This window comes from Miscanthus floridulus, chromosome 3, assembly GCF_019320115.1.
Source record: "Miscanthus floridulus cultivar M001 chromosome 3, ASM1932011v1, whole genome shotgun sequence".
Lineage (NCBI taxonomy): Eukaryota > Viridiplantae > Streptophyta > Magnoliopsida > Poales > Poaceae > Miscanthus > Miscanthus floridulus.
The window spans coordinates 142779787-142923965 of record NC_089582.1 but is presented as its reverse complement, the minus strand read 5'-3'; the positions used below and the strand labels follow the sequence as shown (position 1 = coordinate 142923965).

Here is a 144179-nt window from a genome sequence, read left to right as displayed (position 1 = left end):
CGTGCGCACTCAAGGTCGTGGCCATGCTCTCGTTGCGGCCTCGTCCACTTAGAGTACATGGTCCTTGCCATGATTTATGGCCAGCGAGAGTTCTTCGGACATTTCTTTCCTTCGGTTGGGTTGTTGAACATGTTCTGTTGAAAAAAGCAAACATTAATTGCCGGCACCATGTTCTAGCTGTAGGAATAAAATACAAACTAATTCATCTATTAGTAGCTACTGCAAGTATCCATAGCATCAACAAAGTACACGTGCCTTAACTAAAATGAATGTGATTGTGATAAAAAAAAGTTACCAGCAAGATTTTGTATAAAGTCGAAATCAACTGCACCGAACTCATCGAGTGGTAAGTTCAAATCAAGTACTGTAAAAAAAAGAAACAATGATGAGAACAAAAAAAAAATTAAACAACCAACGAAAGGATAGATCGAAGTGATGTATTACCGCCGTGGTGATCTTCCGGCTCGTTGAGATTGAACACGTCTTGTTGCTCGTCGTTGGCGTCGTCGTCTTGTTGCTCGTCGTTGGCGTCGTCATCGGCGTCGTTGTTGGCGTTGTCGTATTCTAGCTCATCGAACTCAAACATTAATTGCGTCGTTGGCTTCTGATGCCGGAACGTTTGCAGTAACATGAAGACGGTGTGAATATAAAAACATGAAAGAAAAAAATGAGTAAGAATCAGCACGTTACCATTGTTGTTGTGTTCCTCCAGTATAGGCTCGTTGAGATTGAAGGAAAGATTGCTGTCGTCATCTTCCTCCATACGAACGTTCAGATCGAAGCCATGGAGGACATCAGCCATTGCGCCGTACGATTTGCTATGGAAGGACAAGATAGAAAGAGAAGAGGCTAAGCCATGCCTAGATGAACAAATGAAGAATAAGCAAGGCAAGGCAGTATGGACCAGTGTACGGAGTACAAGAGCTACGAGACGATTTAATACTGCAGCCTGGTAATCGAACCATCGGACCTGCTGAGTGCACGATGAGCGCCAAACGAAGGAAAATAACCCGCCAACAAACGAACAAGCGCCAATGGAAAAAAAAGCGCGGCAGAGAGTGCATCCGCCAACAAACGAACGAGCGCCAATGGAAAAAATGCGGTAGAGGGTGCATACACACGCCTAAACGCGACCGTGCACAGCGCCATGCGAGCGCATGCAGCAAAGCAACGAGCGAGCCGCATGCAGCGCCATGCAAATCCCACGTACTGATAAAAAAAAGAGCTTCCCAGGATTCGAACACTGGACCACAGAATGCTTACCAATTGGACTACGATGAGTTATTGTATTGGAGACACCCGCAGCCCTATTTAATAAGGGTAAAGAAGGAAAACTTCCCTTAATTAATCACTCCTTGGTAAGCGTAATCATATCCTAAACGACTTCTAATACCAGTATGGAGGGAGTATATAAGTTATAGTACTCCCTCCATACTGGTAAAGGAAGACGTTCTGTAGTTTGAAAGGAATCGACAAAAAGAAGTCGTTCTGCTGCAGGAACGTTGCTTTGGACGCAGCTGCCCCTCGCGCTTGGGCTCCTGCGCCGCTAGAGTTATTAGCGCTGTGCTCGACGCACGCGCGATTGGGCTCCCAGTGCACGCGCGTTTGACCTTCCATCCGCACGTCGCTGCATGCTGCAAAACCAATGTTGCATGCTGCTGCAGAACCAACGTTGCATGCCGCGTGCCCTTGCTGGCCTCCCATCCGCACGCCGCCGCCGTACGCCTCTCGCCGCTCGCACTTGCTGCCCTCTCATCCGCACGCCGCCGCACGCCTCTAGCCGCTCGCCCTTGCTGCAGTAGAAGATGAAGGCCACGCCAGGCTCCATGGATGCATCCTCGGCGGACTCGACGTCGGCGTCGGCGTCGGCGCCGGACTCCATGAAGATGACGACGGAAGACGGCGTTGAGCAGGAGATGGAGCTCGCGCCGGACTCCATGGAGATGATGACGGAAGACAGCGTCGAGCAGGACATGGAGATGGTGCCGGACATCAGCACGTCGGAATCGCTGGAGCCGGACTCGGTGGAGGTCGCCGTGGACGTAGTCGCGCCGTACTCGGTGGAGGTCGCCGTGGACGTCGTCGAGGCGCCGGACTCCATCAATCCGCTGCTGTCCGTCGATGGACTGGACTCCGTGATCGCGCAGGACTCCGTGGAGATGGTGCCGGATTCCTTGCCGCCAGGAGCTTTTGTTTGCGGTCGCTGCGGTCTCGTCCATGAGGACCGCCAAGCGTGGGATCGTGCGCACTCAAGGTCGTGGCCATGCTCTCGTTGCGGCCTCGTCCACTTAGAGTACATGGTCCTTGCCATGATTTATGGCCAGCGAGAGTTCTTCGGACATTTCTTTCCTTCGGTTGGGTTGTTGAACATGTTCTGTTGAAAAAAGCAAACATTAATTGCCGGCACCATGTTCTAGCTGTAGGAATAAAATACAAACTAATTCATCTATTAGTAGCTACTGCAAGTATCCATAGCATCAACAAAGTACACGTGCCTTAACTAAAATGAATGTGATTGTGATAAAAAAAAGTTACCAGCAAGATTTTGTATAAAGTCAAAATCAACTGCACCGAACTCATCGAGTGGTAAGTTCAAATCAAGTACTGTAAAAAAAAGAAACAATGATGAGAACAAAAAAAAAATTAAACAACCAACGAAAGGATAGATCGAAGTGATGTATTACCGCCATGGTGATCTTCCGGCTCGTTGAGATTGAACACGTCTTGTTGCTCGTCGTTGGCGTCGTCGTCTTGTTGCTCGTCGTTGGCGTCGTCGTCGGCATCGTTGTTGGCGTTGTCGTATTCTAGCTCATCGAACTCAAACATTAATTGCGTCGTTGGCTTCTGATGCCGGAACGTTTGCAGTAACATGAAGACGGTGTGAATATAAAAACATGAAAGAAAAAAATGAGTAAGAATCAGCACGTTACCATTGTTGTTGTGTTCCTCCAGTATAGGCTCGTTGAGATTGAAGGAAAGATTGATGTCGTCATCTTCCTCCATACGAACGTTCAGATCGAAGCCATGGAGGACATCAGCCATTGCGCCGTACGATTTGCTATGGAAGGACAAGATAGAAAGAGAAGAGGCTAAGCCATGCCTAGATGAACAAATGAAGAATAAGCAAGGCAAGGCAGTATGGACCAGTGTACGGAGTACAAGAGCTACGAGACGATTTAATACTGCAGCCTGGTAATCGAACCATCGGACCTGCTGAGTGCACGATGAGCGCCAAACGAAGGAAAATAACCCGCCAACAAACGAACAAGCGCCAATGGAAAAAAAAGCGCGGCAGAGAGTGCATCCGCCAACAAACGAACGAGCGCCAATGGAAAAAAATGCGGTAGAGGGTGCATACACACGCCTAAACGCGACCGTGCACAGCGCCATGCGAGCGCATGCAGCAAAGCAACGAGCGAGCCGCATGCAGCGCCATGCAAATCCCACGTACTGATAAAAAAAAGAGCTTCCCAGGATTCGAACACTGGACCACAGAATGCTTACCAATTGGACTACGATGAGTTATTGTATTGGAGACACCCGCAGCCCTATTTAATAAGGGTAAAGAAGGAAAACTTTCCTTAATTAATCACTCCTTGGTAAGCGTAATCATATCCTAAACGACTTCTAATACCAGTATGGAGGGAGTATATAAGTTATAGTACTCCCTCCATACTGGTAAAGGAAGACGTTCTGTAGTTTGAAAGGAATTGACAAAAAGAAGTCGTTCTGCTGCAGGAACGTTGCTTTGGACGCAGCTGCCCCTCGCGCTTGGGCTCCTGCGCCGCTAGAGTTATTAGCGCTGTGCTCGACGCACGCGCGATTGGGCTCCCAGTGCACGCGCGTTTGACCTTCCATCCGCACGTCGCTGCATGCTGCAAAACCAATGTTGCATGCTGCTGCAGAACCAACGTTGCATGCCGCGCGCCCTTGCTGGCCTCCCATCCGCACGCCGCCGCCGTACGCCTCTCGCCGCTCGCACTTGCTGCCCTCTCATCCGCACGCCGCCGCACGCCTCTAGCCGCTCGCCCTTGCTGCAGTAGAAGATGAAGGCCACGCCAGGCTCCATGGATGCATCCTCGGCGGACTCGACGTCGGCGTCGGCGTCGGCGCCGGACTCCATGAAGATGACGACGGAAGACGGCGTTGAGCAGGAGATGGAGCTCGCGCCGGACTCCATGGAGATGATGACGGAAGACAGCGTCGAGCAGGACATGGAGATGGTGCCGGACATCAGCACGTCGGAATCGCTGGAGCCGGACTCGGTGGAGGTCGCCGTGGACGTAGTCGCGCCGTACTCGGTGGAGGTCGCCGTGGACGTCGTCGAGGCGCCGGACTCCATCAATCCGCTGCTGTCCGTCGATGGACTGGACTCCGTGATCGCGCAGGACTCCGTGGAGATGGTGCCGGATTCCTTGCCGCCAGGAGCTTTTGTTTGCGGTCGCTGCGGTCTCGTCCATGAGGACCGCCAAGCGTGGGATCGTGCGCACTCAAGGTCGTGGCCATGCTCTCGTTGCGGCCTCGTCCACTTAGAGTACATGGTCCTTGCCATGATTTATGGCCAGCGAGAGTTCTTCAGACATTTCTTTCCTTCGGTTGGGTTGTTGAACATGTTCTGTTGAAAAAAGCAAACATTAATTGCCGGCACCATGTTCTAGCTGTAGGAATAAAATACAAACTAATTCATCTATTAGTAGCTACTGCAAGTATCCATAGCATCAACAAAGTACACGTGCCTTAACTAAAATGAATGTGATTGTGATAAAAAAAAGTTACCAGCAAGATTTTGTATAAAGTCGAAATCAACTGCACCGAACTCATCGAGTGGTAAGTTCAAATCAAGTACTGTAAAAAAAAGAAACAATGATGAGAACAAAAAAAAAATTAAACAACCAACGAAAGGATAGATCGAAGTGATGTATTACCGCCGTGGTGATCTTCCGGCTCGTTGAGATTGAACACGTCTTGTTGCTCGTCGTTGGCGTCGTCGTCTTGTTGCTCGTCGTTGGCGTCGTCGTCGGCGTCGTTGTTGGCGTTGTCGTATTCTAGCTCATCGAACTCAAACATTAATTGCGTCGTTGGCTTCTGATGCCGGAACGTTTGCAGTAACATGAAGACGGTGTGAATATAAAAACATGAAAGAAAAAAATGAGTAAGAATCAGCACGTTACCATTGTTGTTGTGTTCCTCCAGTATAGGCTCGTTGAGATTGAAGGAAAGATTGCTGTCGTCATCTTCCTCCATACGAACGTTCAGATCGAAGCCATGGAGGACATCAGCCATTGCGCCGTACGATTTGCTATGGAAGGACAAGATAGAAAGAGAAGAGGCTAAGCCATGCCTAGATGAACAAATGAAGAATAAGCAAGGCAAGGCAGTATGGACCAGTGTACGGAGTACAAGAGCTACGAGACGATTTAATACTGCAGCCTGGTAATCGAACCATCGGACCTGCTGAGTGCACGGTGAGCACCAAACGAAGGAAAATAACCCGCCAACAAACGAACAAGCGCCAATGGAAAAAAAAGCGCGGCAGAGAGTGCATCCGCCAACAAACGAACGAGCGCCAATGGAAAAAAATGCGGTAGAGGGTGCATACACACGCCTAAACGCGACCGTGCACAGCGCCATGCGAGCGCATGCAGCAAAGCAACGAGCGAGCCGCATGCAGCGCCATGCAAATCCCACGTACTGATAAAAAAAAGAGCTTCCCAGGATTCGAACACTGGACCACAGAATGCTTACCAATTGGACTACGATGAGTTATTGTATTGGAGACACCCGCAGCCCTATTTAATAAGGGTAAAGAAGGAAAACTTCCCTTAATTAATCACTCCTTGGTAAGCGTAATCATATCCTAAACGACTTCTAATACCAGTATGGTGGGAGTACTTACGCATGTAAACCATACCCCTATAAACACTCCTAAATGATGAAGACAACTACCATGGACAAAGTCACATAGGTAGCTTGTTGTCATCTAGCACCGAAATAATAATTAGTCGTGTTTTGAGTATCCCATGTCAAGTTGGAGGTTTGAACTTAGATGGTAGGCTCTATGACAAGAGTCATAACCAACTAACCTATCACAAAAATTATATATTTTTTTCAAACTTTGGATGGTTTAACTTAAACCCGGCTAGAAAAATCTTATATTTAGGACATGTAGTAATAATTGCTCGTCTATTTTGTACTATCTTCATTCTTCAATACTTGTCCATAATAGCCCATGAGGACAGACCGACAAGAAAACACTAGTTTTAAAACAAAATCAATGTGAAATGGCCATTCTACCTCTAATAAATGTAATGATACAACTTCTCTTCTATTGAAACATTTAATCAGGGATGAGAGTGAAATATTGCATCAACTATACGCCGCTTAATATTCTTAATGGACAAGTATTGTGAAAAGTTTTTTCCTAGAACCATGTACAGGTGTAAAAGAACGGAGGGAGGAGGTGAGTGGCCGGCTGGTAGTTGAGAATATTTGTCCGGCGCCTCGACGACGTCCACGGCGACCTCCACCGAGTACGGCGCGACTACGTCCACGGCGACCTCCACCGAGTCCGGCTCCAGCGATTCCGACGTGCTGATGTCCGGCACCATCTCCATGTCCTGCTCGACGCTGTCTTCCGTCATCATCTCCATGGAGTCCGGCGCGAGCTCCATCTCCTGCTCGACGCCGTCTTCCGTCGTCATCTTCATGGAGTCCGGCGCCGACGCCGACGCCGACGTCGAGTCCGCCGAGGATGCATCCATGGAGCCTGGCGTGGCCTTCATCTTCTACTGCAGCAAGGGCGAGCGGCTAGAGGCGTGCGGATGAGAGGCCAGCAAGTGCGAGCGGCGAGAGGCGTACGGCGGCGGCGTGCGGATGGGAGGCCAGCAAGGGCGCGCGGCATGCAACGTTGGTTCTGCAGCAGCATGCAACGTTGGTTTTGCAGCATGCAGCGACGTGCGGATGGAAGGTCAAACGCGCGTGCACTGGGAGCCCAATCGCGCGTGCGTCGAGCACAGCGCTAATAACTCTAGCGGCGCAGGAGCCCAAGCGCGAGGGGCAGCTGCGTCCAAAGCAACGTTCCTGCAGCAGAACGACTTCTTTTTGTCAATTCCTTTCAAACTACAGAACGTCTTCCTTTACCAGTATGGAGGGAGTATGTATATAGGAGTACACGTATACATGCAATGCAGGGTAGTAAATGATGTGTAACATCTATCAAACACACCTACTCCTAGAACCATGTACAGGTGTACAAGACACTTATGTCTTCAATTTGAACTGTGAGTGCTCTTGTGCAACTTCCACCTTCATACTCATCTTTTTTCGAACCACGGACCTCTTTGACATAGCTTTTTGTGGCTTAGACTTCTCTATCTTTTTGGCACTATTGCAATGACTTCCAAGGGACGGTGAAGTCAGAAGTGGGCTTCACCAGCTTCAGGTGTTCTAAGCTGTTGGCATCAGCTCTGTGCTACCTAGATGTACAATAAAGCTAAATAGGATGGCAGGTGAATCTGAGGGCATCTCCAACAATGTTAAAAGAGCTATCTCATAGATTGTTTTATTGAGTATGGAGTGAGAATGGTAAGCTAGCTCTTCATGAAGAGCTAAGCTCACACATTTTTTATGATTAATGTGTCTATGCTTACATATTTTTCTATACTAACATGTTAGGCCAGTTTGGCAGAGGCACAAAGCTCTCCTAGTTTCTTCTACATATCCCTACCAAATGCTTAAAATGCAACTGGATTCTGGTGTGGAGTTGACGAGAATCACTTCTTCATTTACACTACGAGCTGAGAGCTAAAAAAAAACCCACTGCCCACCACTTGCCATTGCTACCCATTCAATCACCACTAGAATATATCACTTGAGAATTGATTCTCACCTGCTCACCACCCTGCTTACCACCAGAATCAATCGAAGAATCAAGAAGTGAAACTCGAAAATCAGGAAGGCAAGTTTTTTTGAAAGAACAGGAAGACAAGTTTTACCAAACTGGTCTTTTGGTTACTCTATTTTTATTTTATTTTTAAGATAATATGAGTTAGCAAGTTGACTCTACTATTTTTTTAATAAAAGTTGACTCTACTGTTAATGGTGCGTTGAGAAGCCAAAGCCCTCAAAAAAGACCCGTCATCATATATACTCGTGAAACACGCACGCAATGCTCAAACTAATGTGCATTGTGTGAGCACGTAGACATATATACGCATGCATCAACTGCTATTTGTACGTAAGATTAAATATTTGATACGATGTGGCAGTGCACTAAATAAAGGTCATAAAGCTATAACAGGATAGGTCATGTGGTTTCATACTTATAACTCATTATTCGCACTCTGCTGTGCATGCATTATTAACCTTACCGTTTAACAGTCCACAATATTCTGACACACGGCATGACTACGACTTTCAGTACTTGTTGTTTGAATGGTCTGTTTGGATTCTCAGGTTTAAAATTTAGTTGATTATAAAGTTAAGGGATAAAACTTTAGATCCGTTTAGCTCATTTGTGTGGTATAAAGTTTTGTGAAATTGTCAAAATTTTAGACAACACTTTAAACCCTCTTGTTTTGAGCCTTAAGAGTTAAAGTGGTCTAAAGTATAGTGGCTAAACTGATCTAAAGTTTGGTGTATAGGTCTTGTTTGGTCCCATGGTCTAAAATTTAGTGGCTTAAGTTTAGACTATTTTAGCTCTAGGGGCTCCGAACAGTAGGTCTAAAGTGTTCTCTAAAGGTTTATCTGATCTCATAAAAATTTTAGACCACAAAAGTGAGCTAAAGTGGTTTAAAGTTTTACTCCTCAACTTTAGACAAAGAATCCAAATAGACCCTAAGTCACACACACGCGTAAGTATTCAATTATTTGTGTCCCAAAATGAGTGTACATGGCATTTTTCCATCCACAATTGTTGATAATTTATTTACTTTACAAGCAATTATCACGTATAAATATATGCCTCTTATATGATAATCAATTTTGTTAATTTACATGGACCATACGGATACGGGTAAAAATAACTTAATAGTACGGGCACAACATATTTGTGCATTGGAAAATATTATTTAGAAAATTCGTACTGATAGAACCTAAAGGTTCACCAGTGAAATAAAATTGTGCAAAAAGTATGATTATAAACTTTTGCAGGTGATGACTGCTCGCATAGGACCATATTTTTTTTGGATTTGTGGAGGAGTTCATAAAATGCACCTCTAATAATCTAACAGGTAGTACAGTACAATATGCAAACCCAACTTGCTAGAAATAAGCGGTTATTAGACCAGACGCACCAGGGTCTAGTATTTTCACACCCAAATCACAACCACCCCCGGAGTCAAAATCAGACGGTCAAAATAGATCAGGTGGTCAGCTGCGGTCCCTGCTGCATCCGCGCGCCGCCTTCGGTGAAATTCGCATCCATCGTCGTCGTCGCCAACGTACGACGTGCACCGCCGCGAACCGTGTGGACAGTGGACAGTGCCACGCTCTCCTCGCCCAGCAGGAGCTAGCTATAAATTACACGCATTGCCCATGGAGAAAAGCACACACAATCTGGTGCAAGACAAGAAACCAACGCAACAGCTATCTAGCCGATCGATCGAGAGCTTGCAAAGAAGATGGATGCCAAGCTTGCCGCCCTCGTCGCCTTGCTTGCGTTGCTCGGGCCAGTGGCTTGCCATGGCGCCAGCATCATTTGCCTGGGCGGGTGGGTTCGCCCAGTCCCATCGCTCCTGGGCGGCGGGCTGGTCTGCCCCGGAAACCTGACCTCTTACCCCCTGAAGAAGGGCCCTGCCCCCTCAGCGTCAGTGCTCAAGGTCGGCTACTACAACAGCAGCAGCAGCAACGCGTGCCCCAACGCGGAAGACATCGTGAGGAAGGTCGTGGAGGACGCCGTGAGCAAAGACCCCGGCACGGGCGCGGGCCTCATCCGCCTCTTCTTCCACGACTGCTTCGTCCGGGGGTGCGACGCCTCCGTCCTCCTCAGGAACACGAGCGGCTCCAGCGAGCAGACGGAGATGTTCGGCCTGCCCAACATAAACAGCCTCCGCGGGTTCGAGGTGATCGACGCGGCCAAGGCGGCGCTGGAGGCGGCCTGCCCCGGCGTCGTCTCGTGCGCCGACACCCTCGCGTTCGCCGCCCGCGACGCGTCCAGCGTGCTCAGCGGCGGCAGGATCAGCTCCTTCGCGATGCCCGCCGGCCGCCACGACGGGCGCGTTTCGCTCGCCAACGAGACCACGGACAACCTGCCCGGCCCGTTCTGCGACCTCAACGCGCTCAACAACTTCTTCGCAGCCAAGGGCCTCGACACCGACGACATGGTCACCCTCTCCGGGGCGCACACCATCGGCCAGGCCCGCTGCGCGTTCGTCTCCAACCGCACGGACATGAACGCCACCCTCGCCAAGGATCTCAGGGACAAGTGCATGAGCGGCGGCAACACGAAGGTGGCGCTGGACTACAAGACCCCTGACACCATGGACGTGCAGTACTACCAGAACGTGAACGACGATGACGTGGTGTTGGACTCGGACGCTGCGCTGAGCTCGCCGGCAACGAAGCCGCTGGTGGATACCTACGTGGCCGGTTCTTCGGGGAACCTGTGGGAGACCAAGTTCGCGGCAGCGATGGTGAAGATGGGCAGCATCGAGGTCAAGACCAGCCCCGGTGCGGACGCCGAGATCAGGAAGAAGTGCTCCATTTACAACTAGCTAGCTATATATAGCTAGCAATGGAGTGCGGATGAGGGTGATTGGCTGCATGAACTGTGTACTCTGTGTGTGTTCGTTATCATGTATTCCTGTTGTTGCGTTCGTTAGGTTGGTTTCTCGGCTAAGTTTATTTTAGTGTGAGGTAGTAGTATATATGTAATAAGCGCCGGATTCACCCCTGCTTCTCCTCTTAAAATATGACATCTTTGATCTTCTTTACAATATTATTAAAGTACGGTATTTTTTTTTTCATGCATCCATATATTTTCCTCCATCTGACTATCTGAGTGCACTTCTCTGTCACTCCTCACCGTCCTTGCTTTTATGAACTCCTTCCTTCAGGCACGACGTGATTAGGTAACCGTGTCGTGCCATGCTGCCCGTCAACTCGTCAAGACCTAGGTACTGCACGTGGCAACCTTAACCATCACTACCGGAGATCGGCTCTTTGCCGAGTGCCAGGTGGTTTGCTGAGTGTTCTTTTTCAGGCACTCGGCAAAGCCGCCTTTGTCGAGTGTTTTTTTGACATTCGGCAAAGAGGCTCTTTGCCGAGTGTTTTTTTAACACTCGGCAAAGAGCTTCTTTGCCGAGTGTTATTTTTTGACACTCGGCAAAGAAAATTTCAAAGCATATTTTGAAGCAGTAATTAATTCAAATGAAAAAGTTTTCAACTACAAAGTTGTATAACTCATCAAGATGTACAATGTTTGTTTTGGTCTTTTCTTCATATGACAAAGTGAAAGTAAATTTGTTCACAAATCTAACATATCTCTCTTGTAGTTTATGAAACTACAAGAGAGATATATAAGATTTGTGAACAATGTTAGAACGGCCATGTCGGATGAACAGATGATCAAACAACCAAAATAAACTTTGTAGATCTCGAAAAGTTATGAAACTTTGTAATTGACAACTTTTTGATTTGAAATCATCTTGTCATGCAAAACTATGTTTGAATTTCAAAATTTTAAAATTTAAATTTTGTAAACGACCTCGGATGGAAAAACTTCCTAAACTAAAAGTGTAGATCTCGAAAAGTTATGAAACTTTGTAGTTTACAACTTTTTTATTTGAATTTGTTTAGGGCCTCAAACATGCAATTTACACTTGACAAAAAAAACTTCTTTGCCGAGTGTTTTTTTTAACACTCGGCAAAGAGGCTCTTTGCCGAGTGTTTTTTTTTGACACTCGGCAAAGAGCTTCTTTGCCGAGTGTTTTTTTTACACTCGGCAAAAAAAATTTCAAAGCATATTTTAAAGCAGTAAATTAATTCAAATGAAAAAGTTTTCAACTACAAAGTTGTATAACTCATCAAGATGTACAATGTTTGTTTTGGTCTTTTCTTCATATAACAAAGTGAAAGTAAATGTGTTCACAAATCTAACATCTCTCTTGTAGTTTACGAAACGACAAGAGAGATATATAAGATTTGTGAACAATGTTAGAACGACCATGTCGGATGAACAGATGACCAAACAACCAAAATAAACTCTGTAGATATTGAAAAGTTATGAAACATTGTAGTTGGAAACTTTTGGATTTGAAAACATCTTGTCATGCAAAACTGCATTTGAATTTCAAAATTTTAAAATTCGAACTTTTCAAACGACCTCGGATGAAAAAACAACCAAAATAAACTTTGTAGATCTCGAAAAGTTATGAAACATTGTAGTTGACAACTTTTTGATTTGAAAACATCTTGTCATGCAAAACTGCGTTTGAATTTCAAAATTTTAAAATTCAAATTTTGTAAACGACTTCGGATGGAAAAACTTCCTAAACTAAAAGTGTAGATCTCGAAAAGTTATGAAACTTTGTAGTTTACAACTTTTTTATTTGAATTCGTTTAGGCCTCAAACATGCAATTTACACTCGGTTTAGTATAATATATTAGGAACTAAAACGGAATCCAGACACAAGTGAGAGTGTGGTGTAGTGGTAGAGGAGGTCCGTGGTCTCGGGTTCGAATCGCGTCGGCCGCGTAGCCATGAAATTCACGCGAAAAATGTCGGAGATGGGTGGGCGTTGGCCGGTGGGGGCCTCCATCGATAAAAAAAATTTCCATTTTTTTTGGGTAAAAATTCCCATTTTTTCGGGTTTTTTCGGTTTCAACTTTGCCGAGTGTCGGCACTCGGCAAAGACGCCTTTACCGACGGGTTATTTGCCGAGTGTTCTTTGCCGAGTGTAGCACTCGGCAAAGCCTTTGTAGAGTACAAGGCACTCGGCAAAGCCACTGATTCCCGTAGTGCATGGTCATGCGAGCACAATTGTCCGACACGCCTATAGCAAGCCTAATCAGCCACATAAATCATTGATAAAATCACAAGTGCGTCCATAGGTCGATAGATCTTAAAAGTTCACAATTCCCAAATCACACTTACAACGTACTAAACATTCATAGCCACAAATCATTCACAATCATCCTCCATGTTTCATGAATTTTGTTGTAGTGGGGCGGGGGACCAGAGACCTCGGTCCTGTTTGGCTGGTTACCTCAGCTTGCCACATCACAGTTATGGCCGCGTTGGAGGTTCGGCGACAAAATAGTTCGCAAGACTTTTGGTGTGAAAATCTGATGCAAGAGACTACAACAAGCTTGAGAAATTTGTGGCATGCCAAAGCTATGGTTATGAACCAAACGCCAGCCCAATCGAGTCAACGCACCAGACTTTAGGTGTGGTAAGTTCTGACTACGTACCAAACGGACCCTTCATCTCGCCAAACACTAGATCTTGGTCCGTAGAGGACAAATTCGTTGTTGGCACATATAGCACATCGAGCATGAGAAGTCGTTGCATGTCCATCATGGGATCGATTAGGGTGAGCACGAGGAGGTTCGGAGGAGTCACGTGGAGAGAAATTAGAGAGCGAGCGGTGGTACGTTGTGCAACTTTCCAGCGATATAGAACTGTAGAGAGGAGTGGCTTCGATGGAGACAGAGGGATAAGGGAGGTTAGGAGGACGGAAACAACAACGTACCAACGTGCGGGTATGGCCGCACAAGGGATGTAGATGAGAGGTTGGGCCCCTATTAACAAGATGATATGTTATAATGTTGTGCTCGTCCTTGCACTACGATCTAGGGGAGTGTCCTAGACATGGCTATCGTGTCATGTCGAAGTTGTCACCCCTCATATCAGCCCATTAGGTAAGGCTTATTTGGCCATCAATACCATTGTCTACTCTTGACATATTGCACTAATTTCCTATAGAATGCGTTGTTAGCATGCCATTGCCTAAGAATGTTCTTGACGCAACTAAGAGGTTCAACCCATAAATAATGTGATGGACAAGAAAAAATGGCCACATTCTTACTAGGAGACGTGCTCACTCTACTAGTCATTTTCCACCCTAGAACCTAGAAACATGTGAACTTTTTTGTAAGGGTGTGACCCGCACTACTACACAAAGTTTATCACCGTTGGGTCTAAAACCATTTTCACCCGATTCTCATTAGGCATCATCTGCTCTCTACTAGATTGCTAGGGCTTAGCTCTCCCTTTTCATCCATCATATCAAATAAAATCAAATCCAGGTAGGGGAAGACAAACCCCTAACCCCTCTCACTCCGCTGCTATGAGTCCTCCTCCACCGCCTGTTTAAGTTTAGGAGGGCGATGATCTAAGGAAGGGTCCCCCTTGCGTATTTGGGCTGAATAAAAAATAGTATTAAAAACACATAAAAAACATCTTGTTTTCTAGAATTGGGTTGAATCAAAACCATACTATCTGGGTTGCTTGTTTAAGTCTATTGTATTTTGAACTACAATTGACAATTCCAATCATTTCTAATGAAAAAAATCAAGAATCCCGAAAAATGGAATGGTCGCGCATGTTGTCATAAGGCGGTTTGTGCACATTCACACATCTGTCAGCATAACCATGGATAATGGTTGCGCCTACTGCAATAAGGCCCTGATGCTCGCAAAGATCAAGGAGGAAGCGTATCTATGAGTACAAGAGTTGGCCTTTGTAATCCTGGTTACACAGATTTTAAATCTCTCTTCTCTACGATTTTTTTGAGGAAAAATCTACGAAATTAATGAAATTGGCAGCATTTCTAAGATTCGGGTAAGTCCAGACCTGGATCTCCCATCATCATTGTTAGAGCAACACTTAATGGGCCAACTTGTATTGGGCCAGCCGAATAACCAAAAGTCGGTTGAGCCTGTCGGTCTCCAACCTATCTCGGCAGCTCAAAAAAAAAAAAAAAAAAAACCACCCCTATCTCGTCAGCTCTCTGCCGCGAAGCTCCCGCGCTTTCGTTTACCATCCATCAGATCGAATCAAATCAGATTCAGGCCGGAAGGCAAACCCTGACCATCTAATCTGGAGAGCCAGGCCCCCCCACTCACTCCACCGCGACAGTCCTCCGCCGCCGCCGGGAGAGCGCGAGGAGGACCCTTCCGCCGCACGACCAAAGGTATACCTGTCTGAGTCTCTGCTCTCTCCCCACACTGCCGCTCCTCTTCTGCTTCGATTTCCACCCCTATTGCGCTGCGTTGCCTTGGCTCTCCAGATTAGATGGTCAGGGTTTTCAGATTCGATAATTTGTCCTGCTGATTCCGACCCACCTTCCTCCGCCGCAGCTGCCATGGCCAACCTCGGCGGCGGCGCCGAGGCGCACGCGCGCTCTAAGCAGTACGAGTACGGCGCCAACTCCAGCCTCGTCCTCACCACCGACTCCCGCCCGCGGGACACCCACGAGCCCACCGGCGAGCCCGAGACGCTCTCGGGCAGGATCGACCCCAGGTCCTTCGGCGACCGCGCCGTCCAGAACAAGCCGCCCGAGCTCGAGGAGAAGCTCTCCAAGTCGCGCACCAAGAAGTCTAAGCGCGACGCTGCCGCCGCGGTCGACCCCGACCTCCCCCGTCGCGACGCCAAGCGCAGGCGCCGCGCCGCTTCCGCCCAGGAGGTCTCCGTCCTCTCCCTCACCGACGACGCCGTCTACAAGCCCCAGACCAAGGAGACGCGCGCCGCCTACGAGGCCTTGCTGAGTCTCATCCAGCAGCAGCTCGGCGGCCAGCCCCTTGACGTCCTCGCCGGGGCTGCTGACGAGGTGCTCGCCACGCTCAAGAACGACAAGGTCAAGAACCCTGATAAGAAGAAGGACATTGAGCAGCTGCTCAACCCTATCTCCAGCCAGCTCTTTGACCAGCTTGTCTCCATCGGCAAGCTCATCACCGACTTTCATGATGCGGTGGCCGGTGATGCTGCCGGTGCGCCTTCTGCCGACGGCATGGACACCACCCTGGATGATGATGTTGGTGTTGCTGTCGAGTTTGAAGAAGATGAAGACGAGGAGAGTGATTTTGATCAGGTACACCTTTATGCATATGTTTAACTGACTACCTGGCTTTGACCCCGACATTACTTGCTTACCACCGTATGTTTGTGTTTGTGCCTACCAGGTGCAAGATGAGCTGGATGAGGATGACGAAGATGACATGGCTGAGTTGAATGGTCCTGGAGGTATGCAAATGGGCGGTGAGTTAGACGATGATGACATGCAGAACGCCAACCAGGGGCTGGCTGTCAATGTTCAGGACATCGATGCTTACTGGCTCCAGAGGAAGATATCCCAGGCATATGGGGATGGGGACATTGATGCCCAGCAGAGCCAGAAGCTTGCCGAGGATATCTTGAAGATCATTGCTGACGACAGAGACGTCGAGAATCGCCTTGTCATGCTCTTGGACTATGAGAAGTTTGATCTCATTAAGTTGCTGCTGCACAACCGTCTCAAGATTGTTTGGTGCACCCGCTTAGCCAGGGCCGAAGATCAGGAACAGAGGAAGAAGATAGAGGAAGAGATGGCAAGTGACCCAAGCTTGGCTCCAATATTGGAGCAGCTACATGCAACCAGAGCATCTGCAAAGGAGAGGCAGAAGAACCTGGAGAAAAGCATCAGGGATGAGGCGAAGAGGCTCCTCAACAATGCTGCTGCTGCTGGCGCTGATGGTGCCTGGGACCGCAGGGCAGCCGAGCGGGACATGGAGAGTGGATGGCTGAAAGGACAGAGACAGCTGCTTGATCTCGAAAGCCTCCCGTTCCATCAGGGTGGTCTCTTTATGGCTAACAAGAAATGTGAACTGCCGACTGGATCGTTTAGAACCCCTCATAAGGGATATGAGGACGTTCATGTGCCAGCACTGAAGGCTAAGCCCTATGAAACAGGGGAGAAGATTGTCAAGATATCTGATATGCCAGAGTTTGCACGGTCAGCTTTCGATGGGATGACCCAGCTGAACAGAGTTCAGAGCAGGGTCTATGATACTGCTCTTTTCAAACCAGACAATATCCTTCTCTGTGCTCCGACTGGTGCTGGCAAAACAAACGTGGCTGTGCTTACCATCCTTCAGCAGATCGGTCTGCATATGCAGGATGATGGACAGTTTGATAATACCAAGTACAAAATTGTCTATGTGGCCCCGATGAAAGCGTTGGTTGCTGAAGTCGTTGGAAACTTGTCGAAGCGTTTGGCAGGTTACAATGTTACTGTTAGGGAGCTCAGTGGAGACCAGAACTTGACCAAGCAACAGATTGATGAAACACAGATTATCGTCACGACACCTGAGAAATGGGATATTGTGACCAGGAAATCAGGGGACAGAACCTATACTCAAATGGTGAAGCTGTTAATCATTGATGAGATCCATCTGCTACATGATAACAGAGGGCCTGTTCTGGAGAGCATTGTTGCTAGGACAGTCAGGCAGATTGAGACGACCAAGGAGCATATCCGTCTGGTTGGGCTCTCTGCGACTCTACCAAACTATGAAGATGTTGCATTATTCTTGCGCGTTCGCAAAGAAAGCCTCTTCTATTTTGACAACAGTTACCGACCTTGCCCTCTTGCTCAGCAATACATTGGGATCACTGTGAGGAAGCCACTACAGAGGATGCAGTTGATGAATGAGATTTGTTATGAGAAGGTTATGGCTGCCGCTGGTAAGCATCAAGTGCTTATATTTGTACACTCAAGGAAGGAGACGGCAAAGACTGCCAAAGCCATCAGAGATACGTCGTTGGCAAATGACACAGTCAGCCGCTTTCTGAAGAACGAGAGTGCAAGCCAAGAGATCCTTGGCACTCATGCTGAACTTGTCAAAAACAATGATCTTAAAGACCTTTTGCCTTATGGGTTTGCTATTCATCATGCTGGGATGGCAAGGGTTGATCGTGAGCTTGTTGAGGTACTTTTTGCTGACAAGCACATTCAAGTACTTGTATCCACTGCTACCCTTGCATGGGGTGTCAATTTGCCTGCACATACTGTTATCATAAAGGGTACGCAGATTTACAACCCAGAAAAAGGTGCTTGGACAGAACTAAGCCCTCTGGATGTTATGCAGATGCTTGGTCGTGCAGGAAGGCCTCAGTATGATACACATGGAGAGGGAATAATCTTGACTGGCCACAGTGAATTGCAGTTCTACCTGTCTCTTATGAACCAGCAGCTGCCTATTGAGAGTCAGTTCATATCCAAATTGGCTGATCAATTGAATGCAGAGATTGTTCTGGGGACTATTCAGAATGCTCGTGAAGCATGCTCGTGGCTTGGCTATACTTACCTCTATATTCGGATGCTCCGCAATCCAACATTGTATGGTTTGCCAGCAGATATCTTGGAGAGTGATAAAACGCTTGATGAAAGGAGAGCTGATTTGGTAAGTGAATTGCAGTTTTTGAAGTTCTGTGGTAGTTTGCATGTCCTTATACTGTTTTATTTCTCAATATTGTTTTGGCCCTTGCCTGTGTTAATGTGATCTAATTGCTGAAGTATCATCATATTTCGCTAATCTATTTGAAGAGGTCACCTGCTCCATAGGTTCTCACAACTGCACATGCAAAATATTTCTTAACTGCTTTGTAAAGTCTTGTAGTTAATAACCATATTAACCTGCATCATTTATCAATAGCTCTCTGCAGTAGGGCGTACTTAGCACTAAGAGATGGGTTCACTGTGTGGGGGCACAGTTTTAAATGCTATTAAAAAAAACATTTACTTTCAGTGCCTACTGCTGCTCTAAAAAAAAGGGCAGACCCAGTGCCGGAGGCTCCCACATGAGTGGGGTCTGGGGAAGGGAAAAACTGAGGCAAGCCTCCCCCCCGCAAATCTGCCGAGAGGCTGCTTCGAACCCGCTACTAGGGCAATTGTATCCTTAGCTAATTACTAGAGGTACATTAAGCACTTGCAGTGTAGGATGGCGTCGTCTTATTGTTCCTTTTCCTTTGTTGCTGCATGTGTAGTGGTTGCACTCATCTTATTACTATCGCATACTTGTATTTAGCACCCTTTCACATGCATTTGTAATGGTAATGTCATCTGGGTTATGCAAGGCATATAATGAATTGCTACAGCCCCCCCCCCCCCCCCCCCCCCCCCACACACACACACACACACACGCACGCACACGCACACACACGCACCCCACCCTAGGGTCGTAGGTATCCCTTGCTTGTATGTACCACCTGCACATTATGTGCGGTACTACCTCCGTCCCAAAAAAGAATGTCATTCTAGGTTTCCATTAAATCAAACATTCTTAAGTTTGACTAGGTTCGTAGAAATTATTATCAGCATTTGTATCTCCAAATAGGTGTATTATGAAAATATATTCCATGCTTCATCTAATGGTACCTATTACACATCATAAATATTAGTAATTGACATGTGCATATAATAATAATGTAGCATGGGTAATGATAGACATATATTGAAATGACAATTTTCTTCTCATAGGTACACATATTGAATGCATGTAATTTTGTTTTGATAGAGACGTGTTACAACTTGTTGTACAAGAATTTTGTTTCAGAAAGTATAATATCTATATCTGTATTTATGCAAATATGACTTGAAGGAAATGATACTGTGGTCCTCAAACCTTTTTTTTTGTTAGAAGAGAAGATGTAGGTTGCTGATATAAATCCTGTTTTGCTGAATAGAAGAAGTTTTGGGTTTGCAATTATTCCATACCAGTCGTTGATTTTACTGCTCCATGATATTGCATAGATATTGTTGATGTTACAGCATACTAGCCTGTTCTGTTCTTGATCTTTTGTATTTTTGTTCTGCTGCAGATACATTCCGCTGCAAATCTACTGGATAGGAACAATCTGATAAAGTATGACAGGAAAACAGGATACTTTCAAGTTACTGACCTGGGAAGGATTGCCAGTTATTACTATATCAGTCATGGAACTATTTCAACATACAATGAGTACCTAAAACCTACAATGGGTGATATGGAACTGTGCCGACTGTTTTCTCTTAGTGAAGAATTTAAGTATGTAGGTGTCAGGCTTGATGAGAAAATGGAACTGGCAAAGCTTTTGGATTGTGTGCCAATACCTGTGAAAGAGAGCTTGGAGGAACCCAGTGCAAAGATCAATGTTCTGCTGCAAGCATATATTTCTAGGTTGAAACTGGAAGGCCTTTCTCTTAGTTCTGATATGGTCTACATCAGACAGGTAGCGCCATCTTTTCTGTGTCAACTATAATTTATAATTCGTTTGCATGGTTTCACCTACTTACTGCTCTTTCTGAACCTGAGTTTCTTGCTTATATTGTATTGTATAGTTAATGTTTCCCCCCTTCTGTAATGCAGAGTGCTGGCCGTCTCTTACGAGCACTATTTGAGATTGTTTTGAAGAGGGGATGGACTCAACTAGCGGAGAAAGCGCTGAATCTTTGCAAGATGGTTGATAAACAAATGTGGAGTGTCCAAACTCCCTTGCGGCAGTTTACTGGAATTCCAAAGGAGATCTTGATGAAACTCGAGAAGAAGGAGTTGGCTTGGGAGAGGTACTACGATCTGTCCTCACAAGAAATTGGTGAACTGATCCGCTATCCCAAGATGGGGAGGCAGCTGCACAAGTGCATCCACCAGTTACCAAAGCTGAATCTTTCAGCCCATGTCCAGCCCATTACTCGTACAGTTTTGGGTTTTGAGCTGACAATTACACCTGATTTCCAGTGGGATGATAAGGTACATGGATATGTGGAGCCCTTTTGGGTTATTGTTGAGGATAATGATGGCGAGTACATCCTTCACCATGAATATTTCATGCTTAAGAAACAGTATGTTGATGAAGATCATACATTGAACTTCACAGTGCCGATATATGAGCCACTGCCTCCTCAGTATTTCATTCGTGTTGTGTCTGACAAGTGGCTTGGTTCTCAGACAATTCTCCCTGTGTGCTTTAGGCACTTAATTCTACCAGAAAAATATGCTCCACCAACTGAATTGCTTGATCTGCAGCCTCTACCTGTTAGTGCATTGAGAAATGCAAGATACGAGGGCCTTTATAGTGCTTTTAAGCATTTCAATCCCATCCAAACTCAAGTATTCACTGTCTTGTATAACAGCGATGACAGTGTGTTGGTCGCTGCGCCAACTGGCAGTGGGAAGACGATATGTGCGGAGTTTGCTATACTAAGGAACCACCAGAGGGCAGTGTCTGGTGAGAGCAACATGCGGGTTGTTTATATAGCTCCCATTGAAGCTCTTGCAAAAGAAAGATACAGGGACTGGGAGCGGAAATTTGGAGAGTTTGCCAAGGTAGTTCAGCTCACTGGTGAAACAGCAGCTGATTTGAAGCTTCTGGATAAAGGTGAGATCATAATCAGTACTCCTGAAAAGTGGGATGCACTGTCTCGCCGGTGGAAACAGCGAAAGCACATCCAACTGGTCAGCTTATTCATAGTTGATGAACTTCATCTACTTGGATCTGATAAGGGACATGTTTTGGAAGTCATTGTATCTAGGATGAGGCGTATTTCCAGTCATATAGGCAGTAACATACGGATCGTAGCACTTTCAGCATCACTTGCTAATGCTAAAGATCTCGGTGAATGGATTGGTGCCACCTCTCATGGCCTTTTCAACTTCCCTCCAGCAGTGAGACCTGTGCCATTGGAAATTCATATCCAGGGTGTGGATATAGCAAACTTTGAGGCAAGGATGCAAGCATTGACAAAGCCTACCTACACTGCCATCACACAGCATGCAAAGAACAGTAAACCTGCCCTGGTGTATGTACCGACAAGGAAGCATGCAAGGTTAACTGCATTGGACTTGTGTGCGTACTCTAGTGTTGAGGGTGCTGGAACACCATTTCTTCTTGGGTCAGAAGATGAGATGGATACTTTCACCAGAGGTGTTGAAGAAGAGACGCTTAAGAATACACTTAAATGTGGTGTAGGCTATTTGCATGAGGGTCTAAGTGAGCTTGATCAGGAACTTGTAACCCAGCTGTTCCTTGGTGGGAGGATCCAAGTGTGTGTTGCAAGCAGCACAATGTGTTGGGGAAGACCATTGCCTGCTCATTTGGTTGTTGTCATGGGGACTCAGTATTATGATGGCCGGGAGAATGCTCACACCGATTATCCAATTACAGATCTGCTTCAAATGATGGGTCATGCCAGCAGACCACTTCAAGATAACTCAGGGAAATGTGTTATATTGTGTCATGCACCTCGCAAAGAGTACTACAAGAAGTTCCTTTTTGAGGCCTTCCCTGTCGAGAGCAATCTTCACCATTTCTTGCATGATCACATGAATGCTGAGGTGGTGGTTGGTGTTGTAGAGAATAAGCAAGATGCTGTGGATTATCTTACTTGGACTTTCATGTATCGGCGGTTGACAAAGAATCCTAACTTCTACAATCTTCAGGGTGTAAGTCACAGGCATCTTTCAGATCATCTTTCTGAGCTAGTCGAGACTGTCCTGAATGATCTTGAATCAAGCAAGTGTGTGGCTATAGAGGAGGACATGTACCTGAAGCCCCTCAACCTTGGCCTTATTGCTTCATACTACTATATTAGCTACACAACTATTGAGCGTTTTAGTTCTATGCTGACCCAGAAGACTAAGGTGAAAGGACTCCTAGAGATTCTAGCATCTGCTTCAGAATATGCAGAGCTTCCGGGTCGTCCTGGTGAGGAAGAATTCATTGAGAGGCTTGTTTGCCACCAGAGGTTCTCTATCGAGAAACCCAAGTATGGCGATCCACATGTGAAAGCCAATGCTCTGCTGCAAGCCCATTTTTCAAGGCACACAGTGGTCGGGAACCTGGCAGCTGATCAGCGCGAGATTCTCCTTTCTGCTCATAGGTTGCTCCAGGCAATGGTTGATGTTATATCCAGCAATGGTTGGCTTAGTCTTGCTCTTAGTGCAATGGAGCTGAGTCAAATGGTGACACAAGGCATGTGGGATCGGGATTCTGTGCTGCTTCAAGTTCCACACTTTACAAAGGACTTGGCTCGGAGGTGCCAGGAAAATGAAGGGAAGCCCATCGAGAGTATCTTTGATCTTGCTGAGATGGGTGTCGATGAGATGCGGGATCTCTTACAGCTGTCAAACTCTCAGCTGCAAGACATCATTGAATTCTTCAAGCGGTTCCCCAATGTTGATATGACCTATGAGGTCCGTGAGGGTGATGATATAACCGCTGGTGACAATGTAACCGTGCAGGTAACTCTGGAGCGTGACATGACTAACGTGTCATCTGAGGTTGGTCCAGTTCATGCGCCAAGGTTTCCCAAGCCTAAGGAAGAAGGCTGGTGGCTGGTGATTGGCGACAGCTCCACAAACCAGTTACTGGCAATCAAAAGAGTGGCACTCCAGAAGAGGGCGAGAGTGAAACTTGAGTTCTCCGCTCCTGCAGAGGCTGGGAGAAAGGATTACATGATTTACTTGATGTCAGACTCTTACTTGGGCTGCGATCAGGAGTATGAGTTCCCCGTTGATGTCAAGGATGCTGGAGGGGATTGATGATGAAGACTGTGACACCAGGTCGCATAGAAGCAGTAGAACTTCCAGTGTGTATTGTTACACGATATTAGTGTTTTGGAACATTCTGTGTTGTAACCTCTGAACTTGTGGAAGCTGTAGCTTATTTTGGATGTTAACTGGTACACTTTGGGAGTTGCTGTCTTATCCTATTCTGGTATTATTGTAAGGATTACGCTCAGGTTATACTTGAGCCACACAGTATTTTGGATCAACTTGTTGCTTCCATAAGCTTGCTGCTGCTGTAATGTTTGATTTTAGTAACATGCAGTAAAATGTTTTAACCTGTTGTTGCACTAATTGTGTTGATGTTTTAACCTGTTCTATTGGCAGGATAGGACTGCCTATATGTTTCTGTTGTTTCCATGTATCCTCCTACTAAGATGGTGGATATGGGATGGATGCCTTCCAGCATTGGCTGTTCAAATTTACCAGGTGTTTTGTCGATACTGTGATACTCTTTGAATATTTTTGCAGTGCTGATCACCTGAATTGTCCAACAAGAACTATATAAACAATGTATTGCTGCTTCCCAGGCTTGGTTACAATACCTGTACACAAGCTTTGCTTTGCGTGAGATATATCACCCTATCTAGAAATGCTGATGGCTCTTATTAGCCTTACATGGGAGATGAAGGGACATCCTGATTGTTCTAGCAAGCAGGTATATGCTCTTTTTTTTCTGGGAAGAAGCACTGATGCCTCATCGCTTGGGTAAATCCCGTAATATTGTACTCAAACAATAATATTTTGCCGTTTGTACTCGAAAAGCTCTATGAGGTCTGTTGCTTGAATTTTAGAAACTAGCTAACCTATGTGGCATTGGAAACTTTTAATTTGAACCCAATAGAATAAGTGTGTCTGACATAAGTATTCCAAATATGATCCTAACTAGAATTGCAAAAGGCCCTTGTATATGATTAGACATTTTTTTCAAACCAAGGAACATTCTCCATTTCCATTTGTTGTAGTGGAAATTTGTATATGATGAAACTAGATGCATGGAGATATTCACTAGGTGCTTGCAAAGAACAATAAATAATGTTTCTCTGATTTAGTACTCTAAAAAAGAAACAGGCAGTGAATTATCTTTAAAGAAATTTTGTGGGCAGAGCTTATTGGTGGAATGTGAACCTGTGAATTAGTGTTGTGTCGCACCATTATCTAATACTCTCTTCATTCTAAATTATAAGACGTTTTGACTTTTTTAGATCGATTTGCAAACATGGGATTTGAAACATCGGTCGTTTGCAGATTTGACACTGTACCTATGTTCATAGACACAGATGGACCCACTTGTCATCCACCCGATTGTCATCATAATCAAAGAGTCAATCTTTCGAGTGTCATTTTTGCAATTTTTTCTTTAGATACATAACTTTTGCTATGTATTTAGATATACACACCATGTCTAGACATATAGTAAAATGTATCTAAAAAATTCAAAACGTTATGTCGTCACTGGAGAGACAGCTGGTGTGAGGGGCAGCTCTTGCTTCTATAACCTGTCCTTTACATATTACAGGTATGTAGTGTGTGCAATACTGCAATTCGAAGCATGGCGCAGATCCTGGTTTTTTCTCGAATTGAGTTGCCACTCATCTTGAACCCTCCAGAATAAGCTGTTGGTCCATGCATAAATCATGTCTAATTGGACAAATATCATTTGTTTGTTGCACTGATGCACCTTGTCTCGGATGCTCCATGTTTTCAGGGTTTCGAAGCATATGTTGGAGATTTGGTTCTTCAGGCAGCTTTGCATGGGCTTGCCTCCGAATGGCAGGCAAGAATGATACAACAGTTTCACTACTGACAGTTCAATGTCAGATAGGATTAGATTGTCTAGCTGCCCTGGATTGAATTTATTGCTGTCCGGAATTTACAAGAAGGCGCTGCGGCGGTGGAGCCAGCGTCTGCTGCGGTAGACTCGACGCCGGCGGCGGTGGTTCCGATGTCGATGCGCGCATGGCGGGCAGATCCGTCGTCGCCGCCTGAGCACGCAGGAGGGATGCTCTTCTAACGATGGGCCGCGTGGGATGAGATCGGGGGAGGCGAGGGAGAGGGCGACGACAGAGAGGGCAAAGTGCCGAGGATGGAGAGGAGGGGGCGACATCGGAGAGCACGAGGCGAGGACGGAGAGAACGAAATCGAGGAGGAAGAGGTGGGGAATAGAGAGCGAGCGGGTGATTTCTTTACCGGAGACTGGAGTCCACCAAACAGTAACTGCGACACGTGGTCAGGCCTGGTTGAACAACAGTCGCAGATGCCTCCGTTGGCCTCCAATTTACTTGTGGACGAGGGTTATCTTATTGCCTTTCCCAATATTTGAAAATCTGGGTGGTGGTGGAGGGATATGTCAACTGTCTTGATCTTGACATGGCACTTGGCACTTGTTCAGATCTGAAATTTACACCTCATTTTAATTTTTTTACCACGTTGTAGTTTGCGGGATCTTGCTGGTGGTTATGGCAGTCGGCAACTTTGTCGGCACTGTGGAGACACTGGTATTAAAACTGAGGTTCAAAGCAAAGATGAAGAGAGCAAAGAACCGGCATCATCAAAATTAACAAAGGCGTCATCGTGTTCCTTGAAACAAGGATGCTGACACCATCTCTTTTGTGGATCCTTTAACATTTTTGTTTGCTTGTAATTCTCTGTTTTGGTGATTGGTCCTACATAACACGTTGAACACACATTGAAGTTGATATTGACCAACATAACACGACGGATGAAACAAAATTTGCTCTTTCTCAGATGAAAATTGTGAGTTTGCGATGTATCCTTCTGTCTATCTAAAATCTTTGGGTTCTGAAATAGACAGTTGTAGTGGTGAAAAAAGGGGGAAAAAAGACAATTGTAGCTAAAGTTGTGAATATACAGGGGGGTGCTCCATACAAGCTAAGTGGACAAGAGGCTTGTAAGGTTTGATGTTGTCATGTACGTACTTGTTATTATACAGAGATTGGTGTGAATGATTATTATCATTTCAGTCTTCTGCTGCAACTACACTGGTGCAGACTGCAGAGTACTGGCGTACTGCCCAAACATGTGCTTAATGCCTTAATCACGACTGGTCTCAAGATATTAACCCTCGCCATCTCAATGTATTCTCTCACTGTAGCCCTAAGCTCAACGAGTCGCTCTCTCTATACAGGGGCGGATCCAGGGCCCGGGCTGCAGCCCGGGACGAGTCCACGTAGCCCCTGTAACATATGTGGTGTTTAGCCTAAAAAACTATAATCTTAATTAGATAAAATGAGGCCTAGGAAGCAAGATCAGACTGTTTTGAATGTGAATCAGTAGCTCAGCCCGGGGCGCAGCCCGTTCTGGATCCGCCCCTGTCTCTATACCTATATGTTCATGGCCGAAAATTCTTGGCATCACTGTTGATGTCATCAAATGAAAACAACCAAATAGAAGAAGTGTTTTACAGTGGCCTGAGGTGTAAGCCTAAGATCATGAACAGATCACCGGATAGTTTTTTTTTGAGGGGTGGGGTGGGGGGAGGCTTGACACACTATGGTGCAATATTCCAACAGACATGCACAACATTATAATGAATTCAGTTGAGATTAAAAAAATGCAACTATGAATCTAGACTCCAGCAGACGTGAATAACACTAATGAATTCGGTGATGATTTAAGAAAAAAAGGCAACATTGAATCTAAAATAGGATGTGCAAGGTAATAAAATTTAAATTAGAGGAAAGCCAAGGAACTACCCATGCAATTTGGAGAAGACTTGGGCAGTGGTGTTATTAAGCGTTGGAGTTCACAAAAGGAACCCGAATGCTACCTTGATTTTGCATCTGCTCAATGCTCATATTCCACATCCATGGGAATAGTTACGTCATTATGTGAGGAAGAGATCGAGGAGAAACACGACTGTTACTTTAACGATATTGATTGGGTGAGGACGTCCGGCCGATCCGCGCGTGTCCGGACGCATCCTCGCTGGGCCTGCGGCCTCCTTGCTGGGCCTGCGGACGGGCGGCCTTCGCACTCAGGGAACAATTTTCCCCACTCCTCACTCACTCTGAATCGGCACCTCACCAGACCGCGGTCGCGGCCGCATCCACCTCGTCGTCCGCGGACTCCACCGCGCGGCGCGGCGCCTCCACTGCGCCATCCACTCACCGCGGCGGCCTTCACCGCGCCGCCCGCCTGGTCCACACCGCACACCTGGCCCGCTCGCCGTACGTCCCCCACCGTGGCGTCTACTTGCAGTGGCTGGTCCACCGTGCCGCTCCACTCCGCCCCGACCGTCGCTGACCATCTCCACGGTGCCATCCTACCGTCGTGACGACCATCGCGCGGCCCGCCTTCACAGGGATTGCGACGGTTGCCTGTCACCCCAACCCTAGCGGTGCAGGTACCACGCCGGTTTCCTGCCTCCCACCCGCTCCTCCTCCACTGCGACCAAACGCCATTTCCGAGTGATGCATACGAGATCAGGCAGGGATGTGTCGCCCGTCAGGGGCAACTCGCCCAGCAGCAGCGACGAGGAGGCAGATGCTGGGCGGGGACATGGTCGCGGGCGTCTGGCAGCGAGGAAGGTCCCCAACAGTAGGGCACGAAGGGGTCTGGCAGCGAGCAAGGTCCCCAACAGCAAGGCAGGCCAAGCATCTTCGAGCAAAGGACGAACCAACGTCCCTATGAAGAAATCTCCAATGAAGAAGGTCCCGGACCAGCAAGGTATGGCGTCGAACATGTAGCTCCTGGGTACCTGAAGCATCTCATATGCATATTTTCAGAATTTATAAATGCAACACACAGGATGATAGTGTGTTCAATGTATGTTGGTGGTGCTTGCTAGGCAGTAGATGCATATGTCCAGTGACTGCAGATATTGAGGGAATATAATTGAAATCTTGAGATCAGACATGCCATTACTCTTTATTGAATCTCCAATGGATTTTCTATTTTTCATATATGGTCAAATGTATGTTGATTCCTGCTGGGGCTAGTGTTGGATAGCAACTTTGAACATGTATGCTGATTCCTGCTGGGTTAGTGTTGGATAAAAACTTTGAATATGTTTCATTATGCTGTCTTGCGTTGTTTCACCATGATATGTCCAGTGTTTTATGCCTTCTTCATATATATATTTTTTTACAACAATTAGCTATAGGGTGTCTATATATTGGCATGTTTCATTTTTTAAATGTGATGTGTTATCGGCGCATCTATGCTGTCCACCTGCGTGTTGGAACATGTAGCAACTTGTGTCTACTTTTTTATGCGTTATTATGAACCGTGTACCCCAATTTTCGGATTTGATGTCAGACTTGGGCTTGCTAGTGACAGATTCAATCCGTTTGGACATATGAGCACATCTAGCCCGTTGTTATTGTGATGTATAACCTACCTCCTTGGATGTGCATGAAAGATCCTTATATGATAACTTCAATGCTCATTCCTGGCCCTAAAGCACCTGGCAACGACATTGATGTATATTTACAGCCATTAATTGATGAGCTGATTTAGTTGTGGGGTGGGGTGGAGGCCTATGATGCTTCGATGAAGCATAAATTCACACTAAAAGTTGCATTGCTCTGGACAATTAATGATTTTCCTGCTTTAGGGAATTTATCAGGAATATCCACAAAGGGAAAATATGCATGTCCATACTGTCATACTGACACTTGCTACCAATGGCTAACTAATGGAAGAAAAGGTTGCTACATGGGACACAGGAGATTCCTACCAGCAAGACATAGTTGGAGGAACATTCCGTTAATGGCCAAAGGGAAAGGAGATGTGCTCCAAAACCATTATTAGGCGCTGAAGTTCTTTCACAATATGGAAAGTTTACTCAGGTACACATACAAAAAAAGATTTAAGTCTATGCAGCTTTCCTTTTCTAAATAAATATGATACAAGTTATGATATTTTGATGTAATTTCAAAGGTGTAACATTGCTATCATTATGCTGCCATTCAGGTTATATTTGGGAAATCTGACAAGAAAAGGAAACGCTCCAGCACAGTGTATGGTGTTTGGAAGAAAAAGAGTATATTTTTTTCGACTCCCTTATTGGAGTAAATTGACACTAAGACATAACCTAGATGTCATGCACATTGAAAAAAATGTTGGTGAAAGTTTGGCGGGTACCTTGCTTGGACAGGAGGGGAAGACAAAGGATAACATTAATTCTCGATTCGAGATGGAAATCAAGGGAATACAACCAAAACTTCATGCGACTCCCACAGATGATGTAAAATATTTATTTCACAATGCACCTTATACACTTTTTGGACCTAAAAGGAAGGCATTTTGTGAGTTCTTGACAAAAATCAAAGTCCCAGATGGTTATTCTGCAAAGGTATCTAATCATGTAGATGCAATAAATGTTAAAATATCAGGGATGAAGTGCCATGATTACCATGTGTTTCTGCATAGATACCTTCCACTATCTATTCGCGGCATGCTTCCAGCTGATATTTGTCTTCCAATAATTGAGCTATGCAACTTTTTTCGAGAAATTTGCTCAAAAGTGTTAGATGTGGAGATCCTTAAAAGGCCTGATTCTTCAATTGCTATTACTATTTGCAAATTAGAAAAGATATTTCCTCCATCCATGTTTGATGTAATGATGCATCTACCAATCCATTTAGCTCAACAAGCAATGGTAGGTGGTCCTGTGCAATATCGATGGATGTATCCCATCGAGAGATTCTTGTGCAGACTAAAGTCATTTGTAAAAAAACAAAGCTCGTCCAAAGGGAGCAATTGTTGAGGCTGTAGTGTTACAGGAATGTGTGACTCTTTGTTCTATGTACTTGCATGTAATTGAGACAAGAATCAACAGGGCAAGCCGTAATGATGACAATGATGATAACAATAGCAACACACAGCTCCAGATTTTTGCTAAAATTGGAAGACGACTTATTGGGAATAGATATTGTGAGATGGAGATGAATGAATTGAATAAAGCACAAGCGTACGTTCTAAAGAAGGGAGAATTATGTATTTGGCACTGAAACAAATCAGTTTTCCACATTTGGCATTAAAAAATTTGAACTTTCTTATTTGGCACCAAATTGAAATTTCCTTCCCTAGATAGCACTGCCGTCCATTTGGGCTAGTAACGGCGTCAAGTGGTTGGTAAAATGACATGAATGCCCTTCTTTGTAGCAGAAATACATGATGCCAAATAGGGAAATAATAGATGGACAGGTTGTCAAATAAGAAAATTATAAATATCACAAATATAATGTGAACTAAAACATGGGATTTTGATAATCGAAGTATGCAAATAAATAAATAATAAATTTCAAATTCTAAGGCAAGAGCAGGTCCCGCTGGGGTAGGCTTAGCACGGGAGGGATTTGCCCTGTCTAGTTAGCTTGGTTACAAATTGTTTGATGCAGTTTAGTGGCGTGGCGCACTACCATTGGTTGCTGTGACATGGATGGCCAGGTGCCTTTGGCCGTTCGTGACTGAGCCATAGAGACTGGGTTCAGAGAAACGGAAGCCGTGGGCGGCAGCAGCGTGGCGTCCATCTCGGTGCCACGACGGCTTCCAGTCGCGGCGCGAGGGCGGCTTCGGCGGCATTGGGTCAGCGGCCGAGGCGTTGTGCTTCGCTCTGGTGGCACTAACTGAGGTGCTCGTGCTCCACGCCGCAGCGGCCTCGATGGCAATCCGGTGGGTGGCGGCGGTGGCTTCGAGGACACCAGGTAGAGAGGCAGAGGGGCGGCGGCAGACGGCCTCAGTAGCCTGGTGCGGCGCTCCAGGCAAGCACGGCGTCCCTGGTGGTGCTCGGCTTCGGCACAGAGCGGCGTTCGGCTTCGGATGGTGTCCGTGACTTCCTGTGTCTATAGTCTAGAGAGCAGAGGAGGGGAAGGAGCAGAGCGGCAGCATCGCGGTGTAGGGCGGCGATGGTGCTCCTAGGCTTCGGGTCGAGTTGAGCAGGGAATCGGGCCGAGCACAGCATTCGACGACGACGTCGTCATCTTCGGTCTTCTCATCCATGCGCGGAATAGAGGGGAAAAGAGGAGCGGAGCAGAGAGCGCTGAACACACAGAGAGAGAGAGAGCGGAGCAAAGTGACGGCGGGGGCTTCGTCTCGGTGGCGATTGGCGCTGGCGGCGTGGCACCGGTGCGAGCCGGTGAGATGCTCGTCCATGCGGCCGTTGCGGCAAGTCAAGGAGCGGGCGGCTCTGGCAATGCTTAGCTCCAGCGCGGTGGCCGGCGGCAAGGTTAGGAAGCAGCTCCGACGGCATGGCTTCGGCGAGCGTGGCGTGGAGTGCTCAGCGGTTTCGAGCTTCGAGCTCCGGCATGGAGATGGCTGAGGTAGCAGTGCGAGGAGGCTCAGCGCTCCTGCGAGCCGTGGTAGCGGCGGTGCTCCAGCGCCCGAGCAGTAATGCTGCGACGGTGGTGTCATCCTGCGTGCACACGAGCTCCGTGCTAGCTTGGCTCCGCGGCAGCCATGGCGGGTTGCCCTGTGGCCTGTGCGCTAGGAGCCATCGCCGCTCCGCCTCTGCCACGCTGCGGGCTGGCTGGAGCGTCGGCCCTGCCGTCGCGACCGCGCCACAGCCTGGCTCTACCGGGTGAGGTCACCCCGCCAGAGGGCACACATAGCTGGTGCTGGGCACCGCCGACCGCAACATCCTCTGTTCCATCATCCTTTCCTCCTCCTTCCATCAATCTAGGGTTTGGTGTTTTTTTGGGGAAGAAGGTCACGGATTCACGGGAGACAGGAGCGCTTGGCCGCTCGGGAAGTCTAGGGAGAAATTGTATGTGTGAGTAACAGAGGGTACGTTGGTCACGCTAAGAAAAAACTGACATAGTCAAAATAGTCAACTATCAGATGAATGGATGAAATGGACGGTAGTGCCATATAGGGAAGGAAATTTTAACTTAGTGCCAGATAAGAAAGTTCAAATTTTGAAGTGTCAAATACGAAAGACTGATTTGTTTCAGTGCCAAATATATAATTCTCTCTCTAAAGAACTATGAAGAGGCTGCTCCATATACAGGGTAAGCCACTCCTAAGATGTTCATTGAACTGTGGACTCCAATTTTGTAACATCTATTCTCCTATGTCACAGCATTCACAAGGAATATTTAAGGACATAGAGCACCAGAAATATAGATAAGCGGCATGAGAAAGAGTTCTTTCAGTGGTTCAAGAACCATGTAAGTATAAGGATGTATTTATTACATTATTTCTTTAGGGTAGCTTAATTAACTACTATGTTTCATGTAGATATCAGCTATGTATTCCAAAGGAGATCCTTCTGTTTCCGATGAATTATTTGATCTAGCAAGAGGACCCGATACTAGACTAGAGTGACACATTTCTCAAGTTATATGGTCAATGGATGGAGATTTAACACAAGGGACAGAGACGCCCTATTTCAAGCACAAAACAGTGGAGTATATGTCAAGGGCGATGAAGGAACTGGAAACAAAGATTACTTTGGTGTCTTGACAGATATTGTGGAGCTTTTATATGGGACTCATAAAGTTGTTCTTTTTAAATGTGAATGGTGGGATGCACATACAACAAGGGGAGTTAAAGAAGATCAGTATGGGTTCATAATGATAAATACTACTCACAGGCTGTCAACAGATGAGCCATATGTTTTGGCTTTGGAAGCAGAGCAAGTATATTATGTGAATGATACTCAAGATCTAAAATGGTATGTCGTGGTAAAGACTAAACCTCGTAATTATTTTTACACTCCTCCCACTGATGAAGAAGATACTAGTACTAAATCAAGTAAATCCAGTCCTAAAGCTTGACAAGAAAATGAAGTAATAACTGTGCCGAATCCAAATACAATAGAAGATGATGACACAAGTATATTGGACACACCTCAAGTTGAAGCAGAAGCTGAAGGTAGGGCAGTGGCTGTAGAAGGTAATCCGATACTCCATTACGAGGGTGACGTTGAAGATGAAGATGAGCAACAAGAATCTAAAAGTGATGACAGCCAAGGTGGTGAGTACATGGATTCATCGGAAGAAGAAATAGATGATGACTAGTTATTAATTTGTAATCGAGCTCAGAGTTCCATATGTCCTGATTCTTGGTCTATTTTCAGTACACATAATAATGCCAGCAATCTCATATTTGCATAGTAACAGACCAAAGCATGCATGTAACTCTATATGAATAATTAGCCTGACATGATTCAAGGCATCTATAGATTCATTCATCAATCTCAAAAAACTAGAAATTGATAGGCACACATGACAACTTCTTTTCATATAGAATCCCTAATCCAACTGAGCTAACAAAAGTTCAAAAAATACAAGTATAATTAGAAATAATTGAAGGACCAGCCTCTGTTCATCCTACTACCTAGAAGTCACCTGCAGCTCCCTTCAGGCTTGCTCTTGTTCTGCACGCCTGCACTGCTGAAGCTGCAGGCTCCTCGTCTGCTCCAGAGAGGGGCTGAGTCTAAAGATGGCAATGGGGACCCGCGACCCGATACCCGACGGGTATTTACTCCATTAGGGTCTAAATATGGACTAAACACACTACCCACGGGTACGTAAATGGACCAAACCCTTCACCCATCGGGTATGCGGGTATGGGTATGTTCCAGCAGTCCCCATAGCCGTTTACTCATGGGTGAAAAATAACCGGCCATCTGAAAGATATCAATGCTCCATGGTTAGACTACAGATTCTAAAAAGTAATACAGGTAGAGAGAAATAAATATGCTTAACCTTGGTCATATTTGGTGCAAAAACCATAGCAATGTTGCGAGCATTCATCTTGTTGTAGCTTTCATTTTCCACCACATCTGCCATGAGATTGATGGCCCATTCAAGCAATGCTGCTTCAACAGGAAGTAGGGTACTTGCAAGATGGCTACACTCTTCTTCAGTGTTGTAGTGCATCACTTGTTCTAGAGTCAACGAGTCCAATACTCCACTTGGAAGTTCCCGAAACCATGTCTATAATCAGTAATTTCTACATTGAAACTAAATGGAAAGGAATCTTAATTTGCAGAAGATATTATTATATGCTATTATTTGTCTAATTTTATGTGCTCTGGTTAGTGGTGGTTGCTGTTGAATTGTTGATTTTCATGTGCGTGAATAAATTATTGGTGGGTACGGGTGACCCGACGGGTATGATTTACCCGGCCGGGTATGGGTCTGGGGAAAATTCCCCACCCATAACGGGTATGGGTATTCTTATGACGGGGATGGGTCTGGGGTGGCCATACCCGATGGGGATTTACCCATTGCCACCCTTAGCTGAGTCAGGCTCCGGGCGCAACACAGCAGCAGAGCCGGCCGCAACAGCCAGCAGAGCAGGGCTGGGGTGGCTGGTGACGGCGTGGTGCAGGCCACAGCAGAGCCGGGGAGCGCTGGGGCGGGGACGAGTAGTCGCCGGGGCACGGGCTCACCGGTGAGCGGCCGCGCGAGGAGGGCAGGGCTCCTAGAGCTGGCTGCCGCGACCAGTCCACTCATGCGCCTCTCCGCCTGGACATGCTCCGCCTTCGCCGAGACATCGAATCGCCGGTCAACCACTCATCGCTGGGCACAAGGGAAGGAAGGGCCGAAGGGGATGGATAATACTCTCATACAAACGGATAAGAGGCAGCAAATCGTACTACGATTAAACTAAGAGTCTTCTTTAGTCGTAACTATGATTTGCCATAATATTTTCTCACTAATCGTGTGTCCTATGGTGATAATTTTTTACTAATAAATGGCATATTAGTGAGGTAAATATTTTATTTGCCACAGATATCTTGTTAAATAGTGGCAAAACAATGTCCGCCACTAAAGATGTTTTATGTGGCGAATTAATATTTTGTCACTGATAACCTACACAAGAGTGGCGAAAACTAGTTTTTTCACGGATAGTATGATAAGTAGTGGCAAATTTAAATTTCACCACAATATTTTCTCACTAATTGTGTCCTGTGACGATAATTTATTTTGCCACTAATAAATGTCATATCAGTGAGGTAATTTTTTAGCCACAAATATCTTGTTAAATAGTGGCAAAACAACGTTTCGCCACCCCATTTGCCACTAAAGATGTTTTCTGTGGCGAATTAGTATTTTGTCACTAATAACCAACATAATAGTGATGAAAACTAGTTTTGTCACAAATAGTATGGACATTAGTGGCAAAGATAAATTTCGCCACACCATTTTATCACTAATGCTCCGTCTTCCTGTAGTGATGCAGTAGCTATCCATATATGTTTCAGTACATATGTTTCCATATACTTCAGCCCTGATTTTCTACTGTTTCATTGGTACTACCTCATGTGTTGCAGTAACTATCTATATATGTTTCAGTACATATGTTTCTATATACTTCAGCCTTGATTTTTTGTCCAGGGGATAGCACCATTGAGACTTCCCAAGGATAGACAAACAGGCTCAAGCACAATAAAAAAAGGAATAGAAAGAAGAGGAAAAGAATTTATGTTGGCTTTGGGCTGAAGCAAAAAAGACCCAAGGGTGATGATGATGATACCAAAGAAATTTAGAACAAGTTTTTGGCTAAAAAAGCTTTTGATCAGGGATTCAAGATAGAGGGAGAAAGCCAACTGTGAGTTTACCCACTCCCAACTCCCCCAACCTTTTTTCACTTTGACTTGTCCTACACTTATGCCCTGTTTAATGTGCTGTCAGTATCTGTTGCATTAGGCTTGCTTTAGTTGTTGTGAATGCATTATTCATGTGTTGAAACTAGCTCTTTTTTTTGTTTCCATACTTCATTCATACCTGTTGCATTAAGTGATAAGTTAGCTTTTGCTTTGTTTGCCATCTCTGTAATCTTCATTTTTTAAACAAAAAACAAAAACTAGCTCTACTTCATTCATGTGTTCGAGTAGTTGTAGCCATAGCTTTATTTAATTGTTGCAAGTGTATTTTTCAACTGTTGAAACAAGCTTCTATTGGTTTCGCACTTCGCTCATCTTTCTTCTAGTAGGTTTTGATTATGTATTCGTTGTTTATTTTACATCGGTTGTGGTAATTATATCGCCTTTTCTTTTCTACAAGGCCACCTTTCATTGAGATCGATGGCTTCCACGTTACGTACGATAAGTTCTATGACTCCTTCAAGCCAAGGGGATTGGTTGGTAACAATGTAATGGTCTTGTAGAGTTACCAATTCAATCTTGACCACCTTCAATTGTATGAAGAGAAAAAACAAGAGATATAAAATTTGTTTTCCCCTAGTTGGCCACGGTAATGATACAATACCTATGACTTTCTATTTCAAACTGAATTCCTGGAACTCATCTTTTATTTAGCTTTTTTTCTTTTTATGTGTGCTGGACAGGACTTCATGAGTGTGGATCTAGCTTCTTTCAGACATGATAGGACTTGCAAGAACATTTACACCAAGATAAATGAAAAATGGACTATCGTCAAGATGGATCTAGTATGTGAGCTATATATATACATTGTTTGGTTTCAATGAAATACGATTAACGATGTTGTCAAAGGTGCCACATTAATTTATTTAATTTTACATAACCATATTATGCAGATGTTCTTTTTGATAGTATTTGAGAACCACTAGGTGCTTCTTTGTGTTAGTATGTTCATGAAGCAAATTGCTTTCTTCGACTCTTTGAGTGCCTTCAAGGAGAGCACATGTTTGAAGCGTGCCTAGAACTTGGTAAGTGGCTTCCTTGTTGTATCCTATGTTTCTTGGGTGTTTCAAGTAGCTTTTACTTTTAGTTGTTGCACATTCATTCCACCTTTGTTGAAATAGCTCTCGATTACCTGTTGCAACATATTTGTGGTTCTTAGTGTAAATTTTAACACATGTGATGACATATGATGTGCATATAATTTAGCTAGCAAGCTGAAAAATACCAAATAAGAGGATTCTAAAAATCTAGTGTCACTTGGTGTTTCTAAATTGTCACTATCTCTTGTACATGTTGCACATTAGTACTTCAGTTGTTGAAGCAGCTCATGATTATCTGTTGCAATGTGTATTCCTTATTTGTTTCATTGTTTTTAGATTCAGAATTTTGCAGCCACAACAATGAAATATGGGGGTCCTCAGGCTCCTTGTCATTTTAGGCTAATGATTGTATGCTCATATTTTTTATTGTTCCTTTTGCTTAAAAGGTTTGACTGTGGGCTATATACAATGGATTATATGGACACATGGAATGGCAAGGAGATGGTGGGTTCATCAGTCAAGCGAGTATGTGTTGCCATTCAAAAAATTTCTTTATTGCAACTCCTATTTTGTCTCTAAATATGCTTGCTCAGTTTTGCTCTCCTTTCTTTTTTTCATTATGTCTCTGCCCAGTGGTCGGTGCTAGAGTACAGGAAGCATGCTGCTGCGCTACTCCTTCTATCAGCACGCAATATGGTTAAGCTAGATGACTTTATGAACAAGTATGATGCCAAGGAGACCTGATCAAGTTGATGCTATGTACCTTAGGAGGTGTCAGGAGAACGATGTGCATTGAAACACCAGAATTCTTGTAAATATGGAGTGGAGTCCTGTTATACTATGTGGCAATATGTGAATGCTTATGATCTTAGGTCATCATACCCTAGAAACATCCTGGCATGATGTTGATCTACTTTTGGTAGCAACTAAAGTCTACTAGTCTTGCAATGTTATGTACTGTGACATCTTTCTAAAAATGTTGGTTAGTTCTTTAGTTTGTGTTGTAGCATTCTTTTCTATTGGTCCATGCTTGTCAATGTTTGTCCACTTTTGCAATAATGTTGACCATATGCACAATCTAGTAGTCAACCTTCGCTTTTGCATAGCCACAATTTTAGATGTAATAGTACTAAAAATCTGCTGTTTCATTAGAGCATTTAAGATGTAACAGTAGTCAACCTTTGCTGTTGCATGACCACATTTTTAAGATGTAACAGTAGTGAGACTCGGTTGTTTTATTAGAGCATTTCAGATGTAACAGTACTGAAATCATGCTGTTTCATTAGAGGATTTCAGATGTAATAGTAGTGAGAATGCTGTTTCATTATAGCATTTTAGATGTAACAATAGTAAAATTATGTTGTTTCATTAAAGAATTTCAGATGTAACAGTAGTTCTGCCCATTACAAAGTAAATACAACTTTGTCTTTATCTTATAACTTAATGTGGCTCATATATACATTTATTTTTGCTAAAGCAAGATAAATCTATAGCTTTAACTCGGTGTCCCTTATATGCTTTGCTGCTGCCATGTATTTGCATGTCTCTACACCATGGTGAAAGTGCAATCAAGCCCTAATTGTGGATTTTGGTGATAATGACCATGCAATTAGAGAACTAATGAGATTTATCAAGATGACAAGAAGGAAATTTATATTTGAGGATGCTACACCAAACGGAGGAGCCCCCAATTACAAATGTAGATGGCTTCAAATTCAAAGGAGGTTTAAATTCTTTTATATTTTGAATTTGAGTATAGGAAAGGCCGTACTATAAAGGGGGACACAATGCTTAAGCTAATATATGCTACCAAGTGCTCAAACAACCACATGCATCCTTAGATTCATAGCTAAGGCAGTCTCACTTCACTATTACCCTTGTTGTCTTGCGTGGTGCGGCACTACCGCACTTGAAGAGAGGCACTGCCGCACTTGAATTGTGGCACAAGGAAGTTAGCGCTCATGCTGACTTCCCCGGATGGCTCGAGATGTATTAAAAGGTCTCGCCCGACCCTAAGGCCGCGGGCTCCGTCTCGCCTGACCTCGAGGCCACGGGCTTCGTCTCACCTGACCCCTTGGGTGCAGTGACCGTTGGGGGCTGGGGGTATATATACCTTTCCCCTTTCTCATCAATGGCTCTCTGCCTCTTCTTCCTCACTTCAGCACACCCAAAACAGAGCAAGAGCTCTCTCTCTCTCCCTCTATTGTTGACCTCAAGCCCCCAAGCAAATCCATTGATTTCCCCATCAATCCTTGAGGGAAAAGGGTCTAAAACTCGATGAGAGAGCAGCTCCATTGATTCCCCAACTCTAAAGAGCACTTGGTTCATGTTTTGGCCGGTGGTTGTGTTTATTACTCTTGGAGCTCGGCTCCTAGCCGACTAGAGCATCGCCCGTGGAGCTTGCCAACTTATGTGGCAGCCTCGAGAGGTTTGTAACCATATCTTGAAGCTAGTAAACTCACCCTCATCTCAAGAGTTAAGTCTCTTGACTTGAGAATAAGGAAGGTGTGACAGAACCGCCCAATTTATACAAGATCAAGTACGGCTGTCCCCGCTAACACGTTGACACACCCATACTTTCACTCATATAAACCCGGTAGTCCGCCGAGTGTCCTGAAAGACCTCGGTAAATCAACATCACAACCAAGATCGCGTGATTAAGCAAATACACATCACATACACAGGGTTGCAGCGGAAATGATATTACAAATGGGTTCACAAATAATAGTATAAGTTCGGGTTTCAAAACCGCTTACTGAAAACAACATAGCTTTCAAATGATTACATTAATATAAGTTCCAAATATATGGCTAGCATAAGTGACATCATCCGACAAAAGCATATAGATGAGAAGTAAGTATAGAATCACCGAGCCACCGGTGGTTAGCCACCATCTTCACAGGTCGAGAACTCCACCTGCAACATGGTGGGATAAACCCTGAGTACGAGAAGGTACTCAGCTAGACTTACCCGACATAACCGAAAATAAAGTGACACCAAGGATTATGAAGGGCTTTATGGTAGGGTAGCTGACTCATTTGCAAAAAGAGGCATTTTTAGTATTTCAAGAACCTTTCCAAAAGTATTATTGTCAAGTTAATTATTATTAACCTATCGACTACATTTGCACCTATACTAGAGCAAGCATGTGATTAAGCAAATAATGATAACCAATGATCATTAACAACTTCCATAATGTCATATTCATTATAACTGTCCAAGTGTTCCATCAACATTACTACGATGAAGTCACTCAAGTCAAGTGCTCACTATCCAGGAGCGATGGTGATTCGAATCGATTCCTAACCAGCTGGTGATTTATTCCTTACACAAACCTCACTCACCCGCTAAAGTGAGGTATTGGTCACCGAGTCAACTATCCAGGAAAAATCTCAAGTTTGCCAGGAACCACATGTACCTAGGGGCCGACCGACTGCCTTTTGGTCTTATCATCGCGCCCCCGTGTCCTACCACACCTGCTCCGGTACAGTGCGCTGTGGGCAATCTACTTGGCCCGAATAATCTCCCAGCTTCGCGGCCGAAAGATACTTTATTTGGCCAGCTAAATGTAAGGCATGCGTTCAACATGACTCGAGGCCCAACAACGGTTGGTCCTTAATCGACACAGATGGAAAGCACTACAGTCTAAAACCTTGTAAGTCTTCATTCGGTCTCAACTTCAAATTAACACTTAGTTATACCATGACTACATAGTTATCCAAGCAGATCCAGGTAACCACCTATAGCTCGCAGGTGACAGGAAATCACCCGACTTCTACCGGTCTAAGCCAGCTAAGCATTGACTCGACTACGGATACCAGGGTAACAAGGATATAGTATAACAAAGGTAAACAAGGTATAATGCAGCAACGGTTGCAAACAACTCCTGAACGTAATGCATCAATTAAAGTAAAGCATTAATTAGTAATCACAAACTGGGGAGAAAAATGCTCTGGGGCTTGCCTCGGATCCGACACAAGTTAGTTCAGTTAGCTTGCACCGTCTTGGTGACATCTCCGGTCTTAGCACTTGCTTAGTCCTTCCATCTTCGGGATATATCCACCAAACACTGTCCTCGGGTTAGGCTCCAACATCTCATCCTTCACGTGGTGCATCTAGCGTACCTAGATGAGATGCAATATGCAAGTGCATAAATATGAAGAATAGTACCATGAGACGCATCACAAAATAGCAAGCAAGACAAGCATAGTTTACACTAACACACTTAAGTACTTTGCGATGCTTAACTTAAACATCACACAATCTATCATGCTAAGATGGCAAAGAAGACGACAACACCAAGCATGACACAAGTTTCCCAAGATCTTAGGTGCTCTCACTCAGTCATCATTCAAGGCATAAGTCACACTTAACAATATACAAGCAAACACTATAATTGGAATCTGCTAATTTCTGGACATGCAAACAGCAGCTACAAGATTTAGCTATAACTGGAGTTACACAAATCAAAATGACTTGCAAGAAGACATTTTGGAAAGCTTATGAAATTATCTACATTTCATCTATAACCATCACAGCATGATTCCCAAGTTAAGTAGGTCGAAATTATACCTTTACAGAAACTGGTTCATACAAAACAGAGAGCAACATATCCTGTATTCTAACTTTAAATAGTTGTAACTCAAACACTACTCAGCCAAATGATACCAAATTTTAACAGCAGCTAGATACATAAATTATCTACAACTTTTGTATAAACAAGTTTCACAACAAAGCACATTATCATGAAGAACTTTGCTAAGTTCCTAAATCTGTCCATAAACCACATTTGCAAGAAAATAAATATTAACTTATGTTGCAAACACATAATTGGGCAAAACCAACTTTACCAAAATGTCACACATGACTAAAGAACACCAGAAAACCTAGTGTCCATGACCAAATAAATTCTTTTAATGCATTTCTTAATGTATTTTAGATAACAAGGTGACTTAATGAACATATACCAAAAGTGCACAATAACTTCTACAAAAATTACCATGGCTCACATATACTCTCAATAGTCTAATGTACAAATTTTACTCTATTTGAATATGTATAGCAACCTCTATGAAAAGGACAAGTTGCTAAAGCAAGAAATCATGTGAGAGCAAGATAAACCAATAACTCACTCATGCAGCAACCAATGACCATGAAATTTTTACCACACATCAAACATCACATGAGTAGCATGCCACAAAAATTTCACTTCATTTGGAGCCCTACAATTGTAGTTATGAAAAAGACAAATACAACTAGAATTGAAAACCTAGATGCATAAATCCATTTTCACAGCTAAAACTTTAAACTAAAACCTGAAATATTATAGATATACTGCATAGAAAATTTCACAAGAATTCCAAAAAGTCCTCATTTGCTATTTTACGAATTTCCTATGATTTATTATGATTTTCCAAACTTTCAGCCGATTTAAAACAAATAGGTCCCTAGGAGCACTATTCATATGAGTCAATAACATTGCAGATAGGACCCTCCCTTTCTCCTAATTGTTGCGCGAAGCCCTCCACGTGAATCAAAGCAGAGGAGGCCATCGGAGGCTCGCGGTGCCGACCAGAGGAGGCTTCTCGGCGGTGGTGGAGTGGCACGGCGACAGGTCGTCCCAGCGGTGAAGCAAGGCCGGAGTGGGGTCGCTCCGCGTGCAGCACGGCGCGGCGAAGGTGGTGGTGGCTGCCATGCGGCCCAAGGAGGCGTGGAGGCACAAAAGCTAGCGGCGGCCGCAGAAGCTGGCATGGGCTGCAGGGCAGCATGCGTAGCAGCGGCACGGCGAGGGCAGCGGCGTGGTCGGCAAAGTGGCGTGGGATGAGGGAGGAGGCGACGGCGGAGCTTGGCTTGGGGCGAGCAGTGGCGCAGCAGGGGGCTCTGCTCTATCCCGGCCATGGCGAGCGAGAGCATGAGAGACAGAGCGAGAGAAAGAATGAGAGAGCACTGGCTCGATCTTCCCTTCTAAACGTGGCGCTCGGCTTAGGCGAGGTGGCGCACAGGTGAGGCGCGAGGAGGCCACGCGGCGTTGCGCGCCGGTGCATGGTCGGCCATGACGCGGCCTTGCTGAAGGCGTTCAAAAACTGAAGAAACAAATACTACCGCAAACGTACAAGCTGAAACCCATATTTCGTACCTCTTTAACTCCTAAACCACGACGAGTTGGCAAAAACTCTACTAATAAAAGTTGTAGATCTACATACCAGCTCCAACTTTTATTAAAGATTCAAAGTCTAATTAGGCCTAGTTAGAGAGATAGAAGGACCTAAAGTGGGGTACACGAAACTGAAAATTCAGGTTTCAGTTAACTCAGACTTAGAATATTTTTGTACTCTGAAAACAGCAGTAGATTCCAAGTTTGAGCCTCGGTTTGACTTAGTTCCAAGTTGATCTGGCTCTTGGTCCAAAAACAACATTTGTTCTACTCCACTCAAACTTCAACTTTTGTTTAGGTTCCACTGCCATGCAAACCCTTTAAGCCATAGTTCAAACCAAGTCAAAGTAGCATCGCGGTAAAGCTTAAATCTGAGTTTTAGACCGATTGATGCATTTTCTTGACATTTGCCCAACATGAACCTTTCATGACTTTTGTTGTAGAGTTCATCTAGAGTCATTTGGGCAAGGTTGCAAGGTTTGGTTGATGACCTACATTTCCATCCACTTGATAAAGCAATTCATGCAAAGATATGACTTATCATTTCATGTGACTTTTTGACTCCAAACTTCATAAAACTTTTCCAGTGATCAATATAGATGGGTATTGATGTGAGACACATGAAGATATTCCAATAACACCAGCCAAGCATATATCTTGAAAAGGGCATATATGTAAAGCAAAGGTGCAATATCCGAGTTTAGGTTGGGGCTCATTTCCATAGGTTTGACCTTGACATCTTCATCATCACTTAATCTGTCATGTTTGAGCTCAAACCCACAGCTTAACTAGTGACAAACACCTGGGGTGTTACAGAAGGGTTGGAAAGCCCTAAGCCTTAGTGGCTAACCTCAACAACATGTAGGTAGGCAAGCCTTGGTGGCGAGCCGAACCATGGGATAAATCATTGTGTCACTTGTGCTTGATTTACATTATTTGCATTTCATATTGTTGGTTGAGGTGATTTCTAGGGTTTCTAGTCGATCTACTTGTGTGTGGTGTTCCTACAACTTCTAGCTCTTGATCTATGACTATCATACCTGCAGTAGGCTGAGAAAATTCTTCGATCTAAGTTTTCGTTCACTGAAATTGAACTGTGACTCGAAGTTGTCTGCAGATGCGGTAGTGCCGCTGTTCTAGTTCGGCAGTGCCGCAGGGTGAATTTGATAAAAGTTTGAGTGTTTGTTTTGATAGGCCTATTCACCCCCTCTAGGCCAACCAGAGATCCTACACATGGCCTTCTTCGTGGCATACCAAGCACGCCGAGTCTTTAGCTTTGGTCTTACTAGCCTTGGACTTGTTCTTCTTGATTGCTTTGTCTTTCGCTTGTCGAACAATGGTCTTCAAACGGTCGACCTTGTCCTTGGGCCTTCCCTTTGGATCTTTTGTCGGGGGGTTTTTAAACTTTGTTTGTTTCACCCCTCCCTGCACCTACTTTTCACTCCCAACTGCATTTTTTGGATCATTTTGCCGCAAAATCAATGCTCGGGTGGTTGCCTTCACCTTTTCCCTCAGCTAGTCGATCCCTTCTAAACCCACCATGTACTCTTCTAGCCTGACACAAGCATCAGCTAAAAGCTGAGTCATTTTCCTACACACATCACTTTGTATCTCAGCTTGTTTGTCACTAGAACACCAAACACTGGTTCAGGGCCTGACAAATGTTGAGGCACTTTCAGCATTGCTTCTTCTGACCACATGTGCAACAGGTACTTCTGTGGTATGTGCTGCACATCAAGTGTGGTAAAGACTTTCAGGATGTGGGGACATAGGAGACCATCTTATCAAACATGTTGCAAGAGCATGTGTATGTTTCAGACCCCTGATTCGCATCAACATTGTATGTTTTCAATGTCGCCTGACCTTCCTTGTATACTCGTTTCACCACCTAGAACACAAAGGAAATATTGTATGTTTTTAGAATCAGAAACTATAAAACAGGGGTATCATGGAACATAAAGGCACCCAGAATTCTTTTTTGCAGTGGACTTTGGATAGTGTTTCAGTAGTAATGTAACACATGTTTTAGTATTGGTAAAACAGAGCATCTAGTCATGGTATACATAGGCACCTAGAATTCTTGTTGCAGGAGACTATGGTTAGTGTTTTAGTACTAATGTAATGCTTGTTTCAGTAGTAAAATAGAGCATCCACTGAAAAAAGTATGCTACAATAGAGATGTGAAGTCTGAAACAAGACAATTCAAGGAAATTGAGGCATGAATGTACACCTTACCTGCACTGTCATTTGGCCACCCTCTTTAGCAATCAAACCTATAGTTAATGCTGTTGAATCACGCAGGAGCTCTTGGAACTTGAAGAAAACACTTCTGGTGTAGAACTTAGATGCTTGCCTCTCAATTTCAGACCTCCCCCATAGCGGTGGATTTATCATTTCACCTTTGGCTGCTTCTCTATACTCCTTCTCAATCATTGTTTCCATTATGTACTCATACTAGGTAAGGAACTGCAACACCAAGTCCTATGGGTGCACTATTTTCTTGAATAATGCATTCATACTCTCAGACCTCCCTGTTGTGCTTGTGAAGGGAAAGAAGCATTTCTTGAAATATGCAGGTGCCCACATAGACTTGGTCGAAGACATGTTCTGGAAGTGTTCGTTGCCATGCATATCATACTTCACCTCTATGTTATGCCACAACATTTCAAACTCTTCAGGTGACTCGGTGAAGTTGATGCAATAGTCAAACTCGTCTGCAAAATCTAGGTTGTTCCTGATTAACCAACCAAACTTCTCACAAGCTTTGCTCACCACATGAAACTTGCAGCACCTGTGTGTTGCACAAGGGAATACATGTGCTATTGCAGCTTTCATGGCCCTATCCTGGTCAGTCATGATGTTGGTTGGTGCCATCCCTCCCATTGTAGCCTTGAGTGTTTGCAGCACCCACACAAAGGTTTTAGTAGTCTCATCCGGAAGCAAAGCACAACCCAGTAGGATGCTTTGGGTGTGATTGTTGATCCCAACAATTAGCACAAAGGGCATGTTGTACCGGTTAGTGCAGAACGTCGTGTCAAAGAATATGCAATCCCTGAAGCACTTGTACAACTCCCTTGATCTGCCATCAACCCAAAACAACCCACTCACTGCATTCTCAGCATCTAGCTTGACAACATAGAAGAAGCTAGCGCTCTCGGCTTGCAACTTCTGGAAGTACTCTAGGACAACATCCATGTCTTTGTACCTTACTCCTGCCCTTAGTGTGTCCTCATGTTGGAGACATCCTTACTGTTGAATGTTAGGTTTCCCATGCCTCCATGAAAGTCTCCTAGCACAGACATGATCTACATGGTGGATATGTTCCGATGGTGCAGCGTCTTCAACAGCTCATAATCTGCCCATGATATCTGTCTGTGGGACCACAGCTGCTTTACCCTGCCCTTTATCTTCACCATAGGGTGTGTGTGCTCTGCTTGAAACACCACGACCCTCCACCTTCCCTCACGCAGACCCACAGCCATGTGTGCCTTACAATCTGCCTTCTTCAACGTGCTCTGCTTCCTTGTTGCAGTAGTCATTACGGCTGTTGCGCTTTTCTTCTTGGATGCGGCCGTTGATGATGATGATGCATTACTTGATGCACTGTCTTCCTTTTCACGAGGTGTAATCCTTGCATGCGAACACTCAAACTCCTTCCTTATCAACTGCTTATTCACACGACTGTTTCTCGATGAGCCTACCCTGATACTGAATCCCATCTTGAATGCATAAGCATTGTACATCCTCCTTGCTTCCTCTAGTGTATCAAACCCCGTTCCTTCAAATGAAACCACCGGCTGGGAGCTTACAACGTCCTCTTCTTCTTCATACACCATCTCGTCATCAGTTATATCCACCTCAACAACCTCACATGGCTGACCTTCTGCCCCATGATAAAGACTTGGATCAAGATTAGGGCCAACGGAACCCAGCGTTGCAAATGTGTTGTCAGATTACACATGCAGTCAACAACAAATAATGATTTTGATGTAAACAAACAAATTTAGTTAGAGTGTGCCCAGAAACATACTTTTGAAACATAGGCAACCATGTTAGCGCTTGAAGTTGTAGCAATAGGCATGTTAGCGCTTGAAGTTCCAGCAATCTGATGATGTCCAGTCACGGTATTTCTCCCATCAATCATGCCCTCCTGCACGTTATAGATGTGAGGAAACTACAAAATAGGGGTATCATAGAACACACAGGCACCCAGAATTCTTGTTGCAGTTCAATCTGGTTTAGTGTTTCAGGAGCAATGTTTTCCTAAACGGTAAACGGTCTTTACACGGTCGCCCTTCGTTTAGCGTTTAGGCTGTTTACATGGTGTTTAAACGAAGTTAAATGGTCTAAACGGTTTTATACTTTAAAAAAATACATATAATTATATACGTGCATGTAAAAAATCAAGTATTCTAGCATTTATACATATTTATCCGAGTAAAAATCAATTATTTTGGTATGTATATATATTTATGCATGTGAAAAGAACCAAATATAGATATTTATGCATGTAACATATCAAGTGTACATATTTATAAATATAATAAACTTAAGTATACAAATTTATCCATACAAAACTGAACTAGATTTACCTCGTGTTCGCCTAAACAGCCGTTTAAACAACTGTTTAGCCCATTTAATACAGTTTATCTCCGTTCCGTTTAGGCCGTTTATACCATTTTTTTTGTTTTTTGACCGTTTAAACGGTCAACCGTTTAATTACCGTTTATCCCCTAAACAAAACAGTTTACCACAGTTTACTGTTTAGTGGCTGTTTAATCGGCCGTTTAGGCCATTTAGGCGAACACTGTTCAGGAGTAATGTAACACATGTTTCAGTAGTGATAAAACAGAGCATCTAGTCATGGTGTACACAGGGACCTAGAATTCTTGTTGCAGTGGACTCTGGTAAGTGTTTCAGTAGTATTGCAACACACGTTTCAGTAGTAAAACAGAGCAGCTAGTCATGGTATACACAGGCACCTAGAATTCTTGTCGCAGTGGAATCTGGTAAGTGTTTCAGTAGTATTGTAACACATGTTTCAATAGTAAAACAGGGCATCTACTGCAAAAGTATGGTTCCAAATCGCCAATGATCAGAAATTTGTAGTCTGAAATAGCACAACTCAAGCAAATTGCGACATGAGGTCATAGATGTACATCTTACATGTTGTTTTGAAGAAGGGTTCGTCTCCACCACCTCTTTGTCCCTGGCAATTGCAACACGAGACTCCAATCCGCCGTAGACGAAGCTTCAACCCTCCTTGCGTCCCTCTAACCATAGATCTGCCTCATGGCCCTCAACAATCGGCGGGGGACGACGCCCCACGGGGAACTCCACGTTGGAGAGGAGATGAGACATCTGGGTGCGGTGACTGCTGTGGAGGGGCGCGGTGAGGGGATGGGCTGCATGAGGCGGGATGGCTGGGGGACGGGCGGCACGGCGGGATGGCTGGGGGACGAGCGGCGTGGCGGGATGCTGCGTGGCGGAGGGACCGGCCGCCCGCGAGCGTGGGATGCCGCGACTGGCGAGTGAAGCTCTGGTCGGATTGGTGGGATCGACTCGAAACGTTATTTGGAGCGCTGAAGTCGGTCAGGCGCTAGGTGCGTCCGGACGCGCGCTGAAGCCGGGCGTCCGAGCGCTAGGTGGATCGTTACTTTAAGCCAAGGAAGTGATGGCTATATGGAGTTTTCAGGTCATGGACGATGCAAGGAGGGCAAATGAAAATCGGACCGACATATATAATCAAATTAAGAAACAAAACTGTTTGAAAAAATATTTCAAGTAAAAAAATGAAAATGTATAATGAGAAAAGACTACCTTTCCGCACTATTTGCATGGGCGACCTACATTTTGATGACAACTTGGCACACCGCACTACCGGAAACCGGCGATTTGCCGAGTGCCGAGGCTTTGCCGAGTGTATTTTATCGGGCACTCGGCAAAGACCGTGTTTGCCGAGTGCCAAATAAAATACACTCGGCAAACAAAAACACACGGCAAAATACGTCTTTGCCGAGTGTTTTTTTCTGGCACTCGGCAAAGATGTATTTTGCCGAGTGCCTTTGTTTTGGCACTCGGCAAAGAAGCTTTTTGCCGTGTGCATTTTTTTTTGCCCTCGGCAAATCATTTTTTCGAAGCAATTTTTGAGGCCCTAAATGAATTCAAATGAAAAACTTTTCAACTACAAAGTTGTATAACTTCTCAAGATCTACAAAGTTTATTTTGGTCATTTCTTCATTTGACAAAGCGACAATAACGTTGTTCATAAAATCTACATCTCTCATATCTCTCGTATTAGTTTCATGAAAGTAGAAGATACATATATAAGATTTGTGAACAATGTTACTACCACTATGTCGGATGAACAAATGACCAAAATAAACTTTGTAGATCTTGATAAGTTATGAAATTTTGTAGTTGGCAACATTTTGATTTGAAATCATCTTGTCATGCAAAAACGACGTTTGAATTTCAAAATTTTAAAATTTGAATTTTTCAAACGACCTCGGATGAAAAAACTTCCTAAATGAAAATTGTAGATCTCCAAAAGTTATGAAACTATGTAGTTGACAACTTTTTGATTTGAAATCATCTTATCATGCAAAACTATGTTTGAATCTCTCAAATTTAAAATTCAAATTTTTCAAACGACCTCGGATGGAAAAACTTACTAAATGAAAATTGTAGATCTCAAAAAGTTATGAAACTTTGTAGTTGACCACTTTTTGATTTGAATTCATTTAGGGCCTCAAACAAGCAATTTACTCTCAGTTTGCCGAGTGCTTTTTTTATAGCACTCGGCAAAGCCGTATTTTGCCGAGTGCCTATGTTTTAGCACTCGGCAAAGAGGTATTTTGCCGTGTGTATTTTTTTGGCCCTCGGCAAATCAGTTTTTCGAATCAATTTTTGAGGCCCTAAATGAATTCAAATGAAAAACTTTTCAACTACAAAGTTGTATAACTTCTCAAGATCTACAAAGTTTATTTTGGTCATTTCTTTATTTGACAAAGCGACAATAACGTTGTTCATAAAATATACATCTCTCATATTAATTTCATGAAAATAGAAGAGAGATATATATGATTTGTGAACAATGTTACTACCACTATGTCGGATGAACAAATGACCAAAATAAACTTTGTAGATCTTGAGAAGTTATGAAATTTTGTAGTTGGCAACATTTTGATTTGAAATCATTTTTCATGCAAAAATGACGTTTGAATTTGAAAATTTGAAAATTTGAATTTTTCAAACGACCTCGGATGAAAAAACTTCCTAAATGAAAATTGTAGATCTCCAAAAGTTATGAAACTATGTAGTTGACAACTTTTTGATTTGAAATCATCTTATCATGCAAAACTACGTTTGAATCTCTCAAATTTAAAATTCAAATTTTTCAAACGACCTCGGATGGAAAAACTTACTAAATGAAAATTGTAGATCTCAAAAATTTATAAAACTTTGTAGTTGACCACTTTTTGATTTGAATTCATTTATGGCATCAAATAAGCAATTTACACTCGGTTTAGTATAATATATTGGGAACTAAAACGGATTCTAGACACAAGTGACAGTGTGGTGTAGTGGTAGAGGAGGTTTGTGCGCAGCGAGAGGTCTTGGGTTCGAATCCCGTCGGCCGCGTAGCCGTGAAATTTACGCGAAAAAAGCCGGAGATGGATGGGCGCTGACCGGTGGGGGCCTCCACCAATTAAAAAAAAATTTCCATTTTTTTTGGGTAAAAATTCCCATTTTTTTCGGGTTTTTTTTCGGTTCCAACTTTACCGAGTGTCGGCACTCGGCAAAGGCTTTGCCGAGTGCCCGATAAAAGACACTCGGCAAAGACGTCTTTGCCGACTCTTTTTTTGCCGAGTGCTCTTTGCCGAGTGCAACACTCGGCAAAGCCTTTGCCGAGTGCAAATTGGGCTTTGCCGAGTGCCCCTGGCACTCGGCAAATTCACTGAGTCCCGTAGTGCCGGCTGGCGAACAGCTGTCAAATTAAATTCTGGTATATTTCTTCTCTGTTGGTCCACAGGAATAATGTCAACTGCAACTCAGCTAGCAGATGAGTTTATCTTTGTATATATAATAATAATCAAAACAGAACTCCCTAGCTTAGCTATATACTAGCATATCATACCTGCATGTGTGATTTAGATGAGATCTTTTTCGGTTCAAACAACTCACTTACGATAGCAAGACCAATATGATTCCTTGTCAAAACGCATGCAGGAATAATCTAACCCTGTTGGCCAGACACGAAGCCCATCGCCGCCGAGTTATCGCAGCCTCTCGACGCGGATCGGACGACGCGCAACCCGTACGCGTGCCCCGCGCCGATCGAGCTTAACATACAATATCGCAGGTCAGCCGTTTGAGCTGTGCGCTCTGACTGATTGAGCTCGCAACGGCGCAACGTGCAGCGCCGCGAAGCACGGGATCGCGGACATTCCTGCAGGTACAGCACTGGCAAGTGGGAACACCCCCTTGCATATGCAAGTACGTTCTCGTTATTGGAAACAACAGCCGAGTGTAAAAATATTTGTCCTATTTGCCGAGTGTATTTTATTGGACACTCGGCAAACAAGTTTTTTGTCGAGTGCTGCAAAAAACACACTCGGTAAAATAATGGCACTCGGCAAACAAACTCTTCGCCGAGTAATGAAAAAAAACACACTCGGCAAACTAGAAAAAAACACTCGACAAAACAGAGACACTCGGCAACAAATCGCCACGTGGACATCCGTCAGTTAGTGTGCCGACCGTTAGGAGTTTACCGAGTGTCCGTTAGTGGCACTCGGCAAAGAAATAAGTTTGCCGAGTCTGTTTTTTTGCACTCGGCAAAAAAGTAAGTTTGCTGAGTGTTTTTTTTTACACTCGGCAAATAAATAATTTTTTTCTCTTCTGATCTTGAAACTCTTTCTACTCTCCACATACAACATGTGGTACTCCATGTTAAGATTTGGTATAAGTCAAATTTGAACTGCAAGTGATTCAAATAATAGAATAAAATGAGTAGAAAAATAATATTCATGTTATTGAGTCCAGTGTGAGGCCTTACCCGAGAAATGAAAAGAAATTTCGAACATCTTGTTCAGAAAACATGACCACGAACGTGTGGCCGAATGATTTTTAAATTAAAAAAAACGAAGTCTAAAATTATAAGATTTATCAAGATCTCATGATATCATACGTGGAGGCTGTGGTAAAAAATTGAGAAGGTTTCGTACAATCTGTCATGTACGATGTTTACAAACTAAAGTATCTCAGAAGAAGAATCGCAGCGTTGAGAAAGATTCGGTAAGATTTGGAGTCAAAGTGACGGTTGAATTGGGGTTTGACTTCAAAACTTTTTGTATAGGCAATAGAGAACAAAGATTGATTCATGTGTAAGTTTGGTAATTTTTTGGATCCGTTTGATAATTTTAATTTATTAAGTGCAATTATAGATTTTTAATTGGTATAAATTGAATTTGAGATATAAATGCATAAAATAATAAGTTTTTTTCTCTTCTAAAATTGAACCTTTTTCTACTCGCCACATACAACATGTGGTACTCCATGTTAAGATTTGGTACATTTATGGATCTGTTTGCTATATTTAATTAATTTATTGCATTTTAGGGAATTTTTTTGGTATAAGTCAAATTTGACTGCAAGTGATTGAAATAATAGAATAAAATGAGTAGAAAAATGATATTCATGTTATTGAGTCCAGTGTGAGGCCATACCCGGGAAATAAAAAGAAATTTCGAACATCTTGTTCAGGAAACACGACCACGAACGTGTGGCCGAATGGTTTTTAAATTCTAAAAAAAAACAAACGGAGTCTCAAAATCATGAGATTTGTCAAGGTCTCATGATATCATACGTGGAGGCTGTGATAAAAAACTGAGAAGTTTTCGCACAATCTGTCATGGACGATGTTTACAATCCGAAGTATCTCAGAAGAAGAATCGTAGCGTTGAGAAGGATTCGGTAAGATTTGGAGTCAAAGTGACAGTCGAATTGGGGTTTGACTTCAAAACTTTTTTATAGGTAATAGAGAACAAAGATTGATTCATGTGTAATTTTGGTATTTTTTTGGATCCGTTTGATAATTTTAATTTATTAAGTGCAATTATCGAATTTTAATTGATATAAATTGAATTTGAGCTATAACTGCATAAAATAATAAGTTTTTTTCTCTTCTAACCTTGAAACTTTTTCTACTCTCCACGTACAACATGTGGTACTCCATGTTAAGATTTGATATATGTCTGGATCTGTTTGCTATATTTAATTAATTTATTGTATATTTCTAGATCTGGTCCTGGACACCGGGAGCTAGCGCTGGCTATAAATCGCACTGCCTGCCCGCACATTCCAAGAGTACAGCAGCAGAGCGAGCTAGCACACACGATCCATCTGCAGGTGCGTGCGTGCTTTAGAAAGAAAACCAACAGCTAGCTAGCTAGCTAGGCAGTTGCACGAGCGAAGAAATGGCCAAGCTTGCCGCCCTGGCGATCACCTTGCTCGGGCTCCTGGGGGTCCGTGGCATGCCACCAGGGCACTTACCCTAGCCAGACCCAGAGACCTCTAGCTCTAGCCGTAGCCTCGGCTGCATTTTGCGAGGGTGGATCCCGTTGTTGCCTCCTTGCCGCGACGAAACCCCAACGCCTAACCCTGATCTTCCAGACGTGAGCCCTACTCCCTCAGGGCTCACCGTGGGCTACTTACAACAAGAGTGGTACCCCTTATTACTTCCCTAGCGCTGAGGACGTCGTGAAGAAGGCCGTGGAGAAGGCCATCAAGGAAAACCCTGGCATTGGCGCAGGACTCGTTCGTCTCTTCTTCCACGATTGCTTTGTTCGGGTACGTACATCTCACATATATATAGATATAGCCTCGCTGCCTTGCTTCTTGTGGCGCCGGCGATGCATGCGCAATGCAACATTGGGGTCGTGTTCGTGTCTTTGCTGACGTGGTATTGCATGTTTTCAAGGGTGTGATGCTTCCCTTCTCCTGAGGAACACCAGCGGCTCCAGCCAAGAGACGGAGATGTTCGGCTTGCCCAACATAAACAGCCTCCGCGGGTTCGAGGTGATCGACGCGGCCATGGCGGAGCTCGAGAATAATCCTGCATGCCGCGGCAAGGCCTCGTGCGAGGACATCGTCGCCTTCGCCGCCCGCGACGCCGCCCGGCCGCAACGACCTCAGCTACGGCGCCATCGACTTCGCGATGCCGGCGGGCCGTCTCGATGGCCGCGTGTGTCCCTCAAGGAGGAGGCTGAGCGGAACCTGCCGGGGCCGTTCGACACCCTCGACGACCTGGAGAAGAGCTTCGCCGCGCAGGGCCTCGACCCCCACGACATGATCACGCTCTCCGGCGCGCACAGCTTCGGGGTTCTTCGGCAACCGCCTGCCGCCCAGCAACACCTCGGACATGGACCACGACCTCGACAACAGCCTGAACGTGACCTGCAGCAACAACGGACCCGACTTCAGGGGTGGTGCAGGACCCCGTGATGCCGGTTGAGCTTGGACAACCAGTACTACAAGAACGTGCACAGCGGCAAGGTGCTCTTCACGTCGGACGCCGCGCTCAACTCCACGGACGACGCGAGGAAGGTGGTGGATGGCTTCGCCAGGAACGCAGGAGACTGGTACCGCACGTTCGCCGACGCCATGGTGAAGGATGGGCGAGATCAGGGATAAGACCATCAACAGACCCAAGCCTGAGATCAGGGAGAAGTGCTCCATATTTACAATTCCTACTGATACATATAAGACGTACGGCGAGGAGGTGCGGGGAGGAGCGCAGCTGGCTGCCTAAATGCATGGAACGAAGCATCCAGTTCGATCGGGCACTGCGTACCATTTGCCGCTGGTTTTCATATACTGCATGCAATACTTGGAGTTGGAGCTTGGTGTGTTGATTTTGTTTTGCTTTTTTGTTCTCTTGCATTTATTATCATGCGAATTCCTTAATTTACATCCATTAGTATTTGTCATGATGGCATTTTTGTTGCAAGAGTACTTTGAACAATTCAAGCACTTCATTTCATTTGTTCACACAAAACTTCCTCTACATTCGGCATTACTAATTTGCAACGGTAGGCTTCTGAAGGGGCATTATGTTTCTCGAGAGGGTCCATGGATTCTCCGAAACAATAGAAAGGCCCGGTCCATATTTTCTTTTATAAGGCCCAGTGAATGTTGATTTGAAATACTAGACGACATGGGCCGTTCCATAGCACATGACTCACGGTTATTTTGGTCGATTAATCTTCCAATATGCTAGTTTCAACAACTCTCGTTCTTCACACTTCTTCTTGGCTGCTTGGCCTGTAGTAGGGATCTTGTTCACTGCTTTAGATATTAGTACTATAGCATTCAACCTAAATGGTTTCAATTTCAACCAATCTGTAGTTGATAGCCAAGGTCACGTTATTAATACTTGGACTGATATCATCAACCGTGCTAATATGGATATGGAGGTAATGTGCGAACGTAATGCTCACAACTTCCCTCTAGACCCAACTGCTCTTGAAGTTCCATCTCTTAATGGATAAGGTTTTTCTCCTAAACATATAGGAATTTTTGAAGGAAGGAAAGGCAGAAATACCCCCAGTACTCCAAATCAGCCCAGATGAAATGAAGGGCTCTCCGTTTGTATTCCTGGTCCTTCTCTGCTTTCGGACAGGATGAGAATTCGTTGAAATATTTTGCATCAGCCGGGTATATTAGCATACATATATACAGTTCAATCAATGAACTTCATCCGAAAGAATTAAGGAGCTTGTGTGATTTCCTGTGAGACTTTTTTTTTATAAAGGGACAATTTTTTTTTTGATAAAGGGACAAATTTTATTGATTAACGGCAGGAAGCCGCTATGAGGGTGAAAGAGCCACCCATTACAGAGTTTATAGCTGTAATGCCTACGATTTGTACATGTAGCTCTATGATCATGAATTTGAGTGATGCTACAATTGTAGGCCTGATTAGCTAGGACATGAGCAGTGATATTTAGCTTTCTTCCAATCTTGAAGATTTTTCCTCCATTAGTTGATATGATGTTGACGAAGCTCTGAGTGTAGGGTTTAATCTCCCAAATCGGAGGGTTTGAATGATCTTTTCCATTGAGGAAGTTGACCAGCTGTTGGTTATCAGATAGGAAGAAGGGTTGTGGCACACTGGCACCTGCATAGCATTCAAAATCTTTGCACGAAGAGCTAAAGCTGTTGCTTCAGCCATCAAGACCGAGTTACATTCTTGACAAATCGCCTTCACATAAATGGTTGCTGTTATGCCTGCATAAGAGGTGACAATAAAGATGCCTATTCCTTCTCGTCTTGGAACCTGCGGAGAAGTATCTGGAGAAATTGAAGCATCAGTGTAACATCTAGTACCAGGCAATTTTGCTGGCATGGAGATGTTATAATTAGGTGGCCCTGGTAAATTAATCATCCAAGCCGACTCACTTTGGTAGTGGCTTGTCGTTTCTCCAGTGTTACCTGCAAATGAGAATTCTATACCTTCTTGCTGAAAACAAGCATCCATATTTGTTTGGTTTCCTTGAACTCTTGGTTGATTCCTTTGAAACCTTGTGATATTTCCATGACTTGTCAATCCTTGAGTTTCCTGCAAAGAAAATGGAAGAATCGGCTGGGCGCCAACTCTGGTTGACTGTGGGTTTGGATTATTCTGCAATTGATTATGGGATCCTTCATTTTCGTTCTGAATGTGAACATCTTCTTTGTCTCCTGCAAATCTTGAAATCTTTATATCCGCTGCTACCGCAAAGTGTATTTGCAAGACAGACCTTCTTCTATTGTTGAAGCGAGTATCATTTCTCGCTTTCCAAATGTACCAAATAGTTGTTAAGATAATTTGAAGCTCATCAGCAGTAGTATTAGAAGTGATTAGAGATGCTAAAGTATCCTGCACTCCATCTTGTTCCGTTCGCTGGTCTGGAAGTTCCAGACCAGCCGGCTGCTTCCCCTCACATTTCACTGTTCATCAAACCAGCCAAACAGTGTTTCTCTCTTACACAACCAGCCAGTTTCAGCCAAGATTCTGCCAGCCGAACGGGGCTTTAAGGGTGGAGAGGTAGAGAACCAGACAGCTCTAGCAAAAGTACAGTGAAAGAAAAGATGAGAGTCATTTTCAAATAAATTGCAAGTAGCACATTCCTTGCTGATTTTAGCAGTATAAGTTCCTGCTCTGGCGCCGGTTGCCAAAGCCCTTCTCATGAGCCTCCAAGTGAAAGCCTTTATACACGGTGAGAGTGTTTTGTGCTTCCAAACTCTATTAAGGATTTGTAGAGCTTCTTGAGTGATAGTTCTGCTTCCCTGATTGTTGATCTGAACCTGCAATTGTTTATTAAGATAAAGAAAAGCTTCTTTTTTGGTGGTGCATATGCCTTTTTTAGCTGGTTTCCATCTAATAATATCTTGTGAATCAGAAGGCACCACCGAGGTATGAGTGATGCAACGAACAGCAGAGGCATAAAAAATCTTAGAAATAAGATCAGTATCCCAAATCTGAGTTTCACGAATCCAAAGATCAGAAACTTCATTAGGAAGAGGTTGAACAGTAACAGGTAAATTAATGTGATTATAAATATCATCCTAGATATCCACCAAGGCGTGGACCAAATACTAGAATTGCCATTATGAATTTGAATAATGCATTGCTTCTGAAGTGTATCTTTGACTTGAAGAATAGATGACCAAAAGGCAGATTTAGTGCTACTATTACAAGCTGTCCAAAAGGTGTTATTGGGATAGTATTTGAATTTAAACTAGCTAGACTGCTAGACTGCTAGAGCATGCGCGGTATATACCATTTGCACAGTCATCGTCAGGCGGGTAATCGATCACTACTGCCAGTCTGCCACCATATATATCATACATATAGCCCTTGTTTAGTTCCAGGAATTTGGAATTTGGGGATACTGTAGCACCTTCGTTTTTATTTGGCAATTAGTGTTCAAACATGGACCAATTAGGCTCAAAACGTTCGTCTCGCAATTTTCCACCAAACTGTGCAATTAGTTTTTTTTCATCTACATTTAATGCTCCATGCACAGGCCGCAAACATTCGAAGTGACAGGTACTGTAGCACTTTTTTGGAATTTGGGGTCCAACTAAACAAGGGCATAGTATGTGTTTTGTGTTACAATTGAATGAGTAAATATATCATATGTGCAGTATGCTTGATCAATCGATGCAGGCTGCTGATCGCCTGCAGACAATAATTAAGTCAACCATGCATTCCGGCCGGGCTGCCACACTGCCTGGATCGGAGCTCACTCACGTACTCGCCATATTCTCTACGAGTTGACTTTGGACGTCTCATAACATGGGCTCCAGAAACTGAAACATTCATTCGTCATTCCTGCTGGTTATCCGAGCTGAAGCTACAATTAAGTAGACATGAAAAACAGCAACGACCAGCAGGGTACTCCTCAATAATCCTCATCCCATCGAGCTATCTTATCTTGCTGCTTCTTGTTCTAGTTTAGCATATACTATAATACTTCAGTACACAGTAGCTAGCTAGTGATCCAAGGCAGCAGGAGCAAAGCAAGGATGATGATGATGGCCGCTAAGCTCGCTGTTGTTGCAGTGCTCGCGCTGCTTGGTTCTGCATCATGCCGCCAAGCAGGTTTCCGCAACGGTAATGGTGGCCGGGGCGGCAATCCCATTCCCATCACACAACCACCACCCAATCACCCTCCGGCCACGACCCCCAAAACGAAGCCGCCAACTTACCCGGATCGTCTGGCCACCCCACACCCACAGTCACCCTCTTACCCTCCGGCCACTCTGCACAACGGCAGATCTAGGAAAAATTTTAGGGGGGCTGAACAAAAGTGCGACAGTAACATATCTTCGACTGCTGCTCGATCTTAAGTCTCAGCCCCACCTACACGATAGAACTTTGCCTAAAAATTCAAGGGGGCTCCAGGGCTCTGGTATCGGTAGGGGGCTCGAGCCCGCCCCTGACTCTGCAGCCACCCACCTATCACTACCGAAAACAGGTGATTTGCCGAGTGTCAAACTATTTGCCGAGTGCATTCCATCGGGCACTCGGCAAAAAAGCTATTTGCCGAGTGCTGCAGAAACCACACTCGGCAAAATAATGGCACTCGATATACCAAACTCTTTGTCGAGTGCTGAAAAAAGACAACTCAGCAAACTAGAAAAAATCACTCGACAAAACAGAGACACGCAACAAAAAACCGCCATGTGGACATCCGTCAGTTAGTGTGCCGGTCGTTAGGAGTTTGCCGAGTGTCCGTTAGTAGCACACGGCAAAGACGTAAGTTTGCCGAGTGTTTTCCTTTAGCAATCGGCAAAGAAATAATTTTGCCGAGTGTTTTTTTTTCACTCGACAAATAAATAAGTTTTTTTTCTCTTCTGTCCTCAAAACTTTTTCTACTCTTCACATACAACATGTGGTACTCCATGTTAAGATTTGGTATATTTCTGGATCTGTTTGCTATATTTAATTTATTTAATGAATTTCAAGGAATTTTTTTGGTATAAGCCAAATTTGAACATCAAGTGATTCAAATAATATAATAAAATGAGTAGAAAAATAATATTCATGTTATTGAGTTCGGTGTGAGGCCTTACCCGGGAAATGAAAAGAAATTTCGAAGATCTTGTTCAGGAAACACGACCACAAACATGTGGCCGAATGGTTTTTAAATTCTAAAAAAAGCAAATGAAATCTAAAAGTCATGAGATTTGTTAAGATCACATGATATCATACGTGGAGACCATGGTAAAAAATTGAGAAGGTTTCGCACAATCTGTCATGTACGATGTTTATAAACCGAAGTATCTCAGAATAAGAATTGCAACATGGAGAAGGATTCGATAGGATTTGGAGTCAAAGTGACGGTCGAATTGAGGTTTGACTTCAAAACTTTTTATATAGCCAATAAAGAACATAGATAGATTCATGTGAAATTTTGGTAATTTTTTTGATTCGTTTGATAATTTTAATTTATTAAGTGCAATTTTGATTTTAATTGATATAGATTGAATTTGAGCTATAACTGCATGAAATAATAAGTTTTTTTCTCTTCTGACCTTGAAACTTTTTCTACTCTCCACATACAACATGTAGTACTCCATGTTAAGATTTGGTATATTTCTGGATCTGTTTGCTATATTTAATTAATTTATTGAATTTTAAGGAATTTTTTTAGTATAAGTCAAATTTGAACAAGTGATTCAAATAATAGAATAAAATGAGTAGAAAAATGATATTCATGTTATTGAGTCCGATGTGAGGCCTTATTCGGGAAATGAAAAGAAATTTCGAACCTCTTATTTAGGAAACACTACCACAAACGTGTTGCCGAATGGTTTTTAAATTCTAAAAAAGCAAACGAAGTCTGAAAAACATAAGATTTGTCAAGATATCATGATATCATATGTGGAGGCCGTAATAAAAAATTGAGAAGGTTTCGCATAATCTGTCACGTACGATGTTTACAAACCGATGTATCTCAGAAGAAGTAGCGTTGAGAAGGATTCGGTAGGATTTGGAGTCAAAGTGACAGTCGAATTGGGGTTTGACTTTAAAACTTTTTGTATAGGCAATAGAGAACATAGATTGATTCATGTGAAATTTTGGTAATTTTTGGATCCATTTGATAATTTTAATTTATTAAGTGCAATTATAGGATTTTAATTGATATAGATTGAATTTGAGCCATAACCAAGGTTTTTTTTATCGGCCGAAATTCACCAAAATTTTCGAAATTTCCTTTCTATCCACTTGGTCCGATAAAATTTGACATTGGCCAAATTTTTCCCTTCTTTCCTGCTTCCACACAGACAACCCAAATTCAGCCGTGCGATAATCCCACACTATAATGTTTTATTCTTGTTTTTATCTGTGAAGAAGTGATGTTTAATAGCTTAGGAATAGTTTCAAGTCAAATTCTACGGATTTTTTTGAAAACAATTTGAATTTTTTTTTGAATTTGGTCCGATATTTCTGATATATCTTGCTTATCCTATTTATCCATGACCTCCGATAAATTTTTATTTCCGATAATGAAAACCTTGGCCATAACTACATGAAATAATAAGTTTTTTCTCTTCTGACCTTGAAACATTTTCTACTCTCCACATACAACATATGGTACTCCATGTTAAGATTTGATATATTTCTGGATCTGTTTGCTATATTTAATTAATTTATTGAATTTCAAAAAAATTTTTGGTATAAGTCAAATTTGAACTGCAAGTGATTCAAATAATAGAATAAAATGGGTAGAAAAATGATATTCATGTTATTAAGTCCGGTGTGAGGCCTTACTCGGGAAATGAAAAGAAATTTTGGAGATCTTATTCGGGAAACACGACCACGAACGTGTGGCCGAATGGTGTTTAAATTCTAAAAAAAGCAAACGAAGTCTAAAAATTATGAGATTTATCAAGATCTCATGATATCATATGTGGAGGCCGTGGTAAAAAATGAGAAGGTTTCGCATAATCTGTCACATATGATATTTACAAATCGAAGTATCTTATAAGAAGAATCGTAGCGTTGAGAAGGATTCGGTAGGATTTGAAGTCAAAGTGATGGGCGAATTGGGGTTTGATTTCAAAACCTTTTTATATAGGCAATAGAGAACAAAGATTGATTCATGTGAAATTTTGGTAATTTTTTTGATCCGTTTGATTATAGGATTTTAATTGACATAGATTGAATTTGAGCTATAACTGCATAAAATAATCAAATAATATTCCTAGAAAAATCAAATATATATTGTTTAGTGAATTTGAGAAGGTATTTTCAAAGTACATTGAAACAAATTGAGGAAAACACGTTATGGAAAAGGAGGAAAATGAAAAAAAAATACGTTTGTCGAGTGCCTATGATCTGACACTCGACGAAGCTAGGGTTTGTCAAGTGTCAAACCTGGAACACTCGCAAACCGCTTCACGGCCCTACACAAACATAGTAGTTTATGGTTCAAAAATGAAAAAATGGGTTTGCCGAGTGCCCACGATCTAGCACTCGGCAAACCTTGGCTTTGCCGAGTGCTAAATCGCGGGCACTCGGCAAACCTCCATCGTACACAGCCTCGATCGCACACACACGCAGACACTCATGCACACCCGCGCCCGCACACACACGCAGCCAGCCGCTGGCCCTGGCTCCACGCCCATGCCAGCCGCCGGCACTGCTCCCGAGCCACGCTCGCACCAACCGCCGGCACCGCGCCCACGCGCTGTGCTGGCTTCCCACACCCGGCGCCTAGCCTCCGTGCATCGCGTCTAGCCCCACGCCCACGCCTGACCCGCTCTAGTGGTTGCCACCGGCCGCCCCGCTCGGCTACGCCTTTGCCGGCTCGCGACGTCGTGCGCGCGGCCGCGCCCCTCTCGCGCTCGTCCAAGCGCCCAAGCCGAGCAGGAGTAGGCGAGCTACCCTATGCGTAGCCACCCTCACTGCCTAGTGTGCCCTCCCCCCGACGCCCTGCCCCACGACCATCGACCCCTGCACCACGCCCTCCGCCGCCGGGCCGCGCCCGCCTTCCCCCTGCCCCGGCCCCGGCCCTGGTCCCAACGCCCCCTGCACCTCGATCAGGTAAGCACCCTAGGATTCTAGAATGACTAATCACTGCTAACATGATTTTATCTACTAGGATTGGAAGCATAATAAACTCTTGTGTACTTTCATATCTGAATCTAGATAGTACCTGCTATTGCTAGATGTTCGATCAGATTTTATTCTTAGTTCGATCTGATGGTCTAATGAGTGTTATATTGCTATGTATATGGTTGTTGGCCATCATGCTGTTGGTTTGTTGCAGGTTTTGGTTATCTCCCCGTGCATGGGAGGTGCTGCCGAAATTTACAATTGACACTATTATGTTCTTTGTTGTAGGAGAGGCTATTGCAAAGATCATTCCCCACCGTCCTCGACTCATCACTTTGTAGGACAACAAGGTGAGGCATCCTACACCCCTCTTTCCATATGATGTTTGTATATCACGTAACCTAGCTAGATGTCTCCCGTTCGAAAGAGATACGGTTGAAAATATGCAGATCTTTGCATATCTATAACCGTATCTGTTTTGAATTGTCTATATTTTTTGACAGCCCGAGTATGTGTAGATGGGGTTAGTTTCCATGTTATACTTGGATCCGAGACAGAGTTTCGGCAGCATCTCCCTATTGTTCTCCGAATACACAATCTCCCTGCCAAGACATGTATTTGGAGAACAACGGGGAGGTGCTGCCGAAATTTTATCTCGGATAGGAGTAGAGCATAGAAACTAACCCCATCTACACATCCTCGGGTGGGATTATGACCTATCTTCACCTATTATACCACCACGTAGGAACCTATAGATGCAATTGATTTTTATACTACTTGCTGATATGTTAGAGGATGGATGACCGTGAGTGGATGTACATGGGCCACTCTAGTCAGGGTTCGCTGACCGATGAACGGATTGAGAAGACCGATGCTTTCTTAGAGCTAGAGGCGAAGATGGAGGCAGAGCGGTAGAGGGCGGAGGCAGAGCGACAGAGGATGGAGGCAGAGCGACTGCAAATGTTTGAATATATGAGAGGTGTTTACGCTGCAATCGGTCAACCTCCGCCACCGATGTCAGTCCCTCCTTCTCAACCTGCTCCAAATACTGTTTCAGGCACTATGAGTCACTTTACAACCTTATAATCACTGTTTCTAGTTTATGCAGAATCAATCTTATAAAGATGCCTAGACACTAGACACTTAGTGACTAATGCTATATGTTTGTTACCAACTAGTACTTAAGCTATCATACTAGAGCACAATGCAACTGAGAAGATATTGCTGATAGTTGCAAGGGTTATACTAGTTAGGCAGCAGAGAGACCATATGTGTTGTTCAATCTTGTCTCACATATGCAATCTCTTCTCCTTTGTGTAGAATCAATCGGCGGCATCGAATGAGCCTCATGACCCAGCGTGGTCGCAGTGGAACCCGTGGCCTAAGTGACTACTTGTGATTTTATTTGCATTTATATTTATGGATTACCTGTTACTACTTGTGACTATTTGTGGTTGTGAATGAACCTACTAGTGATTCTGAAGTTTATTTGCATTTATGTGTTATCGATATATCTATATGAACTGTATGTGATGCTTATTGTGAACTATGTGTGATACCTGTAATATTTATTTGAGTGGGGTATGTTGTACGTGACCGAACAATAAAAACAGGGAATATATGGTCGCTTTGCCGAGTGTTACACTCAGCAAAGAGGACTTTTGCCGAGCGGTAAAAACACTCGGCAAAGCGGACACGTGGCAAATTTATGTGCATTCTAGGACTAAAATGACTTCTTTGTTGAGTGTCTGCGCTGTGACACTCGGCAAAGAAGCTAACATTTGTACGTTCTGGGCCAGTCTTTGCCGAGTGTACAGTATTTGACACTCGGCAAAGAAGGCAAGTTTGCCGAGTGTCTGGGATTTGACACTCGACAAAGAAGGCAGGTTTGCCGAGTGTCAGGTCCGGAACACTCGGCAAACGCGCCATGACCGTCTCCGCGTAGTCGCGTTACTTTTTTTCGCGAAGCGTCGGTTTTAGCTCTCGGCAAAGTATTTGCCAAGTGCCCAATATAAAACACTCAGCAAAGAGACATTTGTCAGCACTGTAGATGTCGTGTGTTATTTGCCGAGTGTTACACTCGGCAAAGCCTTTGTCGGGTGTTTTGTGGGCTTTGCCGAGTTCCTGTGGCACACGACAAAGCCACTGTTTCCGGTATAGTATCCTCGAAGACAAGCCCAAGCCCACCGCCGCCCACACCCACCTATTCTCCGACGAGCCTAAGCCCGCCGCCGACCACACCCACCTATCCGCCAACGAGCCAAAGCCTGCCACCACCCACGGCCACGCTCACCTATCCTCCGACGAGCCCAAGCCCGCCACCGCCGTCCCCGCCTCCGCCCAGCTCAGACGATGCTGGGAAGAAGCTCAAGGTTGGATACTACAAGAACAAGTGCGGCTGTTCCGTTGATGTGGAGGCTATCGTGAGGAAGCACGTCAGTGGCTTCGACGACGGCATCAAAGCAGGGCTCATCCGCCTTTTCTTCCATGACTACTTCATCCGTGTAAGTCTTATTAAGACCTCGATCACGCTTGCCATTCGCATTCAGTGCAATCACTACTACGTATTATATATATTAGTAGCTGATGACAACATACATGCACTGTAATGCATGATGGGTTCAGGATTGCGATGCCTCCGTTCTGCTCGACCCGACCAGCACCAACCAGCAGCCGGAGAGGTTCAGCATACCCAACTTCCTGAGCCTGCGCGGCTATACGAGGTGATCAACGCGGCGAAAGACGAGCTCGAGAAGGCATGCCCCGACAAGGTCTCGTGTGTGGACATCGTCGCCTTTCGCCGCCCACGACGTATCCTACTTCCTCAGCGGCGGCCGCATCAGCTTCGACATGCCCGCCCGCCGCAACGACAACGACGTGTCCCTCGCCAGCGAGACCCTGCCTAACCTGCTCCCGCCATTCGTGGGCCTCCAGCAACTCTAGAAGATGTTCGCCGACAAGGGGCTCGACGCCTTCAACATGGTCACGCTCTCCGGCGTGCATAGCATCGACCGCTCCCACTGCTCGTCCTTCGGCACGAACCGCCTCCCGCCCAGCAACACCTCGGACATGGACCCAGCGTTCGCCGCCAAGCTGTAGGCGAGCTGCGCGTCGGCCAATGGCACTGACAACACGGTGATGCAAGACTAAGACCCCCGACGACCTGGATAACCAGTACTACCAGAACGTGCTGGACCGCAAGGTTCTCTTCACGTCCGACGCTGCGCTCACCTCGTATGACATGGCCAACAACCTGGTGCGTGTCTACACGATCTTTCCATGGTTGTGGCAGGACAAGTTCGCGGAAGTCATGGTGAAGATGGGCCGCATCGAGATCAAGACGGACACCACCGGGGAAATCAGGAAGAGGTGTCGCGTGGTCAACAGCAAACCATGATCCGATGACCGGTCAGGCTAGTGCCTCTTCATCAAACTCTGATGCCTCAAATGATGGAAAATAATTAATCTAATTAACTTCTACGTACATTGATCAATGCATCACGCGCATTAGATCAAAGGGGTTAATTGCACACGGGAGACAGATGTGTGTGGAGAGTTTTATTGCTTGTGCACCATATATATAGGGTTACAAGGGCGTTGATCTGGTCGATATAGGTGTGTTTGGTGTGTCTAAGATGTTACCTATTAGAGATCCCTTACCACTCCTTATATAGTCTAGTTAAGGTTACAGATAGAGTCTCAGCCTGATTGGTTTACACAAGTCGGTTTTCCTCCTTATATAGTCCAGGGATAGGTAGGGTTATAGGTCTGCCGCTGAAAATGGATTTCTAGCCTTCTAAGGGTGGTTGCTAAAGACAACCGTATTTGAAAATCAGTTTTAAAAAGCAATTTTCTTAACACAAATGGCCCTTGAAATTTATTTCTAAAGGGTTTTGCTTAATGAAACGAACCATATAAATAGTTTCTAGTGACGTGTTGAAGCATGACACTACAGAGCCCACATCTTTACGATCTATGGAGTAGCGTCAATTTCAGAAATCACCCCTGAAAACTGTTTTGACCGTCCCTGGAAATCATTTCCATAGTAGATGTGCTAGTTTGTTACAAAGAATTCCGGCTTAAGTGAATTACATGGAATTCTGGATCACGAAATTGTTCTATTTCCATGGATAACCAAAACGGATATATGAACCCTGAAGATATATACCATTTTCTATGTACGATTATTGTATGCCAAATCTGATAAGTATTCATTGCTTTGTGTTGTGTGCTAAAAAAAGTCTGATAAGTATTCGTTGTTTTGTGTTGCATTCTAAAAAATTGTTTGATTAAAGGTCTCATTGGATTAATATTTTGTCATTTGGATCACTTTAAATTAGAGCCCTTCTCTTAGCAAGACTTTTCTCAATGTATACTTTGGATTGAACACATACTTCGATTTTCTGATATAACTTATAAGAAGAAATGCTCATTATTTTCTCGCCCCCTCTCCCTGGTGACTGCATGTGCATCTCTTGTGCTCTATCACAATGCAAGCATTGCTTTAGGAACAGAACAGTAGGGAGAAGGCAGTAGCCCATATACTTTAAAAGCGATAACAACAATCAGGTTGGTTGCTTGTTTCAAAAGAAAAGAAAAGTTTAGTAAAATATGCTGATTTTAATAATGTTGTAACAATTTAGTTTATCCATATATATCCATGTCACATTTCAAATTATTTTGATCATGTACTCTCATGTATTCATGCTCTCAATCTCCATTGACATGAACTGTAATATTTGTAAAAATAGATCAACCAAAGGTTTATTGCCACATGTTGAAATCAGGGCATGAGCTTGCAATCTTAAACAACCATGTCTATGACTATCACTGCCCATTTCAATTTTATATAAACTATATGAAACTTGGAGATTGTGGAGTGCGTATGAAAATTGCTTACATGATTGACACAAATATATGTTACGAACAACATTGTCATTTCTGATTCATGCATTATGGTATGTTGATCTGCTCAGAATATTAAAAGCCCTTCTACTTGTCTTAGAAGGCTTGCCTCTGTTTTGATTTTAATAACTCCTAACTTTAGGCCAACACTTGTTCAACATCTTATCTTTGTTTGCCCCTTAATATTTACCATTTGAATTTAGCTGAATTTAGTTATGATCTATTGCAGGCATAACCTTCTCCGACCACTGTTCGCCTACACGGCCGTGTAGCCCGTGTACACGCCGTGTACACGCTACACGGTGGTACGCCGTTTCCGTTTAATCGTCCGTTTACCCCGTTTAATTGACCGTTTAGCCCGTTTAGTGGACCGTTTAGCCCGAATAATGGCTAAACGGTAGGTGACCGACTGTTTACCGTTTAGCGTTTAGGAAAACACTGTCTCCGACACAGGCACATTACCATTTTTTATGGCTACGAATGATTCGTCAACAATATCACTAGCTGCCAAGATAACTAAAGTTATATATGTTTAATAATAATGTTTTCTCTTTCCAAATATATCTTGTGAGCAAAAGAAGAATAAATTGTAGCACCCAAGCCTTTACATCCCAAGACAACAACAATAGCTGCTTTTAAGATTGGTTGCATTATATCTCAAAGGACTTGTATTTCATTGCAATTTTTTAATTGGACTCATTTCATTGCTATTTTGAAATTGTCTATTCTGCAAACGACTTTGATTTATTGTTTCCGTCAAAAAATCTCGTCGATTTTGGCAATGTGGGATAGGAGGAACAAAATAAAATGTTTTGACAATTAGTGAGATGTAAAAGTATCATGGAAACAAATGAGTCATGTTTCCTAGTGTTGGTTCCAGTAGGATCTACTGATACACATCCAAATAATAGTTGTAGTTGTAAATTACTATGCTCGTCGATTGCTCCTTTTTAATTTTCTAGTATGAGCTACTAACAAATGATGTGTAACTTTTCTAGTATATATGAGTTACTGCAAATGATGTGTAACTTTTCTAGTATATATGAGTTACTGCAAATGATGTGTAACTACAAAACATATAGGTTGGTAGAGAGAATCTTCGGCGAACAACAAAAACTAACATCTGGTTCAAATGAATGAAACATGAAACTTAGGACAATGACCAATGACTAACTAACAAATTAGCTAACTAATATTAGCTTTTGCCTTCCAACTTCCAACATCACATGACTAATACCCCTCTACTCCAAATTATAAGTTGTTTTGGCTTTGTTTAAGTATGTAGCTTTTGCTATGCATCTAGTTATACGCTGTGTCTAGATACATATCAAAAGCTATGTACACAGAAAATCCAAAACAACTTATAATTTAGAACTGATGGAGCACTTACAAATCTTATGCCACTAGTTTTCAAGATCTAATGTTAACTAAAATAAAATCTACTGTAATTAAACCATTGGTTTGAGTCACTGATCAATCACGAGGGCGTGATACAACAGAAGATGCCCGTGAGAAAGCCCTGCAAATGATGGACGCACTTCTTGACGATCGCGTGCATGGCGCTGTCGCGGCGGGTCCCCAGTGGGCCCGGTGACTGTCACTGGCGGTGGTGCGACCTACCATCCTCATGTGCGTACAACTGCGACGCTATCCTCACAAGCGGGTCGCTGATGGCCGCCTCCAGCGGTCGACCGCTGCCGTCTTAGAACAAGGCGGCACTGCTGATCACATCCTCGAAGCTCACGTACCCGAGCGCGACACTAACATGGAAGTAGGCCTCGACGGCGTGCTCGTCGGTCGTCCCGCCGCTTTCGTCCTCATGCCACAGAGGCTTCTTACTGCTGCATGGGAGTGGGGCACCAGCGGCGCCGCAGCAACGATGACGACCGGCTGCCCGAGCTAGCGGTGCCACGCTGCCGCGTAGCAGCTGCCCGCTGGAGTAGGATCCATCGTCATCCTCCGGGTTGCTGTAGATCTGTAGGCTTAGATGCAGCTACGAGTGGATCATCGCCATGGCTGCCTCCATCGATGTAGGGCATAGCTGTAACACCCCGGTGTTATGATCCTTTTTAGCGCCGCGATTTTTGGCCTCAGTAAAGTTTTCGAAACGAGTTTCTCGGATTTTTGATTTAAAACGTATTCGACGCGATACGCGAATCCAGTGTGACTTAGTTCGCGAACTCAAGTAAACGCTCAAGTTGAATCACGCCGGGCGTAGAAATAATTAGGAATGTCGAACGGCAATTCGAGCCAATCGATAGCAAATGGTTCGTTCTATTAGATTAAGCATGAAAAGCAATGTTTATAAATAAAATAAAACCCATTCATAAATAGAACGATATAAATGTGAGTTTGCGGAAATTTTGTTGTGCCTAGACGTTACAATTTGCGTAAAGTAGTAAACCGTTATATATATATATATATATATATATATATATATATATATATATATATATATATATATATATATATATATATATAGATATATACACATGTTACGGCAGTAACTCTTAATCAAAGAACATGTAACTGTGTTAGTTGACCTGCTCCTCTGCAACATTGTCTACACCTGTCTAATCTTGGTCTTGTCCGAATTTTTATTGGGGGCAACAGCAACCGTGCAGTGCATGTGCTCAGAGATTGGCCTTGAGGCTAGCGTCTCATCCGTGCATGTCAAATTTCAAGTCCCAAGCGCTCAGAGCTGGTGAGGCCGGGTCACCGTCCTTGTCGGCAGCATGCTTCTCTCTTTCCCTCCTTTCTACGCTGCTTGCCCAAGTCTCTGTGTCACTGCGTTGTCTTCACTCCTCCTAATCACAATCACAGGTTGGAACATGCAAGTCTCCAGCCCGGCCACAAAACCAGCTGTGCCGTGTTTTCGAAAGGCACTAATTTGGAGAGAGAAAAAGCTAAGCATGGGAGGAGATGAGAAACCCATAATATAAGTACAAGTGCTAATCGAGTGCTGTCCTCTGGATGCGATAGAACACCAGCTACCAACGTACCTTTTCATCACCAGCAGCCAACGCATTTTTAAAGCACTAGAAGCCGAACGTCCACTGCTGCTCTGCCCGTTCGGTCTTGTCTTGCCTGCCCTCTCTGCCATCTCTGCTTTCCTTTTTTTCTCTCCGCCGCGCAGGCCATAGCGCTGCTCTTCCACGCAGTCAGCCGCCTCTCCTTTTTCCTCCCCGCAGCGCTACCGTTGCCTGTTCCCCTCACGCGCGTGTGCGAGCTCCAGGGCTGCGCTGGACCTGCAATGCCATGGCGCTGCCCCCTTGCGTGCCCGGGCCCTGCGCTGGACCAGGCCGCCCATTCGCACCGGAGCCGGTACTTTCCCCCGCGCTAGCGCGTACGCCCGCCATGGCTGCGCCTTCCATCACCTCGCGCGCTGCCCTTCCGCGCGTCCGAGTCAGGCTGCCACGCCCGCGAGCCGGCGCCCCCTTCTCTTCCTCCTCGCGCGCGCTCCTCAGCCGTGCATCGCCAGCTGCTTCGCCGGGCCACCGTGGCTGCTTCCAGCGCACCCCACCGCAGCGCTCGTGCCCTCCGTGCCTCCTCCGTACCCGCGCGCCCGAGCCGTCGCGGCCGCGCCACCGCCCCGGAGTCCGTGCTGCACCACCGCGGCGCCGCCCTCCTCTGCTTGCCTCGCGCAGCCATGCCTGCCAGGCCACCGTGCCGTGCTTCGCCGTGGTCCATGCCACGGTCGTGTCCGCGTGCCTCTTCCGTGCCCGCGCGTCGGTGCTCTTGCTGCTCCTCCGCGCCTCTCAACCGCAGCAGCGCCGCCGCTCGGTTCCTCTGTGCCGATGCTCTGCTCTGGAGATTGAAGGAGGGTATGAATCCAAGCCGAATTTTTGTACAGGGTTCTTATCGCAAAATACGTGACACGAGTAAATAGTGCTTGTGTCCTGCGGGTTAGTTTCGAGAAAACATAGGGGCGTTTTTGCCAAAGTCGCCTGACTGGTTTGGGGCAGGCCGCGCTGGGCCGGTTTGCCGCTGATGCGCGTTGGGCCGTTCGCGCCCGCGTGCTTGGGCCGGCCTTGTGCCGCCGCGCATGGGCCACGCGCGCCCGTCTCTGTTGGCTGGGCCGCGAACGCGCTGGGCCACGCGCCCGCCTTGGGCCTGCTCGTCGCTGCTGAGTCGTGCGTGTTGTCCCGCGCCTAGGCCGGCCGATGGCCGTCGCTGCTGGGCCGACCAGAGGTCTGTGCGCCTGGGTCACCGGTTGCGCTCGCCAGCTGGGCTGGCCTGGTACCGTCGGTCTTCTCTGGGCCGTTGGTGCCTGCTGGTTCCTTTGATTTTCTAAAAACAAGTAGCTAATTTAGTTCGGGAATAAAAGTGTAAAATCAAAATACATTTGCGTAGTTGTCCAAAAATTATGAAACCAGTTTTGTTAGTCTCCTAAAATCATGCTCTATTTATTAGTATATTTTGTTCACAAAGTTTGGCAATATTTTTGGGAGCTATATATAATTATTTTAAAATGCTTAATATTGTTCAAAGATGAACTTGTAGGAATTTCCCGGATAAATTGGTAATGGTATTGGATCTGAAATCTTTACAGTAGGTTCCTAGCAATATTAGCTGCTCACCATGATTTGTAGCTCTAGAATAATTAGTTGCTAGATAAATAATAATGTCCTATTGCGAATAAAGAAACACCTTGGTTTATATAACTAAAAACAGTGTTGGGAAATAACGTCTTATTTGATAACATGGGTATGTAGCCTAAGTACGGTCGTTGTTAGATCTAGCTCGTTAACTTGAGCGGCGTAAAGCGTATTTATACGAGTCACGATTTCAGTTGATTAATTACATCTTTGCATTTCATCGCATGCATAGCATATAGGTACGATGATGGATCACGGAGTCATCGGGAGTTGCTGGAGAAATGGTGCTTTTGGAGACCATGTCGCCATGATGGAAAGCTAATTTCTAATTATATTTTACCCAGGCAAGCCCCGGTGCACCACCCCTATTTTTCTGCAGTTTAAATTATATATGTGCATTAAGTTTTAAGGAGTTGAATGAAACCCACTTGCATATATATCTTTATCCTATGAGTCTTACTAGCAATGTTTTCCTAAACGGTAAACGGTAGACAGTCGGCGAGGTCTCGTGTAGCGTTTAGACCGTGTACACGGCGTGTACACGGTTTTACACGGATTACTCGTTTTTACTTTATTTGTAAAAATAACTATAATAACATGTGTATATATTCCTATAACATAGATAATATTTGTATATTCAAATAATTTTATTATAAAAGTATATTCCACAACTAATCTAATGGTACTTATTACACATCATAAACATTTGTAATATTTTGAAAATAACATAGATAAATTATTTTCAAAATATTACCCAGTGTTCGCCTACACGGCCGTGTAGACCGATTACACGGCCGTTTTTTACCGTTTACACGGCGATCCCGTGTAACCTACCGTTTATGGCCTAAACTGCACGTTCGGCTACCGAGTAGCGATTACACGCCGAGTAATCGGTCTACACGGCCGTGTAGGCGAACACTGCTTACTAGTATGACAGGATCGTGCAGATTGCTATGCTACAGGACTCCGGTAGAAGTCGAGTGATTACCTGTCACTCGCGAGAGATAGGAAATATATTACTATCACTTGGAAAATATGAAAATGGTGGAAAGGAAAATGGTGACTGGGCAGGGATATGGTTTGGGTATTGGTGGGTGTAAGAAGTTGTGTCGCCGTGGAGGCGGGTCATAGCTTGGTTACACCGTTTTTCTCTGTCTGGTCGGTTAAGGACCGATCGTTGCATATGACTCTAGGCAGGTCACAGACTTATTATCCCGAGCACATACTTGTGTATGGGCACTTGGAAGACTTGTTGCTCTCTTGTCGCGGATCCGGCTCTTTCCGAACCGACTGTTAGGGTTTGTTTTGGTGGAGGAGGTCCTTGCGCCGCACTGAGTCCGGGACTCAGGGGCGGGGGCTTGGAGTCCCAGTTTGGATGGGGACCTGGACACCTGGGACAGGAGAGTGATGGGTTGGTCCTGCCTGTGCCTAGGGTACAGGCGGGGCGTGTGTTTTCGGGGTACCCAGCTGGGGGCATTGATTCACGAATCGCCGGGCGATCCGGTACGACTTGTCTACGGTTTAGCATCGTAGTAAGAACTGAAAGATGAAGGATGGAAGATGGACAAAGGAATTCTGATTGCTTACCACCTGCTTGAAAGTAGCACAGGTGCTTATATAGAATGGTTAGTAAATGAACCAATGCGGCTATTAATAAAAATCGAACATAAGGACACACGCTTAGTAATGCTTCCTGCAAATGCAATAAACCCACAAGCCAGATAGCCATGCATATCCTTGGAGTCTTTTCTTTTCCCTGCCGGGTAAGTCTTGCTGAGTACAATTGAGTACTCAGGGTTTTATTCCCCCTGTTGCAGGTAACGGGTGGAGGCTTGAGCTGACCTTTGTGTGTGGATTCCTCCTGGTGGGCTCAGAGAGGATTTCCTTTACGCTGCGATCGTAGTTGTTATTTATAACTCTCACCAAATGCTTTTATAAATGGAAGTTTAATAATCTGTTGTCGTAGTTTATATATCAATACTTCATCATATCATTAATAGAGGTTTATTTTCGCTGTAACTCTGATCACATGTTTATATTCCGCTGTTCAATTAAATTATTTACAACTCTGATAATATGATTTCATTCCGCTGTTATATTAATAGATATTACACTCTGACATTGTATTAAAAGTGATGTAAGAAATGGTTACGAATGATGTAAGCTTTATTCTCTCATCTGTGATCCTGATGGCAAAAATATGGATTTCGGGTTCTCCCCTGGGGTGTGTCCGACGGAACCGAGTAATCTAGTGTTCTCCCTCGAGTGCTTAGTGTCTAATGGAAGACAAGCACTCTTGTGAGGCATTAGATTAGGCGGTTCTGCCACAATAGCTGTTAGTGAAGAGAGGATGCACACACACGCGCCGCCATGCCACTTGGGTGGCTTGGACACAAATAGTTAGGATTGGAACATGGAAAGTTGTTATAGTATCTGCAGGTGCAGGCCCAAGCCTAGGGCCACTAGGGCCATGGCCCTAGTCGTGGCCCAACTAGCCCAATAATACCTATGTAATTTTTTTTACATTAAACAGGAGGGGCGCACCCCTACTGGTGATTTATTAAAGAGAAATTAATAGTGAGTAAACAAGGGAGGGGGAGTGAGGGAAGATGGGATTAAGATACAAAGAAAGAAATGAAAAAAAGAGCCACACTATGTAGATTAAACAAGGATGTTTAACCATAACTCAATCAAAGGGAAGTAGCTTCTTTTTGCGCACAGCAGAAGCAACGCAAATTCAGTCTTGAAGGTCCTTTTGGCATCTTGAATTGATGGTTGTTTGTTGTTAAAGATGATCCCATTTCTTGTTTGCCATATTGACCAACACATCAGGATGGTGATTTCAGTGAAGAAAGGGACCTGTAACTGTCTTTTGAAGCTTTCCAAGTTCTGAAAGAGATCCACCTGTGGGTTGATTTGTAAGCCCAACCAATTCCAGCAAGTGGAAGCAAAAGGGCAATCTATTAGCAAATGGAATAGTGACTCCTCTGCTGATGAGGTGCAAAGAACACAAGTATAATCCTCAAGTTCCATGTTTTTTCTTCTGAGAAGTTCTCTTGTGCTCAGCCTGTCAATCAAAATCAGACAAGCAAATATTTTATGCTTGTTTTGACAGGAGCAGTTCCAAATCCAATTGTAGCTCTGGTGTATGATTCTGTGTCCACTTAAGTGCCTATATGCTTTTGCAACTGTAAATCTTCACGAATTCCATATACATGTTCAGTGGTCATTGTTGTCATTGAGAGTTAACTGTTGTAAGTCTTGTTGTAATTGAGTCAACTGATCAAATGCTTGCTATGATAGTGGTAAGTGGAAAAGGTTCAGAATATTTTTCCTTGATTTGGCTTCCGCTAGAATTGTTGTCTTTGATTTCATAAATGAAAAAGTTCTGGATAGGTGTGCATTGGGACCTTGTTGTTCCATAAGTCTGTCCATAGGAAGCAGCTATGTAATTTTTTTGTCCAACAAAAATAGTCCAACAAGCATTCCATTAGAGTCTCCATGAAGGTAGCTTCTGTGCTGCTCGTGAGTAGGAGTCGTGCCACGCCGCCGCTGCTCGTAGCTGCCACACCGGCATGCCATCCTGCCGCGTGCATCGCTCCGTGCCTCCGCCGATCGCCGTCCCCACTCCGGGCTCTGGTGTCCGATTGGTCCACTCTACAGTTTGGCCCGCTCAATGTTGCGGCTTGTCTGTTGTCCACCTGACCACCGACCGCCTCGGCCAACAGGCCAAGCTATCGTCTTGCGCCTTGCGCCCTCACCTGGACACAGGAGCAGGCAATCAGCCTGCATCACAGTGCAGCCCTTCTCTCGAACTGAAAGGTTTTTCTCTTGATTATTGTTGGCAGTGGCGAAGCCATGTTAAGGCCATGCTGGGCTTTGCCCCCCTTCTCAGGATCGATTTTGAAGAGCCGCTTATTGTTTGTGCAATCTAGACTCGTAGCCATCTTAACTTTTCTCGCCATTATAGCATGCACTCTCTGCAGCGTTTGTAGAATGGCAATATGTATTCTTGTCAGATTTAGTCACACAAGTTTTCAGTACATCTAGTTTAGTGTCATTTAACTATTTAGCACAATCATGGAATTGGCCTCCCCCTGGTTTTAAGGCACGCTCTACCACTGTTTGTTGAGGGAGCCCATATGACATATGGGCCAATCCTCCATCTAGAAGAAGCCCAACAGGGATTAGTGTAGTATCTTTGTGAGGTCGTCATGTTTGCCCCTTTCTTCAACCGTGGGTTGGGTGCCAACGCATCCTTTTATTCCATGGATCTCTTCATTTTTATAAGGTTGTGACACATAACTTGAACCCTAATGACATTAAACTATAATGCGATGAAAATTGGATGAAACAACAACCACTCTCGATGCATAATTTCATTTAATTGTTTCATAGACTCTCCTTAGTATTTAAGTCCATGACTCATGTGAGTTGGAAACCGAGCCAAGTGATATAAAACTCATTTCTTCTATCTCTCGTTAAAAATATTATCATATCATAAAAAATGCATATGTGGAACCCTATTAAAAATGAGTAACTCCCACTGGTACTATAGATGGCTATAAGAAATGAGGCCCATGGGTCGGTCATGGCCTACGTACTGTTTTGGCCTAGCTCAAGCATGCCATGGCCCCTCAGCTATCGCGCCCATCCCAGCCTGACCTAATACATGGGTCATGCCTAGGTCACTGCCCCGACATGACTTGTTGCCAGCCTAGCCTGATTATTGGATTGCTCCTACGCTGCATACCTTGCAGTATAGAACTCCGCCATCTTTTCCCAAACCTTAGCTCCTAGCCTTCCGCATCCCCGTTGCCCCCTCCTCCCGTATGGGCGCATTGCCTTCTCCGAGCACCCACTAGGGGCTTCTCGCCGGTTGCCACCTTTTGTTGCTCCCCTCCCCTAATCTCCTCTTGTGGCAGTGCATGCACAGGCTTGATGGGCAGTGCAGATGTAGGCACAGGCGAGCGTGGCTCTCAAGCTATAGCCTACGGCAGCAGTGTGAGCTTAGCCAACGTGGCGGATACCGTGTCGACACATCCTCCACCAAAGTGGCGGATGTGGCACGCGGCAGTGTGGGCTACGCAAGCTGTGCTTGACGGGATCACTAGGCTATCATGCCAGTCTGGCCTGACTACTACCGAACCGTGCTTGTTTTGCCATCTATGCTGAGGTCAGCGGCCATTCTGACCCTTCAATTTCTTGGTATGCATGGAACTTACTAGTGTGCTTTGTGCTTGCATTGAGTTTGATACCGTGCATATAGAGCCGTTTAAGTAAACTCAAGTACAATTGTATCTAAACAATATAGTGCACTTAATATAAATTTCTCATCCGTATAGTTTTAATAATTGACTCTTAAATATAATTTGTACTTAAATGGCTGTCCTTGCTCGATCGTTTACCAAACTGGACGTGAACAGTTAAGTTATCCCATGGTCGGCCGGGAGGGAGGGGGGAGGTAGTAGTGGCACACACGTTATGGCCCATGATCGGGGAGGGGTACGGTGGCAGTGGCACACGATCAGTGAAGAACTTTTCATGTCTTTGTCTGACATTTCCCCTTTCTCTCTCTCTGGACACAGGAGATGGGACGAAACAATTTAGATTCGCTGGATCCAACCTCCATACAAGTTGGATCGAGCTTGCTGATTCACAGATGCCTTCTCGCAATGTGCACATAGTTAACTACCGGTAGTTCCGCTATTCCCGGCTGCTAAATTCCTCCCAGTTGCCATTTTTTCTAGTAATGTCACGTTCAAATGGCCGTTAAGCTGAAGACCTAGCTAGGGTGAGCGCTCCAAGCTAGCTACGGAGTTGTACATAATTAATTTCCTTGCTGCCTCCCTCATATGAGCATGCTAGCTGTAGTGGTGCCAACTTTTGTACATACCGCTTCCCTACATTATCCTACCATAGATACAAGCTCGATGATAACATAAAAAAACATGTAAGTTAGAGACGATCTATAATATATAAGATAAAAAAATCTTATTAGAAGTTTCTGTGATGATATGGTATAAAATATAATATCAATCTTGTACATTATCAATTTCAGTGATGATATATATGTGACATATATAATTTATTTAGATTGTTACTTTTAATAAATTTATGCATTTTAACTAAAATGTTTAGCATATCCATATTGATAGTAAAATCATAAATGTTTAATTTTTATCCACAACACGTATAATTCTTTGATAAGAAAAATCAACATATTGAGAAGTGTGGGAGAGGTATGCAGACCAGAGTTTCGCTATGACCTTACTAGTATTTGGGATTTTTTTAATATAAACAGTGATTATAAAGGTTAAATGTTAATATTCCATTGACGTTAGCATCACTACCCCATCCTAGATCCCACTACAAGCTCTACCACCGATCTTTAGTGGCGTGGTGGGTTTAAACACTTCCCCAAAACCATCAATCGCTGCCGATTGGAGACCGGCTTCCACCACTGGATTTTGATTTGCTAATGGGTAGTTGGTAGTGTTGGCCTCGGCGTTTCACTATCGACTTCTCTTCTGGAAGTGATACCCATTTCACAAAAAAAATAAACACTGCGCTTGCGCCCGCCCACCGGCACTAGGGTGAGGCGAGGGGAGGAGGAGAGCAGATGGGAGGAGGTCTAAGGACATAGAGATGTGCCTGTGTCCCGCACCGGGGCTGGCCGTGCCCGTGCCTGTCACCGGAGCCGGGGAGAGGAGGAGAAGGAAGACTCAGAGGTAGGAGTGCTTCAAGCCTTGAACATGATCGGGAGAGTGCATATAGAGAGAGGATACCCTAGAGGGAGAGAGAGGGGAGAGAAGGATAAGGGTGCAGACGTGATTCGCAAGGGCGGTCCATTCCACTCCAAGACCCAAACACTTTGTGAAGACGCAAGAGCTAGCTAGTAGCCAAAGGACCAGGAAAATCCACCCTCATAGGCACAAGAAAAAGTGAGCTAGCTAGCCACTGTAGTATAACATATTCCTGAATGCATGCACGTAGCTGGGGAAGTATACGCATACGCACCAACGACAAACACAGTTCAGCAATGTTATACCCCTACCACGTTCCACGTTGGTTGAGCACGCATGTTACCATGACAAAACATACCATTTATTTGCGCATATAATTATTGCACCGCTGGCGGCGGCCTTTGTCCACGCGGTTAGCCACTCCTATCCCAGGGACGACCTCGCTTCATCAATAAGTCAAACGACCTCAAGGTCAACGAATGTCCGATCGAGCTGTGAGAGCTTCGTGGAGCCCACTCATGCACCCTACACTCCGTGTAACCATGTTATGCTATTGTCGGCTGGCCTGCACGTCTCCGGCCCCATCGCTGGCTCTCTCCGAGCTTACTTGCATTGCATGTATACGCCTCTCCTAACCAGTCTCTGTCGATCGAGTTAGCACTTAAGTGTGCACACTAGCTAGCTAGCTAGCTCGTAGAGTAGGAGGAACTAAGCCACGACGATGGCGACCTCTAAGCTCGCTGTCCTCACTCTGTTTGCCCTGCTCGGCTCCGTGTCATGCCGGCGGAGGCTACTCCTACCCATCCCCGCAACCACCACCAAGCCCTCCAAGCCCAAGCCCACCCGCGCCTACGCCCGCACCCCCACCCAGCCCAGAGGCGCAACTCATGGTCGGATACTACAAGAACAAATGTGGCGCTTACGTGGATGTGGAGGCCATTGTCAAGAAGCACGTCAAGGCCACTGATGCTGGCATGCAAGCCGGCCTTGTCCGTCTCTTCTTCCACGATTGCTTCGTCCGTGTAAGACCTCCATTGACCAAGCTAGCTATATATATACGTACCCTACACGCATGCATACAATGCAACCACTACATATATAAATATATACACACATATTAATTAGTTACAATCACAGAACACTAACACAACTTCCATGCATTCGATGTGACAACTAATGACATGTGATAATGCATATATGATTTCATCATCAGGGATGTGACGCCTCCATCCTCCTCGACACGTTCAGCAACGACACCAGCCTGACCCCGGAGAAGTTCGGCCCGCCCAACTTCCCCAGCCTACGCGGCTACGAGGTGATCGACGCGGCCAAGGCAGAGCTCGAGGCGGCGTGCCCCGGCAAGGTCTCTTGTGCGGACATCGTCACCTTTGCCACCCACGACGCGTCCTACTTCCTCAGCGGTGGCAACATCAGCTTCTTGCCTAGACACCACGTGGGGGTTACAAAAGATGGATAGAGCTGTCACCACCTGGCGCCTACCCCTTAAACATGGAGTACGAGGCAAACGAAGGTAGCCTCTAGCCTAGACACCACGTCTACGCTATCGACTATACTCTAGCATCGATCAGGGTTATCTGTCTTTATCAGGAGCCCTCTACTAGAGTATCCGCCACGGGACAGACGATGAACCCGCAAACCAGTAAGAGTAAAGCTTAAGTAATCAAAAGACTTTACAACCAAGAGAACCACGAGCACTCACTTAGCGGAAGATTCCGTTGAGGTACAGGTGTTCGTCGAGATACAAGTTGGAGAGACACCGACAAGTCCGGTGCTTTCCCGAACTCTCCCTCACATCTCTCCCTACTACACAACTATTAGATAGCTATGGCCCAAGCCTTGGAGTGTTGCTCTTGCTTCTTGCTCTCGTCCTTGGTGTGTTGTTGAATGAGGAGGAGGTAGCCTTGTTTTATAGGTGGAGGAGGGGAGTATTCCTAGAATATTCCCTAGATCCCCTCAAATGGAAAGAGTAAATCGATGTCCTCCGCATTGATTGCACCACCAAACCCCCGGAACCGTCATTGGAGAGGCGGTATGAGGCAACTGACCAAACCTTGGGCCAATCGGAGCTGGTGGAGGTGCGGTCGCACCAGGGCTTGGTCCAAATCGGCCCAACTTCGTTGGGTTGCCTCCTTTGATCCTATGGACTTGGCTCATGGTGGTTTGGCGCGGAGTTGAGTTGGTTTGGTTAAATTTTGGGCTTGTTCTCCACTCTTTCGGGCCCTGATTCTACTGGTAAGTGGGCCATCTCCCCTTGGGCTCATGTCGGACATCTATAATGTTGCGTTTCTTATATACTTTTGGCATATTTTTCATGTTATTCCGACATGTCCTCCTGCAATTGATAGATCACCAAAACTCGTGGAATTGATTAATTGTAAACCTTATTTCTAAGTGTTGGTATTTATGTGTATAAATTTCATGTAAAGTTGGCGGGTAAAAATATGAGTTAAGGACTGCCAACAAGCTCCCCCACACTTAGCCATTTGCTCGTCCTCGAGTAAAGTTTAAGGACTAAGATGGGTCATCTCCTTGATATGATATCTGCATAAAAGTTATTCCAAGCTTCACCAGCACTTGTGAACTTTGGAGTGTCTACCACATTATCTTGGGTGATTGAATAATGGAACAACATGGATTCAAATCCCCTTGTATCAATCAGTTCAGAGACTTGGGTTTTCATTTGATTTTGAAAATGTAAACATAGCTTAGCTCCTCAAATGATTCTCTCAAATCACTTAAGTTTGTGTTTGGATTCTCACCAAGGCATATTATAGTGTTGCCTTCTTTCTTTCCTACTTCTAAAAACCTTATATGGATCTTTGGGTAGGGAAAGATATGAAAGCATACTTACTCTCCATATTTTGTTAAGTCAAAACTCAGATCCTAGGAGAAAGATGTCATATCCTTTGATCAAGAAGTGCATATGTGTGGATAAAATAATTTTAAATCTATACTATACTCCTTTTGTAGATATGATCTCTCTCTATAACTTATTATTTTGAAACATGGCTATCTTTCTCTTCTTCTTCTTTTTCAATACATGAGCCTTCATGTGCTCATCATTTTTTTTATACATGGACCTTCATATGTCCATAATTTTTTTTCAAACTTTTGTATAGCTCATGTCTCTTTTTTTAACCACATATTAGAGAAAAATCACTACCTTTTAGAACATGGAGTATTTACCTAACAAATATGTTTTTTTGTCTTCTCCCAGTATAGGAGCAAAATTTTTTGTGGATCTAAATGAAGCATGTTTTTGCATACTTCTAGTGTGGGGGCAGCATGTATATATGGGTGCACGTGATTTTGATCTTGGGGACATGATAACTTTCTCAACAAGGGTCAACAAGACTTGACAAAACTCAATGCAGGAATAAGTAGCATAAGTTTGGAGGTTTTAAGCTCTAATCACTAGATATGGCTTTGGTAGAAATTGAATATCATTGAGGAGCATGTTATTTAAAATTTGATTTTTGTAAAACAAATCCTAAGTTCTTTGTATGAGAGAGCAAGGTTCATTTTCATCCTACTATATCACATATTCCAATTACTTAGATAATATGGGGTCCCTATGATGAATTGTTCACAAGTTATAGGAATATTGGCTAGGAATAAAAAGTATGAAAATTTAATCACAGGATAGCATGGAGATTGAGCGTCAACTGCTTTTGCATTCGTTTGATTTTTTAATCTTTGACTCAAAATTTTAAGGGAGTTTGAGGGTAGTGAGAATAGTGTTGCACAAATCATTGTTGAAGATGAAGGAGCTACGGGGAGTCAGAGATGGATTGGCTAGACCAAAGGTTCAGCCAATCCGCTCTGCAGCCATTTGTTCCATCCTTCTACACGATGGATCATTTCATGTTGTGCAACGTGTTGGTGGGAGATCTCGAATGAGTGTTAATTATGCTTGAGAGATCTCCTCCATACTTATTTTTGTACCTGTTTTATTTAATTGCAAAACAAAAATGTAAATAAACAAGGGCTCTACCAGCTGAAAACACTGGGGAGCCTAAATTTTATCGACTCAAGCAATACTTGAGATGCCTTTATTTGAATTTATTATTTTTTATTATTATTGTACTTTTTTATTTATTTTATTAAAAACTTGTTCACCCAACTTTTTATTATTATTTTTTCAGTTTAACTCAAGCAAGGTTAAAGTAAAATTTGTAAAATAAACCTAGCCTTCATTCATCTATTATAAAATTACTTCCATCGTTTATGAAAATAACTTAAGTTCATTAATCAAAATTTCAACACCATGTCAAAATTTAATTAAAGAAGGCTATTTTAACCTAAGCACCATGCTTAATTTAAAAACCCTATGGTTGTAACCCGCGAGAATACATCCAAACCAGAGCAAATGACATAAACAAAGGCAGCATGAACTTGTATGAACAAAAATCATATGGAGACAAAAATGAGTTGGTGAATATTTAGTTTTTTAGTATATATCATATATATGTATTTTCATTTGATAATCCGGGGTACCTCCCATCAGTGCTTTGATTTATGGTCGCAAGCTCGATCGTGCGAACTTTCTCTTGCAGCTATCGATAGTGGTGTAGTTCCTAGCTTCACCACCAAGCATTGAGTATTTTCGTTCAAGCTACAAGGTTAGTACCACAGTGCATCCATGATATTTGCAATATTTGTGATAAACATATACATTCACAACCATTGTTCTAAAAAGTTTAGAAACGAGGATCAAGGGTTGGTTGTGGTCCTGATAGAAGCACAGGGTATGAAGCAAGATGGACTCTAGAGACTTCAAAATTGAGCATAAAATGTGAAGGGTCCAAAAGGAGAAGCTTTCATGCTCAACAGTGAAATCATTCTCCTTAGTATCCAAAGTTGGTGCTTCAAGAACGTCCATGGCACAGAAGTTTTCTTTCTAAAAAATGATGTTTGAATAGCCAGAGGGATATGGTTCTGGTTCGAATGAGGATGATGATGGACATTTCATTTCACAAGAAAGCTCAGGTGAAATGAATGGGGATATAAACTTCACCTCCTCGAACGGGTTATGGTTGGGATAATGCTCTACCATAGGGTTTTCTAGGTGAGTGGAGGAAGTAATTTTCTTAATTTCTTCACTAAGGCTCCCATGGGAAGGTTTTTCTTGGAAAAGATTTTCAAGAGGATAGCCTATAAGAAGATCGAATTCAAGGATGACATAGATGTGAAAATCCAAGTGAACCTCGTTTTTGTCAATTGTGATTGGCACGGTCCTGGCAATCCCACAACGTTCAAAGATGAGTCTTGAGGCACTTTTGAAATGTCTATTGGTCGGGACTAGCGGCATGTTGCCCAAAAGATTTTTTGCAAGAAATTCTGACATGATGCTAGTCCTGACTGTGGGGTTGTACAGGGCTTCTATAACAGTCCCCGTTAATGAACAAGGGATGGCCGTGGAAGGTGAAAGAATCTAAATTGCTTTAGAAGAACGTCTCACTTTCATTAACCATTCCTTTGATGGTTCTACCTTAGGAGAAACTTCTTTTGTGCGTTTTTTGTGCCAGGATAACTTCAAGGTATTGCCATAATCCCCGAATTCGATAGGGAACTCTGAAGGATGAATTAATCTTTCCTTCGATGTTCGTGGTTCGAGTGAGGGCTTATGAGTCAAATCTAAGGATGCTATATGTCGATGAAATATGGTCGGCAGTCTACCTAGGGGTATGCCCAAGGTAGTAGATTGTTGGCAGACAGATGCGCAAGCTACAAACAAGATGGTGACGCAAGACAGACACAAGGTTTTATCCAGGTTCAGCCGCCGTGAAGGCGTAATACCTACGTCCTACGTCTGATTGTATTATTGTATGTCAATGAGAGATGTTTTTTAGAGGGGTCCCCTACCCGCCTTATATAATCCGGGGGCAGGGTTACAGATCTAGAAACTAATCCTAACCAGTTACAATTGCCATAGGTGGCCGGATAAGGATTCCTATTCTAACCGACCAGGATCTTGCTTGATCTCCAAATCTATCTTGATTCCTTGCGCGGGACTCCGAATAGATTGGCCGGGCCACGCGTTGTTTTCTAGTGGGCCAGACCCCCTGGTCCGGGCCGGCCCAAGCCCAGCCGTAAGGGTATAAGGGTTAATACCCCCACAGCTAGTCCCTGAGCACCATGTATTATGCTGCGACACGCCGTTCGATCTCCTTCGGCTAATGCGATCCGTCTTCATGTCATCTCCAACTGGTTGAAACATTGACCAATCGAATGTGCTAGTATTCTGGTTAGAACAGAGAGCAGTAGACCACGATTATAGCCGAAGATTTCAGTTGTCCGAAGAATGCATGGTGCTCTAAAGAAAAAAGAAAAAGATTTCTTTCCTTATCAAGTGTGCCCACTTGTATTTCTGAAAAGAAATGTAAGTGACCCTTGGACAATAGTAATTCTGGCCAACAATCAGAGCATAGGGGTCGATAAAATAAGCACATTCACCACAAGGTGAAGTGTGCCCACTTAGTCCCCGAGCCTGGTAGTAGGTGACGTAGGCACGTGGTGCCAGGGTCTAAAAAGAATTCCCACTGAAGTTGAGAATCCAATCGTCGTACAAGCAATATGAGATGCACCGGCAGGTGCATCGTACCGATGTAGTCCCCGAGCTTGCTGGAAGGCTAGGTATCAGCCTTGTAGCAAGGTCTAAATAAATGCCTCTCAACTGTATGTGAGTACAAATCACATGTAGCCGAGGAGAGCAGTCTCCGAGCAATGTTCGGAGAGTGGTCGGGGCAGTCCCCGAGCACGAGAGTGGTCGGAACAGTCCCCGAGCACGATGGTGGTCTGGACAGTCCCCGTGCACGATGGTGGTCTGGACAGTCCCCGAGCACGATAGTGGTCTGGATAGTCTCCGAGCATGATGGTGGTCTGGACAGTCCCCGAGCACGAGAAGTGCGGTGAAAAACCATATGCCACTTGTACTATTATTTTGTGTATTTTTTTGCTATGTCAAGTCCAATCTGACACGTCTGGTAAAAAAAGTAGACGGGTATAGCATGTCATACTGTCTTCTTGTCTTTTCAAGCAAACAGTTACGTGGCACCTATAAGTAGGTGCATCAGCGTGGGCCCTCTCATAATGGCAACGAAGAGGCGCATACACTGGCAACGAAGAGGCGCATATATTGGCATAGATCTAGAGGCTGTGAAAACAACCGTCTGCGGCGCATGCGCACGTCTCCCAAGAATCTCGGGCAGACAAAACAGCATAACTCTTGGGTTAAATATAGTATAGGATAGGTAAGTTACTTTTTACTGCACCCCATTGCCATTCGCAGCCGCAACCATCTTCTTCCTCTCGCCAACCCTAATACCAATCAATCCTCCGCCAGTTCCTCGTTCATCAACAAGGCCAGATTCATGGCGAAAAGCGATTTGCAGAAGAAAGTCAGAGTCATGGCGAAGGAGTGGTGGAAATCGAGAAGCAACTAGCATACCATTGAAGATCTCGTCACCATAGGGGTACTCCACAACAAGGAGCTCGCAGGATGGCGTGCACCGAAGGGAGAGGGGTACCCCGATCCACAACTAGGTGAGATCGTGGTTTTCGAAGACTTCTTTAAGGGGGGATTTGTGGTTCATGTTCATCCTTTTCTTCAGGGGCTCTGTCTTTACTATGAGATTGGGATTTGCAATCTGCATCCCAACTTGATCCTCCTTGTCGCCACTTTCATTCATCTTTGCGAAGCATATGGCGGCTTCCAGCCCCATTTCGATTTCTTCTACCATCTTTTCTATCTACGAAAGAAAGGAAGCGGCGGATCAAAGATTGCCAGAGGTGTGTACCTCAACCTCCATGATGGCGTGAAAGCCCAGTACCTGCACTGCCCATGGAACACGTCGCTTGACGACTGGTACAAGAAATGGTTCTACATCCGCAAAGAGCTGAACACGATCACGCTGTGTGACGTGGGGTATATTCTAGAGAAGAGGACAAGCTGGTCAGAGAAGCCCAAGCACCTAGAATAGATTCCAGAAATATTTGGGATGATCCCATGGAAAAAACTAGACGGTCCGAGCGTGGTCGGGAGCTTCATCAGCCGAAGGATCCAGCCCTGCCAGAGGAGGGTACACCCTGACTACGAGTATCAAGGTAGTGCGGACCCAACGAGGACAAGGCAGGAGGCGCTTGACAAGAACGAAGTCAGAGCCAGAATTGGAGAGCTATTTAACTTAGCTGATCCAAATTATGTTAGATTGAGTGACATCGAGCATGCTTTCAAGCTTGCCCGACCTCCCCCAAAGGTAACTCATCTTGCCTTGTACCCGTAGTCTTATATTGTAGTAGAAACTTACTGTGTTCTCTCCTATTTGTTTCCCAGATTAATGGTCGGGATAGAGCGACAGTGTTTGTGTCGCCACCCCCTGGTATAGATATGTCGCAAGGAGCTGTCCCAACCACCCAGACCAGCATTGGGATTAAGGACGTCGACTGGGTGGTGCTCGGAGCTAGAGAGGAGGCAGCGGCCAAAGCTGCTGGTAAGCGACCGGCAACCAGCAAGCGTCGTTAGACGATTTTTACTTTGTCGGACGATGATGCAGAGGAGGGAGAGGATGCAGACACCTTTCGACTCGTCCCTCGAAAGCAGAGGAGGCAGCTAGAGTCGATGGAGCAAGGTGGATCCTCCGTGCCGGTGGGACCTACATTGCCGACCGCTGTAGCGTGAAGGACAAGCGGCGGAGGGGTCGAACACTAAGGCCCAGTGATAGTGCTGGCTATAGAGGGAGACCAGGAGTCACCCGCACAGCACGTGGAGCAAGCACGGCCGAAGAGACGCTCCTTCGCCACATCATTCCGCGCTTCCAACATGTAAGTATTTGTAACTTTGATGTAAGCTAGCAATTTATATTGAATATGCTTGCCTTCTGAACTTATCTCGGATGTACTAGTTTGGCGTCCACCGAAAGTCTAGACCAGCTAGCCGGAAGTTTCGTGGCTCCACCAATAAGTTCAGAATAGACTGCCCAGTAGCCGGTCACCGAGGAAGCCACAGCAAAAGATCTGTCGGTGCCTCAGCAAGGGAGCAGTCAGACAACAGTCCCCGAGTAGGTGGTCGAGGGACCAACTGAGCCGGGCATGAGTGCTCCGAGCATTCGACCTACTGAGGGCAACACTTCAGCGTCGAGGGTGACAGAGCAGACAGAGGAGCGACAACCGAAGGTGAGAGCACAGCCCACATTCACCGACGCTAAAGCCCGTGAGAAGGCTTTGGTGATCGCAGAAGCTGCTGACGCTGGACCAGCACCGAGACCCGAAGAAGAGCCCGAAGAGGATGAAGTGGAGGAGGTCCTGGGCCACCCGCAGGACAAGCGACAACATGTATATGTGTCATGTTGGTGGAACAACCAATGGGTTGTTCATGAGGAAATCCCAGAGGTCGAAGAGACCAAAAAAGTTGAACGGGCGGCGAAGCGGCTGGTGACGGAAGTGCAGGTAAGCTTCGCTTCACCCCCTGACCTTGCTGTCTAGTCGCAGCTGTCTTACGTAGCAATCTGCACACATGACTTAATGAAGACCGCAGGGTACCGCAAGAAATGCTTCGACCAGATCTAGGGAATCGCTGCACACAACAAGGAGCTGACGGCGGAGGTGGAACGCTTGTGCCACCGACTTGAAGCCGCCAACCATGAGAAGATGGAGCAAGAGTCGCAGAACCAGAACCTAGTCGTCCAGCTCAGTAATAAAGAGCAGGAAAGAACAAGTAAGTAGCCACTTTATCACAACAAATACTGACAAGTGTTGTTGCGTTGTTGGTAGTAACAGCTGTAGTGCAGGCTTAGAAGCCAAAGTGGTCCGTCTCCGAGAGGAGAACAGTCGTGCGGTCGTGGAGTGTGATCGCCTGAAAGAGGACAATAGAAAACTGGCACACGACCAGTCGTAGCTCTGGGACCACACGACCAAGACGACAGAGGAACTAAAAAGTAAGTTTTCCAAACCCCTTTGCTCACTTTTGTTGCCCGCCTTATTTTGTCGTGGTATGACGTTTTAATATCTTGTGCGGTTTGCAGTTTTTAAAGTCAATGCCAAGAAGCATCTGGAGGCCGTGATAAAAGACCGTGACAGCTGAAAGGCACAGTGCGAAGAGATCACCAAGGATCGGAACACCTAGAAAAACCGGTGCCAGGAGGTAGCAACGGGCATTTTGCCGGTCGTTAACCTCATCGATCCAGCGCTAACAGAGAACGTGCCAAGGACGCCGCAGCTAGGATTGATCGATAGATGCCGAAAGGCATGGGGATGGTTCTAGGAGTTCGTGAAGGAGGCGGGTGAGTACATAGGCGCACATGTGCTAAGCATGGTACATGCTCACTACCCCTTGATCGATCTCAAGCGCCTAGAGGCTGGATACTCGAAGGAGGTAGATCCAGACAAGGCTGAGGAGCTACGGATGACCCAGCTAGACTTGTTGGCAAAAATAATTGGCGACATTAACCTATGTGGAGGCGGGACAGCACCTGTACAGGGAACGCCATCAACAAGTCAGTTGGAAGCGCCGTTATTTTTAAGCCAACCGGCGAAGCCTGCGGTCTCGACCAGCCAGGCATCGGCGGGGCCATCTTCTTCAGCTCGAACAATGCCAGAGTCCTCGAGACCCTTGCACGATGTCAGGCCCAGCGAGCAGCAGGTGCCGCGTGCCCCGACCAGCCAATAGTATAGGCTATAGCTGTGGAAGAAGATGTAGTTGTGTTATTATAAACTTGGACCCTTTCAGGCAAGCTTGTAATAACGTAACTGTGTATCAGCATAAGCTTGTTTGTTTTGTATAAAACGTATTTAAGCTTGAATATCGTGTTGGTGTAACTAAGTGAGAACATGTTAGCGTTCTGTTTAGTTGTACTAGTTTAATCGACACGTCATCCTAAAAGGTTTGTATGACCCTGGTTTGTCTTGTGGTCGGAGTGTGAGGTGCGTAGCCTGTGCACACGTAGACACACACAAGTCAAACCAGAGAGCACCTGCCGATCACCCGTAGCGTAGAGAGCAGATCCCATGCACGCGCTGGGAGGAACCGGAGACAGGGCCTGCTTTGAAAACCCGAGAAAGGATGGTGGTCGGTTTTAACTAGTTGTGTTAGATTAACAATGGACTTCGAAGTGACACATTAGAGTGGTCGGAGAAATCATAATAGCTTTATTGAATTAAATCAAAAATACAAGAGGAGTACATATCTTAGTAGTTAAGCATAGAAATGCCTAAGCTTGTCGATGTGCCGTGAATTGGGTACGTCTATACCGTCCAGGTGAGCTAACCTGTAAGACGTTGGTCGTGTAACCTCCTTGACCATGAAGGGCCCTTCCCATGGGGTTGCAAGTTTGTGGACGCCAGCCTAATTCGTCTTCCACTTCAGGACCAGGTCCCCAACCACGAAGAACCGCTCCTTGACGTTCTTGTTGTAGTACCTACACAAAATAGCAAGGTATTTGGCTGTACGTACACAAGAATCAAGCCGCTTCTCTTCTGCACTATTCACTTCTAGCTCCCGTACTTCATTGGCCTTCTCTTCGTTGAAGTTTTCTACCCATGCTAATCTGAAAGCTATATCTGCTGGGAGCACTGCCTCAGCGCCATAAACCATAAAGTATGGTGATACGCCGGTATTGCGACTGGGCTGGGTTCTAAGACCCCAGACCACGGCTGGTAACTCTTTGAGCCATCTTCCGGGAGCCTTGTCATTTTCTCTGAACATCCTCTTCTTAAGTGCGTCCAAGATCATACCATTTGCCCGCTCGACCTGTCCATTAACTCTAGGGTGCGCCACCGAGACGTATTTTACTACTATGCTCCTTTCATCACAGAAGTCGTAAAAAGCATTCTCGATGAACTGAGTACCCAGGTCAGTGATGATGCTGTTGGGTATGCCGAAGCGGTGGATGACCTGGTCGATGAACGTGATAGCCTTTTCTGAAGATGCCTAGACCAGGGGCATGTACTCTATCCACTTGGAAAATTTGTCGATCAGCACAAAGACGCATGTAAATTTCCCAGGGGCCGGTTTAAAAGGCCCGATCATATCCAGTCCCCAGCATGCAAAGGGCCAAGAGGCTGGTATTGTCTGAATCTCGTGTGCTAGCACGTGGATTCTCTTGGTGAAGAACTGACAACCTTCACAATGGCGGACTAGCTTCTCTGCATCGGCTACGACTGACGGCCAATAGAACCCTGCTCGAAAAGCCTTGCCAACCAGCGTTCTCGAGGCCGCGTGGTTGCCGCAAGAGCCAGAGTGGATTTGGTCTAGGAGATGTTCACCATCCTCCTGGGTTATACACTTCATCAAGATTCCCTCCTTCGCGTTCTTGTGCCACAATTTGCCGTCGACGAGCAGATACTGCTTACTGCGACGCATCAGGCGTTCGTTTTCTATCCGATTGGTGTAACCACTACCATCTGTCAGGTACTTGATGAAAGGTACTCTCTAGTCAAGCTCCTTAGCGGTTGGAGGTGGTTCGATGGTGTTTGACGTCGGAACCGTAGCCACCAATAGATGGTCTGGAGGCTTGTCGACCGTGGGATCTTCTTCTTTGATGGAAGGCGTGAGCAGGTCTTGAACAAATACGCCATGTGGGACTTTGGCTCAGGATGATCCCAACTTTGACAGCGCATCTGCTGCTTGATTTTTGTCCTGGACCACATGTGTGTACTCGATGCCATAGAACTTGCCTTCCAGCTTTCTGATCGATTTGCAGTATGCATCCATCTTTTTGCTGGTCGTATCCCAGTCCTTGTTGAGTTGGTTGATGACCAAAGCCGAGTCTCCGTAGACATAGCGTTTGACACCGAGCTTGACCGCAATGCGTAGACCATGTAGGCATGCTTCATACTCGGCGGCGTTATTAGACGCTGGGAAATAAATCCTAAGGACGTATCGAGCTGCTCCTTGGATGGTGACATGAAGAGGACTCATGCTCCTATGCCATCGATGTTGAGAGAGACGTCGAAGTACATCTTCCAATACTTGTCGGGCCCCTGAGAGGTAGGTGTGCTTAAGTCTGTCCACTCGACGATGAAATCGACAAGTGCCTGAGACTTGATTGTAGTACGGCTTGCAAATTCTAAGGAGAAAGGGCATAGCTCCATTGCCCATTTGACGATGCACCCATTCGCATCCTTGTTGCAAATGATGTCTCCCAGAGGATACTCGGTCATGACCACCACACGATATCCGTCGAAGTAATGTTTCAACTTTCGGGATGTTATCAGTATGGCATGGATCAGTTTCTAAATCTGTGGGTACCTGGTCTTGGATTCGTTGAGTACCTCACTGATGAAATAGATTGATCGCTGTACCTTGTAGACATGGTCGGGCTCGTTTTGCTCGACCACCATGGCAGTGGAGACCACTCGATTAGTTGCCACAATGTAAAGCAGGAGGGTTTCGTCTTCTCTGGGAGCAGTGAGGACCGGAGGTGATGTAAGGAATTATTTCAGCTGTGTGAAGGTAGCGTCTGCTTCCTTCGACCACTCAAACTTCTCGGATGCTTTGAGCAGCTTAAAAAACGATAGTCCTTTTTCGCCTAATCTTGATATGAAATGACTTAGGGCAGCCATGCATCCGGTAAGCTTCTAAACATCCTTCGCCTTTTTGGGTGGCTTCATGTCCAAGATAGCTTTGACTTTCTCTGGGTTAGGGCGTATGCCGTCGTGACTGATGATATTGCCAAGCAGTATACTAGAAGGAACACCAAAGATGCACTTCTTTGGGTTTAATTTCCATTGGAATGTGTTAAGGGCTGCAAAGGTGCATTCTAGGTTGTCAACAAGGGTATATGCTTCCTTGGTTTTGACAACTACATCGTCAACATAAGCCTCGACGAGGTCATCTTTTATCTCATCTTTGAGATAGGCCTGTATGGCACGTTGGTAGGTAGCCCCAGCGTTCTTGAGCCCAAACGACATGGTCGTGTAGCAGTAAGCGCCGAAGGGCGTGATGAAGGATGTCTTGATCTGGTCGTCCTTTTTGAGAGCGATTTGGTGATAACCAGAGTAGCAATCGAGAAAGGAAAGCAACTCGCAACCGGCAGTTGAATCTACGACCTCGTCTATGCGAGGTAAGCCGATGGGGTCTTTAGAGCAATGTTTGTTGAGATCAGTGTAATCAACGCACATTCTCCATTCATTATTCTTTTTGCGTACAAGAACCGGGTTGGCTAACCATTCCGGATGATACACTTCTTTGATAAATCCGGCTGCCAAAAGTCGTGTAACTTCTACCCTAATAGCCTCCTTTTTGTCACGAGCGAACCGTCGTAGCTTCTGCTTGATAGGTTTGGTCTTGCCATCGACATTTAAGGAGTGCTCGATCAAGTTCCGAGGTACACCAGGCATGTCAGCAGGTTTCCATGCGAACACACTCACGTTGCTCCTCAAGAACCTGACGAGTGCGTCTTCCTATTTAGGATCCAGGTTGGCCCCAATAAGGGCCATTTTGCTGGGATCATCGTCGACCAGCTGGATCGCTTTGTGCTCTTTGGACTTGATGTTCTTGCATGGGGCCTCGAGCTCTGGGATCTCCAGGTGGTCGGCTGAGGTCTTCTTGGCATCGAGCGTGGTCTCGGCCATATGAATAGAGAGGTCGTGAGCCTCTGCTATTTTGAAGATGTCGCCCTCGCAGGTATAAGCTGCGTATACGTTGCCCCTGAGAGTTAGATCCCCTTTCTCGGTAGGCATCTTGAGCACCAAATACCTGTAGTGAGGTATGGCCATGAATTTGGTGAGCGATGGTCGACCAAGGATAGCATGGTAGGTGCCGTCGAAGTCAGCGACCACGAAGTTGACATAGTCGGTGCGAAAGTGGTCCGGAGTACCAAATTGCACAGGTAGCGTGATCTGCCTGAGAGGTGTAGAGCTCTATCCAGGGAGAACACCCTAGAACTGTGCCTCATATGGCTTGAGATCCGCCTGCGTTATCTTCAGGGCTGGCAAACTATTCTTAAACAGTATATCGATGGAACTACCGCCGTCAATCAGCACTCTATCGAATTGAACCTTGTTGATACAAGGATCGAGAACCAGAGGAAAACGTCCTGGCTCAAGTATTGCAGCCCATTGGTCTTTTTTGCTGAAGGAGATCTCGTGGTGAGACCAAGGAGGGAGCCACGGATCGGCGATGAGGTTATCGATGTTGGCCACGTTCAAGCAGGCGCGGGCGAGCAACTTGCGTTCTCGTTTGGTCTCGATGGACACTTTGCCTCCAATGATGGTGTGGACGCGATCGGTTGGCTTGACATACTTGTGACGGGGATCTACGTCTTCATCGTCGTTGTCCTCGTTACGCTGCTCCCCGGCGTCGTTAGGCTTGTCGGATGTATCCGGAGCCTGTTGGCGCGTGTAGATAGATTTGAGAACATGGCAATTCTCCATGGTATGGTTTGACTTGGGATGGAGCTGGCAAGGACCTTTCAATGCTTTGGCATAGTCTTCTTCGTAGTTGCGACGTCCGCCACCTTTTTTTAACGGTGTTGACCTCGCCGTCGTCTTCCCGAGCACGCTTGCCCCTGTAATCGTCACGGCGATTACGTCGCTGATTACGCTGGTCGCGGTGGTCGCGGGAGTCGTTGCACTGGTTGCGGCGATCAAAATTGTTGTTCCAACCATGGTTGCCGTGGTAGTCGTCGCGGTGTGGGGGGTGGTCGGAGCGTGAAACCCTTGCTGCTTCTTTGATAATTATCTTTTTAGCATCGTCGGCATCCGCATATTTCTTAGCAGTGGCCAGGAGCGCTGTGACTGATTCAGGTCTCTTGCGAAGGAGCTTGTCCCTTAGGGCATCGTGGAAGCGGAGGCCAGTGATGAAAGCCTCGATTGCCTCGTTGTCGAAGATTGATGGGACCTTGATGCACATCTTCAAGAAACGCCGGACGTACTCGCGCAGTGGCTCATCTTTTCGATCTCGAATCCGCTGCAAATCATATTTGTTGCCGGGTTGCTCACAAGTAGCAATGAAGTTGTCGATGAATGCTTGCTTGAGCTCTTGCCAAGAATCAAAGTAGATCGCTGGCAAGCTGACCAGCCATTGGTGGCCTTCATGGCCGACGGTGACTAGGAAGTAATTAGACATGACATGCTCATCAGCCATGGCTGATCTGCACGCAGTTTCATAGAGCATGACCCATAATTCGGGGTTCTCCTTGCCGTCGTACTTCTGAAGTTTTTCGAGCTTGAAGTTCTCGGGCCATATGACTTGGCGAAGGTGTGGAGTAAACTGCTTCAAACCCAGAGGGCCGTGGGTAGTATCGTATTTCATACGGCGATAGCTTTCGTGGGATGCACAATCGTTGGCTCTTTGGTTAATGTGATCGCGCAGATCACGTTCTCCTAGGTAATGGCGGAGATCGTTATTGCCGTCATGGTGATCTCGGTTGCCACCCTGGTTAACCCTGCAACCGCGGTTATCACGGCGATTGTCGCGGTTGTCTCGGCGGTTGTCCTCCCGGTAGTCACGGCGGTTGTCATCCCAGTGATGGTTGTCGTCCCGACCACCATCATGGCCACCGTTTCCGCCTTGACGGTTGTCTGATGTGTCGTTGTTACGCGAGCCACGTTGGTTGGGTGGCTGTGAGCGACTTGAGTACTAGCGGCTGTGGCTTGATTCGACTGAGACGGATGGAGCCCGGGCTTGATTTACAATCTCTGCGGTCTGAGCCATAGTAGCCGTCAGGTAAGCTTATATATCATCGTGAACTGTCTGGGTTTCCGGGGTATTGGGTAGTCGTTGCATTGTCGCCATAGCAACAGCTACGTTGGCGCTTGGGGTCCTGAAGACCTGCTTGTCCCCCACCCTGTCAAAGGCATTGTTAAGGTCGTGTGGCTGGACCCTTATGCGTCGGGCCTCCTCTTCTGCCTCGGCTTCGATTTGTCGGCGATTAAACCGATCAATATTGCGTGCTTCGCGTGCTAGCCTTTCTTGTTCTGTTTCGCCAACCGCCGGTGGTTTGTCATTACTGACAACATTGATCAAGTCTCCTCGCCTTGGTGGGAAGGATAGGAATCGTGGGAACCTCGGGGCGTGGTCTAGGATATCCAGATCGTATTTAACGCCTTCATCGTCATGATGCTGGAGCTCGGTGTGGACAGAGGCATTAGATGCGATGCCGGACGAGGAGCTTGAGCCACCCTCTTGAACTATGTGGACCGATCCTTCTTGATAATCCTCAATCCGGGCCATGTTGACAAAGTTGCGCAGGCCGTAGGGCCGGGCCTGGTAGTTCTCCATCAAGGCTTCGTACTCGGAGAGCCGAAGACCCGTCGCGGGGGCTGGCCGGCGACGAACGGAGCGCCCTTCAGGAGTAGATGTGACCACGAGATCCATACCAAGTCGTGAAGGACGATTGGCCCGAGCTGGTCGGATAGATCTGTTGTGGGTAGTGGTTACCTGCTCATTAGGTTGACTTTGAATCAAACTTACCAGAGCAAGGGTTTTAGCAAGTTTGGTGCCGACCCGATCGATGGAGTTGAGCAGGTCGGTGCTGTCGATCTGCCTCCCTTTGTAGCGAGGAAGCGGACAATGGGTTGTCGGCGTGGCTGAAGACGATGCTGGCGTGGCCGGAGCCAGATCCACCATGGTCGAGGCCGTAGCCGATGCAGGTGAAGCAGTGGTCGACGTAGATTGAATCCGCACCTCCTCCGTGGTCATGGCGATGAAGTTGTCGGAGCCAGTGGTCCAGGTGATCTGGCCGATGGTGAACGTGAGGCCGTTCGGCGTAGCCATGGAACTGGGGATGATGACCATCTTGTTCGCCTGGAGAGCAGTACGCACACCCCCTACCTGGCGCTCCACTGTCGACGAAATATGGTTGGCAGTCTACCTAGGGGTATGCCCAAGGTAGTAGATTGTCGGCAAACAGATGCGCAAGCTACAAACAAGATGGTGACGCAAGACAGACACAAGGTTTTATCCAGGTTCGGTCGCCGTGAAGGCGTAATACCTACGTCCTGCGTCTGATTGTATTGTTGTATGTCAATGAGATATGTTTTTTAGAGGGATCCCCTGCCCACCTTATATAATCCGAGGGGCAGGGTTACAGATCTAGAAACTAATCCTAACCAGTTACAATTGCCATAGGTGGCCGGATAAGGATTCCTATTCTAACCGACCAGGATCTTGCTTGATCTCCAAATCTGTCTTGATTCCTTGCACGGGACTCCGAACAGATGGTGGGCCGTGCATCGTCTTCTAGTGGGCCAGACCCCCTGGTCCGGGCTAGCCCAAGCCCAGCCATAAGGGTATAGGGGTTAATACCCCCACACTATGGGTTTGGATTAGACTGATGAGGACTCCTCAACGCTTGACATGACTTTTGCCTAGAGGGTTCTAGTTCTCATGACAAAGGGAATGTGACTTTCTAGGAAGTTTTCAACGAATCTCAGTTGATCCGTCATGGGTTTATGTGTAAACCGGCCTCCGACAGTCACGTCTAGACATAGGTCAGCATATATGTTAATACCTGAACAAAAGAGACGCAATAATACATGCTCAGGTAAAGACAAATCTAGGCTAGCATGTATTAAGGTTGAAAACCTAGCCCAGACTGCACCTATAGACTCCTTCTTATTATGCTCGAAATCAAGGATTACCCTTGGTAGAGAGACAATACGAGATATAGGGAAGAATGCAAGACATAACTTATCCTTAAGTTCATCCTAATCCCTATTCGTGCTCTCTACGGCTTGAGTGTACCATTGCTTCGCCTTCTCTGTGAGAGAAAAGGGAAACAATATCCACCTTAGTGTTTCCTATGTCATGCCTGGGATGCTTAGGCACGAACACATCTCCTCAAACTCGGGCAAGTGATGGCAGGAGTTCTCATTATCATGCCCTGAGAAACATTGTTCTCGAACCATAGCTTTAAACTAGGGAGAGTTCGCTGCTAGATGAAAGGTTTGGTTTTGGTGGTGGCACAGCGAACTCACCCTTTGAAGTGGAAGGATTTTTGATAAGAGTGGATTTCATGGTTATAAAAAGAAAATATTTTTTGTCTTTATAAAATAAAGGATACAGATACGAGGATGAACTAGGTTCAAAGAAAACATGGCAACCGTTCTCTGGCAATGGCACTAGAAAGCTTGTTGGTGTTTCTTAACGTCTACAGAATTAATCCACAAGCGTACGAAATTACCATTGTAGCTTTCACCCAGAAGTATTTAGGGTATCGTATTTTCCACAGGGAATGGAGGTATTTCTTCTAGCTCATTTGTCCAAGGACAACACAAGGATAGAGTTCATAGAGGTTGAGATATATTCCTATGGTTTTAGAGTCTATGGATAAATAAACGATGCCTCTTGCCTAGACACCACGTCTACGCTATTGACTACTACTCTAGTGTCGATCAGGGTTATCCGTCTTTATTAGGAGCCCTCTCCTAGAGTATCCGCCATGGGGATAGACGATGAACCTGCAAATCAGTAAGAGTAAAGCATAACTAATCAAAAGACTTTACAACCAAAGAGAACCATGAGCACTCACTTAGAGGAAGATTCCATTGAGGTACAGGTGTTCATTGAGGTACAAGTTGGGGAGACACCGACAAGACCGGCGCTTCCCCGAACTCTCTCATACATCTCTCCCTTGTACACAACTGTAGATAGCTATGGCCTAAGCCATGGAGTATTGCTCTTGCTTCTCGCTCTCTTCCTTGGTGTGTTGTTGAATGAGGAGGTAGCCTTGTTTTATAGGTGGAGAGGAGGGCAGTATTCCTATAATATTCCCAGGATCTCCTCAAATGGAAAGAGTAAATCGACGTCCTTTGCATTGATTGCACCGCCAAACCCCCAGAACCGTCATTGGAGAGGTGGTATGAGGCGATCGACCAAACCTGGGGCCAGTCGAAGCAGGTGGGGGGCTTGGTCCAAATTGGCCCAACTTCGTTGGATTGCCTCCTTTGACCCTTTGGAGTTGGGCCATGGTGGTTTGGCGCGGAGTTGAGTTGGTTTGGTTTGATTTTGGGCTTGTTCTCCACTCTTTCATGCCCTAATTCTACTGGTAAGCGGGCCATCTCCCCTTGGGCTCATATCGGATGCCAATAATGTTGCGTTTCTTGTATACTTTAGGCATATTTTCCATGTTATTCCGACATGTCCTCCTGCAATTGTTAGATCACCAAAACTCATGGAATTGATTAATTATAAAACCCTGTTTCTAAGTGTTAGTGTTTATTTGTATAAATTTCATGTAAAGTTGTCGGGTAAAAATATGAGTTAAGGACCGCCAACACTTAGAGAGTGCATTTGTGAGCCAAGCCAAGTATTTGAAGGATATGTTGAAATTTGGTGGAAGATGTTAAAGCCCGCCCATCAAAACATCAATGCCAATAAATGGATTCTTGTTCGATTCATAGCGATATGTGAGAACAAACATTTAATAATCATATATTTGTTCCCCTTATGAGAGCCTCAAATTTGTGGACTCCAACCAAGATTCTTATTAGGTTTTCCCAAATTCCAAAATTGATGGTGAATTCATAATCTTTTGGATAAAATATTCACTATAGGTTGGAGAAGTTACACCTAAAACCACATAAGATTTGTTTGGACTTCTTTTGGTCGGTTTTGATTTTGTTTTTTATTTTGTTTTTGTTTTCTAAAGTTTATTCTTAAGTCCTCCCCTTCTATGGTTTTTTCATAAAACCTATGAAAAGCAACGTGCTTTTTTGGATTAGTTAGCAACAAAAATCTAGTGTCATAAATTTATGACACAATAAGGATCATCATAAAATCAATGACAAAAAAATTGATTTTAACATAAAATGAGGTTTAACATGATGACCTATGACGAGCAGGTTTTCGTCATGCAAACATCATAGATTTCCATACTACGATAAAATTTCGAAGATTTGTGATGTAATCGGGTCGTCATACATCCCCACCTTTCTTGTAGATCTTTTTTTGGTATCCTTGTGCAAAAGAGTCCCCATGAAATTATGAGCATGCATTTAAAATTTCTTAATTTCTCGGAGGGTCATCCGGTTGAATTTTTAATTTTTCTTATCTTCTCTCCAACATTGTTCCTGGGAGTTGCATAACTTCCACATATTGTCCAAAATTTCAAAAAAAGAGAGCAAAACTTCCACACCTTGCATTGAAATGTTCATTATGCTTCGGTCTTAACTTTGATTTCACTCCGTAGCTTCTCTAGCAATGTTCCTAAGCACACTAGTTTCATTTTTTGGGCATAGTGAGTTTGGCAGTTGTAACAAGAGGTCGTGAGTTACATTGAGAGATAGGCAAAGTTATTACACAGTGAACAAATATTTATATTGACTTTGATTCACCAGTTGGATCGAGCTTGATCCACAGATCACAGATGCCATCTCGCAATGAGTACGTAGTTAACTACCGGTAGTTCCGCTATGCCCGGCTGCTAAATTCTTCCCAGTGTTGACCATTCCTTTTAGTAATGTCACGGTCAAATGCATGGTCGTTTGCGTAAGTGATGCAGAGGAAGACAAAACCTCGACTTAAGACCTAAGGGTGAGCTACAAGCTACGGAGTTGTACCTGACTCCTGGCTGCCTTCCACGAATGAACATTGTGTAGTAGCGCCAGCTTTTGTACATAGCCCTTAGCTACCGCCTTATCCTACGTACGCTCTATATGATAATATATACTCCTTCCGTTCTAAAAAATAAAGTCGTTTTAAAAAAGGCTTAGGTCAAACATTGAGAATATAAATCATGAATAACTTTTAAGTTGTTGAGTTTGGAAATGTGAAAGCCATGTAAACAGATTTGTCTTGAAAAATACTTTCATAAAAATATACATATATCACTTTTTGATAAATATTTTTATAAAAACAAGGAGTCAAAGTAATACTTTGGAGACCGTGTCGCTGTCCAAAATAACTTTATTTTAGTATGGAGGGAGTATTTATGTATATCTATTTATATTTATATACTTTCTCTATATATACTACCTTGGGCTCTAAATAAATCAACTTCTAAAATTATCCTAAATCAATTTTTTATATGTTTGGCTCAATTTATAGAATATATCATCAATATTTTTGACATAAAATTAGTATTATTAGATAAACCATGAAATATATTTTCATAGTATACTCGTCTAGTGTTATAGGTGTTAATATTCTTTCCTGTAAAATTGATCAAACTTATAAAAATTTGACTTAAGGCAACTCTAGAAACTGATTTATATATTTTTTTTACGAAGGTTAACTCTGCTTATTAAGAAAGCAAGCATATGGTTTTATAGACTCAAAATGATTCTTCCCTCCACTCCTTTTTCTTACTTCCCAAAGTGCCCTCGCGTCTCTCCTGGTTCGTATCTGATCCAAACTCATGGTCCGTGCTCATAGCGCCTCAACAGGGACGGATCTTGCACCGGAGCGAGGTAGGCTCGAACCCCTACTACTGCTACTCGAAATATGGAGCGCCTCCTAAACCACCGCTACAAATTGGTACCATGGAAGCTTGCAAGAAGGGACTAGAGGTAGAAGATAATGGGGGAAGCCCCTCCTAACTTTTATTTTTGTAGATCCGCCACTACATCTCAAGTAACTGAACTGTAGTGTAGTATGACATTCCTGAATGCATGCATGTAGGGAAGTACGCGTTCGCACCGACGACTGCCCCAGTTCAGTTCAGTTACCAGGTGGCCTGAAGAACACGACGCATACAAGTGAGATACCCTATACCACGTGCACGTTGGTTGAGCATGTTACCATGATAAATGAAATACCATTGGAGAGCGTAAGGATTAAACATACCATCATTTGCACATACAATTTGCATGCACCGCTGGCGGCCTTTGTCCACGCGGTTAGCCGGCCAATTCCCGCTGGAGCAGCTGGACCTCGCTAGCTTATTCATCAATCAATACAGTAAGTACGTGAAACGAGCTCCAAGTCAACGAATGTCCGATCGAGCTGTGTGAGCTTCGTGGAGCACTGGATCTCACTCACCTACCTACTCTCCATGTTACTGTCGGCTGACTTCTTGCACGTCTCACAATGCAACGTGCGCCACCAGCTCCCATAACATGCATTCCACGGCCGGCGCCGCTATATATAGGCATGCAAGACGGCAGCTTTTCTTCAGTCGTCCATCGCTCGCTCCGAGCTTAATTACTTGCCCTCCATCTCTTCTCTACCAGTCTGAGATCAGGACCAGGAGGAATTAAGCGACGATGATGAGCCCTAGTAAGCTCGCCGTCCTCACTGTCTTCGCCCTGCTCGGCTCCGTGTCATGCCAGGGCGGAGGCTACTCACCATCTCCGGCTCCGAGCACACCGCCACCACCACCACCACCTGTTTGCCCGCCTCCGGCCACCCCGTCACCTCCTCCTATCGCTCCAGTGCCCACGTCCCCACCCATTTATCCTCCACCAAGCCCAAGCCCGCCCACTCCTACCCCTGTGCCCATACCCGCCCCTTCTTATCCTCCTCCTCCTCCGGCCCCGACGAGCCCACCTCCAAGCCCGAGCCCACTCGCGCCTACGCCCGCACCCCCACCACCCAGCCCAGGGACGCAACTCGTGGTCGGATACTACAAGAACAAGTGTGGCGCTTACGTGGACGTGGAGGCCGTCGTCAAGAAGCACGTCAATGCCACTGATGCTGGCATGCAGGCCGGGCTTGTCCGTCTCTTCTTCCACGACTGCTTCGTCCGTGTAAGACTAACATTTCTCCATTGATCAAAAGCTAGCCATGCCCTACGTATTATGCATGCATGCATGCATGCGATGCGATGCGACAATAATGAGTAATGACATTGCGACGGAGGATGGACATGTGATGTGATGTATGGTTTCTGCAGGGATGCGACGCCTCCGTCCTCATCGACACGTTCAGCAACGACACCAGCCTAACCCCGGAGAAGTTCGGCCCGCCCAACTTCCCCAGCCTGCGCGGCTACGAGGTGATCGACGCGGCCAAGGCAGAGCTCGAGGCGGCGTGCCCCGGCAAGGTCTCGTGCGCGGACATCGTCGCCTTCGCTGCCCGCGACGCGTCCTACTTCCTCAGCGGCGGCAACATCAAATTCGCGATGCCCGCGGGCCGCTACGACGGCAATGTCTCCCTCGCCAACGAGACCCTGCCGAACCTGCCCCCGCCGTTCGCCAGCTTCGACCTGCTCGTCAAGATGTTCGCCGACAAGGGGCTCGACTACTCCGACATGATCACGCTCTCCGGCGCGCACAGCATCGGCCGCTCCCACTGCTCCTCCTTCAAGGACCGCCTCCCGCCCAGCAACACCTCCGACATGGACCCGGCGTTCGCCGCCATGCTGCAGGCTAGCTGCGCGTCGCCCAACAGCACCGACAACACGGTGATGCAGGACGCCGTGACCCCCGACGTCCTGGACAACCAGTACTACAAGAACGTGGTGGCCCACAAGGTGCTCTTCACGTCGGACGCCGCCCTCACCACAAACTTCTCATCGAACAACCTGGTGCGCGCCTACGCGGACTTCGTCCCCTATCTGTGGCAGAACAAGTTTGCCATGGCCATGGTGAAAATGGGCGGCGTCGAGGTCAAGACCGCCGCCAACGGGGAGATCAGGACCAACTGCCGCAAAGTCAACGGCAGGCCGTGATCGATCAGATGGCCTGTCGGGCTTGGGCTTGTCGCTTGTCGCTCTACTTTAGATCAAACTCTGACCATCTGACGCCTCAGATGAGTGGAGAATGAATAAGCATTCTTTGCTTGCCGGACTTTCAGTTTCCCAGTCTCTAGAGCATTTTAAAGAGTCTTTCCAAATCTCACCTTCTAAATCATCGGTTGGAGAGAGTCATTTCTATAAAAGCCGCTTTCTAAATTTTATCAATCTCCAACAGTTTTTCTATATCTCGTGCACACTCTAGAGAGCCATTCTCATCTTCTATTTTGTGCTAACGAAAAATTCGGAATAGAAGATAACTATATTTGCATAACCAGTTAGACAAGCTGTTAGAGGGTAATTTTTCATCAAAATCTTTATTCCTAGAATTTAAAAAAGATATAGAGAGTCTCTTGGAGTTGCTCTTAGTCTTTACTATCCGTTCTCTTCTAATGCTGCTTCATTCTCTAGCTGTATGCCTGTTTTTATGCTGTAATTTTAATTGCGATAATATCGTACCTTTTGTACTGGTTCACAAGAAAATCTTCATGATGAGTGAAGAATAAATAATCATTCATTGATTTGCGGACTTTCCTAAGGGCACTCAAAATGTATAAAATATCTATAGTTTGTATAGCCTAGGTTATTGTACTGAGAAACTGCTCTCCCCATTGCAACTTCTTCTGCGTAGAGTCATAAACGAAAATCAACCAATCATCCCTCTCTCCCGTAAGGGATCCTCTGTGTGTCAGCCTCCAAATCTCACGGACCTCTGCGTCTCCCGTGGAGCCGGAGGCACCGCTGCGCTGCGCTGCTCTGCATCTGTGCACGGGGGAGGCAAGGGAAAGGGAGATAAGGACACAACGCATCCGTGCACTGGGGAGGCAAGGGGAAGTGAGACGAGGACGTGCGAACTCGCGTGCGTAGGGGAGGCGACGGGAAGGGAGACGAGGACGCGGCGACCTGCACAGGTTCGGACGCGAGCTTCGCGGACGATGGCGTGGACGCGAGCTCCGTGGGCGGCGGCGCGGCCACGCGTGACTTCTGCGGGCGGTGGCGCAGTGGCCACGCACATGAGATCGGACGCGACGAGGCGCGAACTCCTTGACGAGGTGTGGCCGCGCAAGCGAGGCAGCTCCTGTTAGCTAAATTGTTGCATCATTCTGTTAGGATCTTGTTCATTGTCATGCACTAGTCAGGTGCAGGTTGAGCGTGGCCAGAGGCGTGCTTGGTCCACGAACACAACCTGGGTCGGTCGATTTGTTCAGCGTCACGTTGTGTGCTGCGGCACGTGGTGCACGCCGCAGTGAAACGGCGGTGCGCACGGTGCGCAGCGTGGCGCGGGGAGTCCGGGATACTCGGAGCCTGTTCCGTGATCCTATTGTATCAACATAGAAATAGAATGAAAGGCGACTGTGTGGGGCTACGATATTGGCAGCATATATTTCTCTTGTTCGTTGCTCTCGCGTTTTCAATCTACTCCGCTCTCGCCGCGGTGACTACGTTGCCGTCGCGCCGCCATTAACACAAGCGTGAGCTCCAGGATCAAGCCTGGTTCCAACACGTGGTATCAGAGCCGTAGGTTGTCGAGAAGGAGGCGTGTGGTGGCGGTGAGTAGCTGCTGAAGACGTAGGGTGGACAGATCCACCAGAACAAAGAAGAAGGAGGTGTGAATTGGTGTCGCCGGAGATGGGCATGTCGGGAGAGGAGTCCATGGATCGGGCATTCAATCAGGCTGCTGGAAACCTCGTGTGGCCAATGCTTACCCGAACCAATTATCAAGAGTGGTCTTCCCACATCCAATGCAACTTGGAGGGCATGTACCTATGGGATGCAGTTGAATCTGACAAACCTGAGAGACGTCGAGATCGGTTGGCTCTTGGAGCCATGCTCCGCGGCGTACCTCAAGAAATGCACTCGATGCTCCTGAACAAGAAGTCTGTGAAGGAGGCATGGGAGGCGATCAAGACGATGTGTCTTGGTGAAGATCGCGTCAAGGAGGTGAACGCTCAGAAGTTGCTTGGGGAGTTTGAGTCAATCTCGTTCAAGCCGGGAGAAACAATAGATGATTTTGCCATCAGGATCACAAAGTTGGCAACAGATCTGAAGGGGCTTGGAGAAACGAGTGTTGACGACTCACGGGTGGTGAGGAAATTTCTTCGTGTCGTGCCATCGCGCTACAATCAGGTAGTGGTGGCCATCGAGATGTTCAGTGATCTAAAAACCCTCACGATCGAGGAACTCGTGGGGCGGCATCGGGCGGCAGAGGAAAGGTTCGAGCCTACAGTGGAGCAGGTCACGGAGAAGACAGCCAAACTCCTCTTGACCGAGGAGGAATGGGCGGCGAAACACAAGAGTCGTGCTGATCCGGACTCATCGTCTGGGTCTGGAAGCAAGGGCCGTGGCCGCTACGTCAAGAAAGACAGGTCTAGGGCACGTGCCGGCGGTGAAGGGCGTGACTCCGGTACAAAACTCACGTCGATGGGTACACCACGACAGAAGGGAAGGTGTCACAAGTGTAACATCTATGGGCACTTCGCGAAGGAGTGCAAGACGAAGCCGCAAGGCGAGGAGCGGCAGGAAGCTGCACACCATGCGAATGCTGATCAAGAAGGCGCCTTGCTGGTGGCGTAGGTCTGCAATATCGTGCGGACGGTCACGCTAGGTGAGCAACGTGTGTTCCTGAATTAGGAACGCGTGTTCCCGGCGGAATATAACGAAGGCGCATGTGTACTTGACACGGGCGCCACGAATCATATGACTGGGTGCCATGCCTCGATGGCAACTCTGGACGAGTCGGTCTGGGGTGCAGTGAGATTCGGTGATGGGTCGACGGTGGAGATTCACGGCATTGGAGCTGTAGCCATTGCCGGAAAGAACGACAATCATCGGGTGCTCACAGAGGTATATTTCATCCCATCCCTAAAGTGCAATATTGTTAGTCTTGGTCAACTTGAAGAAGGGGGGTGTCGTGTCGAGGTGGACCATGGTGTTATGACGGTGTTTGAGAGACGCCAGGTTGATGGCAACAAGCTCAGTGTGTTGATCCGTGCTGAGAGGAAGAATAGGTTGTACATCATGAGGCTGAACATGGTCTCTCCAGTTTGTCTGCTGTCCAAGATGGATGAAGAAGCCTGGTTGTGGCATGCACGCTATGGCCACCTGAATTTTAGGTCGCTACGTGACCTAGGTGCCAAGGAAATGGTGGAAGGGATGCCACTGATACGGCGGGCTGAACAGGTGTGTGATGGGTGTGCACTGGGCAAGCAGCATAGAACTCTGTTTCCCAGAGCGTCTAAATACCGCGCCAAAGTTGGACTTGAGTTAGTTCATGGTGATCTGTGTGGGCAGATAACACCACCTACACCGGGTGGGAAGTCATATTTTCTGCTAATTATGGATGACCACAGCCGTCTCATGTGGCTGGAATTATTGGCATCAAAGGATGAGGTGTTGGGCTATTTTAAGAAGTTCAAGGTGGCAGCAGAACTCGAGTCAGGGCACCGGCTCAAGGCTTTCAAAACAGATCGTGGAGGTGAATTCAATTCGCGCGCTTTCCTGGTGTACTGTAATGAACAGGGAATCCGGCGCAACACCACCACAGCCTATACTCCCCAACAGAACGGGGTCGTTGAGCGGCGCAACCAAACCGTTGTTGATATGGCGAGGTGTATGCTTAAGAGCATGTCAGTGCCGGGGAAATTCTGGGGAGAAGCAGTCAAGGCTGCTGTGTACTTGTTGAACCGCTCACCAACGAAAAGTTTGAACGGACAAACCCCGTTTGAAGCCTGGTATGGACGAAAGCCAAGTGTTTGGCATCTGCGTACTTTTGGTTGCAAGGCCTATGCAAAGCACACGGTGCCAGGGATCAGCAAGCTGGCAGATCGGTCCACACCGGGTGTGTTCTTGGGATATGAACAAGGAACGAAAGGTTATAGGGTGTATGATCCCGTCAATGATAAGTTGATTGTGACCAGGGATGTGATCTTCGACGAGAAGCATGGATGGAATTGGGAGGTGATAGCAAGCAGGGAAACCACGCTGGCGCCTGGATTTTCAGTTAAGTATGCTGATGAGTTTTTGGATGGCACTGTTCACGGTCCGACAATACAGTCAGGGCCAGTTGCCGATTCTGAAAATGGAGCCGTTGAACTAGCTTCGCCTGCAGCTTCAATTCCATCAGGTGGAGGGCATCACCATACATGCCTGGATCATCTGTGGGATCAATACCGCAAATACAGTGGGCTACACCACCGTCAGATGAATCTGAAGGAACAGATGAAGCACCGAGGAGATACCAGACTTTACCTGACCTGTTCGACAGTACTGATGAGGTTTAGGGTTTTGAGTATAGTGGCCTGTGTCTGATCGCTTCAGAAGAACCAGCTACTGTTGAAGATGCATTGTCAGAAGATTGTTGGCGTCAGGCAATGGAGTCTGAGATGAAAGCAATCCAGGATAATCAAACTTGGGTAGTCAGTGACTTGCCGGTCAAACAGAAGGCTATAGGCCTCAAATGGGTGTTCAAGGTTAAGAAGGATCCAGAGGGAAATGTAGTGAAACATAAGGCACGATTGGTGGCAAAGGGCTATGCACAACGCCAGGGAGTGGATTTTGATGAAGTCTTCGCACCAGTTGCAAGAATTGAGACAATGAGGGTGTTATTGGCACTTGCAGCACAAAGTGGATGGGAGGTACACCACATGGATGTCAAGTCAGCATTCCTAAATGGAGATCTCACTGAAACTGTATATGTTCAGCAGCATCCTGGTTTCAGTGTGGGCAATAATACTAAAGTGCTTAGACTGAAGAAGGCACTTTATGGGCTTAAGCATGCACCTAGGGCCTGGAATGCTAAGTTAGACAAGGAGTTGATATCTCTGGGTTTTGTGAGAAGTAAACTTGAACATGCAGTGTATAGAAGAGGCAACAGAAACTCCTTCTTGCTTGTGGGGGTGTATGTTGATGATCTAATTATCTCAGGGCCAGGTGTCAGTGACATAAGGCAGTTTAAATTGGAGATGAAAAAGAAATTCAGCATGAGTGATCTTGGTCTTGTCAGCTACTATTTGGGAATAGAAGTCAAGCAAGGAGAAGATAGAATCACCCTGAGTCAAAATGCCTATGCAGTTAAGATATTGAAGTCTATATGGATGTTGAACTGTAACCCGTGTGCAACACCCATGGAGGCAAGGCTCAAGTTAAGCAAGAAGATGGAGGATGAAGTTGTGGAACCAACTGCTTACAGAAGCATCATTGGAAGTCTCAGGTACCTTGTCAACACCAGACCTGATCTTGCATTTGCAGTTGGGGTTGTCGGTAGGTTCATGGAGGCTCCAAGCAAGGAACATTAGGCTGCTGTCAAGCACATACTTAGGTATCTAAAAGGAACAATCAAGTATGGCTGCAGGTATGGGCGAGGCACTGAACTGAAACCCATTTTGCTCAGGTTCAGTGATAGTGACTTTGCTGGAGATTCAGAAGACAGGAAGAGTACTACTGGTGTGGTATATTTTCTTGGGAAGAACCTGGTCACTTGGGCATCATAGAAGCAGAAAATGGTAGCTCTCTCTTCATGTGAGGTAGAGTATGTGGCAGGTGCAGCAGTAGCTTGTCAAGGAATATGGTTGAGCCGACTAATTGGTGACTTGATGGGAACAAAGGAGGCGCCTGTTAAACTCCTCATGGATAATATGTCTACTATTGCACTGAGTAAGAATCCTGTGCACCATGACAGGAGCAAGCATATTGATACAAAGTATCATTTCCTGCGTGAGTGCATTGAGGAAGGGAAGGTGGAGGTGGATCATGTAGGCACTGCTAATCAGTTGGCCAACATCTTCACGAAGTCACTCGGGCGTATCAGATTTATGGAGTTGAGGAAGGCTTTGGGCATCATCGAGCTGCAACAAGTTTAGGGGGTGTTTTGTTAGCTAAATTGTTGCATCATTCTGTTAGGATCTTGTTCATTGTCATGCATTAGTCAGGTGCAGGTTGAGCGTGGCCAGAGGCATGCTTGGTCCACGAACACAACCTGGGTTGGTTGATTTGTTCAGGGTCACGTTGTGTGCTGCGGCACGTGGTGCACGCCGTAGTGAAACGGCGGTGCACACGGTGCGCAGCGTGGCGTGGGGAGTCCGGGATACTCGGAGCCTGTTCCGTGATCCTATTGTATCAGCATATAAATAGAATGAAAGACGACCGTGTGGGGCTACGATATTGGCAGCATATATTTCTCTTGTTTGTTGCTCTCGCGTTTTCAATCTACTCCGCTCTCGCCGCGGTGACTATGTTGACGTCGCACCACCATTAACACAAGCGCGAGCTCCAGGATCAAGCCTGGTTCCAATAGCTCTGGGGCGGCGGCCGCGCGAGACTCCCCGGCGGTGGCGGTTGAGATCTCGTCGGTGGCCGCACGAGCGAGCTGGCTCTACGGAGGACGCGTGTGCCAGGCAGCCGCCCAAGGCTCCACGATGGCGGCATGCCAGATCCCGCCGGTGGCTGCGTGAGGCTCCGTGACGGCGGTGGCTACGCGAGCTCCCACCGGCCGCGCGAGTTCCGTGACGGTGGCGGCCGTAGGAGCGGTGCTTCACCAGCGGCGCGCATAGGATCCGCATTCGTGGATGGAAACCGAACGCTCCTCCCCCAACGCTGTATTGGATGGCTTCCACTGTTGGGTCCCACATCGGATATCAATGTTTGAGGAGCATAACATATAAGGTGAAGGCAGTCCAACCTATGAAGCTAGTCTTTTAGGTTAAGTTAGGTCCAAGACCTTGGTATGTTATAGCTTCAATGGACCTAGGTCCTATGGGAGCGTAGGAGCCTAGAACGAGCCATTCCGGCTACCACCGGTTCCAACAATTGGTAACGCCCATGGTCAGAAAAGCTAAACCCGTTAAAAATCTTAAGCGTCACATCATAGCGGGGGCACCCTGATGTGTGACTCCAATGGACACCACCAGTTCTAACAATTGATATCGACGCACCCTGATGTGTGACTACGAGGGAGATTGTCACACGGGGGCACAACATATAAGGTGGGGAAGATATCAATGGTAGGGAGACACAACATATAAGGTGGGGGCAGTATAACCTATCAAGTGGACCTGGGACCTATGGGAGCACAGGCTTGTGGTAACGAGCCGGGTCGGCTGCAAGCCAGCTCCAAGATTGAGAACTCGGTGGTCACCACCAGTTCCAACATCCTTGGCGCCTCGCTGCGCGTGAAGACGTCGAGTCTATCTTAGACTCGGTTTTTTGTATTTTCCCTCTCTTTCTTCAATCAATACAGTGCTACATCAACAAAAATCAATAAATATGGGGCTAATAAATAGACATAGAAACTATGGTAAAGTCTGCATTGGGAGTGTCCTAACTTGTCTTTGCCTGCATTCTCCTCTAATGATGCTTCATTCTCTAGCTGTATGCCTGCTTTTATGATGTAATGATTGCAATAATATCATATCTTTCGTAATTCAGGCAAATCATTATGATCGGTAGATCCATACATGGCTTGGTCCTGTTTGATACAATCTCTTTAGGAAGCGTTTCCCTGAGAAACAACATAAAAATGGAGTAAAAGCACGGTCAAAACAAGTACAAGTGGGGCCGGTGGGAATAAGCACAGCTAAAATAAGTTGCAACATGTGAGATGACAAGGTTCAGATGTGCCATTGTCATCATGGATGATTTGTCCTTGTGGTTGACTTGTTCTTAGTTATGACTAACCGAAATCGAAGTGGTGATAGTGTAACTTGTCTCTTGGCTCATGATGTGTAGGTGTTGAATGTGTCATGGCGATCGACAGCGATGGCAAAGGTCAAGCGAGGGGTTTGGGCTAATGGGCCAAAGACAGTGAAGAACAAACATAAAGGCTTGGACCAAGGGACTGAAGGCCAGAAGACATACCGTGGACGTCTAGTATTTGGAAATGACAAGTAGAAGTACATGTGTATTTGGAAATGACATGAAGTACATGTGGGAAAGGGATGAAGATTGTGTTGATTACTAGAGTCAAGACATCGATCATACCAAATCAGGTTGGGCACATGAGTACTTGGTGACCGGTTGGGTCAAGGACAAGAGGGACACACATCGATATTATGGAAGTTGCTTAGAGGCTACGCGGCTCTGAAGGTGGTGCTTGTTGTGCTCTACGACGTGTTCTCCAACTCGGCGTACCAGCTAGTGTGGGCCTAAGCCTGAGCGCTATGGTGCCAAAGCTAGCCGGCATGGAGTGCCAGCTAAGCAAAATTGTTTGCTAATAACACCACAAGTGGTTCTTTATCTGGTTTTACAAAGTTTAATATGCATAATACTTGATTTATAGGCGGATGTTAAGTAGACGACCATGCAAATCTTTGGAGTGATATAGACCTTTTCTATTTTATAAAGATTTCAACCATGGTTTTTGTGGTACAACCGCCCGAAATAACGCACTTACGGAGGCGATTGTCTTCCACTAGTCACTAAGCACCCCGAGAGCGAGCTACATCGGGCAGATTCCATCGAGCACACCCCAAGGGAGAGCCCGAATAATCCACATTTTTTCCTCAGGATCCAATAATGAGAACGAGTTTACATTACTTAGTCCATTTCATACATCTAGAGTTCTTAGAAATACATTATTACAGGACCAAATTCAGAGTGCGAAAATTAAACAGCGGAATGAAAAGAAACATCTATCGATAATATACAAGGATATGTCTGTGCCCACCAGAAGAATCCTTCACACAATGGCTACTCCTCAAGCTGTACCTACAACAGGGGTAAATAAACCCTAAGTACACAATGTACTCGCAAGACTTATCCGACTAGTGAGAATAATTTCCTAACTCCAAGGGATATGATAAGCTTTATGATTTGCTGGGTTTTCTTTTTGCGAAAAGCAATTCTAATAGTGCATCCTTATGAATGTTTATTATTAGCAGTCATGATTATTTTATTATCTAGCCATTCTATGTAAGCACCTGTTCTACTTTCAAGCAGGAGTTGAGCAAATAATTCTATTTCACCACCTTTCATCTTTCAGTTCTTACTATGGTGCTAGACTATAGACAAGACGTACCGGATTGCCGGTGATTCACGAATCAATGTGCCCAGCTGGGTACCCCGAAACACATGCCCCGCTTGTACCCCAGCTACAAGCAGGACCAACCCACCACTCTCCTATCATGGGGTCCAGGTCTCCATCCAAACTTGGACTCCAAGCCCCCACTCCCGAGTCCTGGACTCAGTGCGGTGCTTAGACCTCCACCATCCCCACCTCCAATCAGTCAGTCCAGAAAGAGCCAGAACCCACGACAAGAGAGCAACAAGCCTTCCCTGCGCCCATACACAAGTATGTGTTCGGTATAATAAGTCTGTGACTTGCCTAGAACCCAATGCAATGGCTGGTCCTTAACCGACATAGATAAGGAAACAGTGTAACCAAGCTATGCCCCATTGGGCGCAGGACACAACCTCTTACACACACCAATACCCAAACCATATCCCTGCCCGGTCTCCATTTTCCTTTCACCATTTTATCATGAGTGATAATAATAATCACCTATTGTGAGTAACGGCAGGTTATCCATGCTACCAAAATCCTGAGCATAGCAACTAGTCGACCTATACTAGTAGGACTCATAGGTAAGTATATCTATGCATGTAGTGTCCATAAAATACCTATAACATAAATGCATATCACAAATATATCCAGTGATCATTCAAAAATAGGGGTTATGCACCAGGGCTTGCCTTGGGCAGGTGGGGTGTCAAGAAAGTCAGCAGCTGATGGCTCCGGGGCTCCCTCATGTACAGGAATCTCCTCCTCATACTCCTCAATGATCTTCTCGTACTCTTGCTCACCCGCAGGCACGAACTCTACCAACTCATTATCTACATGCATGAAATGATGATGCAACACTTAGTAATACAGCAACAATAACTCTTAAAATAAGAATACATCTATCAAGCTACTAAGCCAGTTCTATCGACTAAGACGCTAAGTTACCTATTATGACCACTAAACAGGTATGAAACATTTCATGTATTAACTTAGAAACTAACGGTATCCCTATTCTTATTATCGATTTAATATATAAACTACAACAAGGAATACTTAGCTACCATATTTCTCAATATATTCCAAGCTACAAAAATTACAGTGAGTGCCTAATAATGTCATAAGTCTACTATAAAATTTTTAGAGATAGCACTTCTACCATTTCATCACGAAAATTCATTTTCTAATTAATCATAATAACAACAAGCATTTTAAAGCAAATAAAGTAACCCTAAGGATACTACAGAACTGTATGAACTAAATACACTTAAAGATAGATCATGAATTTAGGAATCTAACAAAATTTACTTCACCATTTTAGGACACTTACATAATTTTATACTAATTATCAAATATCAGTTCATAATTTAATTTAGAAAAGCATTAACTAATTCATTAGAAAAGAAAAGGGTGAAACAGCCCGGCGCGGCCCACACGGTGAAAGGTCCTAATATGGCTAGAGGGGGGGTGAATAGCCTATTTAAAAATCTATAAACCAACTAGAGCAATTTGATTAGTATAACAAATAGCGGAATACAAACTTGCTCTAGCTCTACAAGGGTTGCAAGCCACCTATCCAACAATTCTAGTTACTATGATCACTAGACACTCAATTTGCTAAGTCACTACTCACTAAGAGCTCTCACAATTGCTACACTAAAGAGCTCCACTAGATGAACACAAAATAACAAAGCAAGCTCTCAATTCTAACTACACTAAAGAGCTTGCTACAACTAGTTTGCAAGAATATAAATGAGTGAGTAGGGTGATTATACCGCCGTATAGAGGAGTAAACAAATCACAAGATGAACACTAAATCAATCACCAGAAGAATACCAAAGGGCAAGAGACAACCAATTTTCTTCCGAGGTTTAGGTGCTTGCTAACACGCTACGTCCCCGTTGTGTCGACCAATACTTGGTGGTTCGACGGCTAAGAGGTGTTGCATGAACCTCGTCCACACAATTGGACACCGCAAGAACCTACCCACAAGTGAGGTAACTCAATGACACAAGCAATACATTAGGGTTACCTTTCGATGCTCGATCAGGGAAGGCACAAGTCCCCTCACAATCACCGGAGATGGCCACGAACAATCACCAACTCGTTCCAATCCTCCTCCGCTGCTCTAAGCCATCTAGGTGGTGGCAACCACCAAGAGCAACAAGCGAATCCCGTAGCAAAACACGAATACCAAGTGCCTCTAGATGCAATCACTCAAGCAATGCACTTGGATTCTCTCCCAATCTCATAAAGATGATGAATCAATGATGGAGATGAGTGGGAGGGCTTTGGCTAATCTCACAAGGTTGTTATGTCAATGCAAATGGCCAAGAGAGTGAGCTTGAGCCAGCCATGGGGCTTAAATAGAAGCCCCCATGAAATAGAGCCGTTGGCTCCTCAGTCCACTAAAAAATGGGACGACCGGACATGTAGGTCAGATCGACCGGACGTAGGACCCCAGCGTTCGGTCACGCGATGCACGCCACGTGGCCCTTGCTTCAAATACTAATCACCCGATCTCAACGGTCATTAGTGCACTTAAGTTGTGACCGGACATGCTTCTCGAATTGACCGAACGCACCAGCACCAGCGTCCAGTCGTTTCTAGTAAGGTTCCACTCACGACCGGACGCGTCAGTTTGATCTCAACCGGATGCAGGACCCCAGCGTCTGATCACTTCCAGTTAGGTTCCACTCATGATCGGACACGTCCAGTCATGCCTGATCGGACACGCCCAGTGTTTGGTCACTCACCGTCTCCTCTATGAGCCGCCACATCAGCACGACCAGGCGCACCCCGCCAGCGTGTGGTCATGGAGTGACCCAGCATCCAGTCAAAGACCGACGCCAGTGTCTTCATTGCTTCCACTGACCGAACGCTCCGGTCCAGTTGAGGCCAGCGTCCGGTGCACTCTGTGAAACTCTGTCCTTTCTATATAGGGCGCCGGTGGCACCATCAGACTGTCCGCACTCTATGGGCAGACACTCTACCGGTGAAGTTTCTTACCCTTGCTCCCAAGTGCTAAACACAATGTGTATAACCTTTGTGCATGTGTGTTAGCATATTTTCACAAATATTTTCAAGGGTGTTAGCACTCCACTAGATCCTAAATGCATATGCAATGAGTTAGAGCATCTAGTGGCACTTTGATAGCCATATTTCAATACGAGTTTCACCCCTCTTAATTGTACGGCTATCGATCCTAAATGTGATCACACTCTCTAAGTGTATCGATCAGTAAACTGAAAAGCTCCTATCAATTTCACCTTTGCCTTGAGCTTTTTGTTTTTCTTTCCTCTTTTCCAAGTCCAAGCATATGATCATCACAATGCCATCACCATCATCATCATGTCATGATCTTCATTTGCTTCACACTTGGAATGTGCCACCTATCTCATAATCACTTTAATAAACTAGGTTAGCACTTAGGGTTTCATCCATTTACCAAAACCAAACTAGAGCTTTCACACGGCTCGGCCCACGCATGCACAGCACGCGCGCGCGAGGCCCGTTGGCGCGGCCCACGCGGGGTGCGACCCAACCACGTGGCAACGGCCCACGACAGGGAGGCCCACCTGTGCCGGTATTTTTGTGAAAATGACCTCGCACTAGTACCAAATCGATCCGCAGTTCATAGCACTATTCCTATAGTCTAGACTTAAGCAATCTAGCCCTCGGAACGATCTATCTTCACAACGGCCCGGTCCTCGGGCACCCGCGCGTGCACCGGTGCGGCGGTGATGGCATTGGGCAGTCACCCTGGCCACCCTAGCCCCTACCCGCCCCCGATAGTGAGCCGACGCTCACCTAGAAGCAAACATGAAGCGGTGGGTGGCGAAGCGATGGACGAAGACGTAGTCAAGAGCTCCCTCCACGGTGGCGGACACCCTGCAAGGCCATGTGCATGATGTCAACATGGCAACGATGCAGAGGCGTAGGCGGACATGACGGCAACGTGCTATGGCGCGACGGTGATAGCGCGGCACGGTAGGGTGATGGGACGGCGGTGGCGTAGTGGCTTAGGCGGACACGACACAACACAAAGCAGCGTCAGTGACCCGGCGAGGGCAGGCGGCTAGGGCATCGAGCCCACCGAGCATGGCGGTGCGCGGCGTGGGAGTGTGCGTGCGTGCTCGTGCAACACATGCCTGGGTGCGGCAGCGGCGATGCGGAGCCTGCTCGGCAGTGTGCGCGTGTTGGGTGAGCCAATGCTACGACGCTGAGCCGAGGCACGGCGACCGCGTCCAGTTGCTAAAACTGGCCGGAAACGTGCCATGCACGCTTTTTTAAAGCGTCCCAAAAATCCAATTCGTTGATTCAAATGCCAAACCACATTTTCTATACTCAAGAGGGCATGTTAGGCTACTAAAGCAAGCCCTAAAACCACACCACTCCTTAACCCAATTCTTCTATAAAAATTGCCAAACTTAGCCTTGTCAAATCATTCTCCGACTTAAGAAATTTGACTAAGTCTTGATCGGATTCACGTCAAATTCAATTTCCAACCTATTAGACCAAATAGCTAGTGAATTCATTAATCGACCACAGGTATTTCATCATCATCTACAAGGTTCATACTTCTAACTGTACTAAAGTTCCATATATACATTCTATAGTGTTTTCATTTAATAAAAATTCATGAACATCCATACTTGCTAATTTCATACATCACGAACAACCTTTCGTTATGCATTTCCGTTGGTCATTTTAAGTTACGTAAATTGATTTACACACTATATTACATACATTATCACATAAACATGATGCTTATGTAGTATTTTAGTAAATGATTTATAGTGTAACACCGAGGGTGTTACAAATCTACCCCCCATAAACAAAATCTTGTCCCGAGATTTCATGTGCCTAGTGTGGGAAAAGAGATAAGAATTACATTTCAATGTAAACAACTACCTCAGTGACCAGAAAGAAGGTGGGGATAATGCTCCAGGATGTAACTTTCTTGCTCCCATGTTGCTTGATCTTCCGAGTGATTTTGCCACTGAACTTTGTAGAACTTTACCATATCGTTTCTAGTCACTCTTTCTTTCTCATCTAAGATCTTGACAGGATGCTCAATATACACCAAGTTAGGCTGGAGGGAAAGTCCTTCAATTTCCACCACTTCATCAGGGACCCACAAACACTTTTTCAACTAAGATACATGGAGCACATCGTGTACCGCTGATAAAATATCTAGAAGTTGGAGACGATAAGCAACTAGGCCACACTGCTCTAAAACCTTGTAAGGACCCACATATCGAGGTGTTAGCTTACCATGGACACCAAACTGATGCACCCCTCTCATAGGAGACACCTTCAGGTACACATGATCCCCAACTGCAAACTACAAAGGCCTTCTTCGCTTGTCCGCATAAGCTTTCTGTCAGCTCTGAGCTGCCTTCAAATGACTCTAAATAATATTGACTTGCTCTCGAGCTGCTTTGATGAAATCAGGCCCAAAATATCCACGGTCTCCCACTTCAACCCAACTAAGTGGTGTCCTACATTTCTTTCCATACAGAGCTTCAAAGGGTGCCATACGAATGCTTTCTTGATAGCTATTGTTGTAAGAAAACACAGCTAAGTTCAAGCATTCACCCCACTTCTTAGGAAAAGAAATGGCACAACCTCTCAATATGTCTTCAAGTACCTGGTTTACCCTTTCTGTTTGGCCATCAGTCTGTGGATGATAGGCTAAACTTCGGAGGAGGCTAGTACCAAGACACTCCTAGAGTTGCTCTCAAAAGCGAGAGACAAAGACTGCCCCTCTATCAGAGATGATAGTCAGAGGAACTCCATGCAAGGTCACAATCTGATCCAAAAACAACTTGGCATACTTTTTGGCTGAATATCAAGTGTCCATCAGAAGAAAATGAGCTGACTTGGTAAGACGATCCACAGTGACCCAAATAGAGTTATAGCCCTTGGACGTGCGGGGTAAACCCATAATGAAATCCATAGAAATATCTTCCAATTTCCAAACAGGAATGGGCAAGGGCTGCAAATATCCTGGGGTATGCATATGGTCTACCTTCACTCTCCTGCAAGTGTTGCACTCCGCGACATACTTGGTGATATCCTGCTTCATATTAGACCACCAATACAAGTGGCGCAAATTAGGGTACATCTTGTTACTACCAGGATGGATAGATAACTTGGAATGATGAGCTTCAGTCAAAATCTTCCTTCTAAGCTCCTCATTTGATGGAACCACCAATCTGTTCTTGTACCTCACTACCCCTTGCTCATCAATACTAAACTGAGGACCGCACACTTCGGCAATTAGTTTCTTGATGTGAGGAATTTCTAAAGTGTTGTGCCTTTGCTCTATAATAATCTGCTCAAGTAAATCTAAGACTAAGGCAATATGAGCTAGCACCTCAGCATTGTTGAGAGACAAAGGTGTTTCTTCAACCTGATATGACTTCCAGCTCAAAGCATCAGCTACCATATTCACTTTAACGAGGTGGTAATGTACCTCCAAGTTATAATCCTTGATTAATTCCAACCATCTCCTTTGCCTCATATTTAACTCAGACTGAGTAAAACTATATTTGAGGCTCTTGTGATCTGTAAAAATGTGTACTTTGTTTCCCAACAAATAATGCCTCCAAATTTTTAGAGCGTGCACCACAACAGCCAACTCTAAATCATGGGTGGGATAATTCACCTCATGCTTTTTTAGTTGGCGTGAAGCATAAGCTATCACACGCCCATCCTGCATAAGCACACATCCCAACCCTATCTTTGAGGCATCACAATGTACATCAAAAGGTCTGTCAATATCTGATTGGGCCAGAATAGGTGCAATGGTAAGAAATTTCTTCAAATCTTGGAAGGCTTCTTCACAAGCCAGGCTCTAGACAAACTTGGCACCTTTCTAGAGCAGCTTGGTCATTGGAGATCAATCTTGGAGAATACCTTAGCACCAGCTAGTTGATCGAACAAAGTATCAATACGAGGTAAAGGATACTTGTTCTTAATGGTTACCGTATTGAGAGGGCAGTAATCCATACACATCCAAAGAGTGCCATCCTTCTTCACAAAAATGGCTGGACAACCCCATGGTGAAGAGCTAGGATGGATGAATCCCTTTTCCAATAACTCTTTTAACTGCTTCTTCGTTTCAGCCAATTCCTTCAGGGACATGCGGTATGGGCATCGGGAGATAGGAGCAGTGCCAGATTCTAACTCAATGGAGAACTCCACATCTCTATCTGGTGGCAACCTAGGTAGATCTTTAGGAAACACATTTGAGAACTCGCAGACCACAAGAATAGAGGCAAGATCAGGAGAAGCTTCAGCATGAGCAGCAACAGGTAAGGCTAGATCTAAGGGCATAAGAAGAGACATCCTATCCTTAGAAGAAGGAAGTCATAACTCAACAACTCTCTACTTCAGATCCAAGACTACCCCATATACACGCAACCAGTTCATTCATAGAATTACATCAATGCCTTGCCCATGCAGCACCATGAACTAGAGACGATAAGTGTGAGTGGCTAACACTAACCCCACTGTGTTCATCTGAGTATTGACGCACAACTGCACACCCAGAGTACTGATTCTATAGGCAAAAGGTATAGTCATAAAAGGTATATTGTGCCGGTGTGCAAATCCCACACTCATGAATGAATGTGATGCACCAGAATCAAACAACACATATGCTGGATAGGAATCTATGGTGAACATACCAGCCATCACTGGTTCATTTTACAATATTTCCTCAGCCTCCGTGAAATTAACCTATCCATAATGGCTTACTGGCACTTTCTTCTTAATAATTGTCCACTTGATCAGGCGGGAGTTAGCTGAGGGTTGAGCAGACTAGGCAGGCTGGTTTTGCGGACACTCCCAGGCATAGTGGCCTTCCATGCCACACTTGAAACAAGCACCAGTCTTGTTCCCTGTCCTTGATGAGGTGAGGCATGCTGTCCCTAGGGCTACTGTTGTTGCACCTGCTGAGTAGGTGCACGATACTTGGTGGAAGGTGCCTGATAGGTCTGCTGAGGCTGTCGAAATGAATGCCCACCCGAGGACTAATAGGGCACCCGCCTGACAACCTATACCTTCTATGCCTGGGGGTGACTAGAAGACCCAGTAGCCACCCGCTTGCGCTTCCATTCTGCATGAGAGCCATGCTACAACCCCTCTATGGCAATGGCCGCATTCATCATAGCCCCATAGGTCTGATAGTTCCATGTATATAACTCCTTCTGCACGCTGCAAGAGAGGCTGTGATAGAAACAGTCCCTCTTCTTCTCATCTGTATCAACGTGAGTCCTAGCATATGGTGACAAGTGGTTGAACTTGTTGACATAGTCCATCACGGACATGCTTCCTTGCCTCAGGTCTAGGAACTCCATCAACTTCCTATTTAGAACACCGGCAGGAATATAATACTCTTTGAAGGCCACAGTGAACTCCTGCCAGGTCACCTGGTGATCCGCTGGCTACATGGCATTAAATGTGTCCCACCATGCACTAGCAGATCCCAACAGCTGTTGCGCTACAAAGCTCACCTTCTGCTCCTCAGTTTCGGTGAGTAGAGAAACTTTTGCTCCAGAATATGAAGTCAATGCTCTGCATCCAAAGGCTCAGCCATCAGCATGAACGTGGGTGGGTGCATTTTTAAGAAATTCTGATAAGAGCAGGGTCCCTTAGGACAGCGGGCACCACCCCTGTTCCCACCATTTCCCCCATGGCCTCCACGCATGAAGCCACCGATAGCCTGTGCCAACAGCTCCATGGCACGAGATGACTCGTGATGAGCAACCAACAGCTCCACCATCATCTCCGCATGAGTCATCAGAGGCAGCGGTGGTAGAGGAGGAGGAGCCAGAAGTGGGGCCTCATGGCTCTCCCCATTGCCGTGCTCATTGCCCCGACCACTTTCACCTTGGCCTTCGCTAAGACCATGGCCCGCTCCGGCACTGGTGCTCCTATGACTGGATCTCAAGTTCATCTGAAAATAGATAGGAACCAACCATTTAGGATAACCCTCCAGATCAGGAACAAGAGATTAGAGAAATGATAAGACATTTATTAAAGCATTCTTTTAGTTTATCCTATCAATTCACTAATCCAAATTATATGTGTAGGGGGAGCTTAGTTTAAGCAAGATTCTCTTATCATGATGCATGCATCGGCCTATACGTTCACTCAAACTAGAATATAGCAGCATTCGTGTAACACCCCGGTGTTACGATCGCATTTAGCACCGCGTTTTAGGCCTAATAAAATTTATCGAAACAATTCTGTCGGATTTTAAAATTTTAAATTATGTTTAAAATATCCGCTAGCGGTTCTAACAATTAAATAGTGAATGACTTGTTCTGTTGGATTGAGCACGAAAACAATTTTTGTTACAAAATAAAATATCACTTGTAATGGGCACTGAAATAAAAATGCGAGTGTCGCTGGCCACTCGTCCCACCTGCCTCGTGGGTACGACGGTGTCGTTTTCCCTGCTCTGAATCGATTACCCGAGTTACTCACGTCGCGCCATGCTGTCCCTAATCTGGCATTGTTTGTTTGCCTGCTTGTCCCGCTAGCACCATCGGAGGGCACTGCTCGGGGTTGACCACTCCATTTTCGTGCGCATCACGCCAAGCCCTGCCTGCCTCCGTTGGCCCATCGAGTTAATGTCTTGTCTCGATGCCACTATTCTCCCCTGCGTTGTCATCTGCTGGCTCCATGCGACCGCCCAGGACATGGCCGCAGTTTCTTTGCCGCAGTTCACATTCTGCCAAGGCCGAGTCGTCTCATCACTGCCCCCACGGCCAATTCCCTCTGAGCCTCACCAGTGCTAACGCTCTCATTTAACCAGCATGGTTGGCCATAGTTGGCCGAGCCCTGTAAGGCCGCTGTCTCGTCTGCTGTTGCCACCGCCCGGTGCCACCCGAGCCGTAGCTCCCCACCTATGCCGATCCTGCCTTGTAGTGCCACGCTTAGCCGAGTCGTAGCTACCGTGCCCTGGAGCGGTGCCGTGCCCTTCCCCGTGACCTACTCGGCCGTAGCCGTGACCCCAGCCCTGCGTTTTCCCCAGCTCGCCTTCACTGCTGGCTTCGGCGTATGGCGCAAGCCATGCCGCTGTCCGGCCACCGCACTCGCCTGGCTGCTTCCCCTCGGTACACGTCGGAGATTGGCCATGGCGCTGCTCCTGTCGGGTCCCGCTGTAGTGCTCTGCGCCGCCGTGTGCGCCTGAGCTCTCAGCCCCCGCGCTGCCCCGCTCTGTAGCGCAACCGCCGTGGCGCCCTTAGCACGCTGCTCCTTGCTCGTCCACCGTCGTTCTCCTTTCTCCTTGCATGTGCGTCGAGCCGCATGGTCCCACGTCCTCCTCCTCCACACGCCGCTGCTCCTCGGTGTCGCACGCCAGTGCCGCGCCGCTGCCCTAACCATGTGCACCGACGCCTCTCCTTTCCTCTCCTCCGCGTGCAGCACCCCGCCTCGTTGTCGTCCGTTGTCGGCTCTCGTGAGCACGTGTGCGAGCCCCATGGCTGCACCTTGATGCTGTCTCGACCACCGTCGTTCGCCTCCCATCACCGGAGCCGCCCTGCCGCAGTCCCCGAATGTCATTTTACCTCCATCGCCGCACGCTGTAGCGCCCCTTCTGCGCCATGCACCCGGGCGGCGTGGTCCCACATCGCTCCATGTCCAGCATTGTTGCGCCTTCGGTCGTCACCGGCCACCGCGCAAGAGCGCTATACCGCCGTGTGGCCATTCCCGCCGAGGCACCTCCGTCGCAGCGCCAGATCACCGCCGGTCGGCGTTTCCCGTCAGCTCTCTGTTCTTGAGGATGAAGGCAGGGGTAAGAGTCCAAGAAGAAGCATTATACATGGTCTATTTGCAAAATACACGACTCCATTGAATAGTGCCTAGGGATCTTGCGTCAATTAGAGGTTAACGCAGGGGCGTTTTTGCAAAATGGGCCACCATCGCGCCGCATTGGGCCGCTGCCTGCGCTGGGCCGGTCGCCGCTGACCGCGTCTGGGTCGTGTGCGCCCTGCCCACCTGGGCTGCTTTTGCTGCTGGCCAGCACTCGCCGGGCCTTTTGGGCCGTGGTCCGACCGTCAGCCGAGCGCCCTGTCCCCGCGCCGCGTTGAGGCCGGCCTGCCACCCCGTGCCTGGGTCGTGTGTGCGCAATAGCCACATGGGCCATGCGCAACTGGGCCGCGTGCGCCGTTCAGGCCTAGGCCGAGTTTGTTTGACGTCAGCCCATTTCGAATCGTAGCGCAATTTCTAAGTTAGTTTAAAAGGTAAACTTGCAAAATCAATATAAAATTGTATAAGAATCCAAAAATGGTGAAACTACTTTTTTAGTCTCCTAAAATCATGATCTACCTGTTAGTATGGTTGGTTCACATAGTGTGATATTATTCTTGGAAGCTATATAATTAATTTAAGATACTTAATGTTGTAAAATATAAACTTGTAGGGATTTCCGTGGTAAATTGGTAAGAGCGTTGGATCTAAAATCTTTATAGTAGGTTCCTAGCAATATTAGCTGCTCACTATAATTTTTGTAGCTCCAAAATAATTAGTTGCTAGGTAAATAATAATGGCCTATTGCAAATAAAGAAACATCGTAGGTTTATATAACTAAACTAATTGTTGGGAAATAACGCCTTATCCGACAACGTGTATATGTAGCCTAAGTATGGTCGTCGTTAGAACTAGCCCATTAGCTCGAGAGGCGTACGTCGTATTTTATGAGTCACGATTGCAGTTGATTAATTACATCTTTGCATTGCATCGCATGCCTATCATATAGGTACGATGATGGATCAACGGATCGATCGAAGGATGATTGGGAATCCAAAGATGGTGTAATGGTATTCTCTCCAGGAGATGATGCAATGGGTTTTCTATCCAGTTGATGGTGGGTGATCTGAAGATGCAGATACTAACTTTTAATATATCTTACCTAGGCAAGCCCCGGTGCATAACCCCTACTTTCTGCAATTTAAATTATATTTGTGCATTAAGTTTTAAGGAGTTGATCGAAACCCACTTGCATATATATCTTTATCCTAGGAGTCTTACTAGTATGACAGGATCATGTAGATTGCTATGCTACAGGACTCAGGTAGAAGTCGAGTGATTGCCTATCACTCGCGAGAGATAGGAATTATATTACTGTAATACTATCACTTGGAAAAATATAAAAATGGTGGAAAGGAAAATGGTGACCGGGCAGGGATATGGTTTGGGTATTTGTGGGTGTAAGAGGTTGTGTCGCCGTGAACGCGGGCATAGCTTGGTTACACTGCTTTCCCTGTCTGGTTGGTTAAGGACCGATCGTTGCACATGACTCTAGGTAGGTCACAGACTTATTATCCCGAGCACATACTTGTGTATGGGCGCTTGGAAGACTTGTTGCTCTCTTGTCATGGATCCGGCTCTTTCCGGATCGACTGTTAGGGTTTGTTTTTGGTGGAGGAGGTCCTTGCACCATACTGAGTCTGGGACTTAGGGGCGGGGGCTTAGAGTCCCAGTTTGGATGGGGACCTAGACACCCGGGACAGGAGAGTGATGGGTTGGTCCTGCTCGTGCCTGGGGTACAAGCGGGGCGTGTGTTTTCAGGGTACCCAGCTAGGGGGCATTGATTCGCGAATCACTGGGCGATCCGGTACGGCTTGTCTATGGTTTAGCATCGTAGTAAGAACTGAAAGATGCAAGATGGAAGATGGAAAAAGGAAATCTGATTGCTTACCACCTGCTTGAAAGTAGCACAGGTGCTTACATAGAATGGTTAGTTAATGAACCAATGCGGCTATTAATAAAAATCGAATGTAAGGACGCACGCTTAGTAATGCTTCCTGCAATGCAATAAACCCACAAGCCAGATAGCCTTGCATATCCTTGGAGTCTTTTCTTTTCTCATATCGGGTAAGTCTTGCTGAGTACAATTGAGTACTCAGGGTTTTATTCCCCTGTTGTAGGTAACAGGTGGAGGCTTGAGCTGACCTTTGTGTGTGGATTCCTCCTAGTGGGCTCAGAGAGGATTTCCTTTACGCTGTGATCGTAGATGTTATTTATAACTCTCACCAAATGCTTTTATAAATAAAAGTTTCATAATCTGTTGTCATAGTTTATTCATCAATACTTCATCATGTCATGATTAGATAATTATTTTCGCTGTAATTCTGGTCACATGTTTATATTCTGATGTTCAATCAAATTGTTCATAACTCTGATAATAGGATTTCATTCCACTATTATATTAATAAACATTATACTTGATGTTGTATTAAAAGTGATGTAAGAAATGGTTTAGAATGATGTAAGCTTTATTCTCTCATTTGTGATCCTGATGGCAAAAATGTGGATTTTTGGGTTCTCCCCTGGGGTGTGCCCGACGGAACCGAGTAATTTAGTGTTCTCCCTTGAGTGCTTAGTGTCTAATGGAAGACAAGCACTCCTGTGAGGCATTAGCTTAGGCGGTTCTGCCACAATTCGCAAGAATTTTTGGCACATTGCACACTCGCTTTCCGTATGCTAAACGATTCTTATGCAGCATAAGTTAGTGTACCTGCAAAAAACTAATTAGATAAAACCAATGCCGCTATCCTAGATAGACCATATTGCTAGGGCTTATACTTATTTACATAATTTCATCGCATCCTACTTTTCACAAAACTTTTGTTGGTCAAATTTTAGGTTTTGGAAAAGAGTGATGAAACTTGTAGACTCATTATTGGCTCTGGTACCAACTGTGGCAGAACCACCCAAAATAATGCACTTACGGAGGCGCTTGTCTTCCACTAGACACTAAGCACCCCGAGAGCAAGCTACATCAGGCGGATTCCATTGAGCACACCCCAAGGGAGAGCCTAAATAATCCACATTTTCCCCTCAGGTTACAATAATGAGAACGAGTTTACATTACTTAGTCCATTTCATACATCCAGAGTTCTTAGAAATACATTATTGCAGGACCAAATTCAGAGTGCGGAAATTAAACATCGGAATGAAAAGAAACATCTATCGATAATATACAAGGATCCGTCTGTGCCCACCAGAAGAATCCTTCACACAACAGCTACTCCTCAAGCTGTACCTGCAACAGGGGTAAATAAACCCTGAGTACACAATGTACTCATAGGACTTATCCGACTAGTGGGAATAATTTCTTGACTCCAAGGGATATGATAAGCTTTATGGTTTGCTGGGTTTCCTTTTTTGCAAAAAGTAATTCTAATAGTGCATCCTTATGCATGTTTATTATTAGCAGTCATGATTATTTCATTATCTAGCTATTCTATGTAAGCACCTGTTCTACTTTCAAGCAGGAGTTGAGCAAACAATTCTATTTCACCACCTTTCATCTTTCAGTTCTTAGTACGGTGCTAGACTGTTGACAAGCCATACCGAATCACTGGCAATTGGCAAATCAATGTGCCCAGCTAGGTACCCCAAAACACATGCCCCGCTTGTACCCCAGGCACAAGCAGGACCAACCCACCACTCTCCTATCATGGGGACTAGGTCCTCATCCAAACTTGGACTCCAAGCCCCTGCTTCTGAGTCCCGGACTTAGTGCGGTGCTTAGACCTCCACCATCCCGGCCTCTAATCAGTCAGTCCAGAAAGAGCTAGAACCTAGGACAAGAGAGCAACAAGCCTTCCCTGAGCCCATACACAAGTATGTGTTTGGGATAATAAGTCTGTGACTTGCCTAGAACCCAATGCAAAGGCCGGTCCTTAACCAACACAGATAGGGAAACAATGTAACCAAGCTATGCCCCATTGGCCGTAGGACATAACCTCTTACACCAACCAATACCCAAACCATATCCCTGCCCGATCTCCATTTTCCTTTCACCATTTTTATCATAAGTGATAATAATAATCATCTATTGTGAGTAACTGCAGGTTACCCAGGCTACCGAAATCCTGAGCATAGCAACTACTCGACCTATACTAGTAGGACTCATAGGTAAGTATATCTATACATGTAGTTTTCATAAAATACCTGTAACGTAAATGCATATCACAAATATATCCAGTGATCATTTAAAAATAGGGGTTATGCACCAGGGCTTGCCTTAGGCAGGCAGGGTGTCAACAAAGTCAGCAACTAATGGCTCCGAGACTCCCTCCTTGTCGACAGAATATCGTCAGCAGTCCTCCGAGGGGTATCCCACGAAGGTAGATTGATCGGTAGAGGAGCGCGAGATCAAGAACAAGAAGGCAACAGAGACACACGAGTTAGACAGGTTCAGGCCATCAGTATGATGTAATACCCTACTCCTGTGGTCTGTTTGTTTGTATTAGCTATCATATGATATGTCGTGATTTTAGAGGGGGTACCTACCCGCCTTATATAGTCCGGGAGGCAGGGTTACAAGTCAGTTAGATCTAAGAGATAACCAGAAAGTAATAACTGATTACAGGAATCTTGTGATCATTCATATCCTAACAGATCTCATATTATCTCCAGGATATCTTCCCAATGTCTTGCGAAAGGCACCGAGCAGAGTCGTGCCTCGCAAGGCTTCTTCTTGTGGGCTAGGCCACCTCTAGGGGCGCAGCCCATGTGGTCTGCCGTGGGTATCCAGGGTCGTACACCCCATAGCTAGTCCCCGAGCACCTTGTACCTGTTGTGCAATGCCGTCTTGAGCTTGTTCGAGCAGATGCGAATGACGCCGAGTAGTCAAGCTCATGGTCCAACCACCATGCTGAACTACCGAGCAGCGTGAACCGTCGCCGAGCAGTGTGAACCATTGTCGAGCAGCATGACCTATCGCCGAGCAGCATGAACTACCACCAAGCAGAGTGACCTGAGTACGGCTTGCCATAAGGGTGTAAGGAGCTCAAGTTTAGAATCAAAAATTTCTCTGCAGTGAAGCAAGCGTGCCCACTTAGAGTTCAAACAAAGTTGTAGGAGTCAATCTTCCTCTATAGGCATGTAGTCTTCGAGAAAAAATCCCGCACACTCACCACGAAGTGAAGTGTGCCCACTTAGTCCCCAAGCCTGACATCAGATGATGTAGTCATGTGGTGCCAGGGTCAGAAACTAGAAGAAAAATAGAAAACCAGCCGAGCAGGCAGCCAGTCCCCGGGCGTGGCCCAAAAAGAGACACAGCACATTCACCGCAAGGTGAAGTGTGCCCAATTAGTCCCCGAGCCTGACAGTAGGTGATGCAGTCACATGGTGCTAGGGTCAGAAATAGAGAAACAACCAAAAACCAACGGAAAAGACCACCAGTCCCCGAGCTACAGGCGAAGTTATCAGAGTAATCCAACCATAGAGGAAAAACCAAAGCAACGGCTGGACAGTATCAGTTACTGAGCCTCAATAAATGGTAGAGAAGTCAGCGATATTTCAGCGAGGAGCAACTGAAGGCAGCGATAAATGAGCACCATGGGCTACGGTTTGCGTGGAAGCCCAGGTAACGGCCCATTTGCCGCATCGGGGAAATCACAGCGGCGCAGATTGCGGGAACGGTTCCCAAAAAACCCTTGAATGCAGAACGGTGGGGAGGATCCTATATAACAGTGCCGCTACAGTCCCCGTTCCCACCTTTTCCACTTCATCTTCCTCCTCACATCTCGCGCCGCCAAATCCACAACCACAGCTGCCTCCGCCGCTGAACCCTAAATAGATCTGAGAGATGGCGCCAAAGAGAGGAGCTGCAAAACCAAAGAAGGTGAGCCCCAAGAAGGCGAATGCCATGGCCCAACGCAACGAGGAGTGGGTGCCATCACGAATAGGAGAAGCTGAGCTGAACTGATTGGTGGAAGCCGGCGTTCTCCCTGATCGTGCGACTGCCGGATGGCGGCCAACTCTCGGTGAGTCCTTTCCCACGCCTCACACTGATGAAGCTGTAGTATTCGAAGACTATTTCTGGCATGGGTTAGGGTTTCCTGTGCACCCATTTCTAAGGGATCTGTTGGAGCTCTAGGGGGTTACTCTGTGCAACCTGCACCCCAACACCATTCTGCACATCTTTATCTTCATCCACTTTTGTGAGGCATACCTTGGCATCCTACCCCACTTCAATCTATTTCATCACCTATTCTGGCTGAAGAAGAGAGGCGGCGTTGGTTCGAAGGTGGTCGGCGGGGTGTATCTCTAGCTTCGGGATGGGATGGCTAGTGAATATCTTACCATACCGCTGAACACTTCGCTGAAGGGGTGGAACACCAGATGATTCTACATGAGACAAAGCCACCCAGCAGTGTGTTGTAACGCCGACCACATCCTAGAAAGCCAAAGGAGTTGGTCGGAGCTGCCGAGCAAGGAAACCATGGATCAAGTGAATGAACTCCTCGGCTTGATAAAGGGCGTGAAGACCAATGGTGGATTGGTAGCGGCGAGTTTCATAGTGCACCGCATACAACCCTGTAAAGAGATTGCGCACCCAGGTTATGAATTCAAAGGGGAGACCGACAGGACTCGAGAGAGGTCCGAAATACTTTCTAGGAGCGACATTGAAGAGCGAACTGCCAAGCTGTTCGCTCTGCTATCCTCCTTCAGGCTATCAGGGTACACGAAGCCCTTCAATTGCAAGAATCTACCCCCTTAGGTGAATGTCTTTACTTTATGTTTCCAAGAATTTTATTCATACTGCCAAGCAATAAACTGATCCTACTCATGTGAAGATCCATTCACAGGACAAGGCAGTGTATTTCTTGGGCATACCGAGAAATGATTGGCCACCGTTAGTGGATGCACGTCGACCTATTCAAATTGAGGAGAGCTTCGTCGGTGTCTCCTCAGAATCCGGAGGAATGGACATTGGTCGTACGGAGAGTCCTCCCTCAGTGCCTACAAAAAATAAGGGAAAGAGGCTGGCGGAAGATGAGTCAGCACAGAAGAAGAGGAAAACAGCAGCGACTGCTCCTCGCAAACCAGGAGGGATCTCTTTGGATGATGACCAGACCAATCGAACACGAAGAACTGTGGTGTTCGATTGGTCTGACGACGATGAAATTCTCATGATCCCTCCCTCGAGCACAAAAGGTCCTCCGCTCTACCCACGCACGGAGCAACAAACCGGTGTAGGCGAAGAAGTCCTTGAGGCTCCGACAAGGAGAGGCCTCGAGCATCGAGCGGAGGGAATTGCTGCGCAGTAGACGTCGGAAATCCCCGCGGTGCAGGCAACGGAGATCCTGGGGCAACAAACAACAGCAACTCTAGAGCAGCAGACTGAACCAACGCCGACCGAGGAGGAGCCGAGAATTCCCCCACCGACCATAGGAGTTGACCCCACTGCTGCGCCTGGAGGCTCTGGCCAGCACCACCGGTTCAAGAAATTGAACCGTCAGACCGAACCGTAAGTACTCTTGTGCTGTAGTTAATTTCCTATATTTTCTTTACTTATGTTGTTACTGAATAACTGATTTGACACAGTGCTAGGCGTGCAACAGATCCAGCCCCACCCACTCAGACTGATCAGTGACTAGAAACTTGTCCTGGATCGGTGGAGACAACAGCGGACCACATCCTGGAGTCCCTGAGTGCTCGGGAGCACGCGGGGGAGCCAATTGCTGCACCTGGTGAACTTCCTGGCGGCGAGCGACGGCCTACAATGGCAAGCGAATCGGCGACAGCTCCTTCTATGACGGTAGAAATGGGGGCGAAAAAGCTTTCGGAGTCAAATGAACAGACGGCAGTCCCTGATTCTCTAGAGGGCATGGTTGGAACTGCTATCCGACCACCGAGCCCCAAGGTGGTCCCCCTGGCTACGATGGAAGAGGACGAGGTGGAGGAGATCGTACATGATGAACCTCAACCTCAAGCAGTCTGGATCCTCCAAAAGCGCGGTGAAGAAATAGTTATTGTTGAAGAGGAGGACACCACCAAGGAGTTTAGGAGACTGGAGACTTCCCTTACTGATGTGATGAAATAGATCAAGGTGAATACTTCTTCTGGAAAAGTCCTAGTCATTTGTTGGCATTGGTTAACAATAATGTCATCATATTTGTTGCAGGAAATATCTCGAGTTGCCGAGCAGCGCCGCCAGCTAATAAAGCGAATGGAGCCCCTTGCAGCGGAGAACGAAAAACTCAAGGAGGCCAGAAACCTCTCGGAGAAGAATATCCAGCGAGCCCAACGTGAACGATACCTTGCGGAGTCCAATGCGCGGGACCTAGAATACCAAAAGGGGGTCCTTACCGAGAAGCTGGCAGTTGCATCCGAGCAAGTGCGGAGCCAATCCGAGCAGCTGGCCGCTATCTCCGACCAACTAAAATGTGCGTCCGAGCAGCTGGAGAGGAAAAGTGAACAGCTCAACAGTGTATCCAAACAGAAAGCAGGTATGGTACATCAACGAATGTACTTTAGTTTTGCTGAACAGCCTTAGTTCTATTAACAACTGCTGTGCTTGTAGAGCAAGATGCTGAGCTCGGCCAGATGCGCCAGACCATCGATCAACTTCGCCAGGAAAAGGCAAAGGAAATAGAGCGGGCGGACAGGCTTGCTGAGGAGCTGAAAGGTGAATTGCTTCTGGTCGGTATCATTTTTGTAGTGGCTCCTCATATAATGGATCATTGTAACTCTCGCAGGTTATCGTCATAAAGCCAAAGCACAATTCGATGTGCTGGTGCAGGAGGCCAAAGTACAGAAGGAGAACTTCAATACTGTAGTCGCCACAATTAAGCCAGTGCTTGACTGCATCGACCTGAAGACGGCCACTCAGCACGACGGTAGGCGGCAACACCCTGACACCGTCATTCAGAGGTGCAAGGCAGCATGGGAAAACTTCAAAACCTTCAACCGTGATGCCATTACTACCGTCGCTACCCATGTCCTTGCGGTTGTTTGGTCACATTATCCAACCACCGACCTTCAATCCATAGAGGGTGGTTTCGCAGAAGGACTGAGCGATGCGGAGACCCAGCAGCTGGAGGATGAAGTGGAGGAAGCAGCAAAAATGCTGGCCGGCGATATAGAACTGTTTGACGAGACGAATGGCGATGGCGGAGCTCATTAATCCGATTATAGAAGACCATCTGTAAAACCTTGACTGTGTATTAGAAAACACGATAGCGCAAGAAACAAGTACTTATCAAATATTTGTCATAAGGTGTTTGTAATATATGCAGTTTGCTTGTAGTTCGGTGAAATAATCTTCGAAGTTTCAAACCTGACGCAATTATGCATAGTTCAATTAACATCCAACCAGTTGGTCTGCTACTGATTCCTATGGCCTTGGTCAGCCCATAGTCCATAACATCGAGCGCGGAGCCCGTGCACGTGTAGGAGTAACAGACATGACCCAGGAACCGTAGTCGACCACCCATGACGTAGAGCGCAGAGCCCATGGCACATATAGGGAAAAATTGGTAGCTGAGTCTTTTCCATAAAAAACAGCGTTGAACGTGTTCTAGTCGACAGCTATTATACGAACTTGGAGATAAAGGCAAAACAAGCGGCATCTGAGCAATGTATTCTTTGTTGAACTCTTGGCCTTGGCTGACCCATAATCCATAACGTTGAGCACGGAGCCCGTAGACATGTAGGAAAATAGGTGTGACCAAAGGACCGCAGCCGACCACCCATAACGCAGAGCGCGGAGCCCGTAGCACATGCAGGGAGAAGTCAGAGACTGGGTCGTCTCCAAAGAAACAGAAAAAATGTTTCTTTCCAATCAAGAAATGTTTTCGCCATATGGAAAACATGCTCTACGATTTGGAGAAATCGAGTTTGGCGATTTGGAGAAATCGAGTTTGGTGATTTGGAGAAATCATGGTCGGCGATTTGGAGAAATCGTGGTCGGTGATTCGGAGAAATCGTTCGGTGATTTGGAGAAATCATGTTTGGTGATTTGGAGAAATCATGGTCGGCGATTTGGAGAAATTGTGGTCGGTGATTTGGAGAAATCGTTCGGTAATTTGGAGAAATCATGTTTGGTGATTTGGAGAAATCGTGGTCGGCGATTTGGAGAAATCGTGTTCGGCGTTTTGGGGAAATCGTGATCGGCGTATTTACAGCGATTACGTACTGGAGTTCGTTATGAAGTAGCATACAGCTCGATGACCACAAGTGGTTGTTAATCCATAATAGAGACAAAACAGAGACAAGTTATGGAGACCAAAGTACATTACTGAATAAAAATTTGTAGAGTATATATCTGTAGTGTTTAAAGGATAGAAACGTATAAGGTGCTCGATGTGCCACAAGTTGGGAACATTGACTCCTTCTAAGTTATTTAGGTGATAAGAACCTAGTCGAGTAACCTCTTTGACGATATAAGGCCCTTCCCAAGGGGAAGAGAGCTTGTGAAAACCATCAGTCTTTTGTTTTTTGCGGAGAACGAGATCGCCAACAGCAAATGAACGACCTTTGATGTTTCGGTTGTAGTACCTCTGCAAGCCTTCTAGATATTTAGCTGTATGGACACAGGTGATTAGGCGCTCTTCCTCAGCTCTCTCGATGTCCTCAGACCGAACAGCCTCGGCCTGCTCTTCATCATAGTTTTTCACTCTAGGTGCTCGGAAAGTAACATCCGCTGGTAGTATGGCTTCTGAGCCATATATCAAAAAGTATGGAGTCATGCCAGTGTTGCGACTAGCTTGAGTACATAGTCCCCAGACTGCAGCTGGGAGTTCCTTGAGCCATTTACCCGGGTGCTTTTTCTTCTTTCTGATACAGTCGTTTTTAGGGCATCAAGGATCATACTATTCACCCGTTCGACTTGACCGTTGTCTCTTGGATGGGCAACATAAACATATTTGATGGAGATGCAACAGTCTTCACAGAAGTCCCAGAATTGATGTCCAGTAAACGTAGTTCTGAGATCGGTGATGATGCTGTTTGGTAGACCAAATCTGTGGATGATATCTTCAAAGAGCTCAACTGCCTTTTTTGCAGTAGCCGAGACAAGCGGTTTATATTCAATCCACTTGGAGAACTTGTCAATGGCAACATACATGTACCGGAAACCACCTGGTGCTGGCTTAAAAGGCCCGATCATGTCCAGTCCCCAGCATGCAAAGGGCCAGGAAGCTGGGATGGTTTGTAGCTCTTGCGCCGGTACGTGTACTTGCTTAGCGAAGAATTGGCATCCTTCACAACGTTGGATGAGATCTTCTACATCAGTGATGGCTATGGGCCAATAAAAACCTGCTCGGAAAGCCTTGCCGACCAATGTTCTCGAGGCCGCATGGTTGCCGTAGGAACCAGAGTGGATTTCAAGAAGCAGCTTCGCTCCCTCCTCATGGGTGATGCATTTCTGCAGTATCCCTTCTTTGACAATTTTCCTCATCAAGCTGTCGTCCACCAGCATGTAAAGCTTGCTCCTCCGAACTAGGCGTTCGGTCTCAGTTTTGTCTGCGGGTACCTTGGCGCTGGTGAGGTACTTGATGAATTGCTCCCTCCAGTCGGTGACCGGTGAAGGTACCACAAGTACCAACTGCTCAGCAGGGGGAACTTCTTCAACTTCCTTATCTTCTTTGATGGATGGCGCCATGAGATCTTGAATAAAAACCCCCGGTGGGATTGCGGCGCGAGAAGAACCGAGCTTGGATAAGTGATTGGCGAGTTGATTTTGGTCACGTACCACGTGGTGATACTCGATACCATAGAATTTTCCTTCAAGCTTTCTGATTTCAGTGCAGTAAGCATCCATCTTCTTGCTAGAATAGGACCAGTCTTTGTTGAGCTGGTTGATAACCAATGCGGAGTCCCCGTAGACCATTAGGCGTTTGACACCGAGCTCGATGGCTATACGAAGACCATGGAGACATGCTTCGTATTCTGCGGCGTTGTTGGAGACCGGGAAGTGTATCTAAAGAACATAACGTAGCTTATCCTTGGTCGGCATAATGAACAGAATGCCCGCACCAGCACCGTTGATGTTAAGGGCGCTGTCGAAGTACATCACCTAGTGCTTAGGGCAAGCAACGATGATGGGCTTTTGGATCTCAGTCCATTCAGCGATGAAGTCAGCGAGCGCCTATGACTTAATGGTAGGTCTACTTCTGAATTCAATGGAATATGTGCCGAGTTCAACAGCCCATTTAATGATACAGCCATTGGCTTCTTTGTTGCAAAGAATGTCCCCCAAGGGAAACTCAGTGACCACGGCGATCTTGTAGTATTCGAAGTAATGTTAGAGCTTACGCGACGTAATCAGAATTGCATATAATAGCTTTTGTACCTGAGGATAACGAGTTTTTGGCTCATTAAGTACTTCACTAATAAAGTAGATTGGACATTGCACCTTGTAAGCGTGCCCGGCTTCCTCACGTTCAACGACGATAGCTGTGCTCGCGACATGAGAAGTGGCGGCGATGTATATTAGTAGAGTCTCATCTGGCCTTGGCGCTATCATGATCGGCGGCTTTGTTAAGAACAACTTGAGTTGCTCAAAAGCTGAGTCTGCCTCCTCCGACTAGGAAAAGTGCTTAGAGGCCTTGAGGAGCTTGAAGAAAGGCAGTCCTTTTTCGTCGAGGCATGATATGAAGCAGCTTAAAGCAGCCATCCAACCTGTAAGCTTTTGTATATCCTTGACACATGTTGGCCGTTTCCTATTGGTGATGGCAAAGATTTTGTCAGGATTAGGCTCGATGCCTCGAGCACTGACGATGTAGCCCAGCAGTATACCGGATGGAACTCCAAAGATGCACTTTGAAGGGTTCAGCTTCCATCGGTACTTGTTCAGATTGGCGAAGGTCTCTTCGAGGTCGGCGATAAGGTTGTTGTCTGTCTTGGCTTCGACGTTGCAGCTGATCTACTGGTCAAGGCACATCTGAATGGCCCTTTGATAGGTAGCCTCGGTGTTCTTGAGTCCGAAGGACATAGTTTTGTAGCAGTATGCACCAAAAGGTGTAATGAACGATGTCTTTATCTGGTCTTCTTCCTTGAGGGAGATCTGATGATAGCCGGAGTAACAGTCAAGCAAAGAGAGTAGTTCGTAGCCAGCGGTAGAGTCTACAACCTCGTCTATCCGAGGCAAGCCGAAGGGGTCTTTAGGGCAGTGTTTGTTAAGATCAGTATAATCAACGCACATTCTCCATTCTTTATTCTTTTTTCGAACAAGAACAGGGTTTGCTAACCAATTTGGATGCTACACTTCTTTTATAAACCTGGTAGCTAAGAGCCATTTTATTTCTACCCTAATAGCCTCCTTGTCTGGCACGAATTAGCGGAGTTTCTGCTTGATCGGTTTGACGGTCGGCGAGACATTCAAGGAGTGCTCGATCTTCTCCCGTGGTACCCCCAGCATGTCTACAGGTTTCCAAGCAAACACGTCGGCATTGGCACGTAGGAAGGAGATGAGTGCTTTCCTATTTAGGGTCAAGGTGAGTCCCAATCTTCATGGTCTTGGAGGCGTCATTGAGGTCGAGGCCGACCTCCTTGATTTCCTTGGACTTGGCGGAGGCGTGGGGAAGCTCTAGCTCTAGAATCTCCATGTCATCGGTGGGCACTGTCTTGGCTTCAGCGACCACGCTAGCCATCTAGATGGAGAGGTCGATGGCTTCGACGCGAGCGAGACTCTCTGTCTTGCAGGCATAGGTGATGGAAAGGTTGGCCCATAAAGCCAGGACTCCTACAGGCAAAGGCATCTTCAACACCAGATACGCGTAGTGCGGTACGGCCATGAATTTGGCCAGAGCTGGCCAGCCAAGTATGGCGTCGTAGGCGGTGTCGAAGTCGGCGACATAGAAGTTGATATGCTCAATGCGGTAGTTGCTTGCTGTGCCAAACTGTACTAGTAGGGTGATCTCTCCAAGTGATCTGGATGCCCTTCCTGGTACCACACCATAGAAGGAGGAGTCCGAGGGTGTGAGATCTGATATTGCGAGGCCCAACTCCCTTAGGGCTTCAGCGAAGAGTAGGTTCAAAGCACTGCCACCATCAACAAGGACTTTTCTGAAGAGCACCTTCTAGACGGTTACGTCGAGGACGAGGGGGAAACGCCCTGTATATGGTATGTCTACCCACTGGTCGGCCCTACTGAAGGTAATGGGGATCTCGGACCATGGGCGATAGCTGGGATCGACGGTAGTTTCTTCTGAAGTGTCGGCGAGCACTCGTCGAGCGGCAAGCTTCCGTTCCCTTCGACTCTCAGTGGAGGCAAGGCCCCCGAAGATGGTGGCGACCACCTTATTATGGTCCTGAAAGGCGTTGTTGTTGTTCCTAGGCGGTCGGCGACCTCTAGCTCCATCGTTGGCGTCGTCGAGCCTCTTGTCCTAGAACTCCCTGGCTAGACCAATGCAGTCCTTCATCTTGTGTTTGGCGCTCTTATGAAGAGGGCATGGGCCATCGAGTATATTTTGGTACTGCTCATCGTAGTTATGCTTGGCGCGAGGTTGACTAATGGCGGCGAAGATGTGTTCTAGCCGGCGGCGGTGATTTTGGCCAGGCATGTGTCCTCCTGTTCGATCACGGCCGCTATCGCGATGATAGCTACGTTCGTCGGGACGGCGGTCGCTGTGACGTCGACCGTCGGGGCGATCATCGTATCGGTGAGGTGGTCGCTGAGTGCCTGCATCCTTGTTGAAGCGCACCTTGGCTTCCTCTGCATCGGCATACTGGTTGGTGGTAGTTATCATTTCGCCGATGCCGGTCGGTGGCTTACGGTTGAATTTGGAGCGAAGCTCACAATGGTGGAGTCCTCGAATAAAGGCGGTGATCACTTCAGCTTCCATGATGTTGGGGATAGAGTTCCTCATCTCGGAGAAACACTGGATGTAGTTGCGGAGGAACTCGGATGGCTTCTGGTTGATGCGGTTGAGATCATGCTTCGTGTCGGGTCAAGTACACGTGGCCATATAGTTGTCGGTGAAGACTTTCTTCAACTCTTCCCACGAGCCGATGGAGTCCAGCGCAAGGCTGGTGAACCAGCTCATGGTGGGTGGCGTGAGCATGATGGGGAGATAATTTGCCATGACGCTGGTGTCTCCTCCCACGGCACGGACGGTAGCGGCATAAGCCTGTAGCCACTGAGTTGGGTTCATTCTTCCTTCGTAGGGCTCGACCCCGGTGATCTTAAAACCACGGGGCCATCAAAGCATTCGAAGTGCCCTTGTGAAAGCCGAAGGCCCCTCAGGGTTGTCGACATCATAATCTATGGCATTATGGTCGGGGATAGGCTCGAGGGCCGAGTCTAGGTTGCCGTACTCCATTTCATAATCCTGGCGGCGACGTACTTCGTCTTCATGGCGACCAAAGCGACGGTGCTCGATACACTGCTGCACATCCCGGAGGTTGCTAAGATGTACTCTAGCATCTTGTTCGACCTCCTAGTCATGTTGGCGATGGTGTTCGGCGTGATGCCCCCCGGGTCCCCCTTGGAGAGGTAACGACTGGTCGGCAAAACGGCTTTGACTTGGGTGGCGATTGGACCTTGACGTAGCTGATCGGTGAATCGTGCTCATAGAGCACGAAGGTCTCTGATCCTCGTGGATCTCATTGACCTGACAGTGAGCCGCTTTAAGCATGGCGGCGATCTTGGCGAGCTCGGGCGTTTGAGGGAAATGAGCGAGCTCGTTGGTGGCTACTACCAAATTGGCGCTCGGAGTCTTGAAGACGTCGTGGCCATCAATGCGGAGAAATTCTTTGTCGAGGTCGCGGTAGAGCGGGAGCGGTCTTCCTTGAGAGTCAAACCGATTATTCCGAGCAGCCTCGGCCCTCGCGATGGCTGCCTCATTTTCTCACCGCTGCGTGTGGTTGACATTTCGGTTCTCTCGAGAATTGCGCTCCTCCTCGATTTCGCCGTTCCGAGGAGGGCTGTCAATGATGACGTTGAAGATTGCACCACCCTAGAAGGGTGGAAGGAGAAATTGATTGGAGAAGGTTTTGGCGAGGATCTCCGTAGAGCCCTAAGACTCAGAGCCTGGAGTTTCTTCTGAGATGGTCTGGAGGTGCGCCCCAGGGCTCCGGCCAAAGTGTAGCATGTTAACAGCCGGTGGGAGCTGGACAGCGATCTGGTCGGCGAGTTTGTTCCTTAGGTTGTGCTGGTAAGCGGTGGTGGTGTTGGAGAATCCGAAGGGTAGGGCCATAGCCCCTGTAGTTTCCTGAGCACCCTCCGATAGATCTGGATCGGAGGGTGATCGGCGCTGAACCAGAGTGTCTAGTGCCGATTCGGCGACAGAGAGACAATCGGTGAGCTTTAGTCTGACCCGATCGATGGATTCAATTAGATCGTCGTTGTTGATCGGCCTCCTCTAGTAGAGAGGAAGCGGACAGCGAGTTGTTGCCGAAAGAGACCTCGGAATCACCTCCGAGATCAGATCTGCAGTTGCAGGTGCAGGGGTGGCCGGCGCAGAACCGATTTGCTCTGGCTCGAGGAGCTCTCCGACTCCATCAGCGTTGATGACCCACGAGATGGATCCGACCATGAAAATCTAGCCAGGCTATGGAAGGGACGAAGAGCCTACGGAAAAAGTCATCTTGTTCGACAAGGAAACAGCACGCACACCCCCACCTGGCTCACCAACTGTTGACAGAATATCATCGGCAGTCCTCCGAGGGGTATCCCACGAAGGTAGATTGATCGGTAGAGGAACATGAGATCAAGAACAAGAAGGCAACAGAGACACATGAGTTAGACAGGTTTAGGCCATCAGTATGACGTAATACCCTACTCCTGTGGTATGTTGGTTTGTATTAGCTATCATATGATATGCCGTGATTTTAGAGGGGGTCCCTGCCCGCCTTATATAGTCTGAGTGGCAGGGTTACAAGTCGGTTAGATCTAAGAGATAATCAGAAAGTAATAACTGATTACAGGAATCTTGGGATCATACATATCCTAACAGTTCTCATATTATCTTTAGGATATCTTCCCGATGTCTTGCGGAAGGCGCCGAGCAGAGTCATGACTCGCAAGGCTTCTTCTTGTGGGCTGGGCCACCCCTAGGGGCGTAGCCCATGTGGTCTGCCGTGGGTATCCGAGGTCATACACCCCACACTCCTGTATGAGAATCTCCTACTCATACTCGATGATCTCCTCGTACTCCTACTCGCCCGCAGGCATAGATTGTACCAACTAATTATCTACATGCATGAAATGATAATGCAACACTTAGTAATACGACAACAGCAACTCTTAAAATAAGAATACATCTATCAAGCTACTAAGCTAGTTCTACCGACTAAGACGCTAAGTGTGGCACGACACAAACACAAAGCAAAGCTTATTAATTAGTGCAGTGGGGCCCTAAAGCCTGCATTTCTGACACGAACAAATGAGCGAGAAGTCCTACCGACCGATTCAAACAGAAAGGACAAACGCATTTGCTCACCACGGAGAGAAGTGCAGTGCATTGCGTTGGATGGATGGGTCGTTCATGGTTCCAATGTTCCATCCATCACGTCTCCACGCATAAACGAGTAGTAGTAATGAGGTCAACAAGAAAGGCAGAAACGACTTGTCGATCGACCGAACTACAGTGAAGGAGGGTCGCTGTTTGTGTCTCGCTTCATCCATGGTATGGTTGGGTGTTGGGGGCCTCTTCGCTGCGAGATGCGATGACGGTGGCCGCATCTCCCCAGTCCCGCCCGCCCGCCTGATGAAACCAAACTCTGATTCCAGCTCTGGCACGGCCACAAAGTCGCTTTATAGCCTACTTTTTTCGTTTTGCCGTTAGAACCGGCACCTTTTCATCGTCGACGCTGATCTCAGCACGGGCTGGCAGCGGCAGGGCGGTCTGAGTTCGCGGCGGCCACGCGAGCGCGATGGGTGATGGCCGGTGAACACGACGATGGACGCCTGCAACCACGTTTTGCACCAGCAGCGAAGCAAAGCAAAGCCTGTGATGAGACACGAGGCAGACAGCGGTGGCCGGTGGGCGATGGGATGCTGCTCCCATGCTCCCTTGCCTCACCGAGGCTGCTCCCGTGCTCCGTCGCTGAGGCCATGCACATTGCCTACCTGCCCACCTGCGCAGGCATGTTGTGCTGTCGAGAAGCCATGGCGCCTTGCCCGGATGCCGCCCACACCATACTGGCAACCTCCTGCGTAGGTGCGTCCACGCCGCCCTGCCCAGACGCCGCCCCCACCAGCCACCGCCGAGGAGACTGCCAAGGACCATGGACAAATGACCGCCTGTATGTTGGCCTCCACCTGGAATAGGGTGACATTTCTGTCGACCTCACCCATAGGCTCACAGCATCAACGGCGGCTCGACGCCATACCTCACCGTAGCTAGCAGCAAGTTGTCATCAGATGTCCTTCTCACACGGCTGGCTGGGCACCATGCGACATTGCACGAGCGATGAGCATAGACGCCTACTACGTAGTAGGCAAGCCTGCCTGCCTCATCCGCGGTTAGCCGTATACGTCGTTTGGTGTTTTTGTGTGCGGACGATGTGCAGCAAGCAACGTTCACTACGTTCGTCATTTTGCATAGGCGGCTGATCTAATGGCGTGGGGCATGCCCCCAACTAATCAACTTGCAAAGCTACCAGCCTGCCGCAATATCGCTGGCGCCTGGCGCTCTCCGTCTCCACTCTCGTAAGGGTAGCCAGCCGCCTGCACCGGAACAGGGTGGGGAAGGAGAGGAGGACGACCTCACTATGCGTCTGTGCCGACCGGAAACCGGTGATGTGCGCGCATCCCAGCTTGCGCAGTCTGAGCATACATCAGAGTAGCCAAGTAGGGTTAGGACAGACAGGTACCACGTGTGGCGAGGCGACGGAGCGTGGGAGCAGCATCCCATCGCCCACTGACCACCGCTGTCTGTCTCGTGTCTCGTCACAGGCTTTGCTTTGCTTCGCTGCTGGTGCGGAACATGCGTGCGGGCTGTAGCCAAACCCAACTGAATAAGGCCGAAGCCAACATGCATGCATGCATGCGTTGGGTTTAAGGTTAAATAAATGGCATGGATATGTAGTGAATCATTTTAAAAGTTCATAGACCCAAAAATGTTGTGTAAAAGTTGATGGACCTAGATGATACCCCAACGAAAGTTAATGAACTCAAAAATGTAGTTTCAAAGTTGTTGGACCTAGATGACACCCCAACGAAAGTTAATGAACCTCCGGTGCATTTTACTCTTTAATTAATTTGTTGAATTTCAAGGAATTTTTTTGGTATAAGTCAAATTTGAACTACAAGTGATTCAAATAATAGAATAAAATGAGTAGAAAAATAATATTCATGTTATTGAGTCTGGTGTGACGCCTTACCCAGGAAATAAAAAGAAATTTTGAAGATCTTGTTCAGAAAACACAACCACGAACGTGTGGCCGAATGCTTTTTAAATTCTAAAAAAGCAAACGAAGTCTAAAAATCATGAGATTTGTCAAGATCTCATGATATCATATGTGGAGGTTGTGGTAAAAAATTGAGAAGGTTTCGCACAATCTGTCACGTATGATGTTTACAAACCGAAGTATCTCAGAAGAAGAATCGTAGCGTTCAGAAGGATTCGGGAGGATTTGGAGTCAAAGTGATGGTCGAATTAGGGTTTGACTTCAAAACTTTTTGTATAGGCAATAAAGAACATAGATTGATTCATGTGAAATTTTGGGAATTTTTTGGATCTGATTGATAATTTTAATTTATTAAGTGCAATTATAGGATTTTAATTGATATAGATTAAATTTGAGCTATAACTGCATGAAATAATAAGTTTTTTTTCTCTTCTGACCTTGACACTTTTTCTACTCTCCACATACAACATGTAGTACTCCATGTTAAGATTTGGTATATTTCTGGATCTGTTTGCTATATTTAATTAATTTATTAAATTTCAAGGAATTTTTTTGGTATAAGTCAAATTTGAACTGCAAGTGATTCAAATAATAGAATAAAATAAGTAGAAAAATGATATTCATGTTATTGAGTCCAGTGTGAGGCCTTACCTGAGAAATGAAAAGAATTTTCGAACCTCTTGTTTAGGAAACACGACCACGAACGTGTTGTCGAATGGTTTTTAAATTCTAAAAAAGGCAAACGAAGTCTGAAAAACATGAGATTTGTCAAGATAACATGATATCATATGTGGAGGCCATGGTAAAAAATTGAGAAAGTTTCGCACAATCTGTCACGTACGATGTTTATAAACTGAAGTATCTCAAAAGAAGAATCGTAGCGTTTAGAAGGATTCAGTAGGATTTGGGGTCAAAGTAACGGTCAAATTAGGGTTTGACTTCAAAACTTTTTGTATAGGTAATAAAGAACATAGATTGATTCATGTAAAATTTTGGTAATTTTTTGGATCCATTCGATAATTTTATTTATTAAGTGCAATTATAGGATTTTAATTGATATAGATTGAATTTGAGCTATAACTGCATGAAATAATAAGTTTTTTTTCTCTTCTGATCTTAAAACTTTTTCTACTCTCCACATACAATATGTGGTACTCCATCTTAAGATTTGGTATATTTCTGGATTTATTTGCTATATTTAATTAATTTATTGAATTTCAAGGAATTTTTTGGTATAAGTCAAATTTGAACTGCAGGTGATTCAAATAATATAA

General features: G+C 45.9%; 6 protein-coding genes, 2 long non-coding RNA genes and 2 pseudogenes across 8 annotated transcripts; 7 read left to right on the top strand and 3 right to left on the bottom strand.

The window, feature by feature from the left end:
• Positions 1-109: 109 nt before the first annotated feature.
• On the bottom strand, positions 110-549 carry LOC136547328 (uncharacterized). The gene is made up of 3 exons (XR_010781541.1): positions 445-549; positions 296-364; positions 110-134 (listed from the first exon to the last, which is right to left on the bottom strand). It is a non-coding gene; the product is annotated as an uncharacterized lncRNA (long non-coding RNA).
• Positions 550-4568: 4019 nt separating this feature from the next.
• Positions 4569-4992, bottom strand: LOC136547327 (uncharacterized). The gene is made up of 3 exons (XR_010781540.1): positions 4926-4992; positions 4777-4845; positions 4569-4615 (listed from the first exon to the last, which is right to left on the bottom strand). It is a non-coding gene; the product is annotated as an uncharacterized lncRNA (long non-coding RNA).
• Positions 4993-9620: 4628 nt separating this feature from the next.
• Positions 9621-10712, top strand: LOC136547326 (peroxidase 2-like). Its single transcript, XM_066539287.1, has one exon. The coding sequence runs from the start codon at positions 9621-9623 to the stop codon at positions 10710-10712; it is 1092 nt and encodes a 363-aa protein (XP_066395384.1).
• A 4284-nt stretch (positions 10713-14996) lies between these two features.
• Positions 14997-23794, top strand: LOC136542665 (DExH-box ATP-dependent RNA helicase DExH12-like). The gene is made up of 5 exons (XM_066535194.1): positions 14997-15134; positions 15301-16031; positions 16123-18381; positions 19799-20188; positions 20326-23794. The coding sequence occupies exons 2-5, from the start codon at positions 15306-15308 to the stop codon at positions 23494-23496; spliced, it is 6546 nt and encodes a 2181-aa protein (XP_066391291.1). The 5' UTR covers positions 14997-15134; positions 15301-15305; the 3' UTR covers positions 23497-23794.
• A 14836-nt stretch (positions 23795-38630) lies between these two features.
• On the bottom strand, positions 38631-47133 carry LOC136544597 (protein FAR1-RELATED SEQUENCE 5-like; annotated as a pseudogene).
• A 7204-nt stretch (positions 47134-54337) lies between these two features.
• LOC136544595 (peroxidase N-like) lies at positions 54338-54994 on the top strand. The gene is made up of 2 exons (XM_066536700.1): positions 54338-54682; positions 54830-54994. Exons 1-2 carry the CDS (start codon positions 54338-54340, stop codon positions 54992-54994), a joined length of 510 nt encoding a protein of 169 aa, XP_066392797.1.
• Positions 54995-58876: 3882 nt separating this feature from the next.
• Positions 58877-66309, top strand: LOC136544594 (peroxidase 2-like; annotated as a pseudogene).
• A 13739-nt stretch (positions 66310-80048) lies between these two features.
• Positions 80049-80638, top strand: LOC136544593 (peroxidase 2-like). Its single transcript, XM_066536699.1, has 2 exons — positions 80049-80183; positions 80375-80638. Exons 1-2 carry the CDS (start codon positions 80049-80051, stop codon positions 80636-80638), a joined length of 399 nt encoding a protein of 132 aa, XP_066392796.1.
• A 21689-nt stretch (positions 80639-102327) lies between these two features.
• On the top strand, positions 102328-103733 carry LOC136547325 (peroxidase 2-like). Its single transcript, XM_066539285.1, has 3 exons — positions 102328-102473; positions 102606-102810; positions 102957-103733. Exons 1-3 carry the CDS (start codon positions 102328-102330, stop codon positions 103731-103733), a joined length of 1128 nt encoding a protein of 375 aa, XP_066395382.1.
• Positions 103734-105425: 1692 nt separating this feature from the next.
• Positions 105426-106370, top strand: LOC136544592 (uncharacterized). Its single transcript, XM_066536697.1, has one exon. The coding sequence runs from the start codon at positions 105426-105428 to the stop codon at positions 106368-106370; it is 945 nt and encodes a 314-aa protein (XP_066392794.1).
• The last annotated feature ends 37809 nt before the right edge of the window (positions 106371-144179 follow it).

Bases quoted from the DNA above. Each gene is read 5' to 3' on its own strand.
- LOC136547325 (XM_066539285.1), top strand. From the start codon at position 102,328: ATGATGAGCCCTAGTAAGCTCGCCGTCCTCACTGTCTTCGCCCTGCTC. The intron at 102,474-102,605 runs GTCACCTCCTCC...GGCCCCGACGAG, and splicing joins TGCCCGCCTCCGGCCACCCC to CCCACCTCCAAGCCCGAGCC. The intron at 102,811-102,956 runs GTAAGACTAACA...TGGTTTCTGCAG, and splicing joins TCCACGACTGCTTCGTCCGT to GGATGCGACGCCTCCGTCCT.
- LOC136544595 (XM_066536700.1), top strand. From the start codon at position 54,338: ATGTTCGGCTTGCCCAACATAAACAGCCTCCGCGGGTTCGAGGTGATC. The intron at 54,683-54,829 runs GTTCTTCGGCAA...TTGGACAACCAG, and splicing joins CCGGCGCGCACAGCTTCGGG to TACTACAAGAACGTGCACAG.
- LOC136544592 (XM_066536697.1), top strand. From the start codon at position 105,426: ATGGGCATGTCGGGAGAGGAGTCCATGGATCGGGCATTCAATCAGGCT.
- LOC136547326 (XM_066539287.1), top strand. From the start codon at position 9,621: ATGGATGCCAAGCTTGCCGCCCTCGTCGCCTTGCTTGCGTTGCTCGGG.
- LOC136544593 (XM_066536699.1), top strand. From the start codon at position 80,049: ATGGTCGGATACTACAAGAACAAATGTGGCGCTTACGTGGATGTGGAG. The intron at 80,184-80,374 runs GTAAGACCTCCA...TTTCATCATCAG, and splicing joins TCCACGATTGCTTCGTCCGT to GGATGTGACGCCTCCATCCT.
- LOC136542665 (XM_066535194.1), top strand. From the start codon at position 15,306: ATGGCCAACCTCGGCGGCGGCGCCGAGGCGCACGCGCGCTCTAAGCAG. The intron at 18,382-19,798 runs GTAAGTGAATTG...GTTCTGCTGCAG, and splicing joins ATGAAAGGAGAGCTGATTTG to ATACATTCCGCTGCAAATCT. The intron at 20,189-20,325 runs GTAGCGCCATCT...TCTGTAATGCAG, and splicing joins ATATGGTCTACATCAGACAG to AGTGCTGGCCGTCTCTTACG.